General features: G+C 38.9%; 1 long non-coding RNA gene and 1 other non-coding gene across 2 annotated transcripts; one reads left to right on the plus strand and one right to left on the minus strand.

Moving 5' to 3' along the window:
* The first annotated feature begins 7,305 nt into the window (after nt 1–7,305).
* On the plus strand, nt 7,306–91,272 carry LOC143441886 (uncharacterized). Its single transcript, XR_013109630.1, has 3 exons — nt 7,306–7,392; nt 77,438–77,592; nt 89,930–91,272. It is a non-coding gene; the product is annotated as an uncharacterized LOC143441886 (long non-coding RNA).
* On the minus strand, nt 79,145–79,275 carry LOC117708008 (small nucleolar RNA SNORA17). The gene has a single exon (XR_004606744.1). It is a non-coding gene; the product is annotated as a small nucleolar RNA SNORA17 (small nucleolar RNA).
* Nucleotides 91,273–144,179: the final 52,907 nt, after the last annotated feature.

Raw genomic sequence — 144,179 nt, forward strand, 5'->3', positions numbered from 1 at the left:
GTGTTTCTGGGTCTGGGTTGTCCTGCTCAGGATAACCTTTTCTAGTTCAATTTGCTTGCACATTTCATGGTATCATTTTTTTCTAACTAGTTGCTTATTGACTTCTAAAAGCAATTTTTTTTTCAGTTAGTCTGTTTTTTTCTGAAGTCTATTCTTAAATCGTGAGTGTCTATTTCTTTTTATAAACAATAACTAAAAATGACTTAGCTTCTGGGTAGGCTCCCTCATTCCTCCATCAATGTCTAATTTTTTCCTGCTTTATTTTTTCATCTTTGAGATGAATTTGTAAATGAAGGCTGCTCCAGACCATCCTCCTCTGGTCTGGTCTTAACGTGATTTCACTTCAGTCATTTTGTATTCCACCAACTTACAATTTAAAAAAATTTACATACTGAGACACCAAAGAAACTTGACAATTAAGTGCATTAAGTATTGTTAACAGAGAATATAGTTCTCACTTCAAGGTGAGGAACATATTCTTGAGCCAAGTATGAATGATTATGCCTGAGGGACATCAATTTAGGTTGCATGATTGACATGTCTCAACATGGGAGCTGTTACATGTTATTTTATAATCAAAGAACAAAAGAAAACTCATAAATTAAGGCACTTGTCAGAAACATTGGTGGGAATGGCAGGGAGGTGAGTTACAGTAAGGCAGGGATGTTTCTTTCATAGATCACAGATACTAGGTGGTGACATCCTTAGCTTTTTGGGGGTGGAAGCCAGCGGTGTGTTGAGAATGTTTTTTAAGGTTTTATCTACTAGTTGGAGGGATACTAGGACAGATGTAGACATGATTGATAAATATCTGGATTAAAGGCAGACCAGTGTGATTCAACTCTTCACAACTGCACAATTCTAATTAGTGCTTGTTCTGTGTGTGTGTGTGTGTGTGTGTGTGTTTGTACTGGTGCACAGGTACTGGAGCACATGTGCCACAGCATGTGTACTAGGTTAGGGGACAGTTTTAGCTGTAAGTTCTCACCTTCTATCTTAAGAAGTGCTGTGTGTTGTTTGCTTCTGTGCTGCATATCCCAGGCTGGCTAGCCCCTGAGCGTGTAAGGAACCTCTTTCCTCTGTCTCTCATCTTACTTTGTGAACCCCGAAATTTTAGATTTTAGTGCAGGCCACTGTGCCTAGCTTTCCAAGGTTCTGGAGATTTGAACTGAGGTACTGATGTTGGTCAGAGAGTGCTATACACCCTGAACCATCTTCTAGTTCCCCTTCAATATTTTTAAGTTGACTTTTATTTACTTACTTGTAATTGAGGTTTTGCACTCTTTATGTTCTTCACACATTAATCCCTTCTGATGTATGGTTTGTGAGTGTTTCCCCATTCGGGTTTTTTTTTTTTTTTTTTGTTACATTTCCATTGTTACATAGAAGGCCTTTAGTTTGATATAATGGCATTTGTTAATTTTATTTATTTTTTACCTTTTGATTTTGAGATCTTATCTAAAAGTCATTTCTCAGACCAATGACTTTTCTTCTATCAAGACAAAGGCCATCTTTTATGTATATGATGTTGTCTTGATTCTTAAACATGGTATAAGATATGGGCTCTGTTTCATTCTTCTGCATGTAACTAGTTTTGTTAACAAAATTTGTTAAAAATAAGCCATTTCCAAATGATGTACCACATATATGTATATATGTGTGTGTGTATGCATATATATGTATATATGCATACATATATCCCCATTCTCATTGTGTAGGGTTTTTTGTTGTTTTCCCATTGCTACACAGAAGGCTTTCATTTGATATAATGGCATTTGTTATTTTTGCTCTTTTGAACTTATGCTTTTGAGATCTCATCTAAAAGTCAATTTCTCAGACTATATATATATATATATGTTTGCATATATAAAAGTTTATATATATGTTTATATATAAGTAGTATATATAAAACTCACACATATGTATATATAAACTGTTGCATGCCTGCATATTTATTTACATATGTAAACATTATTTTGTATCTGCCTTCTTTAAAGTGATACCTTTAAAGATCGGGTATGCCCATGAATCTTCTTGGGAAGGAGAAATACAATAGATATTGCCGGATTACTGGGATTTGATGGGAACAGGAACAGGAGGGATCAGGAGGGAGAGAGTATTGAAAGAAACAACTGGAATTGGGTGTGTAGCAGGGACTAGCTAGAAACCTAGTGCAATGGAGACTCCTAGGAATCTATAAGGATGATCCTAGCTAAGCCTGCTAGTAATGTGGAATATGGAGCCAGAGTGGGACATCTCCTGTAACCAGGACAGACTTCCAGTGAAGGGACTGGGACACTGACTGAGTCACACCTCAACCTACAATTTCTCCTGCCTGTAAGATAAGTTGGGGTAAAAGTGGTGCAGCAATTATAGAAGTAGCCAACTAATTACTGGTCCAGCTTGAGACCTACTCCATGAGAGGTAGCCCATGCCTGACTCTACCTACAGGTCCAGGAATCAGAAGCTGGGTAGTCCATAGAACTAAACAGGACCGGCAAAAAAGTCAATGAAATGATTTTTAATGACATTCTCCTATACTCCTAGATAGAAGCCTAGATTAATTATCATCAGAGAGGCTTCATGTAGCAACTGATAGAAACAGATGTAAAAACCCACAGCCAAACGTTGGGCAGAGCTTGGGGAATACCATGGACGAAGGGGAGGAGAGACTGTAGAAACCACAGGGGTCAAAGACCCACTGAATCAACTAACCTGGACTCATAGGGGCTCACAGAGACTGAAATGACAGTCAGGGAGCCTCTGGGTCTGACCTAGGTCATTTACACATATGTTACAGTTGCCTTGGTCTTTTTGTGGGACTCCTAACAGTGGGAGAGGGTGCCATCTCTGACTCTTTTGCCTGTTTTTGAGACCTTTTTCCTGTTACTGGGTTACCTCCTCCAGGTTTAATACAAGGAGATGGTGTTTAGTTTTACTGTAATTTGATATGCCATGTTTGCTGATATCCATGGGAACCTGCCCTTTCCCGAAGAGAAAAGAAGTGCATGGGGAGTGTAGAGGGACTGGCAGAAGTGGAAGGAGGGGAAACTGTATTTGGAATACAATATATTAGATAAGAATAAAATAAAATAAAATAAAATAAAATAAAAATAGTAATAATTTAAAAATCAGGTATGCCTAGATTTGAGTGACTATGGCATTCGTTCTCTGGGTAAACCTGAAAACTTGTTTCAGATATTCTAATCACCTATAAAACACACCATAAATGTTTAGTACTATGTATGACTTGTAATGAGAATTTGACACGTTTTACATCGAATACTTAGATCACTTATTATTACCTAGTATAAAATGAGTCACAACTCACATCTTTGAATAGTGAGTCAATACTTTCCTTAGTATATGTTTTTCACCACTGTATATTGCAAGCTGTAACAGTCGTAAAATTTTGACAGATTTTAACTGAGAAGTTAGTATCATTTTATGATACCATAACGTATATACATATATTTCATCATTCCAGTACCAACATTGCATGTTTTTCCAACGTGTTTAACCTTTGCTCACCAGTTAGCTGAAAAACAACATATATCATTGTTAATGTTCATAATTTGCATCTATGAAATGTTAACTTCTGTTTCTGTAAATAAACAGATTTCATGGTCTTTCTGTATTTAATAATGTTTCATAACTATGATAGTTATTGAAATGTCCTGTTTTTGGAAAAGTATATTAATTTATTAAATAAATACTATACATTTATATGCATATCACATAATAATATATGCTTAACAGATTATACTTATATATAAAGTCTATCTATGTGTCTATCTATGTATCTATTTTTATATATGTATATGCCCCATCTAGCCTTTACAGTTTTTAAACATAGGCTTTCTATCTTTTATGTGGCTAAATTAACTATTTTTATTGGATTCTCTGGTACCTTTTTACTATCCAAGATATATTATTGGTATATACGTTGATGATTTAATGAAGAGTTTTTTACTTTTTACAATATTAAATTTGGCCTGATGTAAGTTTCTCTCTCCCCCCACCCCTCTCTCTCTCTCTCTGTGCACGTGCATGCATAGAAGACAGAGGTGAACTCAGTGACTTTTATTGCTTTTTACATTATTTTTTAAGACAGGTTCCCTCACAGAAGCTGGGTCTTGCTGCTTGGCTAGAGTGCCTTCATGGGTGGTGGTGGTGGTAGACATGTCTCTGTATCCTCATCCTGGGGTTAAGGATGTAGACCAGAACATATAGTTTTCCTGTGGCTGCTTGACATTCAAATTCAGGTCCTCATCCTTGTGCAGTAGGCACCTTACCTGCTGAACAATCTCCCTACTCTGTTTCCCCGATTTCTTACCATATTAATACAGCTGCAAAGTGCTCAAATTATATATACAAGGTTCTTGAAGTCATTCTGGGGTTCAGGAGTTCAATACTTGACCAGTGTTACTGGACAAATATCCCACAAATTTATACACAACTACTATGCTTTCAGGAAGTCAAGGCATATGATTTTTCTCCCTCCAAGGACTTCCAAGATTATTTAGAAAATTCTTTACTGTGAAGAAACAACCTTGTTGACAACCTTGATCATCTGAGGCTGCCTCTGGGTGAAATACTGTGGCTACTTTAATGAGATTGTGAGGCTGAAAGGCAGCAGTCTAAGGGAGAGAGAGATCCCACGGCCCTCACCGCCAGTCTTTTGATGGTAGGTTCGTGCGTTTGTGCTGCTGGACTTCAGACTCACAGTGAAAGGGCTTTTGGAGCTACCTTTTATGGGCCAAGAGAAGAAGCTGAAAGTGAAAGTGTTTTGGGGACACATTAATGATAGGTTTAGAAACTATTTTCAACAATGTGATTGAACTTACCTTAACATTTGTGTTTTCTTACTGTTGGTTTGTTCATCAAGAAGTAATTTTGTGTCATTTAAAGTTATTTACAATCAAACTGATAAACATCTCCCATTTGAGAATCAAACTTTTTTCCAGGTATAATTTTGACATAAAATTCTGGAGGATAACCCTAACAAATTACTAAACTAGTCTCTAAAAGCAATATGTATTTTTCCCAAATTCTATTAAAATTTTAATATCGAATGCTTGCCAGTTGACACACTATCTAACATGGGAATTATTAAACTTTAGTAAGTTTTGAGCATCCTGATGTAATCCACAAACAGCCTTGGGTTCTGATAAGTTGCTTTGATGCACCAAAGAAGCCAAATGAAAGCAAACAATATGTATTTGTCTTGTCAATTGAGATGCACCAAAATCCTTGACAATGCCTTAGTGTACAAGGATACAAATTCCACTGAAGTCTTGACTAAGGAAGACCACTAATAAGCAAGAACACTGGGTTCAGTGTTCCAACAATTTCTTACTTGAAGTACTTGCAGCTTACAAGTTATTAAAGCTAAACCATTACCTTTTATTATCTACTCAAAATTTTATTATCAGTTCAATATACTGCATTAGGGCTTGTGGTAAGAGTGGATGAATTTTATAGTTTAATAAATTCTCCTCATTTTATTTGTCAATATTTACTATTTTGAGATGTAATATTTTTATTAGTCTAGAGCAATTAGCTTTCAACAGGGTTTTTAAATTATAGTGTGTGCTGCAATAAAAAATGTAAGGTTTTATAGTTGTTTTCTACTCTCTATATTAAGTTTATTCAGTATTTAAATGCATGGCGTCTACAAATTCCTTGGGAAAAATATCCAACTTCACTTCCACTTTATCTAATGGATGTGATTAAGTGATTCTCAACAACTTGTTTTATATGTTTATGAAATTTCTACTATTATCTGTTTGACTTCAGCATGTAGGAGTTATGAACTTATAAAGGGGGCAAAAATATCATTTATAATTATTATTGTGAGCTAGATGAGCAAGTCAGAAAGCTGTGGCCCAAGAGTCAAATTCAGCCAGCGCTTGCCTGGGAAGTTATGTGGAAACATGTTCACATTTATTCCTCTTTTTCTCTCCCTACACCTCTCCTCTTCCTCTTTTTTTTTTTTTTTTTTTTTTTGTAAGCATAGTGCCAGAGAAGTTTAGAATCCAGTAGTTACAGAGTACAGTAAAGGTTAGCTTCTCTTTCACTCACTTAAGGTTTTAATGGATCATAATGTTTCTTTCTAAACAAGTAGGCTGTGTCCTACTTGAAATGATTATATGTAATACTTTTGCACAGAGAAAACATTTTTTTCCTTCAGGTTACTTTTTAAGCGCTAAGCAACTTCGAGAGCCCTAATTAAACACACAGAGTTTCATCTTCTACTAACTTATATTTTTATGATAATCTCAACTTGAACCTCATTGATGAAGTTTTGTGATCACTTTTACCATTATAAAACCCCGCAGCATTTTGGAATGCGTATAACATGGTCATTTCTCAGTAGTGTTTATATGCTCCAAGAGCATACACTTATTTATTTATTTATTTATTTACTCATTTATTTATTTATACCATTCTCACCGAACCTTTCTACACGGAGTATGAGGTCACACCTCTAACTTCTAAAGACTAAGACTGCCATATACCTCAAAATGGTATGGCTTTAGGGTCTTTTATTGTTTTCAACTTTTCTTCTAAAGATTTTTTTTTTTAATTTTGTGGCAGGTTCGTTTATTAGTTAAGACTGACTTGGAGTTCACTACAGGCTGGTATTAGACCCTCACCAATCCTTCTGCTTCAGCCTGTTGAATGCTGAGATTACAGATGTGAGTGACCAAGCTCAGCTCTGAGATTTTATTTGATAAAGAAAACAACCAAAGAACATACATGGGCTGGTCCATGGCCCCTGGCACATATGCATCAGAGAACTGCCTTGTCTGGCTTCAGAGGGAGAGGATGTGCCTAATCCTGTAGAGACCTGATACCCTAGGGAAGGCTGATGCTGTGAGGTGGTGGTGTATGTATGTGTGGTAGGGGCATCATCTCAGAGGTAAAGAAGAGGGGGGATGGAGTAAAGAACTCTTGGAGGGGTGACCAGGAAGGGAGGAAACATTTGAAATGTATATAAATAAAACAATTTTTTTTTAAAAAAAGAAAGAAGTATACCTCATCACAGTTTTAGCATAAACATATCTGTAGCTTGGGTTCAGCATATTTTACCTGCTTTTTACTTGGCAACTCCTTCTGCTGATCAGGATTGAAACTTAGGCTTGTGTGTGCTACATCAGTACTCTTTGACTGAGTTACTAGTATAATTTAACACATTGTAAATCATTCCTTCCCCAACCCCCCAAATGTATTCATTTTATTTTATGTGTAGGTGTTTGCCTGCATGCCTGTATGTGTACCATATGCATGCTTTGTGCCCACAGAAGCCAGAAGAGAACATTGGATCCAATGGAACTGGAGTCATGCCTGGCTGTGGATCACCATGTGGGTGCTGAGAATTGAACCTTGGTGAGTTTTGGTTGTGAGCTATTTTTTTATGGGCTTCCTCCCTTATTTTCAGTGTATCTAATGCAAAATCTACAATGGGCACTGGAAACCACACATGTTATTGAAGCCTATACTGCTATGGATTTTCAAACCATACATACTTATGATAGAGTTTAACATGATAGGCACAATGAATGGTTAATAATAACTTAACATTAAGCCAGGTGGTGATGGCACATCTCTTTAATCTCAGCACTCATGAGGGAGACAGAGGCAGGGGGATTTCTATGAGTTAGAGGTCAGCCTGTTCTATAAAGCAAGTTCCAGGACAGTCAGAGCTACACAGAGAAGCCCTGTCTTGCAAAACAAAACAAAACAAAACAAAACAAAACAAAACAAAACTTAACTGTTTAATATTTTTGAGTTGCTTGTTTCTGAAATTTTTCATTCAATATCTCAGGCATGGTCAACTGTGAATACCTGAAACTATAAACAGTGGAGCTGAAGATAAAAAGCAACTGTATTTTTTCCTGTACCTAGTGTAATTATGGTGCTCCATTCAAAATAAAAAGATATTCCTCTTATAGCCCATTTCTTTCTCCTCCACAGTAACAAGAGAAATATTCACTCTGCTCTTAGAAACCTGAGGATTGGCCACTCCCAATCTCTATTCCTTTAAGGGGATGGCTTATAAGCTTCAAAATTGAGTGCTGCTATGTCTAACTTTCTGTCATTTTTTGACCCCATATAAAACACATAATCTTCCTTATGGAAACATTCAGTTTTATATATCTTTATCACACATTGAGAAGGAGAGGATAGCTTTCAATAAGTGGCAGTAAATTTAAGTATTTTTTTTTAAATCATGGAATGATTTCTTCAGACAAAAATCTTATGCACATATCTAAATACATAAAACAAATTCATTTTAAAAATGGATTTTAGAAGAAACCACTTAAGATCTTGTCAAGATGAATATTATAGACTCCTTATCAACTCTAAAAAGCTCAAGTAAATCCTTATGTGAGGATTAGTGCTTGGTTGCCAGCCGTGAGGCCGTTCTTACCATAACTGTCTACAGCAAGATCCTGGTGGAGACTTCCTATGTGTGAGATTGAGTTTGTCGTCTGTAAAGATTATTTAGCCCACCTTAATTATCCAAAGGAAAACAACAAGCCTTTTAAGAACTGAGATAAAAATTGATTACTTTCTGGTTGCAGGCAGGTTATGCTGATTAATGTTGGTGAATATGGTGTGCTCAGGAGGACAAGTGTGAAACCGATCGTTTATGGTACAGTGTGCATAGCAGTCCTGACAATTCAGTTACGTAGACATATAATGTCCAGGCTAACTTATAATGAAAGATTCATCATAGACACATATTTCTTCAAATGATGTAGCAAATCCAAGGTAGGTGTAATAGCTTAGCATGGGTCTTTACCTGGGAAGAACGTCTCTCCAGGCTCACAGGGTTCATATTATGACACTTTTTTTTTGGAGCATTGATTTTTCTTTGCAATATGTACATTAATTGTGGCATTATATATTTAGTAAATGTAAATGTTTATATGAAATTATGGCTATGTGACTACATGCATTTCTGTGTTCACATACATGTACATAAATAATAGAAAAAGAAAAAAGGGTGTTGGAAATAAGAAATCATTACCAAGTGATATGTGCAAGTCATGAATTCTCAATGGGGCCAATGTTGTTTCTTAAAAAATGAAAGTATTTCTTGACCTTTTATATATGAACAATAGATATTTATGGCACACAAGCACATACATGTACACACATACATAATGATCTGCAACGTAAACATTTCTTTTGATAAAAGGCTGCAAATTAGGAGATAATAGCTAAAAGGCTCCTTGAGAAAATGCTACTGAGGCAGTCCTTTCAGCTTGATGCAAATAATACTGGGTTTCTCTGAAGCCTGGGTAGAGAAGCTGCCTCTGCACTGCAGAGCAGTCAATGTCATGTAACTAGACATGTAAATGGTCAAAGGGCTCAGAAGAAAAGACCCAGGGCTAAGCCCTAAATAGGTCACCTACAATGCCCCTCACTGCCAAAGAGGAGCTAGGAATATAAGAGCTTAAAGATGGGAAAGACTCCTGTGACACACAATCTTCTGGTGATGATGGATGTTTCCCTCATGACCTCACAGCAGCTGTAGTTATCTACACATGACTCACACAAGATGAAGCCAGCCAAAACCCCAGCACACCTGAAATTACTTCTTTGTTCTAGCCTAATGTCAGATTCCTGCCTGAAGCCTACTTCCTTGTTTTTGGCCACTGTCATATTCCTGCCAAGCAGCCCATTTCCTTGTCTTTGGCCCATGTCAGATTCTTGCCAAGCAGCCCCAAAGGGGCTATCCCCCATTTTTATTTTATTAACAAGACTGAGTCTGTCTTAGGTCATTAGGTTATAACAAAGAAGTAATTTCAGACAGGAATCTAAATTTTAGGCTAGAACAAGGAAGTAGGCTTCAGACACAAAAATGACCTTGGGCTAGGACAGGGAAGTCGGCTCAGATATTTTGGTCATCCTGATAAGCCCTTAGAAATAGTGATCACAGCATGTAATTGGGTTTAATGCTTTGCTTCTTTGACTATTTGTGTTTATTGTCTTGCCTGTTCCTTGACTATTTGCATCTATTGTATTACTAGACCCTCAACCTAGAATGACCTTAATACATGCATGTAATTAAAATGGTATAAAAGCAAAAAGGAGGAGGGGGGATTGGGTAGGGGGTCCTAGAAAGGGGAAGTGGGAAAAGGGGACAACATCTATATTGTAAATAAATAAAATATCCAATAAAAAACAAAACAAAACCCCAGCACAGATGGGGGAAGTGAGCTCCCTTCCTGTGCTTTACTAAGGAGCAATTGGCAGTTGCTAGCTGTTGGAGGAAAGACAGCTATTCTTTTTTTTTTTTCTTAGACTTTGAATATTTATTAAGCAGGCAGAAGTCTGCTGAGATCACATCATGCTCTGTGGAGAGTTCTACTGGTCAGATAGTGGCCCCTCCTTTTTGGAAAAGAGGGGATTAGATATTTCTATTGGAGAATAGAATGTCAACAAGATGGTTATTCTCTGAACATATTTAATACATTGTCTGCAAAACTGAATAATACATTCCATACCTAGACACTTCTATTTTATCTAAGTTCATTTTTCTATACATAGAAAATTCTTTTTTTTCTTATTTTATTTTATTTACATTTACGATGCCATCCACTTTCCACATTTCCCCTCCCTAGAAAACCCCTGTCCCATGCCCCCCCTTTCCTTTTTGCTTTTATACGATTTTTTAAAAATGTTAATCAAAGGATTTATAAGTTTGGTAATGCTCAATTGGAAGCGTAACCCAATACCCAACCTAGATATAAAAACTATCTTTGACTGGTGGAGACCTGTGAACATCTGCCTCCATGCCCCCTCTCTCTTTCTCTCTCTCATCACCTAGCTTCTCCTCTCCTTTATCTTCTCTCCTTACTCCATCTCTTCCTCTCAATACTCCTTCCCACTTAGCTCCTCCTACATATCACTCTTCCTGTTAAAGTAAAACTTTTCTCTCAAAATACAGTTAGAGCATACTTATTCCTAATTGTACCAGTGAGGTACAAGATAGTCCTAATACCCAGTTCATCATTTTGTTGACTAACCAGAACCGCTGTCACCTCTTCTAACTAAAACTCTTACTTTGATCCTGGCTTTTTTTTTTTTTTTTTTTTTTTTTTTTTTTTTTTTGCTTTAGAATGAATGTCCACTGAAAATTATCTACTCAGATCTTTTTTCTCAAAGTAAATAGCCAGGATTGGCTATGAGACTATAGGTCTTCAACCCTGTCAGAAATCCAGAATGACTGAGTTAACTGAAGTTATGGGAAACACTAAATAGCTTCTAAAACTTAGCCAATTTATAGAGACTGCTGAACACCTGAGAAGCCCCTAGACTACCAAACGTTGGAGCATCAAATCTTCAGCCTTCTGGCCCAGAGTCATCTGACAGACCTTAGTGATGCAGGATTATTAAGGGCTGATTACTCTGTCTAGGCAGATATAATCAGTCGACTATTCTGCATGTGTGTCCTCTTCTGGACAGTAATTAAGACAGCTATTCTTATCTGAGGACATGGCCACTGGTAGTTTTCGAGTGCTTCAGTGGGTAGCTTTGCACCATGCATGCAGGGTAGCACTGAGTGGAATTTCATATATAAGAGACATAAATTTTGAAGGAGGCAGGGCATCTGGGTATACCCCTTGCAGATTCTAAATCTCTAGGGGCCCATTTACTGACTGATGAAATGCAGAAATTGAGATGTGTGCCTCTATTTTGACTTTCTAAAACCAATGTTTTTCTCCTTCCTTCCTTCCTTCCTTCCTTCCTTCCTTCCTTCCTTCCTTCCTTCCTTCCTTCCTTTCTTCCTTTCCTTCTTTCTGTTTTTCAATTAATCATTTTAATCGTTTACATTTCAAATGATATCCCTCTTCCCAATTACCCCTTGTCAACCCCTCCTTCCCATCCCCCTCTTCTTCTTCCCCTTTGCCTCTATGAGGGTGCTCCCCCACCCACCCACCCATCCACCCACTCACTCACCCACTCACCCACTCCTGCCTCACCACTGTAGCATCACCCTACACTGGGGCATCACACCTCCACAGAACCAAGGGCCTGCCTTCCCATTGATGTTAGATAAGGCCATCCTATGCTGCATATCTATCTGGAGCCGTGGATCCTTCCATGTAAACATTTTGGTTGGTGGTTTAGTCTCTGGGAGCTTTGGGTGGTATGGTTAGTTGATATTGTTCTTCCTATGGAGTTGAAATCCCCTTCAGCTTCTTCAATCCTCCCCTAGCTCTTCCACTGGGGTCCCCAGGCTCAGTTCAATGGTTGGCTGTGAGTATCTGCACCTGAATTGGTCACTAGGGATCCATCCCATCTGTAGACATCAAACCCTGACACTATTGCTGATGCCAAGAAGCCCCTGCTGACAAGAGCCTGGTATGACTATTCCCTGATAGTTTTCTTCCTTTCAAAATACTGCTTTAAACTTGGAGTCTACATTGACAGACTGTGTCTCAGCTGTTAGTTTCTTGCTGAAGCGGCACCCCAACACTTTGCCTGCCTGTGTGCTGCTGCCGAAGCTCTTCCTCCTGTGACAATTCCTGGCTGAAACGATTATACGTATGTAGACGTATGTTCTTAGGGTATATTGTTTAGAATTTTCAGTTGATAATAATATTTAAGGATGGAAGGTGTCTCAAAGTCAAAAAGAAAGAAGAAAGAAAAAAAAAGGACAGACAGGTGACAGCAAATCAGAAGGGTGAAGCTGGCCTAGTATTGTTTACAAAATCCTCAACAAAGCTTAAGGATGATAGGCATCCCAGCATCCGGCCAACAAACCACAGAACAAAAATTTCATATAATAAAGAGTATATTTTATAATTTAAGTCTGGGACTGCCGTCATAGAAACCCAGGTGAGCTCTAGCTGTGGATCTCTCTTACAAAATGTAGCGAGGGTCTGGGCCGTCACCCTTGCTGTGACATTTACAAATCATAAATATTTTGAAGGTAAACCTTGTACAAAGAGAAATGTCTTTGGCAGAGAGAATACCAGAAAAAAAAAAAAAAAGCCCAAATAGAAACAGAAAACTAGAGGTATTTTAAAAATCCTTGTGGTCAGTTTTAGCATCACCTTGAAAGGTGACTCGCTTGTGACAGGAATCAGTGCGTGATAGAAATGGCTGAATCTATTTTGGATCAAAACCGGCAGCCAAACTGGAAATTTTTTTTTTTTTCTCACAGAGCCCCCTTATCCTAATGTGTTTAAAAGCATGCTTTCAATACTGATTCAGGCACCGAGGTTCACTTGGCCATATAAAAGCAGATAATAATAGTTTGGCTTATTTTTAAAAATTGGCTGTGTTTGCTATATTCATAACGATGTCTCTGGAGAGAGGTTATTTTGCGAAGTGCTTTGTAGTTAAATAAATTTTCAGGAAGGGAATTTTAATAAAAACTGTCCAGCTATGTGGACAGATGGGCCACATTTATTAAGGGAGGGAACCATGCGTTAGGAGCTGGGTGAGCAGCCTCATCTTTGACCACGTGTGCCCCACCTCAGCTGCTTCCTGTTCTTTCCATTGTGAACCAAGCCTGGGTGTGTGGGGGTGTGTGTGGAGGGAGTGACATGGTTGAAATAAACATTTTGTATTCTGTGTGGAGGGGGTGATTTAATGCCGAGCTTTGTTTCTAATTTTACAATGAAAAACATAATGTGGAAATTTTATCCTTTCTTCTTTAGAATGAATTTGAAAACAAATTAAGCCTCATTATGGCACAGATTTAAACCCAAGTTGATAAATGGTGGGTTTTAGATCCTTATGGGATCATGCAACTGGATGGGGAGCTCATGAGAAATATTTCAACACAGAGTTTTCTGAATTATTCCACAAATTAATTAAAAAATCAAATGCATAAGTGCTGGAGGAGGCTCTGACAGCAGTCACCTGGGTTGTACTGCACCATTTCATGGAATCCCTGGCTCTGAACACAGTGTGCCTACTTTGTGCACTGCACACTGTCATACTGTGCATCACTAACACAAGTTTTCAAAGGCACCTTGTCTCAGATTAGAGATTATTTTGCCATAGGAGTTGCAGTGTTTTTATTGTATGTACAAACTTGTGGTATTAGAGAAAAACATTTGGCTTAAGGATGAAAAAAAAAAGATTTGCTATTTTTTTTAACCATCGGCACTCCAGCAGGTATCAATTTTATATATCCTTGAGTTATATGATATTAGAATGTTTGGTTTTTTTTTAAACGTGCTGTTTGAGATGCTTACTTGAGTTCCATAAAATCACAACACATTAAATGTATTTTGGCTTGAGATTAGGATAGAATTTCCAACTATTTCAGAAATGGCCCTAATGACACATTTCTCATTTTGCACTACGCATTTGCATGGCTCCATAGTCAAGGAATCTGTCAGGGTTTCCAGTCCTGTCAGGTGAAAGGGGGGGTGTGTTGTTCAGACAACGGCGTGCTATAGTTAGCCTTCTCTAGCTTGCAAGAATTGAATGGAAGTGATGCGCTCAGCAGAAACGATTACAAAATCAAAATATCAATCAACTACAAAAAATGTTGAAGCCGTCTACATTCCACAGCATCTGATGTTCAACTAAGAATTAATATTCTATTAAAAATAAACAAGTGCAACCATCTCATTAGGACGCCAATTTGCTTTCATCTTCAATACATGGTAAAAGTAGATGCGTACCAAATAATTACTCCAAAATAAACTCCTTTATGATTTATTATCAGTAAGTGTTTGATTTGTGTACCTGTTTATATACTTATATACCTGGAATCCCATAAATATTTCTTAGTCAAAAAGGAGTCATTTAAAAGGTCATGGTCTAGAGGAAATATGACGAAACAAATGAATGAACCTACTATTTATTTAATTTAATGCTGAGGAAAACATTGGACCAGCAATTGCTAAGAAATGTTGTTTTTCTGCAAGAATAAAGGAAGTTTGAGGGTTCAGTACAACCAGTTAATTATAGAGCTATGAGTTATTTGAGATCTCAGAATTGCTGTGAAAATTAATGAATATAAAATTAGATGCCCAGCACAAAGTAGGCACGCAAAAGGGATAGGTTGTTCATCTTAAGCGTGTTGAAAAACGAAAGCATTAATAAAATAAGGGACATAATTATTCATCTTCAGTAAAAATGTCAAAGCATGAGTGCTTTTCTCTGAGGTAAAAGAACATCCAGTGGATCCAGTGACCTCACTCCTTGGTAAATGAAGTTATCAAAGCTTCCAATGCTGGAAACAAAAAGTGGGTTTGCTGTACTGCTCCTGGTGGGTTGGAGCTAGCTTCTTCCAGGTTTCCAGAATCAACTATAAAGCTTTCAGAAATTTTTGTAGGCTAGTTGGTATCACATTAGCAGATTGGGATAGGGCATGGTGTTAATGTTTACCTCACAGAAACTCTCAGCCTAAGTGAGGTGTGTTTGTTTTCTCAGCTTGTGTTTAATTGATGGCTGCAAATTTGTTAACTCTCTATTGCATACAGCCATGTATTATAGACTTATCTCCTGCAGGTGTGCTCAAAAATGGAAGCTGAGAAGTCAGGAGGACATTGTAATAACCTTTTACCAGGCTCATTGAAAGAGGGAGTGAATAAGATCTAGGTTACTTTTTGGAGAACTTGTGGTGTGTGCACATGTGGACATGTGGTTGTTCATCAGTTCGTGGGGTGTGAGTGCATGTGTGTGTGTGTGTGTGTGTGTGTGTGTGTGTAAGAGAGAGAGTGTGAGAGGGAAAGGGAGGGGGAGAGAGAGACTATAAAGATGGGGCAGGGTCAGACTAAAGTCATATCATTGGGTTCTTGGTATGAGGAACTGTGTCATGTAATGAAATGAAAATGATTAAGATCTGGCATGTATGGTTGAGTACACACATGGAGATGGATATTAATGCTCTTTTTGCATATGATATATTTGATAATTGTAGGTAAATATTTAAAAGGATTGTAGTTGTACTTATGGATTAGGAGCCCAGGATAATGACTGGCTGGTGATCTGTGTTTAGTAATATTTGCCATGTAGAAATTATACCAAGTAAAGAGATGAGACGGAATAACTTAGGAGGCATAGATAGAGTACATGCTGGTCTTCTGACAGTTTCTCACCAGAATCTGGTTATCTGGTTTAGAGTTTAATTTGTGATCCTGTAGCTTTTACAGTGTTGAAAGGAAGCTCTTTAAGCTACATAATCTACACAGTTTAGTAATTTGAATTAAGTTTGTAACATGGCATTTCTCCTGTATATACTGAGAGTTAGGAATTTGTGGTCAGGTGTGTTCTAAAGTAATAGCTCTCAAATTTTTAAAGTCATGATCATACAGGGATGCCAAAGGACCCTTCTACCCTCTTACCTTTGCAACTATTACTTTTCAAAGAACAACAACTTCATGACAGTGATCTCTGAGGACAAAGAACAAAACTGTAGTGAATCTGTTGTTGTCAAAATGTGTTAAGTAGTTTTTTACTTTCAAATACTTTAACAACATTTCATTAAGTAAGTTCTTTTACACTTAAAAATATCAAAATATCATTGTTTAAGTTACATACTTTGAAATGTTTTTTTTTTCCAGAAAACAAATTTGTGCTTTAAAGGTCTAGTAACTTATCAGTAATTAGAATAAAATACATGATGTATAATATTCCTCTTGGTGATTTGAGGCCTGTAGAAAGGTTGGCTGTTTTCTGAATGCTGGCTTCCAGGATCATGTCTGCACTTCTTTCCTGCTGTCTTCTGTGCACTGTACTCTCTCTAGGGTACTCTGAGTTTGGGGTTCTCTTCCCTTTCTCTATGGAAAGGGCTGAAAGGATCAAGCACTTCAGTGCTTAGGAGATGTGACATTAAAACCCTTCAACTTAATACATATTATTTTATCTAGTCCTATTTTATGGAGAAACACTTGTGGCTTCATCCTAGGTGACTAGAAAAATAACTCTGAAGAATGCAAAGGTTTCCAAACAAAGTCCTACATAGACATACTAAAGCAGGCTTGTAGAATGTTGCCTGGACCTAAAGCCAAGCAGAATGTCCTATTCTTACCTCCTGGATAAACATTTCACTATGTCTCAGTCCAGACTGCAGGTGAGCCTGAGGTCTTTCCTGGCAGTAAAGATGTTCTATAGAAATGTTAGAAATGTGTAACACAGAAGTGGGGAGTTGACAGGAGAGTGGACGTTTTTAACAGCTTGCAGAAAAGGTAGGAGGGAGAGGGCGAAAAGAGGGAGAGAGAGAGGGGTGGAGAGAGAGACAGAGACAGAGACAGAGAAAGAATATGTGAGAATTAGCATTAGCACCAGGCTGTATGTCTGGAAGGTCAGCAGAAGGGAGAAGATAAGATGCCCCCATTGACACTGCTAATTGGGAAGCTCTCTTTCCAGGTGCAATGTCTCACTGTTGTCTGTTCTCAAAATTTCCCCAGTCTTGCTTGACAGAATTAATTGATGAGAAAGATTTCCAGCTGGTCATTCTCTGGGTTTGGGGATGAGGAGACAGTATCATAGTACACTTTGTGGTAAAACCTAAGATGGCCAGAGCATGGAGCATTGTGTAAATCAAGGAGTGTTGGGGGCAACAGGAGAGGGAGACACAGATGCAGATGCAGATGCAGATGTAGAAATGCGAATTCTGGGCTTCTATGGCAAACTGTTTCCCTTTCCAACTGCATTTATCCGCAGGACTTGTGTGTTTTATATAATTTTCCCTTCTGGGGTTATTGGAAGAATGAAACCTTCCTACTCACCCCAGCACAAAGTGAGGTGGACAGCACCATGTTGTGTAAGTTTATTGAGGACTTGGCAGATAGAAATTTTGGAGGTTTGTCCAAATCTTTACTCAGCAGAGGGAGGCTCAGAGCTGAGTCTGCTATTTGCACTGGAAAAGTGTGAGCTGGATTTCTCTGCATAACAAAGTGGTATATTATTATTTTTTCTTTCTGAGGGGAGGTTGGCAAAGGCAAGTGGAATCGAAAACGGGAGTGGGCTCATGAGTGAACAACGGCTGAGTTATCAGAGTGTTTAAAAGCAGGGGAGTCTGATCACACACACTTGGATTTGGAAGGGAGTATCTAACGCTTCCTACAGGAGTAGAGCTTTCAGAACTTGTGACCATGTAAGGGGAAAATACATTTATCTGAAGGAAGCCCACACCTTCTCTGAACACATATGTCTTGAAGTTTTGTAAAGACCACCAATCAGCATCGTATTGTTCCTGGGTTCTGAGCATTGGTGAAGCAATATGGATTAAAAAATTCCTCAGTTCTTTTTGCTTTGGAGAACGGATTGCCACAAGAGAAAATTGAGCTTGTTATGAGGTAAACCCTTCTCCACCCTCCCCTTGTCTCCCACAAGGCTCACATGAGTTCTTATTTATTTGCTCCTATAAAACCTGAGGTGCCCTTCCTTTCCTTCGAGATCTTCTCACCAATGAATGTGATCCCTATACAAATAGCTTGAATATAACCACATCCTTAATTACCCTACACATTTTTGTCTGCCATATCTTTGTTGCTGTGACTTGGATTGAGTTGGTCCTTTGGGCGGGTCTCAGTTACTGCACACAGATAGTGAGTCCTCTCGGAGCTCTCTGTGCTCCACTCTGGTCTAGCTGTAAAGGGACCCAGTGGCAAGCTAGCTTCTGGTACTATGCTGAGGGCCCTGGTACACTTTAAGGATAATACAGATTTAAGGTCAACTCTTCTGTGGGTTCTCTCCTACTTTCTGGTGCTAGCGCTTTTGTTGTAACGATCTGAATACCTGAAGAACTCTGTCCAAGATTAATAGTTTGTAGAACTCTTACCTCTCTTAGGTAATAGAGGAAACTATGATTAATTAGTACTTTTATTTACGTAATTGTGTTCTTTGAGGTTAAGTGAGTTTGTGTCCATTAGATGAACAGCCTTTTTTTTTCTGTAGGCTTTGTATTTTGTATTATTCATTTTTGTGCTCAACCCATAACTAAAAACCCAAATTGCAAGTCTTTTCTGTCTTGTGTCCATTTGTCTGTATATCTGAGTTTTAAGAAGGTCTTTTGTCTTTTACTGTGATGTTATACAACATTTTTCTCTCTGTGGTGGTACCCAGTTGGATGGAAAAATATTTACGTTGCCTTGAACACCCTTTATAACTGTGATTGTCTTTGAACTACTGATTCCTTTGCCTCTGCCTCTAGATTGTGGTGTTCATAGCCTTGTACCATTAAGTTTGGTTTTCTGTGGTGCTGGGGTTAACCTGGGGCTTCTGTGTGCTGGGAACATACTGTGAGCTATAGCCCCGGAGAGTTTTATTCCATTTTGGTTTAGGGTACTTATAAAATTGAATATTTATGTTTTCAAAAGTTATGAATCAAATATTGTTAATGTGAAAAATGTGAACTAATTCAGAAATCTTGTCAGGAATTTATGTTATGAAGATCTTAGGTAGATGTTTAGCAAACAAAGCTGAGATGAACTCTGTTCTTGTTAGTCTTGGTGTATTCTTAACTGGATTCTTGGTACAGTCCAAAGTCTTAGAATTAGACTACATTACATGGAAAGCCTTGAGCCCTTGGAGAGCTGTACTCATTTTTATATGTTAGTTTTCTATGACCCAGAAACAATCAAATTCCATTGTCAATTGTGTTGTTCTTTCAATGAACTTTCATCAGATTTTTGAAAACTGTCAGCAATCCATCAGCCACAACTATTTTCAACACTTTGTCAGCTACAGAGAGTTTTTATTTTACTTTCCCCAGAGCACTCACTATGGGCTACAGGTCAGAGCTCTTTGTTTTCAATGAATAGGGCTGTTTTACAGGGCACTGCACCACATACCTCTTGGTGTGCACATCTGACAGCATTGTGTAAATACATCTGAAACTCTAGCAGGGGATTTGTATATTTTAACTGAGAAGCCAATGGGTTTGTGGGATAGTTAATTCAAGATGAGAATGAATGTTAGCTGCACAAGACTATGTAAGCCTGAAGCCTGCTGATGCTTGGACTATTATTAGTGGTCTAATGTTTTTTTTTTTTCTTCTATATATAAGAAAAATAAAACCTTCCTTTATTTCTCAAGTCACCCAATACTGTTTCACAGTAAACTGAGTATATTTATAAATACTGTCCTTTCATCTCTGCCTGACAAATAATAATTTCAGGATAAATTTATTTGTATAGATTCCATAACAGTGTGTTCTCTTTTATGAAGACAACTTGAAACCATTACTTATGTGACTAAGGCCTAATATTATATTAGCTATATTAGCTAGCTATATTAGCTATATTAGCTAGCTATGCTCAGTAAAGTGGATCTGAAAACTTTTGTTTTGAGGCAGTGGCTGGTGATATAGCCAAGGCTGCCCTGAAACTCAGAGTTTTCTGTCTCTGCTTCTCAGGTGATTGTAGGCCTTTAGCACCAGACTCCATTTGATTATGTAGTTTTTTTTAATTTATTTTTTATTGGATATTTTATTTACATTTTAGATGTCATCCCCTTTCCCCATTTCCCCTCTCTAGGAAACCCCTATTCCAACCCCCCTGTTTTCCTTTTTGCTTTTATGCAATTTTTTAATGTTAATTGAAGGCTTTATAAGTTTGATAATGCTCAATAACAAGATGCCCATACAATCAGAAGTGTAACTCAATAAATCAACTATCTTTGACTGATGGAGACACAGGAACATCTGCCTCCATGTCCCCCCCCCGACCCCTGTCACCTAGCTTCTCCTCTCCTTCTCTTCTCCTTCTCCTCTCCTTTCTGCTCCTCTTCCTCTCTTTACTCCTCCCACCTTAGTTCCTCCTACATATCACCCTTCCTGTTAAAATAAAACTTTTGTTTCAAAGTACAATTAGAGCATATCTATACCAATTTGTGTCAGTAAGATACAAGATAGACCTAATACCCAGTCCATCATTTTGTTGACTAACCAGAACCTCTGTCATGACTCCTAACAAAAAGACTTAGTTCTGAACATGGCTTTTTTCTTGGCATTAGAATGAATGTCAGCTGAAAACCATCCTCTCAAATCTTTTCTCTCAAAGTAAATAGCCGGGATTGGCTATGAGACTATAAGTCTTCAACCCCATCAGAAATCCAGAATGACTGAGTTAACAGAAATTATGGGAGGCACAAAGCATACCTTCTAAAACTTAGCCAATTTATAGAGACCGCTGAACACCTGGACAGTCCCTATACTACAAAACGTTGGAGCATCCGATCTTCAGCCTTCTGCCCCAGGATCATCTGACAGACCTAGTGATACAGAATTATTTAGGGCTGATTACTTTGTCTTGGCAGATATAATCAGTCGACTATTCTGCAGGTGTGTCCTTTTCTGGACAGTAATTTGTCTGTAGATGGAATGAGGCAATTCTTGCCTAGTGGCTGTCTCACCACAACTGGAGTAACTCCAAAGATGCTGAATTTCTTCTTAGAATCCAAGATAGAAAGGTGTCAGGAGCAGACAGGTCTCTAATGAAAATGAACATTAATACAGAAATGTTTGTCACGTCAATTTTGTGGACTTCTGACATTTTGAAAACCAACTATCCATGTAAGGCAATCTGGACTATTGTCTGTTAACTCTTCTCAGCTTTTTCTAAATAAGATATAGAAAACACCTTAACAATAAACTCAGAGCCATGAATTTGCTTTAGGCCTTTAACTCACAGGCTAACCATCTCAAATCAGTTAGAAAAGTTAAAGAAAGACTGGGTCTAAGCCTTGTATTCCTAAATGTGTTATATAGGCACAATGCCTATGAGAGTAACAATATTAATCTCACTTTTATATTAATAAGAAGCTCAAACCAATGAAAACCTTAAATTTGAAATCAAAGTAAATTTTGTAACATTTAAGGAATTTAACTTCATCTTAATAATAATTATACATATTTCTACCAATAGGTTATGGCTATGCAATAAATCCTAGCTAATCCTCCCTGTTCCAACAAAACCACTACCTTTCCCTAGAAATACAGCCCAATATTATTCACCTCAGTCCCCAAGCCCTGGAAATAGGGGTGCCGACTCTTCATTAACTTCTTCTAGCTGATTAAGGGTGTTGAGCTATTAGAAGAGGGGTGGGGGGAAGAGTAAATTGATAAGCCTCTGATGCTGTGTCTTCACTGCATCCAGCTGGAATTCCAGGACATCAGAGGTTCCAGCAAGTCTGCTCAGCTTGCTTGATGAGTAGATACACCAAGGCTGTGTATTCTGCAATATACAATTCTCAAAACAAATTTTAGTAACAAGATAATTTTTTGTTAGAATTCTGGAATCTAGTCTTCTGGTGGCCTGCCTCTGTCATGTCTAATCCATATAATTCTGGGAGTTTCTATGAGGGTGTGCTCCCACCATCCTCCCATTTCTGCCTCCCTGTTCTCAAATTCCCCAACACTAGGGAATCCAAACTTTCAGGTACCAAGACCCTCCACTTTCACTGATGCCTAACCCCTTACCCCATCCCCCCTCCTCCTATTACTATGAGGGTGTGCTCCAAACACCCTCCCATTCCAAATTCCCTGCTCTGGAAATTCCCCAACACTAGGGAATCTAAACTTTCAGGCACCAAGGCCCTCCACTTCCACTGATGTCTGGCAAGGCCACACTCAACTATGTATACAGGTGGAGCCATGAGTCCCTCCCTTTGTGTTCCCGGGCTGGAGATTTTAGAGTGGCTACTCCAGCTTGTTTCTTAGGACCATTTGCTTGAAAAATTGTTTTCCACCCTTTTACTCTAAGGTAGAGTTTGTCTTTGTCACTGAGGTGGGTTTCCTGTATGCAGCAAGATGCAGGGTCCTATTTATGTATCCAGTCTGTTAGCCTATGTCTTCTAATTGGGGAACTGAGTCCATTTATGTTAAGAGATATTAAGGAACAGTGATTGTTGCTTTCTGTTATTTTTGTGATTAGAGGTGGAATTATCTTTGTGTGGCTATCTTCTTTTGGATTTGTTGTCAGAGGATTATTTTCTTGCTCTTTTTGGGGTATAATTTCCCTCCATGTTTTGGAGCTTTCCCTCTATTATCCTTTGTAATGCTGGGTTTGTAGAAAGATATTGTATAAATTTGGTTTTGTTGTGGAATATCTTGTTTTCTCCATCTATGATAATTGAGAGTTTTGCTGGGTATAATAGCCTGGGCTGGCATTTGTGATCTCTTATGGTCTGTATGACATCTGTCCAGCATTTTCTAGCTTTTATAGACTCTAGTGAGAAGTCTGATGTAATTCTGATAGGTCTGCCTTTATATGTTACTTGGACCTTTTCCCTTAGTGCATTTAATATTCTTTCTTTGTTTTGTGCACTTGGTGTTTTGATTATTATGTGATGGGATTATTATTTCTTTTCTGGTCTAGTCTATTTGGCGTTCTATAGGCTTCTTGTATGTTTATGAGCATCTTGTTCTTTAGATTAGGGAAGTTTTCTTCTATAATTTTGTTGAAGGTATTTATTGGCCCTTTAAGTTAGGAATCTTTACTCTCGTCTATACCTATTATCCTTAGGCTTGGTCTTCTCATTGTGTCCTGGATTTCCTGGATGTTTTGTGTTAAGAACTTTTTGCATTTTGCATTTTCTTTGACAGTTGTGTCAATATTTTCTATGGTATCTTCTGCACCTGAGATTCTCTCTTCTATCTCTTGTATTCTGTTAGTGATGCTTGTGTCTATGAGTCCTGATATCTTTCCTAGGTTTTCTATCTCCAAGGTAGTCTCCCTTTGTGATTTCTTTATTGTTTCAACTTCCATTTTAATGTCCTGGATGGTTTTGTTCAATTCCTTCACCTGTTTGTTTGTGTTCTCTTGGAATTCTTTAAGGGATTTTTGTGTTTCCACTTTAAGGGCTTCTACCTGTTTACCTGTGTTCTCCTCCCATTCTTTGAGGGTGTTATTTATGCCCTTCTTAAAGTCCTCTATCATCATCATTAGAAGTGATTTTAAATCTGAATATTGCTTTCCTAGTGATATGAGGAATTCAGGACTTTCTTGTATGGGAGAACTAGGTTCTAATGATGCCAAGTACCTTGGGTTGCTGATGCTTATGTTCTTGTATTTGCCTTTTGCCATCTGGATCTCCTTAGTGCTACCTGCCCTGTCTCTGACTAGACATTTGGATCTCCTTAGTGACTACCTGCCCTGTCTTTCCTATTATCTTGGTTGTATCAGAACTGTGTAGGGTGGGTGTTACCACTGGGGTTAGAGCTGGGGCCCAAGATCTGCTCAGTGCTCAGGTGCAGACAGAAAGGAACCAGTGCTTTAGGCCTGGAGTGACTTCCTGGGTCCTAGTGGGTCTCAGTTATTCCCTGTTTGGGGTGGGTATTGCTGTCTCCTTACCTGAGATACTGCCTGGGTTAGAGCTCCTGGAAGGCCTGCTTCCTCTGGGTTTTGTGAGATTGGGGGCAGAGCTGCCACCAGGGATCTGCTCTGATTATGTAGTTTTAATGAATCTAGTTGATCCCAGGAAGCACAATTTTTTTTGTTTGTTTCTTTTTTTGTTTTTTTAAATCACTCTTTGAAAAACTAATGTGGTTCCTAGAGAGCGGGTAAGTAAGGGTTGTTTTTGGACTGGCCTACTTAGTAGCAAAGTATAAATTCATCAAGTTTTTAGTGCATGTTCCTTTTCAATAGCGCTTGTATGGGTTTAGCTTTTCTCCTGTCTGTCTCAGACAATATTGATGCTGCTGCCCTTCCTATGCTCTTTGAGCAGCAAATCTTGGCACAGTGTGGAAGTGCTTCAGCCCATCTTTAGTAGAACTCAAGGGTGACCCATATTGATCCCTGCAATGATGTCAGTTTGTGTTTGGATGCTGCATTTTCTGAGACACATGAATCTATAGCATCTAGACCACTCTCACAACAGTGTGGGGGAGAGTAGCTGACATGCTGTTTTGTTCCTAGGAGAAAGAATTAATAACCACAAGAGGTGATGCTCCTTTCAAGTGATGACTCTCATAATAGATCAAATGAGTCAGTAAGAAAACCAAGATTTTTTTAAGTCAGCAGCTCAGTGTGATATACCATTGAAATTTAAATCATGATCCAGGAGAAATTTCAAATGTCCTTTTAGCAGTTATACTCTCCATCGAGTTCTCTAAAGGAAGGTAGTTAATTATCTGCAATTTTCAAGTGAAGACAAGTGTTTATTTCAGTTTTCTTATGGCTTTGAAAACAAGTATGAGAAATTGGTCTTGGTAGTATGAGACCAAGAATAGTTTTAATGTTTAAACATTCTCTACACATGTAAAATTATATTGTCTCCAAAAATACTTTATCATCTTGGCTTCTTATATATGTGTGGCTATCTAAATGTGGATTATTTTTCCCTTGCCCTATTCAATTATCCAGCTAGGGAGCAGATACTGTACTCATATCCAGGATAACTTTCTATTAGAGAGCAGGAGATTGAATTGACAGTACAGGCTGAGCCTTCCCAGTGCAGATTACACTTCTGAATTCACAGCACACTGTTTCACAGGAGATGACTGAATGAAACAGCAGTACAATGCTGCTGTTCCCTCTGCTGGCCCACTACCAATGGACCTATGGAATTCACTCTGACCTGCACTGGACCATTAACCTTGATGCAAAACAGTTCCTGACATCAAGGTTTCAAGGCATTCAGGAAGGATGCTATGAGAAAATCCAGTGAGCAGAAATGAAACGTTGGAGCACACAAATCCTCCATCAAGTATTTGAAATTACTAATTAGGTGAATCTACCCATGTGCCCACCAACTTCACATAGAATAGAAAATGGTAAGTAGTATTGTAACACTTGTTACTAAAAGGGTAATTAAATTGCAATGTGCCCAAAGAGAGAAAAGTAGAGCAATACAATTAAAAAATCTTTGTCATCCAATGAGACAAAGAAATATATTTAATTCTTGGAAAGCAACATCATTCTTTCTTATACATAAAGATGAGTGTGTGTGTGTGTGTGTGTGTGTGTGTGTGTGCGTGTGCGCAAAGATATAGGTAATGTTAGCTGAAAAATATCTGGGGTAATAGCAGTTAATTTAAAAAAACTCAGCTATGAACTTTAAAATATATGTTCACAAACAATTCAGGGTCTATTTATACATTTTATTTCTGCATTTAAAAAGAATGGTTTATTTGATTTAAATTTTTTTGCTTGCTTGACATCATGTACATAGAATTTAAAGAATACAAATTTACCCATTTTGTTCCCATTTTAAGAGTAACATTGTACAGCCTCAGCAGTTACACAATACTATTATTCTAAGTAAAATTTCAGTAGCTCATCTAGGCTGCAAATTAAGCAAAATTAAAGCACAAAGGAAAAATATAACTATGGGGCATTTGCTTCCTTGTGATAATTTGGCAAAGTCACATAGAAAAAGCAAAAGCAAAATAGTGATTACAACACTTATTGTCATTCTTTATCAATTCGACATTTACTCACCCACTGTTTGAATTTTCTGTGTGTGTGTGTGTGTGTGTGTGTGTGTGTGTGTGTGTGTGTGCTGTAAAACAGACCACTGGACTCTGGTAGGTCAGTAGAAAAATTCTTGAGATGCAATTTTACAGAGTTGGCTGCCTGTGTCATGAAATTTATGGTTTATAAACTATCTGGCCATTCAGTGTGCAGCTGTCCAGCATGGTGTTCTGTGGTTCTTTCATATTTACACAGACTTTCACATTGTCTATACAACTTCAAGCTTGGTGGTTCTCAACAGTCATGTGACTCATGGGGGCAACAGGGAGCAAGTGTGTGTGTAAACTCTGCATAGTGACATTCTTACTCGTTCTCTAGAGTATCAGCTAAGGACCTGTCTACACATTTATAGTGAACATTTTGGTTTTCTCTCTCCTTCTTTTGTGTTTGTAGTAGGACCATTATAGCATCCTCCAACATTATACTCCTGCCTTCCTTCTCTATGTTGGAGCCTTATTCCTTTCCTGTTCTGTTGAATAATGACTGTGACCTGTAGGCTAATGTTTAGTGCTGTTCCTGAATTTAATGCAGCTTCTTTTAATATTTCATTATTAAATATGATGCTTTCTCTAAGCTAATTTTCTTCAACTTTATTTATGCTTATTTGATTTTTCTTTTATCTGTTTTCTCTAATTGAATTCTGCCTAGTACATAAACTTTTGTCTTTCTTCCTTTCAATTAAATGAATTTTAGTCCACGTATTTCCCTCTGAGTATCCTTTATCTATAACCTACAGGTTTTGATATAAAATATATTCATTGCTATATTTATTTAAAAATTCAAAATTTGATTTAGAATAGTTTTCCAGTTTCCTGGTACATAGCTACCTATGTGGGGTGTGTATGGGAGAAATGAGTCTTACATATTGACATGAATACTAATATAATTTAGTGACTAAAACTCAGGTTTCAAACATGTAATCAACTTTTGGATAATTGTGCATAAGGAAGGGACTATAAGATTTTTTTTCTATCTACTTTTCTTTTCTAAGATTTTGGGTGAGATTGAGACAAGAGAGTAGAGCAAAGAGTGAGGTCCAAGAGTGTCTTGTATAAAGGATTAGTGTTTGGAAGGAACTAGTGTGTGCAGGATAGCCGAGAACCCACCTGAAGGCTACTAAATCTTGGGACTGGTGACCTGTGGTCTATTATATCACTAAAAATACAGCCGTGGGTTGGGTGTAGAATACCATGTAATAGAGAAAGTCTACCTTATGCAAATGACCCTCAAAATCCACATTAAGTGACACAGAAGCTACTACTACCCTTTATAAAGTGTAGTCCTTTGAGCTGCCTAACCTTCTCTTTGCTTCAGCGTACTCCCTTCTCTGTAAGTGTAATCTTTAATGACAAATTCTCCCTGCTGCTGACACTACCTGTGCCACTGTCCAATTCCTTATTCTAAGAAACAAGACCTGGAACTGAAGGTGACCAGCAAACTCTGACACCACCAATATCAGAGCTGTCTGTAACAAGGACAGAGTAACAAGAGAGACAAGTTTACTAACACGTATCTAGTGGATTTCAGGCTTACGTAGTACTCATCAGCTCACAGCAAAGAAAGAACCCTACAGTGAAATGCAGTCATGGGGAGATGGCCAGGGAAGCCTCAAATAAACAAGAATCTGCCTCTAATTAGGTCGAGTCTGTCAGTGTCATCTCCATTACTAAGAGTCTGTGTTGGTTTTGTCATCTGTTTCTTCCTGCTATAGAGAGGGAGGCATCTTTGCAAGTGGAGATTCTATTTGTGAACATACAGTTTCCATATAGAAAAGTAACTCTTATCATCTAGCTTCTCCCATGTCTACAGTTTCTCAAAAGAACTAGCTCAAAATATTTTAATGCTAAAGAATCATATTTTAGAGTGTCACATTTTAATTTCATGTAAATATTCAAAATGCATCATTGCCAGTTATTTGCTCGTTAAGCTGTTTCAGGACCTTGAGATCCTTTTCTAGACAGATGATTGCTCTTATTATTTCTTCTTCTTCTTCTTCTTCTTCTTCTTCTTCTTCTTCTTCTTCTTCTTCTTCTTCTTCTTCTTCTTCTTCTTCTTCTTCCTCCTCCTCCTCCTCCTCCTCCTCCTTCTCCTCCTCCTTTTACTTCTTCTTTTCTTTTTATTGATTATTTGTGAATTTTAAATTATGGACCCCAGCTCTACTATCCTCCTCATTCTCTTGTATCTACCCTCTGCCCTTCCAATCTTCTCCCCTCTAAAACCTCACACAAACAATCAAACAAAATAAACAAAACAAAACAAAGCATAGAAAACATCTTGTCATGGAAGCTATAATATGTCACAGTAGGTCCCAGAGTATACCCACTAGTAGTATGTCCACAAATCTTTAAGTGCAAATAAATGTACATTGCAATGAGTCATTGGTCTGGTTCAAGGTCTTTGGTTTCTATGACATCATCAATACTGGCTCCTCACTGAGACTCCTTCAGGTTATCTTGTTGCTCTGTGTTTTGGAGATTCTGCAGCTTTGGATTAGCAGGACTGGCCTTTTCACTAACTACAACAGTTCACAGATGATGTAGACTTTGGGGTATGCCAATTCAAAGCCCTAGATCTGGGCCCCTGGGTGGTAGCTGAGCTGGTCAACTCACTGGCTCTTCCTTATCCATACCACCAGGGCTAGCACTCCAGTCCTGATCTGGCCAGGCCTCCCAGTGCCAACATGGGCAGGAGTCAGGGACTGCTCTCCTGTCTCATGCCCTTAGGGTCAGCTCTCCTGTGCTCCCACCACTAGGGCCATATCTACTGTGTTGCCCAGGCAAGGTACAGGGTCTACTCTCCTGAGTACTGCAGCAAGCAAGGGGCAGGTTCTGCTCTCAGGATCCTGTGGCCAGCTTTCCTGACTGCTGCAGGTGGTGAGGGGTAAGGGGTATGTGTGAAAGCATGCCCTCTAATGTTGTGCTTACTCATGGCCAAAGAGTGGCAGGGTCAGTGTTTCCACACTCACAACCTTAGGGACAGCTCCACTGTGCTACCCAGGGGATGTGCAGGGCCAGCTTAGTGCATCCCTGGTGAGAAGTGGGGCCAGCTCTCCTGAGTATAGCAGCCAGTGAGGGGAAGGGAGAGTCCTATACTGGTCCTGAACATCCATGTGGTCCCAGGTAGCTGCCCATACTAGTGGTAATGTGAGCCATGGACATCAAAGTCAACCACTGACACTGCATAGCAATAGACCCAGACATGGGCCTTAGTGACAGCATTGGCCAGGACTGTATCATGGCCCCAGGTGGAAGGACTGGCTCCTTGCAACAGGGTACTCTTCTCCAACCCCCACCTTGTGTCTCCAGTTTTGCTCAAACTGTTTTGCTCCTCTTTCTTTCTCATCTGTCCACCACATATACATTGTAGTGGCTTCTCTGCAGGCTGGCCACATGGTTAGTGGGCCTCTGGGTGACCTCCCCTGTCTGTGCTGCATGGCATGATGTCAAATAGGTCTCTTGGTGTCAACAGTCTACCCTGTGTGGCTTCTACTTCTTTCATTTGCCTTATTGAAGGAGAGACAGCCTAGTCTAAGTAACTCTATCTTGTGTCTTCCTGAATTTTAAGCTATTTTCCATTTGTGTTCTCCTGAGTCACACTTCTGCTGAAGTTTCAGAAAAATGTAGGCTGATTTGTACAGATCTCTGTGTAAAAGGTTGAAAGTCCCCAAATCAACAGCAAGTCTCCTCCTGAGCGGAAACCATTATTCTGTGACCCGAATCTAGGCTGTTCCCCAAACAGGAGCAAGTATCTCAAGACAAGAGACAGAACTGAATTGGTCCCTCAAATGAGGATAATGGCTTTCCTGGAGCTTCCCAGGATGTAGCCTTAGAACCATTATTCTAGATAATCAGTTATCCTAAAGCATGCTATTTGCATCCTTCTCATTGGCTATCAGGTTATCAATATTACTTTGTGGGAAATCTGTGCGTTTAACAGGCATGAAATAGTTAGAGCTGAAGCTAGTCTTTATCAAAGTAATGGACCAAGGACATAGAATTCTGCCAGTGTCAGAATGGGCGGGATTTCCACCAAACCTAATGTTTCCCCTTTCATAAATGGAAGATATTTAAGCCTCTGTTTTCCTTTGGTCTGTATCTTCTTGCATGCCCACGACTGTGTTCTCTATCAGTTATGCAAAAACTTCACACTCAATCTTTGTGTCTCTTTTCCACAAAACATTGAAGTTCCTGTCAGCCCCTAGAAGACCGATTTTAGACTGTTAACCTAAAGCATGGCCACTCTGATTCAATCTTCCTTCTTATCTCTCAACACTCCTATTACTGATGTATTAGAGTTAGTGGGTTCATTCTAATCTATTGAAACTTCTGGAGCTAGATGTTTTTACCCTAAGACTTTTGGAAATATGAATACTAACTAGGTCTGTTTCCACACTGTTCTGTCACATTGACAAAAAAAAACCAAACAGGCCTTCCAAGTAAGCTAGGCTGAGCAGAGATGGTTGACAAGGCTGTACCAGAGTTGGAGAGAGTTTGACAATTGTCATTTCTTGTAGGTCACATAGTACCAATAAATTTCCTATTTCCCTTCTCCTTTTGAGTGCCTTTCAGTGAAGACGCCTTACTTGGTCTTATCTTGGGTAGCTGAAAATTTACTTCAGATTCCTACCATTCTCTTAGCATTAATAGACCTCTTATTTAAAGGACAATTTGACTCTCACTCTCTGGCACTCACCCACCTGTTTCTCTCCTCTTTTCCACCTCTAGAAAATCTACCACATTCTTCCTATGATTTATACTCACTTCAATATCACGAAGCCTGTCTTTCGTTTTCCAAAGGCAAACCCAGTTACTAATAATTTACTCAATTCTCCAACCCATGGGCTTCCTAAGTCTTTCTTTTCTATTGTTGCTGGGGTATCACAGTGGCCTCTTGGTCTTGGCCTCTTTGGTTTCTATTGAATGAGTTTAGATGAGCACATAGGATACAAAGTTTGTTGTTTGTTGACATATGACATTCTCAAGGCTAGAGACATTATTATGTAGAAAGACACTGTCCTGGGCTGCACTAGACAATGGCCAAGGCTACCATGACAGTCTAAATGCTTGGGTATGCTTTCCACCATTTCTTGAAATTTCTGGGAGAAACAACTTTCCTGGGAACATATTTTTCCTGTCTAGGTGATTGACAGACCTATTTGAGCTAACTCTTAAAAGTGACAAAGCCACAGGACCTCTATGACACAGGGCAACAGCAAGATATCCAAGAGGAGTCCCTATGAAGATTCAGTATCGATAGTGTAATAGAAGTCAGAGGCCTCAAAACAGACTCATTGCAACGAACATTTGCAAGTAAAGATGTGTAGATGAAAGGTTATACTGTGTGACACACTACAGCTTCATGATAAGACTTTTTTTTCTAACTTATTTTCTCTTCTTTGTTGGGGGGAGTTTGCAAGGGTGGGGGACACATACAAAGAGATGAGATGAGTATGATTGGGGTGCATGATGTGCACAAATCAAGAAATTCATAAAGAATCAAGAAAAAGCTGAGAGAGAAAGAGAGAGAGAGAGAGAGAGAGAGAGAGAGAGAGAGAGAGAGAGAAATTATTCTTATTCTAGCACTTGGTAAGTAGAGGCAGGTGGAGTTCTATGAACTCCAGTCCTGCCTGATCTACACAGCCAGGTCCAGGCCTGCTGGGATTATACAATGATACTCTGTCTCAAAAACCAAAACAAACTAAAACGAACAAAACTAAGGTAAAACAATGCCTCCCTCCCCCCCCCCCCCACAAAAAAAACCCTAAATTAACAAAGAGTCCTCCCAAACAAAACTAAGCTAACAAAAGAATACTGAGGTGAATGGTTACAGGAGAGAGGATGGTTGGTATGTCTCAGCTGGTGCAGTCCAGACAGGAGTGGCAAACAAACATGGTCCTGGATTGAACCCAGGGCACTATAAAACCCTTGCTTCATGCTGCTGCTCTTCCTTAAATAAAGTGCAATAGCATTTTAGCATTCTTATTTTCTGCCCAGGGTCCTGCACTTGCTCTTCTACAGACAGTAGTGGGGACAGGAGGAAGAAGCAAGGTCAGACTATGGTAACCCTGAGACCCTCTGCTATACTTCTTAAAATAGGAACTCTTTTTTTTTTTTTTTGATTGTATCCTTTGTTTCTCAGTTTCCAAGATAGCTGAAGTTTCAGGGTCACTGCAGTTCTAGCCTTCAATTGTCATGCTCTTCTTAAATCATGCTTCTTAGTGCCAAGAGTGAATCTGGAGACTGGACATAGAACATGTAGGACCCTGCGGGGTCAAGTTTCCAGGTGCAAATGGCACCTAGAATTAGCAGACGAGGACCAGGACCAGGTGGTCACAGAAGGGACTTCGGAAACAGGCACACAGTTCAAGAGATAGCATCATCTGCTAACAAAATTGGGCAAAACAGGCAAGTAGGTTATAGCAATGCAGATATTTTTGACTCAGCAAATTTCTGCTCTGGTCAGGAGCATATTTCTCTTACATAGATAGTGTTTAGTAGCTAGTGAGACAGAAGTTTGCTTGGAGGTCAATGAAGGTAGACTCTTTCACAGTGAGCTTCAGGCTTTACCTTTCTTAACACACTAGTTTGAAGAAAGGGGAAATGTCAAAATTACCCCGCATTAGAATTTAAAACACCACATGAAAGGAGGGAGGAAGAACCATAGTTGCCCTTCCCCCCTTAAGATAAATGGAGAGGAACAGGTTAGCCTAGAGGGAGGAAAGTGCACAGGGGTTTTATGAAAGCCAATGAAGAGAAGTATATTTTTTCCCCTTGGGAAAGCATGACTATTATTGCTACATTTATTAAATGTATTTTTTCTTTCTCTGTTTTCAATTTACGCTCTCTCTCTCGCGCGCACACACACACACACACACACACACACACACACACACGAACACACACACATTCAGAAGGATGAGTTCTGACCCTAGGTGGAGACATAACTTTCTGAAAGTTTCAGGAAGATTACAAAGTTAGTGTCTAGCAGGAGGTTTTAACACTGTACAGAACAGGCATACCTTTGTCCCACCTTGTAGAGTTACTCTAAATGGACCTTTCAGTCACCTAGACAGCAGGACACATGGCCCTCAGCACAGCTGTCTGTTCCTCAGACTTGAGCAGATACTGCATAACTGATTTAAATGTTTGGCCCAGCAGGACGAGCTCCTTGGCCATCATATACTCACACCCGTGAGACTGTTTTTCTCCATGATGGCCCTGTGGTAGTCAGTCGGACACTTGAGAATGCTTCATGTCATGCAACAAACTCATCTTCCACCCTACATTAGGGTGTGTCATACAAATTCATTCACAAGGTCTAGGGAGCAGAAGGAAGGGCAGAGGTAACTTCTAAACAATATAGAATATGTATGAGTTGTGGAAGAATGAAGTGAGACCGGAGGGATCAAGGCATACCTGCAAGTTTACATAGCAGTTTCCAAGTTTGCCCCCAGAGGAACGTTTCTTATCCTCCTCTTTCACCATCCTTGAAGCAGCCGAGGTCATTTTCACATAAAATCCTCTCCCTTTGAATGTAGAAACACCAGTGGAACTTTTGAAGATGGTAATTTTAAACGTTTCACATCTCCAAATAGCATAAACAACATGTGAATTGGATTACTCTACCGGAGATGACAATTTTCTCCCTTCCTACACTGAAGACAACAGGATGCAGAAAAATCTATTGTTGCTTTTCAGCACTGCTTTGCACATTAAAGCTAATAGAGATAAATGTAGGTGGGTCAAGCTGGGCTTCTGTTCTTCAGTCCTTCCCTTTTTTCAAGGTTGCTGCATTACTCTTTCAGGTTGACTAGAAAAGTATCTGCTGACATTTAGAAAAAAGTGTAATCCTTTGTTCTAAATAATATAAGCCTGGTGTTTCTTTTTCTTCTGTCCCTGAAAGTGAGAAAACAGGAAATTTTCAGGTTAAAATGAGACTTTTTTTTTTTACAGACTCTGATAATTAAAGGCTCAGTGTTTAGATAACAATTTCTTGATTATTTTCTTTCTAAAGAAATAATTATCAACCTTGAAACTGGACCATGTTCTGAAAGGTGAGACTGCATTCCCTGGCCTAGGAGTTGGCAGCCTCCAGAAGAGACAATGCTGATATGTATGCACTGATGCCCTGTGTCTGCTATTGCCTTTGGTAATATGAATTTATAGATCTTTACCACCTTTCTCCATTTTCTTTTCTCAACTTTCAGGATGTGTCAAAGCATCCATTATCCTTGAGCTCAGAGCAATAAGAGGGCACCATGGCAGCCAAGACAGAAGTGGCTGTAGGGTGAACACAGTTTTGGATTACAAGTATTCATTTTATAGGTTCAAAACTGTCCCCTTAGACTGATTCCTGTTCTGACTTAAAAATTACTTTTCAAACATTTATTTATTTATTTATTTATTTCTTGTGTGTGTGTACATGTCATAATGCCTATGTGGAAATTGGTCTGTTCTATCATTCCAATATATGTCTGTTCTATCATTCCAATATATGTGTTTTTATATGTTCTGAGGATTAAACTTGGTATGTTAGGCTTGATGACAGCCCTCTCACTAGTTGAACTCTATCTAAGCCTTTGTTTTCTGACCTTTCTAGACACCTGTTTCTTCTGTTTAATCTGAAATTATAATATTCACTAGGCATTCAGAAGAGAACACAATCCTAGTCATTGTCTATATTGTGTCTAGTGTGTGTATAAAAGCTAAGAGTGTAAGGAAGGCAGTTGCACTTCTTTGTTTTTGGCAGTGCTGGGCCTAGAACTTGGGCCCTAAGCATGATAGCAAGCACCAAGCACTCTCTTTTAGTTATGCTTGCTATTGCTGTGATGAGACACCATGACTAAAGCAGCCTGGAGAGGAAAGGGTTTATTTGGTCTACACTTCCATATCATAATCCATCACTAAAATGTCAGGACAGGAACTCAAACAGGGCCAGAACCTGCAGGTGGGAGCTGATGACGCAGAGGCCATGGAGGGGTGCTGCTTACTGGCTTCCCCTCTATAGCTCTTTCAGCCTGTGTTCTTCCTTTCTTTTTGAAAAAAGTCATTGAAACATTATTCAGTAATACAATAAAATTTACATTTCTTTTATTTTCTTTAATTGACTCTCCTACAGTGTATCCCAACCTCAGTTTCCCCTCCACCCACCTCTCCTAGTCCCTCCTCCAACTTCCCTTTTTCTCCAGATCCACTCTTTCACCATTTTCCTTCAGAAAAGAGCAGACCTTCCAGAGATATCCACAGAACACGGCATGACAAATTACAGTACGGCTAGGCACAAATTTCTCATATCAAGGTTGAACGAGGCAACTCAATAGGAGAACAAGGGTCAGAGACTTACTCCACCCCACGGACTCCCAATGTTAGGCATCCCAGAAGAACACCAAGCTAATAGTCATACGATATATGCAGAAGACTTAGTGCAGACCCATGCAGGTTTTATGATTGCCACTTCAGTCTCCGTGAATACCCATGAGCCCTGCTTAGTAAATTCTGTGGGCCATGTTCTCCTAGTGTCCTCCATCCCTGTGGCTCCTACAATTCTTCTTCCTCCTATTCTGTGGCTGTTCCCCAAGCTCTGCCTAATGTTCGATTGGGGAGCTCTGTATCTACTCCTACCAGTTGCTAGATGAAGCCTCTCTGATGACATTGATCTTTGGATGTCTCAATGAATCTGATGACAATTGGGCTAGGCATTGATCTTTGGATGTCTCAATGAAGAGCCACCACTACCGTGGAAACTTTTATAAAGGAGAAGATTTAATTGGGGCTGACTCGCAGTTTCAAGGTGTAGTCTATTATCGTCATGATAGGAAGCATGGTGGCATGCGGGTAGATATAGTGCTGGAGAGTTCTGCTTTTGGAACTGTAGATAGTAGGAAGAGTGTATGTTGCACTGGGCCTGGCTTGAGCATGTGAGATCTCAAAGCTTCCCCCCCACCCTTAGTGATATACTTCCTCCCACAGTGCCACACCAACTAAAACAAGACCACACCTCCTAACAGGGCCACTCCCAATGAGCTTATGGGGCCATTTTTATTCAAACCACTACAGTGAGTATAGCTGAATATCATAAGGAATCATTTCATTGTGAGGTTTGGTTTTATCCTAGGTCTCTGAGCTCACCAGTCTCTGATGTCAGAAACTGGCTTGCTCTCGTGGGGTGGGCCTCAGGTTAGACCAGTCATTGGTTAGCCACTTCCACAGATTCTGTGCCACCACTTTCCTAGTACATCTTGCAGACAGGTCAGGTAGTGAGTTGAAGGTTTTGTAACTGGGTTGGTTGACTCAGTCTCACCAAGTCTTGCCTTGTTACAGAGGATGGTCAGCTCAAATTCTGTATCTCCCATTACTAAAAGTCCTCACTAGGGCCACCCTTGTAGATTCCAGGGACTTTCCACTGTACTAGATTTTCACATTGCCCCCTAAGTTCTCTCAATTTGAGTCATCTCTTCTAGTACTCTCTCTCTCTCTCTCCATCACCCTGCCCGATTCCTCCTGTTCCCATCTCGGCTATCCCCAGGTCACCCTCAAAATCTATTCTATTTCTCCTTCCCAGGGAGATCTATGCATCTGCCTTAGATTTCTCCTTGTTACTTAACCTCTCTGAGTCTGTGGATTATAGCATGATTATCCTTTACCTAACAGCTAATGTCTATATCAGATTTGGATTCTATCATTGAAGATATATCAATTTAAAGGGCATAATTAAATTAAGGTACAGAAACATTTTCTGAAACTTTTTAAATTGAGACTACAAATCTCATGATTTTCTTTCTTTTTTGTGATGATTATTTGGAAATGGAAACCCAATTTGTGGCCACATTTAGACCTTAATTTCCATTCACTTATACTCTTAAGTTATTTATTGTGTTCTATAAAAATTTAAACATTATTTCTTTGCTTGTATTCTGAGTAAAGTAAGACATAGATAAATATGGAAGAATCTGCTTTGGCAAAGATGATCTGCACAACAGGAAAATGTAATTTTTAATGTTTTTTAGCAGTGAAAATTATGAATAATAATAAAATTCTTTGAAAACACTTGATATTGCCTTACTGAATTGATTACACCTATCATTAACACAATATTTTTTGTAGAAATGTGGAAACTAACCTAGCAGACTAGGTATTGCCCAGGCTTTCAAAGAGATTTCCTTTGTGTTTTACTGTTTTTTTTTTTTTTTTTTTTTTTTTTTTTTTCATGTCGTAAGTTTTTGAGAACTGGTCTCACTGGTTCAGGATAGCCTGGAGTCTGTTATGTAGCCTAAGATGACCTTCAACTTGTGATCCTGTTGCCACAGACTGCTGAGTGCAAAGATTACAAGTACAGTCACTATGCACAGCTCTGCTTACTTTTTAAAAATTGATTATTTTTATTTATTTGTATGTCAAATGTTGTCCTGCTTCTTAGTCTCTCCTCCTCAAACTCCCCATGCCAGCTCCCCTTCCTGAAGAAAAGCCACCCAGAGACTGTCTCACCTTGGGATCCATCTCATCCATAGACATCAAGCCCTGACACTATTCCTGTGCTAAGAAGTACTTGCAGACAGGAGCCTAGTATGGCTGTCCTCTGAGAGACTTTACCAGCACCTGACTAAGACAGTTGCTGATACTCACAGCCAACCATTAGATTGAGCCTTTGGACCTCAGTGGAAGAGCTAGGGGAAGGGCTGAAGGAGCTGAACGGGATTGCAAGCCCATAGGAAGAACAACAATATCAACTAACTGGACTCCTCAGAGCTCCTAGGGGCTAAACCATCAACCAAAGACTAATTGATAAAGTTGTACATTAAGTTTTCCATATCTTTGTAGCCACATGAGGGATTTATTTCATATGTAGTAATGAGACTTGGCATTTATGTAATGATTTCCTTTTTATTGCATCTATTATAGCCTCTCTCAGTAATGTTCAGAATTCTGGAAAATTATTTTGCAGATTTGGAAAGAGTGCACATCACAGACCAAATTATGAGGTGTGTCCTCAACTTTACATTGTAAGATTTTAATATTGTGAGTGCTGTTACAGAGGAGCTGGAATTGTTTCTGCACTTTTAACTCTTCTTTTATTAGGAAAGTATAATTGTCAAGTACAAAGGAATTGGAGTGAGTTCAAACTTAAGAAGGCTTTCCTGGTTTCCAGGATACCACACACTTCTTGTTTTCTTCTATTTTTCTTACTATTTCTCTAAGGACTTTCCCCTTAGCTTCTACCCCACCCCCTTCTTTGTCAGCCACAAAATCTAACAGTCTTAAGGTGTCAGTCTTGACCCTTTTCTTCCTCTGTCTACACTGTCTTCACAGATTTGTTTTATTCTGCTGGATACAAAAACATAAGGATGTTGACGACTTTCAGGTATGTATTGCTAGCACCAAACTTTTAAGTTCCAAAGTTATCAGTCCATTTAGACTTCTTTACATATGGCTCAAATTAACAAATCCCCGAGAAAACTCTAAACACATATCTTTCCAGCCTTCTATGTTACCACTGACGTAAACTTGTCTACCCAGTTAGTTATTCAGATCAGACCTAGTAGTTACTCTTTTTCAAAAATTACTCTTCTCTCATATAATATATCCCAATTGTTGCCTCCTCTCTCTCCACTTCTTCCAGTTACCTCCCTCCCCTTGTCCCCAGATTCATTCCTCTTCCATTTCCTTTCAGAAAAGAATAGGCCTTTCAGGGTTATCCACTAAATGTGACATAACAAAATACAATAAGACTAAGTACAAACCCTCATATCAAGGCTGGGTGCGGTAACCCAGTATGAAGAAAAGGGTCCTAAGAACAGATGAAAGAGTCAGAGGCTAGCTAACAACCATAACATATATACAGAGGGCCTAGCAGAGACTCAGGGAGGCTTCATGATTGCCTCTTCCATCCCTGTGACTCCCTATGAGCCCTGCTTAGATGATTTTGTGTACCAAGTTCTTTTGGTGTCCTCCACCCATCTGGCTTCTACAATTCTTCTTCCTCCTCTTTGTAGGGATCCCAAGTAGAGGGACCCAGTGGAGATCTCTAGCTCGGGCTCTCTCTCTTTGCCTAGTGTTTGGCTGTGGGTCATTGTGTTTGTTCTCATGACCTGCTGGGAAAGCCTCTCTGATGGTGAGTGGACTGGGCGCTGATCTGCGATAATAGCAGAATATCATTAGGAATCATTTGACTTTCTTTTCAAGTTAGGTTTGATTCTACTCTAGGTCTCCGGGCTATTTAGCTTTCAGTTCCTGGTCATCCAGGTAGTGCTGTGCATTTGCTTCTTCTTGTGTCATGGGCCTCAAGTTAGATCAGTCATTGGTTGGCCACCCCCACAGATTGTCCTAGAATATCTTACAGGCAGATCAGGTGGAAGGTCAAAAATATTGTGACTGGGTTGGTGTCTTAATTTCATTACTGGAAGCTTGACTTGGTTACTGAAGATGTCTGGTTCAGGCTCCAAATCTTCCATTATTAGGAGTCCTTGCTAGAGTCACCCTCATAGATTCCAGGAAGTCACTAGGTTTCTGTGTTGTTGCCATATGCCCTCCAGGTCCATTCAGCTCTCAGTTCTCTCTCTTTCTCTCTTTCTCTCTCTCTCTCTCTCTCTCTCTCTCTCTCTCTCTCTCTCTCTCTCTCTCCTCCTCCTTCCTCTTCCTCCTCCTCCTTCCTCCTTCTCCTCCTTCCTCCTTCTCCTCCTTCCTCCTCCTCCTCCTTCCTCCTCCTCCTCCTTCCTCCTTCTCCTCCTCCTTCCTCTTCCTCTTCCTCCTCCTCCTTCCTCCTTCTCCTCCTTCCTCCTTCTCCTCCTTCCTCCTCCTCCTCCTTCCTCCTCCTCCTCCTTCCTCCTTCTCCTCCTCCTTCCTCTTCCTCTTCCTCCTCCTCCTTCCTCCTTCTCCTCCTTCCTCCTCCTCCTCCTTCCTCCTTCTCTTCCTCCTTCCTCTTCCTCCTCCTCCTCCTCCTTCCTCCTTCTCTTCCTCCTTCCTCTTCCTCCTCCTCCTCTTCTTCTTCTTTCTTCTTCTCTCCCCCACCTAATCCCTCCTGTTCTCATCCCCACTTGCCCTCAGTCCACATACAAAATATATTCTATTTTTCCTTCCCAGTGAGATTCATGCATACACCTTAGAGCTCTCCTTGTTACTTAGCCTTTTTGAGCCTGTGGATTGTAGCATGGTTATCCTTCACTTAGCAGCTAATATCCACCTATAAATGATTGTATACCATGTTTGTCTTTTGGATCTGGGTTGCCTCACTTGGGATGATTTTTTTCTAACTCCATCTATTTGCCTGCAAATTTCATGGCATCTTTTTTTTTTTTTTTTTTTTTTTTTTTTTTTTGGTTTTGGTTTTGGTTTTTGGTTTTTGGTTTTTCAAGACAGGGTTTCTCTGTGTAGCCCTGGCTGTCCTGGAACTCACGCTGTAGACCAGGCTGGCCTCGAACTCAGAAATCCGCCTGCCTCTGCCTCCCAAGTGCTGGGATTAAAGGCGTGCACCACTCCGACCGGCTGCTCATGGTATCATTATTTTTATCAACTGAGTAAAATTCCATTGTGGAAGTGTGCCACATTCTCTTGACACATTTTTCTGTTGAGGAACAACTAGCTTGTTTATAATTTTTATCTATTATGAATAAAGCTACTGTGACCATAGCTGAAAAAGTGTTCTTGGGGTAGGATAGTACATCCTCTGGATATATGTCTAAGAGTGGTATAGCTTGGTCTTGAGGTAAATTGATTCTTGATTTTCTGTGGAACCATCATTTTGATTCCCATAGTGGCTGTACAAGTTTGCACATCCACCAGAAGTAGAGGAATATTCCCCTTGCACCCCATCTTTGCCAGCAGGGGCTGTCACTTATCTTTTTGGTCTTAGCCATTCTGACATATGTAAGATAGAATCTCAAAGTAGTCTTGTTTTGAATTTACTTGATGACTAAGGATGTTGAACATTTCTTTAAGTGTTTTTTGGTCATTTAAGATTCCTCTATTGAGGACTCTCTGTTTAGGTCTGTAACCCATTTTAAAAATTGGATTATTTTGTTTGTTATGTCTAGTTTTGTGAGTTCTTTATATATTTTGCATATTAGTCCTTTATCAGATGTGGAATTGGTGAATTTTTTCCCATTCTATAGGCTGCCTTTTTATTCTTGGCTTTGATCTTTCCAACCTGTTGTCCTTTCCTACATCTTTCCCATTTTTCCTCTCAAGCCACTGTAATGTAATTAACATAAAAAAACGTGTAGGAGATAAAGGACAGTAATCAACGTCAGTGCTTCTCAACCTTCCAAAGGCTGCACCCATTTAATAAAGGTCCTCATCTTGTGGTGAATTATTATAAAACCATAAAATATTTTTTGTTGCTACTTCATAACTATAACTTTGTTACTGTTATGAGTTGTAATATAAATATCTGTGCTTGCAGATTGTCTTTGGTGATCTCCGTCAAAGGGTTACATAGGTTGAGAATCTCTGAACTACATGCTACTTATTCCTGGAATTGATGCTGCAAAAGCACTCAGCCTCAATCCTTCAAAGATTGTTTGTTTCCTTAAATTACGGCCTGGTCATCAATGTCCGTTTTGATGCCCATTGACCCATCTCACATCTGCATATTAACCATATTTATGGTTGAGCCATTTCATGCTATTGATAGTAAAAGAAAATGTAAAAGATAAATGATGATTTTATGTGTTTCTCTGTATCTATGAAGATTTTAAAAGATTTTATTTAATAAATATCTCAAAAAGTATTCAACATGCTTAGCCATAATTGAAATGCAGATTAAAACTACTTTGAGATTTGTCTTCACTTTAGCTATAATGGCTAACATTGGGAAAATAAATGACAACAAATACTTGCAAGGATGTGGGGAAAAAGGGTCATTTATTCCAGTGATGCTCAACCTGAGAGTCACAATCCTATTGGGGTCACCTATCTGATGTTCTGCATATTAGATACTTAAATTATAATTTATAACAATAGCACAATTACAGTTATGAAGTAGCAACAAAATAGTTTTATGATTGGTGGTCACTACAATATAAGAAACTGTATTAAAGGGTTGCAGTATTAGGAAGTTTGAGAACTACTGATTCATACATTGTTAGTGGGAATGTAAGCTGGTGTAGCCACTATAAAAATCAGGATGGAAGTTCCTCAAAGATCTACAAGTCAAACTTTCATATGAGCAAGCCATATCACTCCTTTGTATATATGCAAAGGGCTATAAGTCTTACTTCAGAGATATTGCCTTAGCTCTGAGGTATCTGTACAGTTATCTTTATTATAGTATTCATAGTAGCTATGAAATGGATCCATCCTAGATGTCCATCAACATCTGAACTGATAAGAGAAATGACCTTTGTATATGTAATGAAGTTTTGCATATGAGGTCACGACATTTGTAGAAACTGGATGAAACTGGAAATAATGGTATACAAAATAAGTCAGACTCAGAAGGACAGACATTATGCTTTCTTTTGTATGTGGATTCTAGATTTTCATGTATGTATGTATATCTACAGTGTGTGTGTGTGTGTGTGTGTGTCTGTACGTGTGTTTATATTTTTGCACATATACATACCTGCAGGTGTGTATGTATGTGAAAACTAGGAATCAATGTTGAGTATTTTTCTCAATCACGTTGCCACTTTATCTTTTGAGATAGGGTACCTCACTGATTTTGATGACCACTGATAGGCTAGGCTAACTGACCAATAGGCTCCAGAGATCAGCCTATTTCTGCCCAGCCCAACTTCCTCAGCTCCAGTGGTTATAAAAAATATAACCTCTTGGATTTTTAGTGTTGGGGACTCAAACTGAGCTCCTTATGCCTGTGTAGTCAGCTGGTGCTTTTCTGACTGAGTCATCTCCAGTTTTTAATTGTATATATTTGTGTGTGTATAAAGCCATGGAACTGAGAAGGTGAGCATGAGGGTGAAGAACACATTTTAAGAGGACTGGAGAAAAGAAGTGAGTCTGTTAGAATACATGTGACATAGGACAGAAAAGAAGCTTTGGGAAGAGAGAAGGGGATGTCAAGAGGTGCCAGGAGCCTGGGAGAGAGATATGAATAAGAATGAAACATGTATAAAGTGCCATAATAAATCCATTATCTTGTATGATACCTTAAAGACTAAAAAAACAGGTTAAATGTGTTGTATTTGACTTCATACCTTTAAAAGTACTTTTAATTCTTTTTAAAGCCTTTTATGTGAAACTTTTATGAGCTATTACCTTAATAAGTAAGATTTATCATTTCCAGATAAGTATTTTCCATGTCTTTATAATTCATTGTTTCCTTAATATTTTATGGGAAAATGTTTTGGGTTATTATCAGTTGAAGACTATGTTATGCCTAATATGTTTTTCTATTAGTTTTTTTTCTCTTGTTGCTTCCTTCAGAGAAGGAGAAAAAATAAATACATATCATATCAAAAATAAATACATATGCCATTATGTAGGGAGCCAACAGAAGGCGGCTATCATCCTTGCAGCCATCTTGAGCCATATACCCTGACAAAAGGCTTGTTTACAATAGCCTACAACAGCTGAGCACACTCTGATAACATCTTGCTTTAGTTACCCAGGATTTTTTCTTGGGTGTGTGATACTTAAAGATGTGTGACTTAAGGGCGTGACTTAGAGATCAGATTTAGAGACAAGGACTAAGGGAATGACTTAAAGGTGTGACCTAAAAGTGTGGCTTAGAAGAGAGACATATAAAAGGCAAGAGGCAGACAGAAGAAATTACTATTAGTAGAAATTAGGCATTGAGGAAGAAGACACTTGGACTAGAGAACTCGGAAGAAGATTATTATTAGGTATTAGGCACTTGGCACTCGGAGGAAGAACTTGGAATTTGGAATTAGGCATTAGGCACTTAGAACTTGGAAGAAGTAACTTGGAACTTGGAGGCACTAGGGACCTAGGGACTAGGAACTCAAGACTAGGGACTTGGAGAGAAGAAGAGAGACTGAAGAATAAACGGGATTGAATCATACTCTGTCTGGTCTCCATTTTTTCAGTCCATCCTCACTCTTTCTCTTGCTGAACCCCGACCTGCAGACTGGAGCAGCTTGGAGCAGTACAGGCTCTAACAATTTAACCCCCAAGGCTTTTGGCAGTGCGAGTTCAAACATTGATAGAGCGGTCCCCGACATTTTCGGCCCTCAAGTGTGGAGCAGCTCGGGCTGCAACACCATTAGTATAGTTTAAAGCATTCTGCACTGATGATGAGTGTAGTGATCTGGACAAGTTAGACTGATGCAATATTACAGTTTATACTGAGCATTGAAACAGTATAAATCATGATCCTACAACCTTACCTTGGAGATTATAGTCTATGAAAAGAATAGGAGAGAAATATTTCCTCTTAAATAAAATTACTATTGCATGATCCAAAACCTAAAAATAAATTTTAACCAGACACCCAACATGAAATAAACAATTGGTATGGTAAAAATTGCAATAAAACCTCTTGACTAAGTGCTATATTTGTTCATTTGTGTAACTATAACTTGAGAGGTAACCTAACACTACAACAAAATAAGGTTCATTTAGCTTCTGATGGTTAAAGGATATGAGGCTAGTAGCTGACTGACAGGGCAGAGGACCTTGTGGTGAACTGCATATGTGGGAGGCAAAGATCTCTTCACAAACTAAGACCTCAGAAGTTATTGGGTGGACAAGCTCCTTGTGTAGCAGCTCACTCTTGTAATATCTCTAATATAGTAAACACTCTTTGAAAGCCTTCTAAAGTAGTATCCCAATGACCTGACCATCTCTCATTAGGCCCCACACTTGAAAGTCTCACCATTTCTCATCAGTACTTCACTGTAGACCAAACTCTCGGCACAGAAAACCTTAGAAGTCATGGATGTCATCCCCAAGCCACAGTAGTTATACATGGAAACAATATTTCAAATATTTCAAAGGATTTTACAATTACATGGGCACAGTGTATACAACTGTATATAATACTAGAGCCCAAGCAAACTGACAGAATTATGTAGACAAATTATACTTAAATCTATCATACTGCTTATAAATAATGATTTATAGATTTATAGCTCCCTCACTCCTTCCCTCCCTTTTCCTTCCTTTTTTTTTCTTTCCTTCCTTCTTTTCTTCCCTCCCTCTCTTCCTTCTTTCTTCACTCCTTCCATCCCTCCGTCTTCCATCTTTCCCTCTTCCCAGTAAGTATAGGCTGCCTTTGTAATTGGGAGACACAACCTGCTTTCCTTTCTTTTAAACCATAGTAGCTTTTTCTTTGATTCAGTACTATTCCCTTAAGTTCTGCTCCAGTCGTGATTGCATCCAGCACCTTCTGATTCCTCAGCTGCCTAATAAACCAGACAGCAAAATGATCTGGATGATCCATCCAGGATCTGGCTTGAGCTGCTGTATTCATCTCAGGGTCCTCCTGTTCCTGAGTAACTATTGTGGAGTTTATGAGCCCTGGAAGGTTTGGCGAGTTAGAGCTGGAATTAGCTGCATTTGGATCTCAGTTGCACAGATGTGGCTTTCATTGATTTTTATGGGAGATTTGTGCACATAATGGAGAGAAAAATGTCACTGATTTGGTTTAATTTAGCTTGAGCAGTAACCCTTCACTAATGTGACTCCTATAATAGACAAACTTGTTCTCTCTCTCTCTCTCTCTCTCTCTCTCTCTCTCTCTCTCTCTCTCTCTCTCTCTGGTGTTTTAGATTTCTTTGACTTAGAAAGTCCCAGGGGCTTCATATTAACCTAAGCACTTGTGCAGAAGTCACGTTACTATTCACTTTCTGTTGGCCCAAACATGCAATTATCTTAGTTGTCATCTAATACAAAATTACTGTCTCTGTTACTGGTTCTACTTTACAATTCAGTTTTTCAACCTTGACACCATTGATATTTTGTTATCAGGATTGCCACGTGTAGGGCTCTGATAGCATCCCTGTCACTAAGACTTTGAGTCCATAGCACTTCTTTCTCCTCCAGATCTTCTGATGCCACCAGACATTGCCAAACATCCTTGAGAGTTCAAGCAAGCTTGTTTTAAACCAACTGCAAAGAAAAGGCTAAATGGTATATGATAACTTAAATCATAAGCAACGTTTTAAAAATTATTACTACTCTTACTTATTAGGAAATAATTTAAGAGGGCTCAAAAACTATATTCTTTCTACAAGATTTAATAAAAATACAGAAAATGATTACCATAAAGAAAAAGAAAAAGTGATACATTGGATTTTGTTAAGATTGAGATTTCTTGCTCATGCAGTGATTATTACCACAATGAGTAGAGAAGTCATAGATTTGGAGAAAGTCCATGTGAAATGCATTTGATCAAGAATTTCTATGCAGGAAGTATAATTTCCTATGACTCAGAGAACTTGAACAGATACACGCAAATGGCCAACAGGCACATTTAAACATTCAAAGGTGCTTATTATCAAGACAGAGATATTCAAACTGACATGAAAATAAAAAGTTTTCGATTGAGTTCTACAGACAAATCACAAAAAAAAAAAAAAAAAACAAATCAATGTTGTAAGTTCAGCTTTGTGTTGAGTCCTATTGGAAGTTATCTCAGGCTACATGTCATCCCAAGAGGCTTGGACACAACCCCGATGCTGAGGATATGAAGAACTTACTACAAAGGGCCATTGGAAAAAGCTTTCTAGTTTCTTATTAGGTTAAGCATCCATATGTCCTATGATTGAGAAATAAAGTTCCTAGATATGCAACTAATAGGAGTAAACATAAAGGGTGACAGGAAGGTTTTTATAAAGTGTTCATGGCATTGTGGTGTAATTCCAAGGTAGAGTCTGCATGCCTTTTAAACGGTACCATGGACCAGACACAGGGCACCTGTGTGGTGTTCTCCACAGTTGCATCCCATCATGAAGAAACCCCAAATAAACCCTGTTTCTGTGCTTTAAAATGCAAAGCCAAGAATGCTGGTGATACGTTTAGAAACAATTACAGAGCACAGAGCAAACTTAACTGAAATGGCATGAGTTTAATTTGCATTTTAGATCGAAGAGTTAAAACAGGAGCTGGATGTAACATACTTTATTAGCACAGTTTGTGATGCTTGAATACTAACTGTGGATTAGAAAATTAAACGATTTTCTTCTTTTTAAATAATTATACCTCACTGTTAGAAAATACCATGTCTTCGGGTATAAGGTGTTTAGGTTTAAAGAAATATTTTTCCAGCCTGTTATCAAATGGTTCAGAAGACTTTTTGTATGTGAGAGATGAGATGGTAAAGTGATTGGCACAGGTAAGTAACTCATGGATCTGGGTATATTGACTGTTCCTCTTTTGCTAATTGTATTACTTTGTGTGTGTGTGTGTGTGTGTGTGTGTGTGTGTGTGTGTGTGTGTGTATGTGTGTGTAGTTCAGAGGAAAACTTGTAGGGACCAGTTGGTTCTCTCTTTCTTCTTTTGTATGTCAGAGAATCAAACCTAGGTTGTTGAATTTGCTGGCATGTGCCATATCCTGCTGAGATATCAGGATGACCCAATTTTGGACCTTGTTGTATATCAGCCTTGCAATTTTTCTGTAAATTTAAATTACTAAATCAAAAAGTTTCAAATAAAGGTTGATGAAAATCATGCAAAAGATAAATAAGACTAGTGGTGTTGAACTGTAAGAAGAAGCAGGTACATTCTTTTTATTTTTATTTTTTGCAACAGAGCAACAAAACATATCAATTTACAAGCTTTTATTTATGCAGTTTTGGGGAATGAAGTTTTAAACACAGTTCATCTTAATATTTTACAAGGTTTTGGTCAAAGATTGACTCAGGTTGCATTTTAATTTGGAGGCATATCTGGGGTAAGCTTGTAAGACCACAAAGGCTGTTCAAAGAGTTTATTTGCTTGAGGTTCTATTACTGATGGTCTCAGTTTTTCACCAGCTATTATTTAAACCCTGTTGTTATCTCAGATAGTACCTACAATTCCTGACGTTCAAATATTACATCAAGGACAGTACATGAGTACTGGACTTTACCTTGTTTCCATATATTACATTATGTACAGTCATGGTGCATGTCTTCCATGTTATAGGGAAGGGATTATACACAGCTTTGGACACTCAGACATCAGAATCCTTGATGTGCTTTCTGAGGTCAGTCCACCACAATAGACTTTACTACACAGACTATGATACATTCAGTTCTAAATAGTTTCCAAACTTACACTAAGCTGAGAAATAAAAATATAGCTTTCTCATAGGTTTTTATGGTATTTGAAAGTAAAAGTTATACTGAAGAAAATAGCTCTTTTCTTTCTTTCTTTCTTTTTCTTTTTTTCTTTTTTTTTTTGTCTAAAGAGAACATAGTTACTATGTTTCAGAAATACAAAAATTTCTTTCCTACTTGTCAAGGTTTGGGTAGAGCTTGAGTGTGTTCTTTGGTTCAGGTGTTGGCAGCTTGCTCTATAGGGGGATGGTGTTGGGAGGTAGTGGAGGAGGTGGGACCTAGTGGAGGAATTTTAGGTCATCAGGGTTGTTTTCCTGGGATGCTTGAGCTCTCAAAACAGCAAGTCATCCTGAGAGGGAGCTTGATACCAAGTTGCTCTCTGCATTCCTATTTGACAATGTCAAATGATAATGTAGGAAGATAATTCCTACAAGTACTTTGACCAACATGAAGCTGCACATCAAGAGGTGTCCACCAAGGGAATCTGATGCTCCTCCTCTGACTTTGAACCTCTGGAAGTCTGAGCTAATTAAAACCTTTTCCTTATGTTGCTTCATGGATCGCATAATAGAAGTAACAATGGATTACTACAGTCTCAAAGATGTTTAGTTATAAATGTTTGCCTTTCACTTTTAGGCAATAGTAAGACTGTATACTTTTTTATCCCCTTTGAGTTGAGTACTTTGTCATTTGTTGTGGTCAATGAAATGAAGTTTGAGGGCATATGACCCGATATCTGGTCATCCTTATCTGGCTTACCATCTTCGAAAAAAATTTTTCTGCAATTGAGTTTCTGTCAGACTGGGTCTTTGAGTGATTACAACAGGCAGAGCCTTCAGGCTGACTCAAATTGGACATGTAATAACAATGAAAAATGAACATTTGTTGGTTAGTTGACAGTTTTGAATTTTTTGTTGTTGTTATCAAAATCTGTCTTGACTAGTACAGAAATGTATGGTTAAATTGTGTGCTATACTAGTAATAATAATAATAATAATAATAATAATAATAATAATAACAATAACCACTGTAAATGGTGTAGTACTACATTAGTGGTTGATTAAAACATTTACATTTACTTATTTGTTGATTTGTGTGTGTACGTTGTGACATTTCTGTGGATGTCAGAGGACATCCCTTGGAAATAATTTTTCTCCTTCTGTTATGTGGGTAGTGGTGATCAAATTCAAGATATCAGTCTTGGGAACCAGAACCTTCACCATTGATCCATTTGTCTGCTCAATATTAACTTTAAAAAAATATTACTATGTGAGTGTTTGTGATAGGATAGGCACACATACACAGTGCCTGTTTATAAGTCAGAAAATAGCTTTCAGGAGGTAGATCTTTCTTCCACCTTTATGTACATTCCAGGGATTGAACTCAAGTGCTCAGTTTTATGAACCAAGTACTTTACTCTCTGAGCCATTTCTCCAGCACAGAACGTCTCCCCCCCTTTTTTTTTGGGGGGGGGGGCATATGCTTGCTTGTTTTCAGACTGAGAGAGTTTTACCCTGTAACCCAAGTCAACCTGAATCCTACTCGGGGTGCCTTTGAACTCATAGCAATCTTCCTGACCCAACCTCTCAGTGCTCTGATTACAAGTGTGAACCACAATACTCAACTTATAAATGTACAGATGTAGTCCAGGTTGACTGACCTCTACTGCTTCAGCATAGAATACTGTGTGCAATATCATAGCTGGTACTGTTGATTAAAAATGGAAAAGTTAAGGCAGGGAGTTGTAATATGTCAAATTCTAGAAGGAGATAGAGGATAAAGCCCTCACCTAGGGAGCAGAGCAAGTATTTAGAGATTCTAGGACGTGAGGAAGAAGTTTAATAGTAGTGTGTAAGTCTGACACAATATACTACTAACTGCATTGGCGTGTGTGGTGGTTTGAATGAGAATGCCTCATACATTTGAATGTTTGGTTTCAGAGTTGTTGAAACTGCTTGGGAAGGATTTGGAGGTGTGGCCTTGTTAGAGGAGGTATGTCAATGGGGATGGGCTTTGAGATTTCAAAAGCCAGTCTCTCTCAGCCTGCCTTTCTCTGTTTCTATGTCTCTCTATCTCTCTGTCTCTGTCTCTGTTTCTCTCTCTCTCTCTCTCTGCCTGGTGACTACTGATCACATATAAGCAATTTGCTAAGCCTGCCTGCCTCCTACCATGTGAACCTGCCATCATGGTCATGGATTCACCTTTAAAAAATGGTAAGCAAATCGTCAATTAAATGCTTTTTTCTATAAATTGCTGTGGTCATGGTGTCTCTTTACAGCAATAGAACAATAACTAAGATGGGGTATAAGCTCAGAGATGGGTCTACCACACTGTTAGCAGTGATTGTACTCGGCATACTTGGGGAATTGTTTTCTGGCCATAGAGCCTTGGAGCTGACCTTCTAGTTCTGTTTCTGGGATTCAGCCAGCACCACCTAATACTCATTTTTTGCTTTCACTTGCCTCAGCACATTTTAAAGCTGGTAGCTGTTGAGATTTCTGACTAATACCGAAAGTACTTGTACTTCTGAATCCACCAAGGCTGTTTTTCTTCAGTACTTCCTCCTGTGAGTCAAGGACTGGGGTTAGCTCCTCAGACTTCTACTATCAGCATGACAAGCCCAGTATAGATCAGGAGGCTCACATTCTGTCGGCTTTCGGCTTGTTTTTTTTTTTTTTTTTATTGTTTTTCAAACATTTATTTATTTACTTGTGTGTGTGTGTGTGTGTGTGTGTGTGTGTGTGTATGAGCATCTATGCACAGCATGCATGTGAAGGTCAGAGGATATTCTACTCAGGTCTTCAGGCTTGTAGGGCAAGAGATTTCTCCAACTAGTCCCTATATGATTTTCTGAGTCTATATTTAATGCATGTCAGTAATGTATAGCCACAAAGATAGTCAATCATCAGTTGGACCACCATTTTCATAAAAAATATAGCTGTTACATGCTATTCAGTAATGGAACTGTTTTCTCATTGACTCTAAAGCAAAAGCAGACACAGAAGCAGGACTGGAACTCATTTGCATTACTTATTACTCTCCTTCCCAAATTTTAATACTAACTCTAATTTACTTTTGTTACACTTTCTGATAATTTTCTTTCTTTTCTAAGAACTGTCTCACTGTTGAACAGCCAAAAATGCTTTTTAAAAAATTAGTGCTAGTTCTTAAGTTTGACACAAGATGTTTCATTTTGAGAAAAAAAAAAATGTTATAAGAACAGAATAGAAAATTACATCTTTTAAACATAGCTCCTTTTTTAATGGTTTTCATCATGCACTATGTATTTTATTTAAGGAAATGAAAAATGTACACTTGCAATTGGAAACTTTGTTTACACACAGCTGCATATTATATTTGACAAAATAGAGAAAACATTTAAAGCTATATTTTGTAAGCAGCAATACTCTCTTGGAATTTTAATTTTTAATTTAAATGTCTTTTCATAAACACGCAAATGTATTTAAGAGATAGCTAACAAGCTACCATTTACCCAGGTTAAGTTTCTTTGCTGAAAGTAACATCAAGTATCTTCCCAGGAGTTTGGTTTCGATCATCAGAATCAGCCGATTTCTCATAGAAGGCTCTCTCACCCTAAAGAACATTAACAATTGGCGGCAATGCTCTGAGTACAGAGGGAAGCCTTTAAGGTGAAGCCCCACTAGCCAGTCCCTAGCTTTTCATATGGGAGCTTCTAACCATAGTAGCCATTGGCAATTGCATTCTATACCCTTGTTGAGAATAAGGCACAAGACTTCCTGCTTCAAAGCATTTCAAGGCAGGGAAGAGGTGCAATAATAAGGTAAACACACCAGGTTTGGAATCACAAGACCTGGCACTGCTATTAAATGCATGCGATCACCTCCCGCCTGTAAAAAGTATGTGACTGTCAGATTTCCCTTGAGCTCAAGGTTCAATGACTATGCAACATGTCGTATGAAATAATAAAAAGAAGTGATACTTCTTTAAGCTGTAGTTTGGAAAGGAAAATAGAGGACGGCAAATTTTAAAACATAACTTTTTTCTTTACCATATTTGCCTATTCGAATTATTTAATGTTTGTTTCTCTACTGTTGGTCACATGAGAGTAATTACTTTAGGCTTAATTAACTAATTCTAATAGTAAGGACAATAACATTTCTCCATTCAGAATAGAAAGAAAGATTAGAGGGTCAAGCACAGAAATCATTTCTTTATTTTAAGAGATGTTTAATAACTCAATTTTGTACATAAAGTACTGTTCTTTAATTGTATTGGAATGGGGGGCACTAAGAGTAGAACAGATCTTCATTTTCTGTAGTAAGAAGTAAGGAATTTGTATTTTTTAAATGCTTGTTTATGAGTCTGGGCCGGATTTGTTTTGGATAGTGGTTGTTACTGCACTTGGCATGGTGGTTAAAAAAAATAAATTCTTACAGAGAATACAGAATGCACCTAGATTGTCTTGATGTGCACAACTTACAGTCTGTAAAAGAGAAGCACCTGCCTTTTTCCATAAAACTTCTAATATGCTGAACTAAAGGCTAATATTGTCTTCCTCTCTCCATCTCTTATTAGACAGCTCCAGCTGTGGGGTCTCTAATCCCACTTCTCTGCCATCAGGGTACAACCTCCCTCTGAGAAATCATTTGTGCATCTGAGCCCTTATGAGATTGATGTCTTTTTAATATGTAAAGAACCCAAAATGGAGTGACCCTCAGTGAGCATTCCCACTCTGTGCCCTTACTGCAAGTGGAGGCTTCATTATTTAAGCTCTTTGAATGCAGTCTCTTTTATTAAGTTCCCAGGGTATAGTGAATGCTTAGTAAATAATGATGACGGTTTTAAAATCTCATTTTACAAATGAGAAGTCAGAAGTGTTTTGGCCGTTGTGGATTAACAAGTCATCTAGTGAGCCAACCTTTATCCTTGTTTCCCACTGAGCATATCCAGTTCAACCTGATGAGTAACACCAGGTGAGCAGATAAAAAGTCATAGCCATTCAGCTCGAGAAGAAAAAGGTCTTTTCAAAAATATTAAAAATTGTTCATAAATGAAGAGATTTTTCATGATTAATGGTAGACAAGTATGTGCAATCGGAAAGTATCACTATGCAATAAATGAATAAATGTCATTAAGATATAGGTAATTGTTTGTCTTATGCTATATAGTAAGGGAAGCATAAGTGATTAAGGATTGACTTGTTATATGAAAACTAGAAACAGGAAAAGATAAGGTATACGCTTTTAAAATGCACAAGCATTAATTCAGAGGAAAGTAATTTGAACTCCCTCTGTGTAAGATTCTCTGCTGTATGCATAATAGAAAAGCCAAGGGATTGAAAGAGACCCACAATCTTCAAAGACCTTAAAGTACATGGGATCAGGGATGGAAAAATAATAGGAATAAAGCAAACAGATGTCTTTTTTTTTTTTTTTTACCTGTATACAAATAATTATGGGCAAGATAACAGTGTATTGTAGCTATCCTGGGAGAAGATGTTATGGGCTGACAGGAGATTCTGGCAGTACTTTGCTGAAGGTTTGTAAAATATATAGATTTTTAGCAAGCCAAAATAGAGGTAGATATGGAAGTGTTTTAGATAAAAAAAACTTTCCCTTTCTTCATTTAGAAATAAATTGTTGAGAAGCTATGCTGACATAGTAGAGAAGAAATGTGTTTTCTGGCTTCTGGAAACTTGAGTCTTGGCAGAGGCATCTCACTGACCTCTCAGGGTTGTGCGTAGGTGATATTCTCTGCTCTGCCTTCCACTTTGTCTCAGCTGTTCTTTTCTCCAGGGATCCGAGTCAGGTACACTTGAATCTCCCAGGAAGATCCACTTCCTGCTGAAGAAGCTTCTGTCTTTCTAAATATTTCTGGAGACTTCACATATAGACTCTTAATACTCCTACTACAATTGGAATTTGATGCCTGCAAAAGCAAACTGGAGACATATTTTAGGTTTCAAACCTATTGTCAGAAGAATGGTATGATCTTTAATGGCAGTCACTTTTCTGCCCAAGTATATAAGAAGGCAATATGCTTTTGTTTCAATCTCTTTGGTTTTTTTCCGAGGAAAGCCAATCTACTTTAACAGAAGGGAAGTTTATTTTCCCTGTGGGCATGCATTTAATTCTGCCTTACAAATAGTGTGATGGGAACATTGGGCTACTGGGTCTTTTACAAAAGTTTTTACAAAACTTAACATTCTAATTGTAATTAGCTCTCTTAGCTGCTAGGAGAGACCCATGTCAGCTCTATTTAAGTTCCTTGTGTGTTTGTGTGTGTGTGTGTGTGTGTGTGTGTGTGAGAGAGAGAGAGAGAGAGAGAGAGAGAGAGAGAGAGAGAGAGAGGTGTCATAGCTCTTATGGAGAGGTCAGCTTCCTTTTTAAAACTTGACATAGGGTAAATGTTAAAAGGAAACTGATATAAGCCTAGTATTGTGACACACACCCATACACCTATAGCCCAAGATACTTGAGAAGCTGATGCAGGAGAATTTCAAGTTTGAGGCTTGCCTGGAAAATGCACTGAGATAAAAAGAACACAAAACATGCTTTTTGTCTTAGATGAGAAATGGCCTTGATGATTAAAATGCTAAAGTTAATTTGCCATGAAGCAGACCTCTTGGGAGATCACCCAACACCAATCATACAGTGTCTCTAGAGATTGCGCAATGTATGTGTAGAGTGGACTGCCAGCGCTTTTGAAATGAGTTTTTGCTGCTGCTTCCAGGTTACAAATACTCTAATGTGGGAGAGCAGAGAGAAGAATTTTCCTGAAAAAGGATTTTGAAATGGTGAGCTCTGTTTATAGTTCCACACCATCTTACTCCCCCGGGGAGATGACATTTGTTTTAGGGAGGTAGATTTGAATAAATTTGCCTCTTTAGGAGGCTAATCAGTATGCAGAATTGCATCCAAGAAAAGCCAAATTCTCTCCTACAATTTTAACTCTCGGAAAATGTTGGGGTTTAGACTTCAATCCCTCAGGTAGCCTCCCTCCCCCTTTTGCCTGATAAATGCTAACAGCTCCTTGTCAGAAGAGAAGCCCTACTATTTGCATCACTGAATTCCATATTAGGGATGCTGGCTTCCTGTGTTTGAGCATGAACTATATTACTGAATGCAGCACAACGGAACCTCTTGGTTCCCAGATGTGTAGAGAGAAGTCCTCACTTTGTGTTGAATTTATCTCCTCAGTCAAGGTGTCTACTGCTGACTTTCATTTGGAGAATCCTCCAAGACTTCCTGTGCATTTGTGACTCAGTCAAAGACACAAATTTCAGTCTCGCACACAACTATGAAGTATTACAGCAGCACTGTAAAGTACAGAGTTAGAGCAGTAAGATGAGAAACAAAAAAATCCTAAAATGTTTCTAAGGTAGACTCTGGAGAAATTCAAATGTAGAATGACCCATTTTCTTCTCTTCCTCTGAGGGGGTCTCACCTAGCACACTCACTCTGTAGTAGTAAAAATGTATCCACACAGGCACAATCTATATGCCCAGGCAAGGTTGTTTGTGACTGAGGTTGAAGGTTTTCACACTGAAGGTTGATTCCAAAGATGCTTAGTTAGACAGAGTGGTCCTTCAGCATAAATACCCCACTCATACAGTCTAATCATGCTGTCATAATAGTCAAGTCTTGACTATTTCAATGCCTAAGTTCCCAGACATCTAAAGAGAGCAAGCTTGGATACTGTATTAACATTTTCCCCAAAACTTCCGTCTTCATTGCCTTTGTTTTTAGAACAAATAATCTAGATTTGAATCTTAAAGATGTATTTGATATTTTGCCATTAATATGAAAAGGGCAGCTTAAGGAAGGAGCCGGGTTTATTTGAGTTGTAGTTTGAGAGTACAATTTGCTGGTGGAGGTACGATAGTAAGAGCCTAAGGCGTCTGGTCACATTGCCTCAATAGTCTGGGATCAGAGAGGGATGAATTCCAGGGTTTTGCTTGCTTTCTCCTTTGTATTCAGCTCAGAAACACTGCCAACGGATGCTACTTCATACATCCTGGGCAAGTTTTCTCTCTTTAGTTAAATGTTTCTGGAAACATCCTCATAGATACAAAAGTATATTTGCCTGGTGATTCTAATCTAATCAACTTGATAGTGAAATGGCCCAGTGGTTGTCAAGACAAATTTTTCTGTCATTAAAATAGTTAGATTTGTAAACTACATGTTGAAATAATTTAAATATTGAATAATTTTTACTTTTGGACTCTCAGAACTGTAGACCGTAGGTTCCTAGGATTCGGCAGCTCATAAGTGTCTCTGGATAGGGTGGCGGTTTTGCTGGAGGATATTGCACTGTGATTGGATATTCCATTATGACCTTCAGCATGTTGGTGCTGTTTGGGCTTCAGCTGCCTCCTTTTGAACCAATAAAGAATCTGTCTGATCTCCCTTCTGTCCCAGAGAGATTGGGAATTCAGTTTCTAAGTTCAAGTGGCACAGCCTTGATTTTGTCCCTCCACTTCCTGACTTTGTTAACTTGGGAAAATGACTGACCTTCTCTGACTTCGACTTCCTTATCCATGGAAAGTGATGAAAGCAGCGATACTACTGCTCGTTTATCATAAGAATTTAGTGAGCTAATATATGTAAAGGACTTGTAAAAATGTCTACTCCCCGAGAAACACCATATTTTTCTACTATTAGTATTAATTTTAATGGCATCTGTCTTCATTATATAATAGAAAGAAAACTACCTCTTGAGTCAGATAGACTGGAATTTCAATACTGGCTCAGCCATCTATATGATGTTGGGAAAATTATTCTGCCTATCTGAGCTTTTTCCCTTCCCTGAATAAGAAAATGGGAATGATAGTTATCTGGTAGGGGTTTTTTCCTTTTTTTTCTGAATGTGTCTAGTAATAAAAATAGTGTGACCAAAGCAGAAAGTGCACAGTAGACAACTTACCGCATTATTATGCTTGTTCATTAATTTCCTCCCATTTATTTACCAAGTGTTTATTCTGTACCAGATGGAGTCTGTGTTTGGAGAGAGAGAGTTTTGAAGACCAGTTCTTGCTGTTCCTGCTTATATCAGCTTCCTGTTGCTGGGCCAAAATGTACACGAGAAGGAAGGACATGATTATTTTGACTCATAGTTACAGAGCTTTCTATTCATGGTTGCTTGGTTCTACAACTTTGGGCTCATGGCAAAGCCAAACACTGTGATGGAGAATATATGGTGAGCAAAACTTGTTATGTCTGGTTTCCCAGAAGCAAGAGAAAGAGAGCAAAGAGCCATGGAGTCCCAATAACCCCTTCAAAGGCATACTCTCAAAGACCTGTTGCTTCTTAGACCATACCTCATTTCTTAAGGTTTTAATCACTTCCCAACACCCCAACAACTAGTCATGAGCCTTCAGGAGACACTTGAGATCCAGACCATAACAGTGATAAACACATGAGCCAATGCATATAAGATCTAATTAGACAGTGATGAGAATGGTAGTGGTCCATCTCCAGGGTGACATGGCCAAGCCAGAGTGACAGATGGCAAATGAAGGGAAATATGATGGCTGTGGATATGATGATAAGGAAAAACCTTGAGGAAGGACCACCTGTAGAGAGAACAGAGTAAGGAGAGGCAGTCTGCTGTTGAGATTCAGAGAAAAGTGCTCTAGGCAGAGAGAACTATGGCATAGGTCTTGACATGGGGAACATTGCATATCTGAGGAATTGTGACAATCCCAGAGACAAGGATGGGGATGAGAGAGAGTAGATGGGACAGGGTCAGGCAGTGTTGCCTAAGAGACACATTGGTTGTGCTTCTAAAAGAGGATGAGGTAGAAGCATGAGAAGCAGGTTAATTTACATACAAATACCTCATCCAGGGACAGGACCAGGAGTGAACCCAGGACAGGGAAGGATGCTTTTCAGGGAATGAGGTGAGAGGTGATGGTGGCCCAGGCTGAGTGACAGCAGTGAAAATGTTAAAGCTGCAAAATAATAAATATTATTATTATTATTGATATTGCTTTTGTTCACTTATCATCTATTCCTCATGTTGTTAGTCTAACAAGGACTTTCATTTTATTTAGGGTGAGGTAGATGCAAGTTAACCTTTGCCAAGCTAGTATTTTTGAAGAGTTCTTCATTAGTTTTGAAAGGGAAATGTCATAAATGAGAAATTTGATGAAGTGGTCTTATTTTATTCTCCTCACAGCTATATGGGAGAGTGGCTTATGACTTTTGCAATTTCTCATTAAAAAAAAGAGAGAGAGAGAGTCCCAAACAACTCGAAGAGAAAGAAACACAAACAACACGAATAGTGATGATTCAGAAATGTCTCATCAATTTGTCTTGGTGGGGTACAGAGTATCCCTTCAGGATATCTGCTCCCTGTCTCTTTAATGGGCTGTGGAATTTCCCCAGAGTGGATCCAAAGCTCCACTGTCAGGGTGGTTATGGTGTTTTATGCAGGTTGTTGTGTTTGCTCCTGCTCAGGTGTTTCTCTTTGTCAGCATTTGATTGGACTCTTTCATCTGTGATTCAGTGTTTGTATTAAACTCCACTTGATTCCTTGCTACTCCTTACACTCTATTATCAGGGGGGAAGAATGCTTATGTCTTTTGGTGCTTGTTTTCTGGTCTTTTAGGGAGGAATTTTCTACCATTACTGAATAGCAAAGGATATTTAAGGCTGATTAATATGTGCTGGGTTACCTCTGAAAGGGTCGGTTAGGAGACGAGTTCATCATACTTGCCATATAAGAATGAAGTTCAGGGAAACCTTGAAACAGCCATACAGGTCACTGGGGTAATAACATAAAATCATTCTTTAATATCATATATTTACCCAAAGGCAGAAAACTACAGGAGCATGCATGTATGTAGTTCAGAGAAGTCTTAGAGTGTGGCAAAGTGACATCATTTTTCTCTGTGAGGCAGTAGATGCCTTTCTAGTGGGAAGAGAGAAAGGGGGGCTTTTCTTCTTTTCTTAAAAGAGGCCTGCCTCAGTTGACCCCTGGTGCTTGCTCTGTCATCTCTGTGATGCATTTTTGCACCCACTCATCCTGTTTGGCTCTCATCTTTAAAACAAAAGATTGGATTGCAAGATACTTAAAGTCCCTTTCATTATGTGGTCCATGCTAATTTGAATTAAACATACTTTCTGAACTGCATTATTGTGTTGGAGAGAGAATGGGATTCGTAAAGAGCTGTTCTCAAATGTTTCAAAGAAATAACTTTAAAAGAAAAAGCCAACCAAAACATCCAAGTACCAGAGAACTGCATTCCTTTTTGCATGCAGCAGTTATAATTCTCGACTTAAGTGAAATTGTAAGATGACAGGGCAATTTAGACATCCTCTATGGTTCAGTAAAGCAGCCTTCTACTATTTCTGTGATCCCATGTACTGTTGCCCAAAGCTATCTGCTTATTTCTATAGAAGCACAGCTTTTCCTGGTGTTTCTTAGAACAACTCTGTTTTACATAAGCTGAGATATTTAAGCAGATGAATAAAATCTTAAAACAATTCCATTTCAACCCAATTGCTTACCATACTTGTGTCAGTACCTTGATTCCATCATCGGCACTAAAACCAAAACTATTCTCTGCAATCTCTTTTCCCTTCATAAGAAAAGCATGGCAGGAAAAGTGTTAGTTAGCTCATCTAGACATTGGTTCTTGACATGATAATAACTAGCTAATGGTCCTGAAAACACCCAAGAAGTAGTTGTCAGGACAAGACAGAGACACTCCAACTCTATGCTCTTAAGTACAGGTAGTAGGGGCCTCTGAATAATGTCTGTTAGAGGGGCTTAAAGTTTTCCTATTTGCTCATCCAGATCTGCTCTGAAGTTTCTTGTTTCTGCTGCCATGACTTGAGCTCTGAGAGCTTAGGAGAGAGAGAGAGAGAGAGAGAGAGAGAGAGAGAGAGAGAGAGAGAGAGAACATTCAGAGTCTGTGTTTAAAGCTTTAGATAAAAACTGAAACTTTTAATACCCCAAGGGAATTCCAGTTTGTTTTTGTACCTTCTAAAATATTCAATAAATCAAATACTTGTTAAATATTTCTGACAGATATTTTAAAGACAATATATATATATATATATATATATATATATATATATATATATATATTGCTGTTAGATTGCAGTATAAAAGAATCCAAATCTTTAGAATTCTACTATAAAACTCTTTTCTTTATTTGCAGGTGTACTTTCAAGGATCCAGGTGCTGAATGGATAGTCAAATTCAGTGCTTGTTCAGTGTTTGTTGCTCATAAAAAACCAAATGGACTTACTAATTTTTTTCGCTTTAAAAAAGTTGCTTCCCAATGTACTTATGTCACCTGGGATCACTCTTGCACCTCTCTTAAGTGTTACTATTACTGACATTTTACATATGAGGAAATTGAGGGTGATATGAAATGAGTCTGGGCTCTTGCTCCAGTTACATTCACCCTCCACACCTTTTTTGGTATAAGTTAATCAAGTGAACTATTTTTAACTTATAAAAGTTATAAAGTGAATGAAGATATTTGGAGCCATTTTAGCAATTTAACCATGTTCAACCTAGAAGACATTTGTAGTACCCATGAAACTCAGTTGAGGTGAGATTTGAGTCAAATGTTTTGAGTTTTGTCCATTCCATTCTTTTTTGTTAAGGTGAAGTTGAGATACTCATGTGCGCACACACACACATACACACAAACACACACACACACACACACACACACACACACACACACACACACACACACACACGAGCACAGGCTCCTGTGGAGGCCAGAAGCATTGGGAGTAGTGTTGGCTCATAACTCCTGAGCCATCTCTCCACTAACTCCCAAGTAAGTTGCCATAAAAGACTTTAGAACACATTCCCTAAGTTGGATTAATTTATCATATTTTTCTTTTTTGATATCTTACAATGTACACTCTTCAGAGTAAGTGTTCTGTTCTGGTGATTGAATGCTTGCTTCTATCTGGACTGAGGTGATGTGAGGGCAGAGAGAATGAGATGTGCTGCCAGCCTGAGATATGGAAGGAAGGGAGGGATAAAGAAAGACAGAAGAAAGGAAGGACTTTAAATTTCCCAGGGAGCTCTATATTTGTCTGAATAAAAATTTTTCTTAATCTATTTTTCTGTCAGTGGATGCCCAACTTAATATTTCTGGCACTCACGAATATGACAGTGAGCTGAAATTAGATGAAAATCCAAAGCATATTCAAGTAATGGAGTAATAAACTATGGAGAAATTCCAGTGATTAGCATCAAAGAATTAATGAGGTCACTTCCTTATTAATCCTCTTCCTAAGGGAGAAGCAGGAAGCTACTTCAATTGTCAACATGAACTGAGGCATCAGTCAGAAGTTCATAGATTTTGCGATAATTCTGTATTTAAACACTATTTAGTTTCCACAAGGGGACTCTAACCTGCCTAGGAGGCTTAATTAGGCTAACTGCCTAAAAAACGATGTGAAACATATGGGTGTATTCCCACTCAAGAGCCACTTTATGAGTCTTCTCCGACCTCCTATAGAAAATGAATGAACTTTCAGAGAGTCCCAAACCAGTCTTCCAGTTTTTAATTCTACAGAGGGCCTAGAAGCTGCTTAAAGGAATTGTTTTCTTTCAAGTGGTCTTTATATGACATTTTGCTGTTTATGCATCATGACTTGAGCTCTGAGAGCCTAGGAGAGAGAGAGAGAGAGAGAGAGAGAGAGAGAGAGAGAGAGAGAGAGAGAGAGAGAGAGAGAGAGAGAAAGAGAGCATTTAGGGTCTGTGTTTAAAGCTTTAGATAAAGACTTAAACTTTTAATACCCCGAGGGAATTCCAGTTTGTCCTTGTACCTTCTAAAATATTCAATAAATCAAATACTTGTTAAGTATTTCTGACAGATATTTTAAAGAACACAACCCAGAGATAAGAGGCATTGTTAATTCCTCAAGGATTTTAGTGGGAGTGCTAACTACATACATAATCAATTATAGTAAATATTAGACTGTGATGAGCGTTAAGGATATGAATAAACATACATGAGAGCAGCAGGCAGGAGTGACTAACGCTGTCTGATGAGGTCAGTGAGGAATCTGCTATTGTCTCTTCTGAAGTCGGGTTTTATAAAAGATGGACCGCAGAAATGGTAGACTGGGGGTGGGGTAGGGGATGGCTCAGTACAACGCTTGCCACACAAGCATGAGCCTGAGTTTGATCCGACTGAATCCACTTACAACATGGGTGTGGTGGTGTGTGACTATAATCCTAACGCTGGAGAAGCAAAAAAAGGAAGATTTTTTTTTGGGGGGGGTAGGCTGGAGAGGGAGCTCTGTTGTTAGTCAGTCTAGCAAAATGGTGATCTTTAGGCTTAGCAAGAAACTGTACTTTCAAAACCAGACAGCAATTGAGGAAGTGACCTGACCTCTAAGTCTGGACTACAAATACATGTGCACACACATGTAAGCATACCCATGCTTACCACACTCACACTTATGAACACACACACACTAAACAAGAGGGATTCCGTGGAAGCTTGAAAGCTTGTCTTTTCATGCCACTCAGACATTGGAGGAGATTTATTTGTTATGTAACACATGATACTTTCTGGAGAGCAGACTAGAATTCCTGAGCTGGTCTGGCATGGCGTTTGGGAGCAAGGAAATAGGAAAGAAGACTAGCTTGGCCTTTCCTTTGGATTAGGAGGTGGGTCAGGCTGAGTATACCTGCCCATCAACACCGTTCCCTGGCTTGGTGGTTTGAATGAGAATGATACCTATAGACTCTTATATGGGAATATCTAGTCCCTAGTTGATAGATAGTTTAGGGAAGGATTAAGAGGTATGGCCTTGATTGAAGAGTTATGTTACTGAGAAAGGGCTTTGAGGTTTCCAGTCTGTCTCTCCAGTCAGTCAGTCCATCCGTCTGTCTGTCTGCCTCTGTCTGTCTGTCTCCCTCTGATTTTTCTGGTTCGTCTCCTCTACTTTATGGTTAAGGCTCTCAAAAAAATGTCATAGCAATTCATAGTCTCATATCTATGAATTACATCTTTTATTCATTCTTCAGCCCACCTAATCGTATCCTACAAGCTAGGTCTGCTGTTGTCAAGGTTGTTGCTACATTTAAAGGACATATTTTAGTACTAATTTCACTTTGTTCTCTCGCTGGATATGAATTATTGACCATTCTCTTCTTGAAATTCTCCTCCATTGGTTTTTGAGTCATGGTGTGCTCCCCAGGGTCCATTTTTGGATGTCTTCCCACCTACACATTTTCTTCTCACAATGCCATTCTCTTTCATGGCTCTGATCATCTTCTGTGTGCTGAGAAGTCCTTAATATATATTTCTAAGCTAAGCTGCTTTTGTAAAATTCAGTTCCAGCCCATATATCAAAGTTCTTACTACCTCCTTGGAATATCTCAAAGGTACTTGAAACCCGTTGTGTCCATAACTCATCTTCTTTGCCCCATAAAGTTACTTCCCCTCTCTTGCTCTGTCTCTTGAGGTAGTGATGAAAAGAAGAGTCAAAGTTTCCAAACTAAAGTTTATTTCAGTTTGTTAATGGCCAGGAAGTACTCTAGGCCAGCTTTCAAGTCCCTGGTTAAAATATCCCTAGTTAAACTCCATGCATACTTTCAGGGTCTCTTCAGTTGTCAACAAGAATCATTCTGCAGGCCCTGGGTCCCTGTTCTGGCCTAGAATAAATAGCCTTCCTCTGAGATTCCCTTGCTTCATTTTCAGAGCTCCTTCAAGTACTGAGTGATCTCATTGGGAAGCATTTTGATGTGCATCTCTGAAGACTGCAAAAACCTTGGGAGTAGGAGTGCTTCTTTACCCACTCTGTTTCTACTGTTTTCTTCATGGTGCCTGGCATAATGTAGATGCTAAAGAGGTATAAGATGACATCTGACAAAAGGCAAGCTGTTCTACAGTATTAGGCAGAGGTTTCCAGTAGTTTGCAAACCACTCACCATCATGCTAAGAAGTTGAAGTTGTTTTCAGAATGATGTTTTATGTCTTCTTTGCAAGGTAATACCTAAGAAGATAGGGAAGCTGGACCATGAACTGAGGCCTTGAATGCAGTTTTTCTCTTCCCTGGTTTGGTCCTCTCAGCTAGGCTTTCATTATGAACACATTGGATTTTCCAAACCACAATCTACAAAATGTTGGTTATTGAACTAACGCATGCAACCACAGTGATAGTATCAAATATGCAGTCCAGGTTGATTTTGTTTCCAATCCCAGACCAATAATGTATAATGAGAATGTGGATTTATTTAAGAGAATGAGGTTCCCAATCAGAATATGAGACTCAAGTAATATATTTATATTACTAGGAAAAGGCAGGGATTCTGAACTGATATAACATGCCTATAATAAAATTAGTGATTTTAGCTTCCTTTTTTTTTATATCTGTCTTGTAACATTTGTCAAGTACTTTATATGAATTTTCCCACTGAATTCTCACAATTACACTACCATTTTGATTAAACTATTTAATCTATATTAATGTAAGGATCAAGTAAAGAATTTATCATTTAGAATCTTATTTTGTTCACATAGTAACAAATACAGAGGAAGATATAGAATTCCAGTGTCAATTCTTTTGCTCAAAGTGTCTGGGCTCTTGGTTAACTATTCTTTCCATCTGTTAGATTTCTACTCATGAACCCCAAATGGTTGTCATGGCTCCAAAGTATCACTAGCCTAATAAAATGTAAGAATGAATTGTGTCCTGCTTCTTGTATGTCTGCTCTAGGAAGAAAGAACTGCTCACAAGAAACGTCTTTATAAATTCGTCAAGGAGCACAAGGGTAGACGAGGATGTCATTTCATAACAATTTCTGAGTGACTGAAGTTAGAAAAACAAATCTCTGGCATGTTTAGCCTGTGGTGTATCTATCCTATTTCTGGTAAAGAAGACAATGAATGAAAAGCTGTTGATAAGCAACACTGGTTTTTATACACTGTATAATTATCTTGGCATATGTTGGTAACTAACAATGATTGAAAATTTAAAGTTTTGTCTGGTTATCTCACCAGGAAGTCTGTAGTAAGACCATCTCATCTCCCCATTGTTTTGGCAGCTGACTCAGTACAACCTGCACTTCTGTGGTCAATGTTACTGACATGGCTTCCAGCCATATGGCTACTGACAATCCGTACACTATTTTGCACATGACACTTCACTTTTAGTAAGGAAGGAGAAGGCTAGACGTGGCCTTTGTCCTCCAGTCTTCCTCTTATAAGGAAGAGAAATATTTTCCAGAATCCCAAGAATTTCTTTCTCCATGCCATCCATCTGAACTAGAGTCCATGTTCTTCTCTAGATCTGTTCCTGGCAAGCAGGAATTAGTTGATATGATTGTTGCAGATTAAACATATAGACCTATTGCTAACCCCAGCAATAACACACAGAAATAAGTGTGGTAATACTCAGTATCTTAAAGCCTAGAGAAGAATGAGAGATTCTAGACACTTTTTCCACTCCAGAAGCCTGTCCACGGTACCTTCCCAGCTACTGGCTTTTTAGGTGTAATCCCGTAACTGTCTTTTCTTTTCAGCCAATATTTGGTCTAGTCCAGTAAATATCTCCATGCCATAGAAATTATGCAAAGAAATATAGATACAAGGATGTATCAGAGGATCTCTTCATTTCCAGGGACTTGCATTCACTTGTCAAAGAAAATGTTTGTAGCTGATGTGTATGTGGGGTCTTCTTACGGTTTGTATTTTTCTCCTTAGAATTAATGTCTAAAAACATAAAATTGTTTGAAAGTTTGATTACGCAAGAAGAGCATCTCAGATCTTGTTTTCTTTCTCCTTGCTGTCTAAAAATTTGATGCTGGATGGGGGTATTCACTGGCATGCCGTTCACAATTCTCTAGGGACAAAAATGAACAAGTAAATAAATATTGTATAAACAACAAAACAACAAAACAATAACAAAACAACAGAGAACCAGAAATAGGCGCTAAAAAGATAGTGTTGTCTAGTCATGTGTTCCAGTGTGTGGCTGCTACAGTTGGAGTTAGGAATGGGAGTAGGTGATCCAAGCTGCATCTTGCTAAATCATTTTAAGATATAAACAAATTGAAATTTACATTTTAAGATGGATGTTAAACTCCTGTTAGATGGAATAACTTAGTCAAAGATTTTAATGCACTCAATTTGTTACCAGGCACCTGACAGAGGTCCTTTCACCCAGCTCCCGAAGAAACCATGGAGAAGTAAGAGGCTTCTTGGGTTGTGTTTTGCTGGCTTTTTATCTTTTGGCCTGTGACAATAGCAAGGGGTGGCAACAGACAGGCGGGAACAGTAGCAAGCTGTCATTCTGCTGGTATAGCTCTGCTGCTGTAAATCTCCAACCTCTGAGACCATTGGCTTTTCCAGTTCTGGCAGCTTAGCTTAAGCCTAGGAAGATGCAGTGCCTCAGCCCTCCGCAGCAGCTAGTGTTACAGATCATAGCCTGGGGAGTCAAAGACACTTGGCCTTTAAGGTTACTGCTACTGTTTCAGAGAAGGGCATTGTCAGTGTTACTGTAATGCCACCATTGTCTCCTGTTCCTGTTGCACCGGCTGCTCTGAAAGATCCTTTTCTATCTGTCAAGGCAGCCTGCTGTGCTCTGCTCTGCACCACAGCTCCCAGGACATGCACTTTCCATGTTTTCTGCCATTGTCAAGACCCCAGCAGTTCTCAGGCCTCCTGGTCTCCAAGGCTCTGCCCTTTCTTTTCAGCTGGCAACCAGCTGGCCATTTTTCTGCTTTTGCGGTTCTTTTCCTGACTGTTAAGTTTGCTCAGCTAAAAGTCAAGCAACAAACAACAACCTCTCCAAACAAACAAACAAACAAACAAACATCCAAAGACCACCAAAAGAACAGTTCTTTTTATTGGTCCCACTATTACAACATGGGGGAAGGTAGTCTCAGAGGCAAAGGAAAGCCCAGTAGTTGTTGGTGCAGGAACGAATAGTCGCATTTCCCCTGTACTTTTGTGTATTCAGTGAAAAATAAATGCTAAAATGAGTGTTTACAAGAACCCAAGACCTGATTGTAGCACTAATTGAGCTAACAAATTTAGCAGTGTCTTTTGGTAAGGCTTAATTAACACCTGCTGTGTGAGTCTTTCCTTATGTGTCTCAAGTCTGTGACTCTAAAAAGCTATTCGGTTGCTGTCCTGGAACATACAATCATGTAGAGGTGAGATTAGCAGTTCCTGAGCTGGAACTCTTCAAACTTCAGTCTCCTGTAGCAAACTGTCCACTGTGCATGGAATGTTTTTTCTCAAAAGTCACTGAATTCTAGAGATGGTAAAAGTTATTCTTTAGTTTTTAAAAGATCTTTAAAACAATTTCACTATTTGGTGGCCTAGACTGAGGCTTCACATTCTTCCCTAACTTCTGAACTACTTATATTCATCCCTTCCAAACTCCAAGCATTTCCTGTAATTTAAAAATATAAATGACAGATGGTTGTGAAAGATAGAAAAATCATAAGTTGATTCCCCTGAACCCTACTCTTAAAAGCAAAGACATAAAAACCTGTAAGTCAAACACTGTGTTGCCTCAGTCCCAGGAAATTAGCTGACCATTTGAACAGATGGCCCTAACTAAACACACCTTAAGATTCATGGTGTCAGGATGCTATGGGCCCGAGATTAGCCTGGCCGCGCTTTGAACTAACAGCCCTGAGACAGTTGGTGCCAGGATGCTAAAAGTTTGAGATAAGCCTGACCCCCTTTAACTGGAGCTCATGATATATAGTGTGAAACTAGTTCGTAATAGCCAATTATAAAGTGACACACCATCCATCTTAGGAATTTGAGATCAAATGTATCGATGACCTAGTGACCTGTTCCCCCTCCTTCCCCCTTCCCTAACTCCACTCTCAGCCTTCCCCCTTCCCTAACTCCACCCCCACCTGGTTTGTAGATCCCCCCTTAAAAGTTGTAAACTTCTTTTGTTCGGGGCTGCGGAATCTCTCGGCCCCTGCACGGGCTTGAAGGGAAGACAGCCCTGGCTAGCCAGTAAACCTCTTGCGTTTGCATCAAGTTGTGTTTCTCGTGAGTGATTTGGGGTGCGTCTGCAGTTCTCCACGGATCGTGAGTTCTTTTTCTAGTGGGCCTTACAGTTGAAAAAAAAAGAGATAGTTTTAAAATATACAAGTGTGGATATTCTGGGTTATTGTTCAATAGTTAGTTTCTAGTGTTTTTTTTTTTTTTTGCATTATAGTAGGAAATTATAGTTTCCTATCTTATGACTTTTAAAAGTTTTAGATATTTGTGAATAATTTTGGAGCATTTTATTTTATTTTATTTTTGCAAAAGCATGTGCATACAGTTTTTGTTTGGTGGGTAAAAAGTCTCATTTCTGGAACCATGCTTTTAAACTGCTTTGTTTTAGCAGCTTAACTAAACTGTGTCAGGATGGTGTTAGGCCTACTCGCATGAATTCTGATTAAGAAACACCTCTTAAGAGCTCTAGAATTTTTGTTCTATTGTAATGTTAGAAAGGGTTTGGGTGCAGGCAGTGGTGGCACATGCCTTTAATCCCAGCATTTCTGAGTTCAAGGTCAGCCTGGTCTACAGAGTGAGTTCCAGTACATCCAGGGCTACACAGAGAAACCCTGTCTTGAAAAACAAAACAAAACAAAAAACAAACAAACAAAAAGAAAGGGCTTGGGCATATAAAAACATAATAGTTTCTGAATATATGTTCTTAATATTAGTGCTTTTAGGCACTGTGGCTGTTTTCTTTGTTGAAAGATCTACTTCTCTGGTTATACACTGTTATCTGTGTCTGAACATGCATATGCACATAGAGATAGGGTTTTTTTTTTTGTTATTGTTTTTTTTTTTTGCCTTCTTTTATTTTTGTTTGTCTTTGTCTTTTGATTTCAATGTTACTTGTCATGTAGCTGTAGGTAGATTCCACGTATTCATGTGACTGTATTTTTATAGTTGAAAATAATTTATGCATATCTTAATATTTATTAACAATTCTAATTTATTCCTAGAATATTTTTGTTGGTTATTTGCTGTGCTCAAGTTTCTTTTGCTCCCATTTGATCATTATATTTTCTTCTTTATGTTAGAATTTGCACAAATTATTTTTTGAAATATCTCATTCTACATGTTTCATAACTAGGTCTCGATGAATATTGTTAATATTTGTATGTGTACTATGTCTCTTTAGTCATGTTTCACATCTTATTGTATTTGGTTTTCATTTTGATCAAGTTATATGAAACAGTTTTAACAGTTTATTCAATTTTCTTTGTACTTAAGTTTTGATGATATTTTTTAAGTATTTTAAGTATTGATATATTTTTGTTTTAAACCAATAATTATTTAAAGAATATTATGTCAGGTTTTAGGAAAACAAAACATAACAAAACAAAACAAACTTTGTTTTCCTGGCTCTGTATTGGAAGTTCCTCTTCTTATTTGCAGAGGATAGCCTTGTCAGACATCAGTGAGAGGAGAGGTCCTTGGTCCTGGGAAGGCTGGATGCCCCAGTGTAGGGAATGCCAGGGTGTGGAGGCAGAAGTGGTGGATGGGTTGGTGAGCACTCTCATAGAAGCAGAGGAAGGGAGGATGGGATAGAGGGTTTCTGGAAGGGAAACTGGAAAAAGGGGAAAACATTTGAAATGTAAATATGTAACATATCCAATTTAAAAAAATAAAAAAATAAAAAAACAAAGAAAACCAGAATTTTCACATTTTACTCAGTATACTGCCTTCACTAAATTTTGTTCAGGATCTTTTGTTCTTTTTTGTTTTTCAATTTTACTTTTTCTTTTCTTCTACTTCATCTTCTTCTTCCTCATCTTTCTCCTCATCTTTTTCTTCACTTTCCTCCTCATCTTCCTTCTCCTCTCTCTCCTCTTCCTCCTCCTCCTCTTCCTCTTCCTCTTTATCTGGGCCCTTTTGCTTCATTTCAAAGCTTTCAGGCAGAAATATACATTGTTAACATTTTTCTTTGACTTATTCATCTTTTTAGTTGTTATATTGCTGGATGATGATCTCATTTGATTTTTCAGCTAAAATAATTTAGTTTAGACATCTCAGCCATTACAAACCTATTTTTCTCTTGACCTTCAAAGTAAGATATAAAATTTCCAGGGATTATTCTTTTTTTGAGTTTGGGGTCTCATGTAGTTGCATTCAGTCTGGCCTTCAACTTGCCAAGGACCACCCTTAACTACTCATCTTCCTGCCTCCATGGACAATATGAGTATGATTGATGGCACCTAGTTTGCTTTCCGCTGGGGACCAACCCTAGGCATGCTAGGCAAGCATGCTTCCTAGTGAACATCTCCAGTCCGACATCTGAGGATAACTTCACCACTTCCTCTCTCACAGCACTCTGCTCTTTTTTCTTCCATCTACTTGCTTGATCCCCGTTATTTCTTCTGATGAACTTCTTTTTCCTCTTTATTTATCTAATCATCTTGCCATAGTAATTATCCTTATGGAAACTTGATCTCAGAGGTTGCCATATCTGTTTATAGGGTTTTAGTATGACCCACTACTTTTCCTCAGATTCTGGGTGAGTTTGGGGTGATTATTCATACACAGAATGGGGTTTCTCATTACTAATAGGTGGTGTGTATTCCCTGAGTGAGAATCTTATTTTGGGAGTAAACTTGCATAGACACTAGAATGTACATATTTTAGAGTATTATCTAGTTTCCCTCAGGTAACGGGCCAGAAGACACTAAGGTGTAGAATTAATAAACTTCTTATACAACCATGTTTATTTTTTTATTGAAAAAATATGAAGATCTAGCAAATATATAAGCATGCATGGAAATAACTGATTAGAGAACTAAAACGAGCCTTCTGCATAAAAATGTCTGGAAGTTTTGGAGAAATGAGGAGTGAAAGGGTATTAAAAACCTAATATTAATTGGATAATCTCAAAGGAGAGGAATAATTTGGAAGTGTGATAATACAACTTCATTCATTTACTATAAAATAATTGTTTTATGATATATATACACACACACAATACATGAATCTTCTCTGCTTTTAACATACAACAGGTAATTTATTTAAAATATCTTTGAGTGATATGTGGTTTAAATCAGCTCTTCTTTTTTCAATAACCTAAGTCATTAGATGTTTTCAGGTCATGAAGGGAATTTCTTCACAGTATGATGATTTAGTATTTTGACACAGACTGTACCCAGCCCATACTCATGTACCCAAAAGCCTGAAAAATCAAAACCCATCTGAAATTTTGTATTTTACAAAATTTTGCTTCAGTGATTTAAAATAATTTTTCTCTTCTTTTTATTTTATATATTTGAGCATTTTGTGTACATGTATGTATGTGGGTATCGTATTTTCAGTACCTATGTGGACTGAAAAAGGGTATTAGATCTCTTGAGACTCAAGTAACAGATAGTTATGAGCTATGATGTCGGGGCTGGAACTCAAACCTGGGTTCTCTGGCAGAGTAACCAATACTCTTTAATGCTAAGTCCTCTTTTCAGTTTCCACTTCAGTTATTTTTGATATAAGTACATAAATATGATTGAATTATCATAGGAAAAGTTGGACACAGGCTTAGCAATAAAATCTCCAAATTTTCCATTTGTCATGTACAAACATACTGATTTAAAGCTATTTCTTTGAAAGGAAATCCTTTATGGAATGGACCCAAAACAGTGCATCTTGGACTTCCTATAAAGTGCTTTCGTTGATTTCTTCAGAGAGTAGACTACAGTGTGGGACTGAGTGGGGTGGGGGGCACGGGTTGAGTCTTTGGAGGAATCATTCACATAGGCAAAATCATTGTCTGTCACACACCTGCCGTCAGCCCTGGCACAGAGATCTTGTTAAACATAACTGGAAGGGAGACCTGGGACTATGCCAGGACTACACTATGCTTCTATGTTTGAGAGCTTGCTTCTCATTCCACTTGATTTGGAAAGACAGCTCTGAGGAGGATGGAGGCTGAATGGCCAAGGCTAAAGACCTAATTGGAAAGGAATTACAATCAGGGTTAGATATTCCTCCTCATCCAACTGGTATATGATATTTTTTGGAAATGTACTTCAATTAGTTTTGAAAGAGATCCATGATTAGAGGGTCCATGGATGCTCTTTTTGAAAAGACAACAGGATAATTCTCTTTAGCCATTAACTAATTTGCCTCTGCATTTTTTCCCAGTTCAGTGGAGTTAATTCTTGTGTGTTTCTTAATACCAAGAACTGATGTGTTTTGTGTGTGTGTGTGTGTGTGTGTGTGTAAATACTAAGTATTTTATATCCTAAAATGGTGACATTATTTTTAATAACTTAAGTCTAAAATTCATGGGGGCTTATGAGAGATTGTTCAGTGGTTAGAGCACTTGTGGTCTGAGGGAGCAACAGAGTGAGGTTCCCAGCACCTACAACGAAAGGCCCACAATTCTAGTTCCAGGAGATCTGATGCCCTCTTCTCTCCTACCTGGGTACCATTACACACACACAAACACACACGCACACGTACACACACACATACACACATGCACACACAGACACACACAAAGAGAGAGAAAAAGAGAGAGAGACAACCACATATGAGTGAAGAAATAATAAGAGAATAAAATTCTTACTTCTTTCAGTCTCTTCCTTGACACATTTTCTTTTTGCATTCTACTTCCAGTATCAGAAGATAGGGCATTTGTAAAGTCTTATTTATTTATTATTTTATAAACAAAAGCCTAACATTACTTCTGAGGTATAATTAAAAGTACTACTAATATAATGAAGATGAAGTTTCCCCTCTTGACATCAGTTTAGCTAGCTTTCAAATACATTTATTCAAGGGAGGCATTGACTATCATGGTAGTTCATCCCTCTTTTAATAGCAAGCCCTATGGCTGTGTCATCCCTGTGGTCTATTAATCTCTTACTGCATTACCCTGAAATTGTGTTGGTTATAAGTAGTCATAAACTGTCAGCTTTGAAAAGCTAACATTTGTTAGCTTCACAGGCATGAAAAAAAACAAGAGATAAGTGAGGTTGTTAAAAAGTCAAATTAAATGTTAATTGATGCAAGGGCACAAAGCTTTAAGGCACTTAAGAGTTTATATGTAGGCACTACATTTATTAGACCTGACAAATTGTTCTGAAAGACTTTCCACAGACATTTGCGTTTATAATTTTTTTGTACCACTCTTCTCTACTTGAGCGTGACAATTCAAAATCAGTTTAAATACTGCTCTTGTTAGAGGTTTACATAGTTTCATATGAACCCACAGGCAAGATTCTAACTCCATCGTATATATTTACAGTGTTTTATATTTAAACACTGTGGTGATCTAAGAAAAGAATCAAAGAACAGACTATCCTAGAAATTTGCATAAAGAGAAAAGGACACACACACACTCTTGGGGAATTAAAGAGAAGATTCTTTCTTAATCATCTCATACATTTAAATTACTCAAATTTGCATAAATGCTGAAGTGTGAATTGTTGCTTTTTTTTGGAAAAAAAAATTCAATTCCTTTCAGACCATTGTTAATTATTCTTGGCTAATGTGGTAAAGTTTAAGGCACAGAGAATCACTGATACTGCTTGGCTTTCTCTCCCCCACTGCTGACAGTAGACTGGCAGCACAGATCCTCTGTCTGATAGACAAGGCAGAAGTGGGCTGTGGTGTTGTGGAGACAGCTGGCTTTCTTGCATCTTTGGATGCGCATATACTGATAAAATAGGAAAGCATTGTGTGTAGCTCAGAAAAGATCACGTTTTTTAGGAATGGCTCACTTATCATCAAGTTTTGCTAGATTTTCTTATCAGTAGAACTGGTCTAGAACCAGTTGAAAATTGGATTCTGCTTGATACTTTTACATATGTCACATTTTCCAACAAACTCATTGCTTATGAAGTAATGGCAAATATAGTATAGGATCAAGACCATCTGGAGTACTCCTAGTTAATTTTTGACTCATCTTTTATATGGAATTTTCTGTGGTCACAAATACAAAAATTCTCAGTGCCTTCACATTTAGTGTGTGTGTGTATATGTGTGTGTGTGTATATATGTGTGTGTGTGTGTGTGTGTGTGCACGTGCCTGCGCATGTGCGTGTATGTTGGGGGTAGAATGTTCTTTTCTGAATCTGCCCCTATTTATAGAACTTTTAGGACTGAGATTTTTCTCAACTGTTCTGTGGATTCTGACACTCCATTCTGACATGCAATTGGAGCATCCTTGTTTTCTTGGGAGAATTTTCTTGATTACAATATATTAGAATTTCTACTTTTTCCCAAAGTAGACTCCAGTGAAGCTTGACCATTGCTGGAAAGAAGTATGAAAAGCATCTGCCAGCTAGAAATATACATGTGTTTGCATGTGAACCTTGGGAAATTAAATAGATTTTAACATATATTATCGAATGGTCACATTGTTCTTTACTGAGTAGAATACACACAGAAAGCTAAAATACAGTTGGTATCCATTACGCTCCAGAAGCCTACTTGAAAAGGGTGGAAGTGGAGCAATTGTGCCATTGCGTCTTGTTATTCAGAATACTCAGCACAGATGCCAAACTTACCAATCTAGACGCCCATGAATCTAAAAGTATTACAGACAGAAGTTCATTTGGACAGGGGTAGCTGCTGTAACAAATATTTTCTAAATTCCCCATGGTGTAACAGAAGCAACACTTATTTATAGCTTAGAAAACCATGCTGCTTGAGTTTCTGGCTCTCCAAGTATTGATGCTGGCTGGGACCAAGACTCCTCACATCTTACGATTCCATCTCTGTCTGCAAACGCTTTCCAGGATTATTGTGGTTTTTCTAATTTAAGCTACAGAAGAGTGTGGAGGATCTTCCAGAGAAAGTGTACAGTAGAAAAGTCACACATCAGTTTTGCCTGCCTTCTTTTGGAGAAAATCTTCCACAGCTTGCTTCACTGAGGCTGAGAGGATTGATCTAGCCTTGAGCTCAGGAGTAAAGAAATGTGTATGGTATACGCTGGCCAGTCTTTACCATGCTCTGCTATTTTGGTTTTTATCTCTGTGTGAATACCTATAAATAGTTATTTCATAATAAGCTTCTAGAGACTAATATGTTCTAGAAAAAGTACCTATATTTTTTAAATATGAAGTTCTCATTATTAGTATGTGTATTGGGATTTGAATATATGTGTGCATGAGTTTATATCTTCAGAGGTCAGAGGAGGGTGTGCTGTCCTCTGCAGCTGGAGTCATAGGTGACTATGAGCTGTTTGACATGGGTTCTGGGAAACATATTTGAGTCCTCTACAAAAGCATGGCATGCTCTTAACCACTGAACCATCTCTTCAGCTCAACATCATTTTAAAAATTATTTTTTCTTTAGTTTCAATATTACTCAACAAAGGGGTAGGACCTTATGCCTTATCTTAATATTACATTATATAGTGTGATAAAATAAGAAATTTATATCTCATCTAGGCTTGATTTCCTGAGTCAAAGCTTTTTACATCCTTGTAGCTAGATGCTGGGAGGTTCCTTTGCTGTATGTTTGGTCTTCAACTCTGATCTCTGGCATAGGGAAGAGTTTTATAATTTCTTGGGTGATAGAAGCTTGCAACACAGAGCATCCAAATTCACTGACATTTCTTTGATGACAGAAACATCTTTTGTCCTAATGAGGTTGGTCTTGGCACACTCTTGAATACTCTCATAGGATCTTGTTGCCAGGAGACCCAATAATGTGATTAGGATGTTCGGACTTTGAGTCCCACATCTCTTGATCTCCAGGGATAGTAGAAGGGTTGAAAGTTGAGGTAATAAACATAGTTAAATCAGTCAAGCCAATACAAACAAGGGATAAACCCCAGAAGGACAGGGTCAAGGGAGCTTCAGGAATACCTGACACATAGAGATGCTTTTCGGGAGGTTTGCTCAAAGAGAACACGGAAGCTTAGAACTACTATACATGCATCTCAGTTGTATGAATGAGTGTGTGTCTGTGTGTGTGTGTAAACTAGGTGTATAAACTTGCTCTTCTCCTTATTTTGTGACACAAGGTCTATTGAACCTGGAATTTTCTCACTCAGATAAACTGGCTGACCAATGAGGCCCTGGGATCAGTCTGTCTTCACTCTTAGGTCCTTGTTTCCAGCACTGAAATTACAGTTCTTTACCACCATGCTAGCTTTTGAAATTACAGGTGTGTACAACCATGCTCGTTGTTATGTTTAAGTTGGAAATATAAACTCAGGTCTTCATGCATGTGTGGCAAGCAGTTTATCTTCTGAGACATCTTCTTGCACACTATGTATTTTTTTTTTCATCCGACTACTTGTCTAGTGTCTTAAAAGATGTATTTTTTTGTTTCTTTGTGAATTTCACATCATGCATCTAATCCCACTCATCCTGCCCTCTCATCATGCATGCCCTCCACCTTTCCAACCTAACTTCCAACAGAAAAAAAAAATCTCATTGTGGAAGCTGTAATGTGTCACAGTGAGTCCCACAGTATATCCTTTTGTCCACACTTTTTGCCTACAAATGTTCATTGCCATGATGCATTGGTCTTGTATGTGGCCTCTGGCTTCTGCCACTCTGCCAGTACTAGAATCTCACTGGGACTCCTCTCGGACATCCTGCTGTTGCCTTGTTTCATGGAGATCCTGTAGTTTTGGATCTGTAGGACCAGCCCCTTTACCAACCCCATAGATTCATCTATGTTGTAGATGTTGGGGTGGGTCAATTCAAAGCTTGGGATGTGGGCCCGAGAGGTATCTAAGTTGGCCAGACACCAGGCTGTCCCATTCTCATGCCCTCAGGGATAGCTCACCATCAATCCCCAAAATGAAGGTCAGTTCTAACCTGCTGCCCAGGCCAGGTACAGTGCTCACTCTCCTGAGTGTTGCAGCCAGTGACACATTGTCAGGTCTCCCACTCTCTTGACTCCTGGTTCTTCTATCTGCCATAGATGGTGAAGTACAAGGGAGGAGAGGAGGATGTCTTTCCTTCATCCACATCACTGCACAGCAGACAAGAGGCAGAGCCAACTCTCCTTGATCACATCCTTGGGGCTGGCTTACCTGCATACCTCATGTCCAGGACAAGCTCTGCTCCACAGCCCAGGTGAGGAACAGTGCCTGCTCTCCCGACTGCTCAAGTGCTTATGCATGTGAGGGGCATTGACAGTTCTCCTGCTCTCATGCCCACAGGGCCACCTCTCCTACTTGCCATAGGTTGCAAGGCATGAGGGTTGGGGAGGTCATCTTTCCTTTGCCTATTCTGCTCTGCAGCAGATGAGAAGTAGGGCTAGTTCTTCTATACTCTCACCCACAGGACCAGTTCAACTCAGCCATCAGGGTCAGCTCAACTGTGCTGCCCAGGTGAGGCGGAGAGCCTGATCTCTTCTGCGTTCTGCAGCAGGTGAGGGGCAGGGCCAGCCCTCCTGCTCTCATGACCCCATAGGGGTCTATTCTCTTGCCTGCTAACAGTGGTGTGGGCAAAAGGGAGGGGAGGGGATCTCTCCCTCACTGATGCCATTGCACACCAGACAAGAAGCAAGGTTGACTCTCTTCCACACTCACATCACTGGGACCAAATCACCCACAAACCCCATATTCAGGACTAGCTCTGCTGTGCTGCCCAGATGAGGTACTGGCCACCCTCTCCCAAGTGCTCCCAGTAGGTGAAGGGCAGGACCTATTTTCATGCTATAATGACCTCAGAGACAACTCTTCTGACTGTTGTAGGTGGCAAGAAGTTGGGGAGAGTCATCTCTCCCTTACCCATGTCATGACCACGTGCCAGAAACATGATTAGTGCCAGCTCTCTGAGGGTCATACCCTCGGGGATAGGTCTCCAGCATCACTGCCACCAGAGTCAGCTCTACTGAGCTGCCCAGTTGAAATACAGGGCTTTCTTTCCAAAGTTCTGCAGTTTATGACAGCCAGGGACAGTTCTCTTGCTCTCATGACTCCAGGGCCAACTCTCCCACCTACCACAGGTATTGAGAAGGCAGTGGATCAGAGGAAGGAGGTTATCTCTCCCTTGTCCATGCCATCACAGGGGAGAGGAGTGGCAGGGCCATATTTCCCACATTCCTATCCTGAGGAATGACTTATCTATAACTCCTGCAATGTGCAAGGCCACTCTCCTGAGTACTGCAGCTGACTAGGTATAGGATCAGCTCTCCTCTCATGCTCACAGAGCCAGCGTTTCTACAATGCCCACATGAGGGGTTAGGCCAATTCTGCACAGTCCTCAGACATCAGCATATTCCTGTAAGGCAGCTTAGGCCAGGGATGTCTGCCTGGCCTTTGGTGGTAATAGACCCCTGCTGCCACATGGCCACAGCCCAGATGTGGTTCCTTGTTACAGCATAGGCCAAGACCTACCATAGTCTGAGGTAGCATTCATTATCCTCAAGTCTCCAGGTCTACATCTCTTTGTTGTGCCCACATCCTTCTGTTTCTCTTTCTCCATTCCTCTACCACTTGCTCCTCTTAGTGGTGCCTAGGGTCTCTTAGTGTCTAGGGTCATCTCAGGGATGGTCTCTGGAGTGTATGCTCAGTCCTTGCATTATAGCATTGGCCAGGGGTCATCTCAGGCATGCTCTTTCCGCCCCAGGCATGCATGGTTCTGGACTGGTGGTGATCTCTGACTCACTTTTTTTTCAAGGAGTGCTAGGCTACTAACCATTCAGATACTTGCATGTCAGAACACTGAACATAGACACGGTCTCTTTACTCTCTGCCACCAATGACACACATGTGACACAGCAGCCATACCTGCAACTCCTCTAGGGGCAGTATATAGTGTTTTTTGCTTGTTTTTGTTTTTCTTTTTTAATAAATAGAAAAATAAAGCATCCCTGAATTATGTGAGCTCCTCTAGAAAAACAACTGAACTCTAGAACTGGGTCCTGGTATCCATGATTCATAACCAGTGGGTCAGAAGTGTAGGCCAGTCCTGAGGCTTGTGACTAGAATTTGAAGTAGGGACTATCATACCAATGGTTCTGATGATATTTCCAAGTACATAGTAGCAGAAATAACATAGCCAACCAATGCCTACAAGAAAATTCCCTGTTTAGGAAGTGCAAAAAGATACAGGGATATTTTAATGAGCAAAGATAGACTAATCATGTGAACTTTGTATGGATTGCAATAGTAGTAGGAAAACCAAGGTGTATTGCTTTTTTTTTCAGACAGAGGACCGGGAGTTGAGTTTTATACTTCTCCTAAGGGCACATCCAGAAACAGTGTCTAACTATGTTCCCTATCTCTCAGGAGCACAGCATCCTTTTTTGCAGAATGGGATATAACCTCATGCTGTCTGATAATCTAAACTATTTAAAAAGAACTAAAGAGAACTAAAAAGAAAAGCATGACAGGAATCCTCCTCTAAAAATATAATAAGGGTGTCACACACTTGTTACACACAATGGTTGACTACAGTTATCTAAAAAACTTCTGTGATCAAAGTGGACTAGTGAGAGAGATAGTTGCTTCTGGTTCACAGCCCCTGATGACTTCTAGCAGTAGGGATGCTGAAGACTATCTGGCCTGTAAAAGAAGTTGATTTATTAGATTTTGATTCTAGTTTGTGGAAGAAATTCTCTTGGCTCCATTGGATAAGAAATTCTTCCTTGTTTATTAACCTCATGGTCACAACAGAAGTGGGAAGTGAGTTCATGCTCTCTTCAGCTGAAGACAAAAATCAAGGCTTTTTTTTTTTTTTTCTAGACCATTACACATTAGTTTTCTGACTGGCAAATCTCTGATCAATATTGAGGATAAAGAAACAATGACCATGGTATGTCTAAAATTCATGATAGGTGTTAGCTACATGAAATGAATTTAGAGATTTTCAAAGCTGTGGCTTGCTAGACACAGAAGAGTAATGACCTTGATGAAAAGCTTGATGACAAGTGGCAGTATTAATTTTTCACAGCATTATCTTTCAGGAATAAGACTGTCCTTGAGCAAACAACTAACTAATCTTTCTGTGGTCTCAACACTGTTTAACAAGGAACAGAAAAGCAGGTTTGATCTCAGTAATGCCTAGAAAAGCCCACTTTTCCTATTTTCAAAACAAGGAAGGAAAGAAAAGCAAACTGTGTTTGAAGGATGTAAGAATCAAATAGACAAGACACCCACTAAGTTCCTAAGATAAATGCATTATCAAAGAAGTTGGGTCAGGATTTCAAAATCCTGCTTTCTTACCTTACTGCATTATTTGAATACAGTGAAAATTGCATCAGTAATTAATGTGGTGATCCCCAACCATGAAATTATTTAATTGTTACTTAATTACTATAATTTTGCTACTATTATAAATTAAACTGTAAATATCAGATATGCAGGATATTTGATATATGACCTCCAAAGGGCTTATGATCCACAAGTTGAGAACTATTGCTTTAGTTGTACAGGAATACTTTTCAGTAGTGTGGACTTGGTAATTAACTTGCCTATTAAGTATAATATCTTGCTCATCAAATCTGCTTCAAGGCTTTTATTTCACTGTGTCTGTCCATCCAGATTTGCTTGATCTACACTAGAAACTTTCTATACACTACTTGTTTTAGAATCACTCACTCAGGCTTTAAAGCCCTCCAAGAGGCCTTTGGAATGCCACCAATTTAACAAACTCGTATTTATTTGGTCAATGTATATTTCTAGTGGTGTTTGGTGGAGGAAATTCAATATATCTCCTTCTCTTGTCAATTTGATGAGACTATTTTTAGTAAATTTGGAACACCTATAGGCTTACATGGAAAGGAAACGTTTTCAACTTGATTTATTTAGAACTGATTTTCTGGTTTTCTAATTCTTTAAGGACTTCCCTCACTGGATTATACAGTTCCTTTCAGTTTTTTTAATCACCTGATTCTTTATTTGGCTAGTCTCCTTACTGTCATACTTTGCAGAAGGAAGAATATAAAAGTAACTTCCATTCTCACTTTTTGCAGCCCTTCCCCTGAGACTATCAGGCTCAGTGGACATGTAATCTTTTACTGTTTCCAATTGTGTAACATAGGCCTACATCTTTTCCACCTCCAGAGTCAATTGTTTTGCTTTTGACTGCTGGATCACTAACTAACACCACTTCTGATACCCGTTTTTGCATTAGAGTAATATCAACGGTTAAACACAAAAATTGCAAAATATCTGTGGATAAATTGCACACACTGCAGAACATGTGTGTAAGACTCTGAAGCGAGTATTAGGCAGGAAGCTCTTTCATTCATAAGATGAATATCTGTAGTGGCTCTGTAGGGCAGAAATCTCGCGGGCGGGGAAAGGAGGGAGTCCGGCGACAGAGTCTCAGGGCGGTCTGGCACCAGGGCTTCCCGCGCCGCCAGCCCCACATTCATGTAGCTGTCGGTGGGCAGGCCGGCGGCTGTATCGGCAAGGTTCCAGGGTTCCAAAAGCTGGGAATCAGGCGGAGAGACCATGGGCATGTGGAGTCCGGTTTTCCAAAGCTTTTATTGTTCATGACATGGTGAATGGATGTAGGTGCTGTGCGCTTCCCCCCCCAAAGGCCAGGGGAGACCAGTCTTATAGGGAAGAGAGAAAGGGGAGGGAATAACTTAATTAGCTACGCCCCTGGCCTTTTGATAATTCATTAATATTTAAATCTCTGGAGGTAGAGACTTGTTAATCATGCCCTCTACCTGTCCTACGTGACTGAAGGTAACAGATTAAATGGAGTTACCTCGTCCAAGGCCCAACATCCCACCCTCTTTTCTTTCATAAAAGGAGGGGCAACTCTGTGTTAATGAGAGATGTGGACCACATGGAAGTAGTTTGGAGTCCCAGAGCGTGGGGAGATAATATGCCGTCCCTGACAGGCAATGTCCTGTTGGGTCTCCTGGCTATCTCAAACCCAGCGCTCTATCAAGGGGGCCTAGGAACAGGGCTAAACATCCTACCGTCCCTCTAAAAGGGTCTCCGGGGTTTAAAGCCCGTTCAACCAGGCTATGTCCAAACCATGTCTTCACGGCCCAACATCTCACTGTTTTTAGTGAAAATTTTGGATGAGGTGGTCAAAATAAAACACTATGTAGGCCAGAGGGTGTAGCATAACCAAGTCAAGGGTAATGGGAATTGAGGGTAGGGTTTGGAAGGCAGGGAATCATTGAAACAATTAAATATAGATTGTACAGTTTGAGGGTAATGACATCTGATTAATCTAAATAGACATTATGTTTTCCTCACTAACATGTAACTTTAGCTATGTGGCTTTGGCAAAAGAGTTCATTTGTAGTTGGAAGGTCTGGATCTGTCTTCTGTAGTGAGCATCTCTGGGTTCTGGCGTGCATCTCTGGAGCCTGGTGTGGGTCTCTGGATTTCGGCATGTTCTGGGGTCTTCAGTCAGATGAGATGACTGGAAGAAGGCAGCTTGGCAGGTTCCAGGAGGTGGCGCTGTCTCTGGATCTCAGCGTGTCTCTGGAGTCTGCAGTCAGATGAGGTGGCTGGGAGAAAGCAGCTTGGCATCTCAGGCAGGTTCCAGAGGATGGCTGGACTCTGTTGGATCTGTGGGTATATCTGTAGGATAATCACAGGAGGGAAGCAGCACCTCGGGCAGGGAGATGTCTGTAGGCTGGACATGGGGCATTAAATTGCTTGAGAACAAGCACCTTGTGGCCTGTCGTTAAGATCCTGGAAAAGCAAAGGTGTTTGAGGAAATTTAGTCTTAGAAGGTATCTTGGATAGCTGAGGGAGAAAAACAATGTTAATTTTGTATCTGGGATTGGCAGCAACACTTTGCCTGTAAAAGAAATTAGTTGTTAATTAAGACTCAAGATATGGTGATCAGCACGTTGACTTAACTGTGGAAGGAAATTAGATGGCTTTTAAACCTTGAAGAAATTATAAAGGTTGAAAAATAATGTTGGACATCTATCACAAGTATTAGAGAGAAAAGGCAGCATTAAAATAGAAAAAATAACAAATTTTTGGTTGAAAAAACACAAGCATTGTTGTTCTAGGTGTTCCTGTTAGGAAGAAAAGGAAACGTTTAAAATTTTTGTTGAAAAACAGGAACGTTTGTTGCAGGTCCTCCTGTTGGGGAGGAGCAGTAATGGCGGGTTTAGAAGCAGTGGGGGTTGGGCCTAGCTCTGCCATGTGGCGTCTGGGTGCTCTGGCAGAGAGGTTCTGCATTCCCGCTTTTCTTTTTCTTAACTGGTAAATTTTAAATGTAGATAAAAGTAAAGGCCAACTTTGAAAAAAGTTTAAGGCAAGTAAGAAGTATTGGGGAGGGCTAAGAGTCAGAAAGAGTGAGAGTCTGTGTCTATGGGAAAGACACGTGGAAGGGGGATTGGAGTCAGCAGCTTTGAAAGAAACTGGCAGGCAGCACAGGGGGCAAAGGGTGCAGGCAGGATTTTAGATCCACTGCTTCAGGCAAGCTGGCTGAGCTAAGTAGCTTTAGTCAGCTGCAAATGATTGAGGGTGAGGGGAAGCATAGGCTGGCTAAGGAACACTGGGCTGGGTAGCAAGCAGGGTTCCGCCCTGTTGCTTCAGGCAAGCAGGCTAAGCCAAATAGCTGTAGCCTGTCGCATATGACGGGGGAGTAGGAAAAGAAGCTACCTGGCAGGGCACTAGGGGCTAGAGTTTGGAGTTGGTGATTTTGAGAGAGAGAGAGAAAGAGAGAGAGAGAGAAAGAGAGAACGGTCTCAGCCGCGAGAAGGAGTCTCTCAGCCAAGGGAGTCTTAGAAAGAGGGTTACAGCAGGTATTGTGGCTTGAAAGACAGCTATTAGCTGTGAAGGAACCCCCTCTGTGGAGCTGGGGGGATGGGAAGAGTGGGGGGCTAAGAAGCCGCCGCCATCTTGTCTTTGAGCTGGAGAACACGTGGGGAGAGAGACCTAGTTCTTTTGTATTAGGCAGGGGTTAGGCTATAGCTAAGAATTAGAGAAAGAAAGAGGGGGTAGGGTGGACACAGAGAGATGTTATTCACGGTTTTTGCAGACACCAGCGGGGGGCGCTTGCGGAGCTGGCTCTGCGCACGTTGTCCACCACCTGTGGGAAACAATGTGGCCCGTGTATGGGTGTATCTGTCGCTGGTCTGCACCGTCCTTTGTCAGAGATAGGGCTATTGTAGAGGAGCAGGGGCTAAGCAGGCACTCACAGTGCGCAAAGCAGACTCTGTGGTAGGAGTCTCTCGGTGGGAAATCTCCGTTTTGGGCCCAAGCCTCGGCGATGGGTGGGCGCGGCAAAACGGGAGAATGTGGGGGTCGTATGGGCAGCAGATCCATACGCCGAGATTGGCCTCCAACTGGGGTCTAGGAACTCCGGCAGAATGGAGGCGGGGAGCGCGCGGGGCGCGCTGAGAGAGGACCAAGAAACTTTACATCTCGCAGGAAGTATATTTGCTTAGCAGATTTAGCCAGGATTTTTCTTGTAGACGCATGGGTGGTCGTGCTCCACGTTGGTTGCGCCATCTGTAGGGCAGAAATCTCGCGGGCGGGGAAAGGAGGGAGTCCGGCGACAGAGTCTCAGGGCGGTCTGGCACCAGGGCTTCCCGCGCCGCCAGCCCCACATTCATGTAGCTGTCGGTGGGCAGGCCGGCGGCTGTATCGGCAAGGTTCCAGGGTTCCAAAAGCTGGGAATCAGGCGGAGAGACCATGGGCATGTGGAGTCCGGTTTTCCAAAGCTTTTATTGTTCATGACATGGTGAATGGATGTAGGTGCTGTGCGCTTCCCCCCCCAAAGGCCAGGGGAGACCAGTCTTATAGGGAAGAGAGAAAGGGGAGGGAATAACTTAATTAGCTACGCCCCTGGCCTTTTGATAATTCATTAATATTTAAATCTCTGGAGGTAGAGACTTGTTAATCATGCCCTCTACCTGTCCTACGTGACTAAAGGTAACAGATTAAATGGAGTTACCTCGTCCAAGGCCCAACAGTGGCTCCACTATCTTCAGGTTTTCCATTCAAGATGAATGTGATTGTTTGACCCAAGTTGGAGAATGAAGGAGGAGAGTATGCCCATGGGAATTGTTTAATGTGGTAGGCCAAGATGTCACACATTATTTTCATTCACATTTGACAGGACTCACCTTAATCATATGGTCAAAATACTGCAAAGAAGCCTGGAAAATGCAGAATGTCTGTAATCCTCAGATTAAAAGGAAAGAAAATGAGTCTGATGAGAAGCTCATCTGTCTCTGCTACAGCTATGTGTGTTTAAGCATACAGAAAGCACCAGACAGTAGATGAAAATATCTAAAACAGGGGCAGAATAGCTCAGCCTGTGATGTGCTTGAGGAAATTGTTGTTGAAAAGCATCAGTTATAGAATGGACGAAGAGTGTTCTCATATGCACGAGTTAAATATGTCAAGGTAAACACAGGAGTTGTGGAGAGAGAAGAAAACGTTCAGTGATAAAAACTGCATGGTATTGGTACAAAGTCAGGCAGGAAGGTCAACAGAATAGAATTGAAGACTCAGAAATGAACCCACACACCTATGGTCACTTGATGGTTGACAAAGGAGCCAAACCATCCAGTGGAAAAAAAGACTTTATTTTTTTTGGGGGGGGGGAGTATTTCTTTTTTTTGAATATAATACTTATTTACATTTCAGATGCCATCCCCTTTCCCCATTTCCTGTCCCTAAAAAACCCCTATCCCATCCCCCCTTCTCCTTTTTGCTTTTATATCATTTTAATTACTTGCAAGTATTAAGGTCAGTTCTAGGTTGAGGAACTAGCAATACAATACATGCAAATAGTCAAGGAATAAGCAAAACAATAAACATACACAGTCAAAGAACAAGCAAGGCAATAAACAAAGTTCCGTGAACACTTCCGTGATCACTGTTTCTAAGAGCTTATCAGAATGACCAAAATATCTGAACCTACTTCCCTGAAAAGACAGCATTTTCAACAAATGTTGCTGGTTCAACTGGAGTCAGCATGTAGAAGAATAAAAATCGAACCATACTTACCTCCTGTTCAAAGCTCAAGTCCAAATGGATCAAGGACCTTCACATGAAACCAGATACACTGAAAGTAATAGAGGAGAAAGTGGGGAAGAACCTCAAACATATGGGCACAGGGGAAAAGTTCCTGAACAGAACACGAATGGCTTATGCTCTGAGATCAAGAATCAATAAATGGAACCTCATAAAGTTGCAAAGGCAATTTTATAATTCTGTAAGTCAAAGAACACTATCAATAGGACAAAACAGATTGGGAAAAGATCTTTACCAATCCTACATCCGATAGAGGCCTAATATCCAATACATACAAAGAACTCAAGAAGTTAGACTCCCGAGAATCAAATAACCCTATTAAAATGGGGTACAGAGTTAAACAAATAATTCTCAACTAAGGAATATAAAATGGCAGAGAAGCACCTAAAGAAATGTTCAACATCCTTAGTCATCAGAGATATGCAAATCAAAACAACCCTGAGATTCTACCTTACACCAGTCAGAATGGCTAAGGTCAAAAACTCAGGTAATAGCAGATGCTAGTGAGAATGTGGAGAAAGAGGAACACTCCTCCATTGTTGGTGGGAATGCAAACTGGTATAACCACTCTGGAAATCAGTCTGGCGGTTCCTCAGAAAATTGGACATAGTATTACCTGAGGACCCAGCTCTACCACTCCTGGGCATATACCCAGAAGATTCTCCAACATATAACAAGAACATATGTTCTACATGTGTTCATAGCACATGTTCATAGAAGCCTTATTTATAATAGCCAGAAGTTGGAACAAACTCAGATGTCCTTCAACAGAGGAATAGATACAGAAAATGTTCAACATCCTTAGTCATCAGAGATATGCAAATCAAAACAACCCTGAGATTCTACCTTACACCAGTCAGAATGGCTAAGGTCAAAAACTTATTTATAATAGCCAGAAGTTGGAACAAACTCAGATGTCCTTCAACAGAGGAATAGATACAGAAAATGTGGTACATTTATACAATGGAGTACTACTCAGCTATTAAAAATGATGAATTCATGAAATTCCTAGGCAAATGGATGGAACTAGAAAATATCACCCTGAGTGAGGTAACCTAACCACAAAAGAACACACATTGTATGCACTCATTGATAAGTAGATATTAGCCCAAAAGCTCATAATACCCAAGATACAATTCACAGACCAAATGAAACTAAAGAAGGAAGACCAAAGTGTGGGTATTTCGTTCCTTCTTAGAAAGGAAAACAAAATACTCCTGGGAGCAAATAAGGAGATAAAGTGCGGAGCAAAGACTGAAGGAAAGGCCATCCAAAGAGTGACCCACCTGGAGATCCATACAATCACCAAACCCAGGCACTATTGTGGATGCCAAGAAGTGCATGCTGACATGAGCCTGATATAGTTGTCTCCTCAGAGGCTTTGTCAGAGCCTGACGAATACCGAGGTAGATGCTTGCAGCCAACCTTTGGACTGAGAACAGTGTTCCCAATGGGGTCCCCAATGGAGGAGTTAGAGAAAGGACTGAAGGAGCTGAAAGGGTTTGCAACCCTATAGGAAGAACAATAATATCAACCAACCAGACCCCCTAGAGCTCCCAGGGACTAAACCACCAACCAACATATGGGGGACCCATGGCTCCAGCTGCATATGTAGCAGAGGATGGCCTTGTCAGGCATCAATGGGAGGAGACGCCCTTGGTCCTGTGAAGGCTCGATGCCTTAGTGTAGGGGAATTCTAGGGCAGGGAGGTAGAAGTGGGTGAGCAGGTGGGAGAACACCTTCATATAAGGAGGGGAGGGGAGGGGGGATGAGATAGGGAATTTCTGGGGGGGCTGGAACCGGGAAAGGAGATAACATTTGAAATGTAAATAAAGAAAATATGCAATAAAAAGTAAAAAAACAATAACAAACAAAAAACAAAAAAACCAGCCTCTTACTATGATCGAAGATTAGACATAGCTATGAGAATTCCAGGCATAGGGAACATGGCTAAAATATTAGAATGAAAACCATAAGGCATTTCTGTATATATGGTTATGCATGCATCTGTGTACGACATATGTATGTGGTATTTTACTATCTCTGTATGATGTTACAAAATTAAAGTATAAAAGAGCTCACAAAAATGACGATACTCTGTGGGGTAGTGAAAGCATTTTCCAGCTATTAATAGATTCTAGAGATAAAAAAAAATGCTGAAGATGACTAGGGAAGCTGGGTTGGAATAGAAAGAGACCCATTGAGGCTAGTAACTCATTCAGTTGTGTTTGAATAATATTGGCCAATTAAGTGACCATGTACTTACAATTTTTTCTCCTTAAGCCTGCTGCCTTTATTTTAGCAGGTGACATTCCATTTAGATAGAAAGAAATTCTAGGTGAGAAAGAGATACACAGACTCTGAAAAGGAGTCAAATTATGAGTGTACTTTTTTCCACTCACTATGTTCACTCAATGCCCATGTCTGATTTCAGGGTTTCTACTAGTGTGTGCATAGTGGTGACTGGTTACTAAGATTAGCACTGCAGAGGTGCAAGCTAGTTAAAACATAATACCCATCTTGAGATAATTAGAAATTCAAGGTAGGCCATCCAAAACTCTGCACATAGTGAAAACGACCAGCCAGAGAGTGATGTCAGCAGTCTCTGTCCATTGATTCCCCCACCACTTTAGAGAAAGAAAATCTCAGGGAACCAGAAGCTTGTCTTTTCAGATGATAGGTCCTCAAGATATGCCCAACTGTCTCCTTCCCAGAAAGCTAGAGATATTAGCATACCTATGAGTTTCATGAGGCTGTTAGGGGTTTGAGTTTAGGTTCCCATGCTTACAGAAAGAAGGCTTACCTACTGGGTGTTCTCCACATCAGCGTTCTCTCTCTCTCTCTCTCTCTCTCTCTCTCTCTCTCTCTCTCTCTCTCTCTCTTCCTCCCTCCCTCACTCCCTCCCTCCCAAATTATAGCAAGTAATGGATAATTTGAAATAGGGTTTGAAAATCAATTCCTAGTTCTATTTAGGAAAATTGAACTTCTAGTCAGGGAGAGTGAGCCATGAGTTACCTCCTTAACATTCACTATGGAAAATTGTATTATCAACCACATAGAATGAAGAATTGACTCTCTCTCTCTCTCTCTCTCTCTCTCTCTCTCTCTCTCTCTCTCTCTCTCTCTCTCTCTCTCCAGAATCTCTATCTGTAACCCAGTTGACTTTGAATTCATGGCAACCTGCCCTCCCAGCTTCCCAAATTCTAGGATTATAGAAAAAGTCATCAAGTTTGACTAGAAGGTATAGATGCTTTGGCTGTATTCTAGATGAAGACGAAATTGCCTAACCACAATCAAACAACCTTTTCAAACTTGCATATCCATTATGTAGGTATCAGAAAATGCTTATTTTAAATTTTGTGTATTTATTTATATTTTGGAAAACAGCACAATTCACAGTTTGATACTGAACATGCAAATAACCTTCCATATTTCTAATATCACAACTGTAGTTCTTAACAATTTATTCATTATCTGTTTTACAGGATGGCTATTTTCTCAAATAAATAATATACTCACCACTAGAATTATAAAACACACAACTGAAGGAAGACCAACAGTACAGAAAAAAAGGAAAGAAAGAAAGAAAAAAGGAAAGAAAAAACTGCTACCTAAGCTTCACATTTCAGATCCCAATCTCCAATCCCAGTGTGAAGTCACTTTTGAATGACTGTCTTTTTGCTCTTTCTCAAGTTAATCTCAACCCTCCCCTTTTCCAAGTAACTCTTCCCATTCTGTTGCTCTTCCTACATCGGAGCATACCACACCCAGCATGGAGAAAGAATGCTCTATTCATTTATTGAGATTTAATTTTCACAACTTTGAGTTACATTTCTAGTTTTCTTCATTTATGAAATTATGATTTACATGGATATATCTTCTCCTGTTAACCATCAATTTACTGTAAATTGACAAGATATTAGACCCTGTGTTTGGAGTCCTATGGAGTAAAGGTGTTTCTTAACTGTGTGGTCTGTGGTGTACCTCTTTACTTTCTGGTCTCCTACAATGGCATTCCTTCACTCTATTTTTAATTTCAAGATTGGAGCTATCCTCCTTCTACCATCTGGAATCAGAATTATGAAAATAGGATCAACTCCAGGTTTTTTCAGATTGAACCTCACTCTATACCTATACACTGTGATTCTTTTTGCCACATTATGAATAGGATTCTTACAGTAGCAACAGTACAGATATGGGAATAAAGATTAAAATGCTGGTGTGATTGATACAGAAATATCCTGACAGATTATTAGCCAAAATAAAAAAGAAGTAACACAACACATTCTGAGTTAGCCATCTTCATTCCACCAGCCATCAGGTGAAAGCAGTCAAGAAGTGGAGATTTGCATTATTTATTGGAAGGCATGGGTGATTTGTAAGGCGTCTCCCATATTTCTTAAGACTATCAATGCACTTTATGTCCTATTAACAAACACTAGTTATACGGGAACAGAATTGTTATGATTTGAATGTGCTTGGCCCAGGGAGTGGCAATATCTGGAGGTGTATCTGTAGGAATCCGGGGTCAGTGGTTCCATTTCAAGATGGCGCTGGCCTCGTGTCTTCTTCAGATGTAAACAATTATCTGCACAGCTGCAAAGGCAGGAAGCGCGCCAAAGTCACTGCCAATCCCGAGACATAATATTGGGTGGTGAGCGAACAGCCAATCAGAAGTGAATACGTCACTCTAGGCTATATTTAAGCTAGGCCTCTTCCGGATCTCAGCCCTTCCGCTCCCTTCCGCCCTTCCGTTTCTTCCCGCGCCCTTCCGTGTCCTTCTGCGTTTTCCACGTGTGTGTTACAGATTAAAGTCCTCGTTTGCAGTAACTACCTGAATACTGTCTCTCGTGTTTTCGTTCACGGGCGTGGGGCGACGCGGGAGGCGCGCGTTAGATGTATCCTTGTTGGAATAGGTGGGTCAATGGGGGCATGGGCTTTAAGACCCTTGTTCTAGTTTTTCAGAAGCCAGTATTCCACCAGCAGCTTTCAGATGAAGATGTAAAACCCTCAGCGCCTCCTGTATCATGCCTGCCTGGATGCTGCCATGCTTCCACCTTGATGATAATGGACTGAATCTCTGAACCTCTAAGCCAGCCCTAATTAAATGTTGTCCTTATAAGACTTGCCTTGGTCATGGTATCTGATCACAGCAATAAATCCGTAACAAAGAGAAGAATGGATGTATCAATACTACTGTTTGATTATATATCTATGTATGAATGCCAAAGTAGGTAATAAAGTTTTTGTAAAATTCTCAGGATTGGTGAAATAGAAAATTAATAGATTTTTTTCCCACCCAAATACTCTGTTTCAGGGCAAATACATATACATACATACATACATACATACATACATACATACATACAATATGTGTGTGTTTCCTTTATTTTTTTCTTTTTTTTCTCTCTGTTTTGGAGACAAGCTCTTTACAACTCAGGCTGTCCTTGAATTTACTGTGTGGCCAAGGATGTCCTTGTCCTTTAATGCTTGATCTTTCTGACTTGTCTATTTGTCTATGTTAGGGTTACTATTGCTGCGATGAAACACCATGAACAAAAGCAACTTGAGGGGGAAAGGGTTTATTTCACTCACAGTTCCATATAAGGGTTCATCATCCAAAGCAGCGAGAATAGGAACTTAAGCAGTGCGGGAACCTGGAGGCAGGAGCCGATGCAGAGGCCATGGAGGGGTGCTGCTTACTGGTTTGCTTCCCTAGATTGTTCACCTGGCTTTCATTTAGAACCCAGGACTACTCACAATGAGCTGGGCCCTTCACCATTAATCATTAATTAAAACTTTTCCCTGTAGACTTGCCTACAGCCCCATGTTATGGAAACATTTTCTTAATTGAGGTTTGCTTCTCTCAGATAACTTTAGCTTGGGAGAAGTTGACATAGAACTATTCAGTACATGCCTTCATAATCTCTTGAGAGTTAAGATTATAAGCAGGCAACATGCCCAGGTTCTGGAACTTTGAGGGTTGAATCCATGGATGTTCATGTAAAACAACCAGTCTTCTACCATTTGCTTTATCTGCCAAACATTTCTTTCATTGCTAGCTTTTGCAAAAGTGCAAAGAGCACAGGTAAGTCATTAGAACTCTTATCATGGCTTATGATAGTAAATTCTGACTTGTCATAGATGCTTCTTGTAACACGAACTGTGGTGTCTGTTAGAAAGAATGGATGAAAGTTAAATAATAAAACTTAACCGGAGCAACTGTGGACACAATTTAAGTATGAGTAAGAGTTCAGATGTATAATATGTTTGAGGTTCAAATGAATAAATTTAATATCTAGAGTGTATATATATATATACATATATTTACACATATATGTATCTATTATATAATTTATACTAATTTGAATAATTTTCCCCAATCTTTTAATATAACTAATGATTAGTATACAGTAACATTAAAATGTTTTATATGAGATTTCTATATTGAATTATTACTCTTTAGAAACTCCATATATGTATATGCATATGTGTATATGTACATATATATATATATATTTATATATATATATATATACATATATGCATAACCCTCCCCCCCCACTTTTGTTTAGGGTAATGTCTCATAAAGCTTTAGATCATGTAAGCTTTCAACTTTAATAGATTTTTTTAAATCTTTACCTGGCTACTTCCACGTAGATTAATCATGTAAGTCTTTTCAGTTCACACATGCATGCAGTTAGCTGCTCTACATAAAGTTGAGGGACTTATTTCTTTGTTACATTTAACCTAACCTTTGATAAAGCTATTATCTTAAAAATCCTCAGGTTTACCATAATGTTCTTTAAGGCTGTGGTTGTTTAACCTTCATATCGTTGGCTAGGACTGACATAACAAAGAACTACAAACTGGATAGGTTAACATCATTAGACATTCATTTTTTTTTTTTTTTTTTTAATCATTCTGGAACCCAGAAGACCAAGATCAAGACATTATCAGGATTGGTTATTTCAAAGGCTTCTCTTTTTTGGCTTGTAAGTAGCCATATTCTCCCTGTCTCTCTGTCGCCATCTGTGAGTGTCTCTATTTTAATACCTTTTCTTTGAATGTCATGGTGGATTGGGAGGAAGTTGCTTTAAATTAATTTCCTGGTTAAAGGTTATGTCCCCACATGCATTTATATTCTGAGGTGCTAGGTGTTAAAACTTCAACATGTGGATTTTCAGGTCACAATTCAGCTCATGAAAACCTTTCCAGTATCTGCTGCAATTTGTTGGTTATATGTGATAAAACAAACAAACAAACAAACAGACAAACACACAAACAACAAAGACCCAACCCAAAATGCTTGTATTTTGTTATAATTATTTTTACTAAAAATGTTAGTAAAACATTTTCTGGTTAGATAAAGCTTTTACCATATCAGTTGTAAGAGACTCAGACACTTCTGGCTCCTTTCACTTCTGAAATTTTTCAATTTCTCTATCTCTCTGTGAAACTCTTTCCACCTAAACCACTTTCAGCATTGACAAACTGTTTTTCTGCTTTTAATTTATGATAATATAAATTTGGAAAATTACATTTGAAAAAAGATGATTACAGCAATTAACCTTTTGTGATTTTTTAATAAAGTATATTAATCATTATTCATTCATTATCACAGGAAGATATTTAATAACCTATTTTCTCATATAGTTGGATAAATGTTTATTTATAGCAATTTGTCACATATATTAATTTACTAAAATTTACCTGACATGATTTATCAGGATTGCAAATTTAGAGGGAAAAATAATGAGAAAGCATTTATAAAACATTTAAAGCTAATTTGAAAGTATTTGTCTCAGCCTTTTATGACTCAAAAAGCATTTACTTTTTGATTTTTGATAAAAGTATCAACTATTGTTTGCTGAATTCTTAAGCATGTTGGACATATTTACATAATTTCATATGTAAAAGAAACATACAATTTTCATATTTTTTCACGGTACCTAGGAGAAATCAAGGGCTTATTAAAAATTTAAGGAGGCAAAGTTATGTCAACATGAAGGCACAAGTGACAGAAGCAGGGTGCCCAGGAGGCTATTGTCTTAATTGTTCCACTGACACAGAACCATGCTCATCACAACTTGCTAAGTAGGAAAAGAGACATTCTGACGCCATTCCGGTAAACCGTGGGATGGCACAGAGGGTTGTGGGGGTAAGCTGTGGGATGGCACAGAGGGTTGTGCGATTGGTGTGTGCTGTGTGTGCCCTGTCCTCACAATTACCAGCTATGGCGGAGATATGTGACCAAGGAAATTTCAGGTGCCCTTACACATTTACTTCAGATTTTGAGGACACAAGTCACATTTGTGGTCCCAAATGATTTTTCTGTGGGGTACTTGAAATACATAGAAATAGAAAAGATTGAAAATACACACATAAAGTCTTAATTACTTTTTCTGTTGTTGAGAGAAAAGGTTATCAGGGAACACAAGGGGGGCCAGATCTTGAGGCGGCAGCTGGTTACACTACAACTTCCTTTAACATACGGGGAGCAGCAAGTGCTTGTCCTCTGCTCTCTTTCTGTTTTTATGAAGCCTGGGACCCAAGCCGCGGAGTGGTGCTGCCCACATGTAAGGCCCACCTCGATGGACCTAATTTAAAGCCCCTTAGTGATCCAAAGAGGTTAGCCTTATCTAGATTTCTCACAGGTGTCCCAGAGCCTTGTCTCATGGGCGATACTAGGTGCTGTCAAGCTGGCAATCAATAATAACACATCACATTAATAAGCAAACATTTCTCAGTCTGTCTTTCTTCTTGTTACTTTTGTGAAATGGAGTTTTATCTAGCCTAGACTTTGCTGTTACTGAGTCTGACCTTGGTCTCCTGATGGTCCCTGGCTTATGTGTATGTACTACACCTGGCTTAGTATCTTAACGTTGTGCCATGGAATTTGAGGTGAAAGCCTCATAGACACATGATACAATCACCTTCATCTGAAACATACTGAGAAAAGAGAATAATGATATTTCGTTTGTATCCTGCCAGAATTTAGCATAGGATTGACTGCTGTGGGTAATTCTGTCTATAGCTTGAGTGAGGAGAACTGTTAACTTTTATGCATTCTCCAATATTACTATGATACTTTGTCTAACATTAATGTTGAGGCACAATATAGCAACACCATCTACAGGTCAACCTCTTGTCCTGGTATTCCTTCTCTTTTACTCTGTGGCAAGGAAAGCAGAATCTAGCCTAGAAAATGAAGTTATCAAAAAATTAGCATGATCACTTAAGGGAACTCAGGTGCAAATAACAGCTGAGGCTGCCGTTAGGGGACCAGGAAGGAAGGGTGAGTGTCAGCACATGGGTTACCCTTGGGAACAGCTCTGGCTACACCATCACATGAATGTCTTGCTCTGGCTGAGAAAAGTTCCTGTTAGGGATGATACTCATCTCTTTTCATATACCCTAAAACATCTTATATTTATATGTTATTGCTTTATATAATACAAAATACTGTTTATATTCAAATAGAGATAACTTTGGAGTCTGTGATCAAAGGAAAATGTCTGCATCATGTTGGTTTTTCTTTTTTCTTATTTTGTCTCTCTGATCATGGTTTTCCCTTTCCTCCTGGATCCTTCCCACCTCCCCAGCCAGTTAACCCCATGTCTTCTTCCTCTTTCTCTTTAGAAGACAAATAGTTGGCTATAAGTGTGTCTTTGCACTGGCAGCTTTGTTGGTGACAAAAGATGGGCAGTTGGGACTCCATCTCCCTCATTATTTGGATACCTCTTTAGGATCACCATCATAGATTTTAGAGGTGTTTCCTTGCACTAGGTTTTAATACCACCCCTCAAATTCCCCTCAATTCTAGATGTCTCTCCCCATATTCCCTCAACTCCCTCTCTCCTCCACCTCACCACCTAAAATGCATGTTCCTGTCTCTCCCACTTCCAGTCCACACACAAAATCTGTTTACCCCTCTCAAGGAGATCCCTGTGTCCACTTCCACTCTCAGTGCCTTCATATATATATATGGGTCTATGGATTGAACTTGGTTATTATTTAGTTAATGTCTAATATTCATATATAAGTAAATGCATACCATATTTATCGTTCTAGATCTGTAGTAACTAGCCAATGTCTGATTTGACTTAAGGCCTATTCTATGACATATAATCCGTATCAGACACTGCTTGGGTGATCAAGAACCAGAGACTAGATAGCTCAGATATATTGGATAAAACCAAATACTACTGACCTAAAAAAAGTGATGGTAAAATAAATCTTATAATTTCTGCTATACTCATAGATCAGTGCCTTATTTAGCCATCAGAGAAGCTTCCTCCTACAGCAGATGGGAACAAATACAAAGACTGGTAGACAGAGATTATACAGACAGACAGACAGACAGACACACACACACACACAGATGGAGAGAGAGAAATGGAGAGGGAGAGGAGGGAGAGAGAGAGAGAGAGAGAGAGAGAGAGAGAGAGAGAGAGAGAGAGAGAGAGAGAGAGAGAGAGAGAGATTGAGATTGGATATGTCCATCAAATCTCTCCCCTCAGGAAATCCCACTGAAGAGGAGGCAGAGGTAGAGAGAGTGTAAAAGCCAGATGCAATGGAAGACACCAGGAAAACAAGATGTTCTAAATCAACTGACCAAAGCTCATATGAACTCAGACCCTGACACAGCACGAACAGGGCCTGCATGGGTCTGCACCAGTCCTCTGTTATAAACTATAGGTCTCAGTTTAGTATATTTTTGAGACTCTCGAGTATGTGAGTGAGTAGGTTTTTTCTTCTTGTGCTTTCTCTTGGACCCCTTTCTTCTGTTGATTTGCTTTATCCAACTTTAATAATTTTGTTTATGTTACTACATTTTATTTAGTTAAGTTTTATTGTTATTTCATAGAAGCCTGTTCTTTTTTAATGACAGAAAGGGAGTGGATCTGGATGGGAGATGTGGGCAAGAACTGGGAGCAGTAGTGGGAGGGGAAACCGTAGTAAGGATATATTATATGAGAAAAGAATCTATTTTCAACAAATAAGGAGAAAACAACTAGTCATATAAAATAATAAAAGACAAAAGAAACAGACACACAGATATACACACACAGTCTCCCCCCAAACCCATAAAATACAAAATGAGAAATTATTGTATACAAGCAAAAGATCAGTAAGAACTGTCATCAAAATATAGTACATAAACATTTATTTTTCAATAGCAAAGGCTTGTTATTCTGGTTTTCTTTATATTGTTCAAGTTTAGAACTTTGCCCTTAATAATTCCTCTTATTTAAAAATAATTTTAAAGTGTTAAAAGTCATCTCTTTTTTAATCTTATAGTACCTTGGTATTATCTATAAATGATTTTCTTAGTTCAGTATTTTGTTTAACCAATATAAATGGTTAGTATTTTCCATCATAAGAAAAGATGAGCTTTCTTTCCATTTATGACATTTCTATAAAATATCTGTCTCAAAGAGTTTTATGCCAAAATTAATTTTTTTGTGTGTGAATTATCTTCAGGTATGGTTGATTTGAGGATCTTCAGTTTTTGGCATCTCAGTGTAGGTGGGCTATCTTTTCCTTGGTAATGTCTTATTTATTAGGCATTATAATAAGCAAGAAGTGTCAAAAGTTAACTAAGACTTGTTTATTCACATGTATATATATATGCATGTGAATATATATATATATATATATATACTCATATATCTGCACTAGAACAGAACATAGTAAAGAAATTGTTCTTACATATCTACATGCATATATGTGTTAATTAAGCCATTACCAAGAAATTGCACAGTTTTTCATTAAAGGATTACCTAATACATTATAAACTATATTTGGGCTCATATAACTAAAATTACCAAATAACAAAAATTGTTATGAAAATCACATGCCTTCTCTTTTTAGTACTGCAATTAATACCTGAAGTGTAAGGCATCGACTACTAAAAGATGTATACCCTCATCCATCACATAGACTTTATTTTTGACCTTTTTTGGTTCATTTTCTATAACATATTAGTTTCTTCTTAGTAAAATATGCATAAGTCAGAACAGCAGGGTGGCTTATTGGATAAAAGCACTTTCCATAAAAGTCTGATAATATGAATCCAATTCCAGATGTAGCGTACAAAGAAAGGATTGACTCTCTAAAGTAAATTTTTAACCTCCACATATGTGATGTGGTAAGCATGCAACCACATTCATATATATACACATTACACAGATACACAAAACAGTAAAACAGTTAAAATAAAAACTATAAAAATTAACAGCAACAAATAACAAATTTTACCACCTTTTCTCAGCAGTTAGAGTTACAAACACTGGAGATTTTGTTGGCTTATAAATGACAGAAATTTGTTCCTCTGATTTGTATACTACTAACATGAAGAAATACAGCCAGAGACCTTGTCTTGGGTACAGACTGTTTACTTCTCATTGCATTCTGTTGATGGAGAACAAGAGGAACAGGAAAATTTTCTCATGTAATTTTTAAAGGTGTTAATCCAGTTCATAAGGCTGAAATTTTAAGGCCAAATAATCTTCTAGATGCCCCCAAATTGCCTAGTACCACAGCATACTGTGGGGGGATGCTAAGGTTCCAACATAGGAGATGGGGAGGGGAGACATATTTGTCCTGTAGTACCATCTTACTCATTTTAAAAATCATTTTTTATTTTTTTCAGATTATAATATGATTTATATATTATATATTATTATATATTATAATATATATTTATATATTATATTATATATTATTTATATATATTATATTAATATAATACATCATTTCCCCTTTTCTTTTTCTTCAAACTCTTATTTCCTATTCTGCTCTCTTTTTTAAACTTGTGGCTTTCTTTCTTTCATTTAATGACATTTAATTTCATTATATATAAATATATATATATATGTACATATGAGGAAATATTTTTTCCTACCACATGCCTTAGTTGTCTGTTGTTCTTTGTATAAACTTTAGAGTTCACTAGTGCTAAGTGTATCCACATTGTCAGGCAAAAGATCTCCAGAACACTTTCTTTTAGTAAAACCAAAAGTCTAAATGAGAGAACGATCCTATATTTCCCATAGTTGGCCCCTGGGGAATATAGTCTTCATTTTGTAGGAATTAACCTACTCAGAATACCACATAAAAGTAGAATCATGTGTCTGTCTTTTGTGACTGATGAGTACATTATGCCAAGTGGAATCCATGTCACAGCGTATGACATGATATTCTCACTTTTAAAGGCTGAATTATATTCCATAATGTGCATATGCCACATTTTGCTTACCTACCCTTTTATCTGGGGATCCTTCGTTAGCTTCCCTGTTTTGGGTATTGCAGCTAATGCTGCTGTGAGCATGAGTATGTAATTATCTCCTCTGCACTCTTTTCTTAATTTATTCAGATATGCCTAGGAGTGTGACTGCTGCATTGCATGGCAGTTTTATTTTACACCTTTTGAGAAAACACCATACTGTCTCCTGTAGTGTTTACACTATTTAGAATTCCTACGATTAATGTATGTGGATCTCAATTTCTGTATATTCTAGCCACCATCTGCTATGTTTTGTTGTTATATATACTCATAAATTGGTATTTAAAGCATGATCCCCATTTCTGCAGAGGTTTTCAAAAAGGTAACATACATGGTATTCTATATGAAACATCTCATTGTCAGAGAGTTAATCCCTCAGTGAAAAGACAGTGGTTTTAATGTCGAGATAATGCTTAATGCTCTACTACTGTCTGACAGACTAGGATATCATAGGTATTTGTTCTAGTTTGTTTTCTGTTGCTGTTATAAATACCATGTCCATAAGCAAGTTATGGAGGAAAAGGTTTATTTCATTTAATACTCACAGGCCACAGTGAAGTCATCACCTAGGGAAGTCAGGGCAAGGACTCAAGCAGCAATCATTAAAAAAAAAAAAAATCCACTGACTGACTCACTCAAGACCGCTTTCTTATATAGTTCAGGAATATCTGCCTAGGGGATGATACTGCCCACACTGGACTACATCTTCTTACATCAATTAGTAATAAAGATAATGGCCCATGGAAACCAAATGTCTTAGTTTATATCACCAGTAGGATACCAAGACCAAAGCAACTTATGAAAGAAAGCATTTATCTGGGGACTACACTTTCTGAGGGTTAGAATCCATGACCATCATCATGGGGAACATGGCAGGAGGCAGGCAGGCATGGTGCTGAAGCAGTAGCTGAGAGTTTGCATTTTGATTCCCAGGCACAAAACAGAAAAACACTGTGAATGGCATGAGTATTTTGAAACCTCATTGCCAATCCTCAGGTACATTCCTCACGAAACAAGGCTGCATTTCTTAACCTTCTTCAAACTATTCTACTACGTGGCTATGCAGGACAGTCTCTTTTTAAAATTTTTCTTTCACACAATATATTCTGGTTATGGTTCCTTCTTCTCAACTTTTCTCAGATCTGTCCCACCTCCCCTAACCACTAAAATCCTTTCTTGTTTTATCTCATTAGAAAACAAATAGGCATCTAAAAATAAAACAAACAAACAAACAAACAAAAAACCCCAACCAAATAGAAGAACAAAGAAGCAAAAAGAAAAAGAAAAAAAAAACATAAGAAACATATAGACACAGAAGCACACATATTGGCAAGCACAGAAATCCCATAAAAATACAAATTCAGAAACTATAATACATAAGGAAATGGTAAGAAGATAAAGAGCTGGAAATAGCTTCTGGACTCACAGGTACATTGATCCCACTGTGTTTAGAAAGCCTTGTTTGGTTGATGATATTCACCCCTATGTCTCTTACAATCTTTCTATCTCTTCAATAGGGTTCCCTGAGCTATGAGGTGAGGGAATTAATGGAGACAGCTCATTTAGGACTGACTGTTCCAAGGTTTTCTACTCTCTACATATTGTCCTGCTATAGATCTCTGTGTTTTTTTTCCATCTATTGTGGGAGAAGGAAGCCGATGATAACCAAGGAAGACACTGATCTATGAGTATAGGCAGTCATATTCATAATATAGTCATATAGTATATAATATATATTATATAGCAAGTCATATAATATAGTCACAATGTCACCAGGAGTAACTTTGATACTATGTATTTCATGACAACAGTACTATTTGGTTTTCCCTTAGGTCCCTGACCTCTCTGGTCTCAGGTTCTTCATCACCTGCACAGTACCAGGAATAAGTTCCGTCCTTTAATTCAGATGTTGGTTGGTTACTTCCACAAGCCTTGTGCCATCACTGCACTAGCACATCTTATGTCACTATGATAGCTCATAATGTTTGTAGCTACTTTGTTATTTACCTCTCTCTTTTTAAAATTTCAATTCCCATAACATTAGTCCTTGGGGATGAAGACTTTGGGTAGGCACCAGTTCAACCTTTCCACATTCAATGGGCTGTGTAGATATTGTCTGCAACAATAAGGTTTTACTCTCAATTTGTGGAGAACAATCTTTCATTCAAATGCATTTAGTCCTACTTCAAAAGCCCTCATAGTTTTTCAAGTCTCAACATTGTTTAAAATCTCTTCTGAGACTTAAGGTAATCTATTAATCATAAGCACCTATAAAATAAAAAAAGGAAACTACATGCCTCCAATGTACAATGGTCCAGAATATGCAATACCATTTCAAAAGGAGGAATGACATCACAGTGATGAAATATTGGACCAGAGAAAGATGGGAACCCAGCAGGGAGAACACCAAATCCTGTAGCCCTGTGTCTGAATTTAAAGGGCTTAGATGGCTCAATATCTCTAACTTTGCTGACAGCAACACACTTTCTCTCCTGGGATGGTTCCACTCCTTGTGTGCAGCTCTCCTCGGTGGATGTGTCTAGGCTCTGGCATCTCCAGCATCGTGAGATTTCCAATCCAACTCAGACTTCACTTTCACAGCTTCACAAAAAAGCCTCTGGGGCTTTCATGCTGGGACTCCCCTGGCATACTCCTGACTTTACTGGCTTTCATTTTCTGAGGAGGAAGATTCTACAACCCCCTTTTTACTCATCTATCCTTCCTGACACTAAAGCCAGCATCACTTAGACCACACTGCCAAGGTCTAAGTAACGCTTTTAGATTGAACCTGGTCCTGCTGAGTCTTGTTTTTATAAGCCTTCCTTTGTTGTTGCTTTTTCGAAGTAGAAAGATCTTCAGGCCTTTCTCTTTTACAAGTTTGAATCTTAGTCAGGTGGGGGTTATGGCCCATTTTGGCTCAGACATGGTAAAAGTATCAGGTAGAGAGAAAGAGAAAGACAGAGATGGGGAGGGGGAGAGAGAAAATGAGAGAGAGAGAGAGAGAGAGAGAGAGAGAGAGAGAGAGAGAGAGAGAGAGAGAGAGAGAGAGAGAGAGGAAGAGGCTGGCAAGGAGAGAGACTGCTTTAGAAATTCTTTCCCAAACCAAAGACAGATGTTGAGTTGGGAAGGGTAAACCTGACACATTCTCCTCTCAGAGGCAACTCTTTAAAGTGAAATAAATAGTCAAGGCTGCTCATTCTGACCTGTTTCCTTTATGTTTCTAGGACTTCTTTGTTCAATGTGAAAGAAAAGAAGAAAAGAAAACTTTAACACTTGTGATTAATGACTCTACTGTGTGAAGTTACACAGCATAATTTATGGGGAGGCTTATCGCGCAAGCACCTCAAGGCTTTTTTAATGAAGCAAAAACCATGTAAACACTGAACTTACTCTAAGCTGAAGCTACAGTGTTCAGTTCTGTGTTAGTCAGAGCAGTATTACAAGTGTCTCCAGCACACAAATAGAAATTTTTATTCAATTCACAATTTCTATTCCAAGTATATTCCTTGTCTATTACTTTCAGTTTTCATTTCTATCTTGGACTTTCCTCATTCTTATACCATTAAACTTAAATGTTCTTACCTTTCAAAGTTTTCAAAATCTTATAATGGAACAAATACCCTGGACCCATAGGCACATAACTTTGATGGTAAGTGACTTTTACTTATTTTTCATTGTTGTTAGTTAAAGTATTTGCAAACATACAAGAAAAAATTATATACCACATGCTTTATATTATTTTATTTATGTTTATACTATTATATGTTTTTAATAGCTTATTTCATGTATTTGGATATAATCATAACCTTATTTTGACATTTTGAATTTGTACATACTTTAAAACCTCACACTAATTTTACCTTTGCATTCTCAAAATTGTTTTGTGAAAAATGAAGGGCAAGTATTTTTACAGATCAATTTAGAGATAAGGGGAACAATTCAATGACCTATCAGATGTCATTCAATCATAGTGGCAAGGGTCGTGTATGGCTGGGGTGATCTGTCACTACCCTTCACACAGTATGTGTCTAGAGCACTTGTGTGGTTAGCAAACCCTGTGAAGATGTTACTGATTCAGGTTAAAAGTCTCTATTCACATTTATAGAAAAATGCTATCCGCTTATATATATATCATGCACACATATATATGATGTATATGTATGTGTATATATGTTTGATAACTATCTACCATTTCTTTGTTTTGTAATTCAAGCTACAAACCTCAGAAAAGTCTGAACTCCTGGTAACTGATGTTTATCAGAAAGGAACACAGACTGAAAATGATTAACGAATGATTAATTAGTTAAGGAGTATAGACACCAAGCAAACAGCCACAGATAGTCTCCAAGGTCATGGACAAATACAAGCTTCCAAACGTGTGGACAGAATATTGAAGAAAAGTAGAAACACCCAAAGAGACCAAGCTGTTTTCAAAGATGACCTTCAGCAGGTGTATAAACAGAGGCAAGCAGGCTTTTTGTATATCTGTGCAATTATTAAGCCAGAATCAATACTGTGGCAAATATGAACAGATTAATGTAAAGCCGGGTGATGTGGGACACACTAAAGAGACGCTTGTTAAGTTCCTGTAGCCAAAGAACAGAATGACTCAGGTGTCCCAAGCATTTAACCCATGGGTACACACACGCAGGCGAATGTAGGTGGAAGTGATCACCTGCTCTTGAATTTCAAAGCCCTGGTGATTGGTTTCATAAACCCTGTCTGTCTTTGTCAAGTAGTGTTTATCAGCTAGTGAGGCATGTATATTGCTCATTACAAAGTATGGGTTCAATCAATCTTAACCTAACATTTATTTGTCTGCAGAACATTTAAAATTTCTCTGGGTGCTCTATGTCTAGTGTTTTGAAACAAGGTCTCACCTGTGTGCCACTCAGGCTTGTGACTCACTGTTTAGCTCAGGCTGAACTTAGACTCACAGCAATCCTCCTGCCTCTAACCCTCAAATGCTGGGATTGCAGATGTTAGACACTGTATCTGGTTCCAAGCAATCTTTTTTAAAGACATATGACTTGGGTACGAATCTTACCTGATGGTTGCAGTACAATTTGAGTGTCACAAGTGTGATTAGAACACTCTCGGCAGGCTGTCTTAATGAGGTTTCGAGTGTAATTCTGGGGACCCCTTTGAGTGCAGCTCAGGACAAAGCCGTCATAAGCAGCTGTGGAGACTCAAAATCTCCGCACTCTTTTCAGGTTCAACGCTGCCGCAGATTCCTTGTTTCAGTCTCACAGGAAACAGATATCTCCTGAGCACTACCCTAAAGCCGCTCATAACTAGTCTGCTTAAATTTATTAATTTCTCGCATCTTTTCTTCACAGGTTCCCGCCTTCCAAGCCATTAATCATTTTCATGATTCTCTGGAATCTCTCTGTACTCAGTCAGTCATCGAGCCCAAAATAGACTCATTAGTGAGTGCTTGACCACTGCCAAGTCTAATGAGATGACATTTTCATCTGCGCATGTGAGAGTGATGATTAATAAAAAAAAAAATGTGACACAAAAAAGTGCCACGGTGTCGGGACTTCAGGGAATGCCTGCTGTGCAGTCTGACTCCCAGCTAAAAATAAGCTTGTAAGCTGAAACTATGTGAGAGGTGTGTGCAGATACCCTAACTTTAACGGTCCAGATGACACTAGTTACCTACTGGTTCCTGCTAACATAAACACACACACACACACACACACACACACACACACACACACACACACACACACGCCACAACTACCACCACCATCACCACCATCACCATCACCACCACCACATCCATCACTGCCACAACCACCAGCACAATCATCATTGCCTCCAGTTCTTGGGTCTCTTTTTCGGGGGAGTAAGATGCTGTCTTTGTTCTTAGAATTTCATACATGTATCTAATGAAATATACCTATTTGTATATTATTTATATAGAGGTTATATCTGCTACCTTTCTAGCGAGTAGGGGTCTCAAGATCATTTGTGCTTGAATGTTGGCTAGCTTGATCTTGTAAAGGTCTTTTGCAGATGATCACAGCTACTGTGATTTCATAAACATGATAGCCATGTGCAGAACACAACAGTTCACATCACTCCTTGCCATCCTCTGGCTCTTACATTTTTTTCTGCTTCCTCTTCTGCAATCTTTCCTGGGTCTTGGTGCAGGGAAGCTTGATTCTATTCAAGTCTGAGTAGCCAGTCTCTGACTCTCATCCCTTCAGCATTTTTCCACTTGTTGTTGTATAGTGCATAAAGAAGCTTCTGTGACTGCACGAGGGATGGATACACAGGTGGAGCAGTCTCTGTACGGCCCCTCCTTTAGTTTCTGTCCCACACTTTGTCTCCATATTTGCTCCCTGGAGTATTTTGTGACTCCTTCTAAGAAGGACCAAAGCACCCACACTTGGTCTTCCTTCTTCATGAGCTTCATGTGGTCTGTGAGTTGTGTCTTGGATATTGCAAGCTTTTGGGCTAATGTCCACTTATCAGCGAGTGCATGCCATGTGTGTTCTTTTGTGATTGGGTTAGCTCACTCAGAATGATATTTTCCTGTTCCATTTATTTGCCTAAAAATTTTATGAATTCATTGTTTTCAATAGCTGAGTAGTACTCCATTGTGTAAATGTACCACATTTTCTGTATCCATTCTTCTGTTGAAGGACATCTGGATTCTTTACAGCTTCTGGCTATTATAAATAAGTCACCAAAGGCAGGTACTGATGTGGATGTCAGGAAGTGCATGCTGACAGGAGCCTGATATAGCTATCTTCTTAGAGGTCTGCCAGAGCCTGACATATACAGAGGTGGATGCTTACAGCTAACCATTGAACTTATCATAGGGTTCCCAATGGAGGAGTTAGAGAGAAGACTGAAGGAGTTGCAAGGGTTTGCAGCCCCATGGGAAGAGCAATAAAACCAACCAACCAGAGTTCCCAGGGTCTAAAACATCAGCCTGGGAGCACATAGAGAGGTATCCAGCTCTATACGTAAAAAAGGATGGCCTTATTGGGCATAGGTGGGAAAGGAGATCCTTGGTCCCATGAAGGCTGGATGCCCAGTGTGGGGGAATTCAAGGGTGGGGAGGTGGGAGTGGGTGGGAGGGTGGGGGCACATCCTCATAGAAGCAGGAGGAGGGGGGAAATGGGGAAAGGGGCTAACATCTAAAATGTAAATAAAATATCAAATAAAAATTTCAAAAATAAATAAATACATATTAACAAGTAGAAAAATAAATAAAGAAGCTTCTGTGACCATGGGTCAAGAAGCCTAGATGTATGAGTGCAAATGTAAACATTTAGAATTTTCTTTGAGAGTATTTATCAAAAAATACAAGAGTAGGCTCTATCTTAGGGCCTATGGCCTTCCCAATTATGGGCTTACAACACTACCAGGCTTAAAATTGCTTCCTGTAGAGCAGGCTTACTATGCAATCAGAAAGTGGTTAGTTACCGCATAGGAGCCGTGGCATTATTGTGCCACTGGGCATATCTCTCCTGGCAGGTCAGTCTTATAGTGAGCTGGGTCCAGTGCTGGGTAAGGTTGTTGGTGTCTGTTTTCCCCTAGCAGCTTGCAGAGAATCATTCAACACCATGAAAGCCAATAAGCAAGGACTCTCCTGGTTAGTTTGATAGTGAGTGATATTTACATGTCTTGTACTCTAAGTACATGGTGTCTTCAGCAATAGGCTCTTACCATGCAATTATTGTGGGTAAGGAAGTGCAAGGGCAATAGCTTGTGTTGTCTTGTAGACTTCTGGAGCCTTCCTGAATTGTACTGTGATTTTTATTTATTATCTCATGCCTTCTGAGAGTAGCATTGTTTATCTATGCAGTGTAATTTTTTTTTCAAACGTTTAAAATGTTTTGATATTATGTTACTGACTAGTGGGATTTCATAAGGCTTTGTAGTTTTGGCTAACCTACACACTTCCTTTTCCTCTCCCCCATATCCATTTAATCTGCTAACCCACACGATATTCCCCTTTCTTTTGTTTCACATGTATTAAATCATTCCTTGCAATTGTTACTTTTTTAATTGGGTTGTGAGAGAGTAGGTTCCGTGTGGGTTTTTGTATACCTTCTTTAGTGAGCTCTCCCTCATTCAGTTGATTTTTTTCCATATTCCAACGCCCTCCCTACTTAAGTCTTTGCACTTATCAGTATGCTCCATGAGTCTTCTTCCTCCCTACCTTCATTTTACCTAAAATACTACCTTTCCTACCTTAATGTGACCCTTCCCCCAAGAGCCCCTTTCTCATTTCCTGGATTTTAATCGTGTTTCAAGTTAGACACACACACAAAAAGGTATGCAGCTAAGACCAAAATATTATGTAAGGCATTTGTCTTTCTGGGCCTGAGTTACCTGTCTTGGTGTAAACACCCGCTACCCTAGTTCCATCCACTTACCTGTAAATTCCATGATTTATGTTAATTCTCCTTTAAAGCTCAGTGATGCTTCATCTACCATCACATTTGTTCTTTTTTCCATCTCCTGATGGACAGCTATGAGAGATTCCCTTCCCTATCTACTGTGAGCAGTGCAGCAGTGAACTTGATGTGCAAATGCCTCTGTACTAGGATATAAAGTCTGGTGGCTCTATGCCCAGATGGGTACAGCTGGGTCACATGGAAGTTGTTTCTAGTTTACTGAGAAACTTTCAGATTTATTTCCAAAGTGGCTACACCAGTTTATACTCTTACCCAGTGTGTAAGAGGCCTTTTCACCTTATCCTGTCAGTGTTTGTGCATTCCTGACAATGGACATGCTGATTGGGGTGAGATGAAATCTTCAAGTAAGTTTAATTTGCATTTCCCTGATGCCTAAGGATGTTGAATACTTTAAAAAACTGTTTCCTCCTCATTTGCATTTCTTCTGTAAAGAATTTTCTCTTCAGTTCCATGGCCCACTTTAAATTTTGAACTGTTTTCTTTCCTTTTGATTTTTTTTATAATTTTAATTTCCATTGAGAAATATTTCTTTATGTAATATGCTCTGATTACACATTCCCCTTTCCCATTCCTTCCCAGATCCACCCCACCTTTCCAAGTCCCACCCCAGTCACATTCTTTGTTTCTCTTATTAGAAAAATAGAGACAGAAAAATAACAAGCAGAATATAATAAACAAGGAAAAGGAGCCAATGTAAAAGCACATGAAATGCATATAGACACAGACAGACAGACAGACAGACAGACAGACAGATAGACAGATACACACACAATTGTATGTACAGAAGGTTTATAAAAATATACTATATATTTAAAAGATCTGTAAAGTTAAAAATTAAAAAAAAGGGCCTAATAAAGTTTGATTTGTGTTGATCACCCATAGCCATCTACTTCTGGGTATGGGAGCTAACTACTCTTAAATGTGGTTTCTATAGTCAGTGAGACTCCATTGCAGAAAACTAGTTTTTCTTTTCTGAGTGGTTATCAATTGGAGCTAGCTTTTGGATAAGGGATAGGGACTTATGTCCACTTCCCCCCTCAGCTCTGTGACCTCATTTAGTTTAGACCCATGCAAGTCCTGTGCATGCTGAATAACTTTTTAGATCTCAAAGCAGTAGCGAGGAATAGAATCCAAATTAGGTCCCCAAACTCTAGTGCCACAACCATTCTCTTCACAGGTGTGTCAGCTTTGTTGTGTCTAAAAGGTCTTGATTCCTCGATGTCTTCCTTCCCCACTGGCTCTTACTTTCTGCCTTCTCTTCCAAAGTCACCTGAGTCCTGATGAGATTTGATGGAGATATCACATTTAGGACCGAATTTAGTTTCTTGAGTTCTTTAAATATTTTATGCACTGCCTGTTTACATACTTCACGGTTTTCTTTGGAGTATGAAAGGATTTTAATTTTATGGATATAAAAGTCTGGATTTGGTTTGTGAGTACAGGAGTAACACCAGACAATTGAAACCACTGATGTCAAATGCAGAGGCTAAGGCAGACCATGTGCTGTGAGACTTTAGAGAGGAATTTGTGGAAGAAGCAGAGGACTTCACCTGGTAAATAGAATGGTTGTGATATTATATTTTGAGGAATAAATTCTGATTTCATTCTTGTTGGTGATTTTGTCAGTAAGAAAAATTAGTAACCTACAGATTGGGAAAAAAATCTTCACTAACCCCACATCTGATAGAGGGGTTAGTGAAGTTAATATCTAAAATATATAAAGAATTCAAGGAGCTATCCACCAAAAAAAAAAAAAAAAAAAAAAAAAAAAGAAATAACCCAATCAAAAAATGGGCTATAGAACTAAACAGAGAATTCAAAACAGAGGAATCTTGAATGGCTGAGAAGCACCTAAAGAAATGTTCACAGTCCTTAGTGATCAGAGAAATGTAAATCAAAACAACCCTGAGATTTCTTGCACCAATCAGAATGGCTAAGATCAAAACCTCAGGTGACAACACATGTTGGAGAAAGAGTAACACACCTCCATTGCTGGTAGGAGTGCAAACTGGCACAACCACTCTGGAAATCAATCTAGAGGTTCCTAAAAAAATTGGAAATAGATCTACCTGAAGACCCAGCATTATCACTATTAGGAATATACCCAAAAGATGCCCCACCATACCACAAGGGCATGTGTTCCATCATGTTCATAGCAGCTTTGTTTGTGATAGCCAGAAGCTGGAAACAACCCAGATGTCCCACGACAGAAGAATGGATACAGAAAATGTGGTTTATTTACACAATGAAATACTACTCAGCTATTAAGAATCAGGACCTCCAGAGTTTTGCAGGCAAATAGATGGAACTAGAAAATATAATCTTGAGTGAGGTAACTCAGAGCCAAAAGGACATGCATGGTATGTACTCACTATTAAGTGGATAGTAGCCAAAAAGAAAAAAAGTACAGAATACCCAAAATACAATCCCACTTGGGAGGGGAAAAAAAGCAACCACAAAAAGAGAGGGAGGGAGAGACCTAGGAGGGAAAGGAGACAAAGAGGTGGGGAGAGGGGAACATGATCTTGTTGGTGATTTTAAATTTATCAACTTACTCAGGTGCCTAACCAAGAGCAAAATGAGTCTTATGATGTATATAGGTCTCAGACTTTACAACAAATAAATGAATCTTAATTTATTTTATACTTAAAAACCATTTTCAAAATAGTTGTGAGAGGGTAGTTTATATCAATTTTTTTTCTGGCATCATTGGGAGAGATTGGAGATGATTGGTAATTCTCCAAGAAGAATGTGCATTTTTGACCAACATCATAGTCTGCTGTGACTGCCACTGATCCACAGCTAAAGCTCCCATAAGCCAACCAGGTATGCATGTTTGTCAGATAGAGCAAGTGACAGAGGTGTATAAAAGTGAACAATGAATTCACTCCCCATGGTCTGATGAGCTGGGTGTTCTCTCAGCAAGAACTAGCATTACTTTAACCACATCACCATTGAAAGTCATTTAATTTCTACCAGGAGCAAGCTGCAAAGTAGAATATCCATGGCTATTTGAAATCCCAAAGTTGCGATAGTTACCTTTTTACTGGAAGAACACAGGCTGAATTATTTTAGATATGGATATTTGTGAACAAGATACTTGCCTCTTCAGCTCTACAATGATTATCTTTCAAATTAGTATGATATGGCCAGATCAGATATTCATGAATTGGCCAAAGGTGCTCTCAGCTAATATTGTCTATGTTTATTTTTAGGTCTTAACATTTAAAATGGTATTTTCTGTTTCATTTAAATGTCATAGGGAGAATGAAACAGGCCAGCCACAAATGAGTATAGGCTGTATGACTTCTTGTGTATAATTTCTAGAAAACGCAAGCTAATCTGTAATGCCAAAAGCAAGTCAGAGGTTACCTGGGGGTAGACACAGACAGGAGAGTGCAAATGGCTGTAGGAGACCTCTGAGCATGATGGGAATTAACCACGGCTCCATAGCTTTCGTAGTTTCCTAGTATACAGCTCTCAAGCAGGGCTTACCAAGTTGTGTACCCTAAATAGATACCACTCAGTATATAGAAATTAAATCTCAATGAAGCTGACTTAAATCATAATCAAGTCACGGAAAATCTTTGGAATGTCATAAAAATATAACTGGGACTGAGAGAGGAGCCAGAAATCAACTGGTTTCCAACTGAAGATCAAGTCTGGATCAACTACAGAATGCACAAAAATACAGTTTTTATTGGCACAAATTAAACTAAAAGTAACACCTCCAAAAGGGCTGTAGAATGAGGACGCTATCTAAGACAACACATAAATCTGTATTGTCATAAACCCAACACTCAGAGAAATAAAGCAGGAAGATGCAGATAGGCTCGAGGTGCCCGTCTCTCTACAAAAATGAAAGCTGCTGCACACTGAGTTGTCAGCAGCATTGCAGTTACTGATGGTTTGATCTAAAAATCTTATGAAATCAGATGTTTAAAACTCTCCTCAAACTCTTAATGGTTTCAGCATAAAGGGTACTTACTGAGTATTTTTCTTGTACTTCATAAAAATCCCCCATACAATATCAGAATTTTAGAGGTTACATTATAATCAATTATGCCACAGCATACTGGCACGCGTTAAGAGGTCACAGAGGAGATTTTATGCCCTTTATAAAACCCCAGCACAGGTTTACAGCATACTATTGCACTTGCTATGGTTTACTAGAAGCCAGGCAAAATAATCAAATTCACTGGATTACAATCAAATTATTTTCCTCACTGAAGGAGTATGATTTGCTTCATGAACTCAAGCTTCAATTACATTCATATTTCTTCGCCCTTCAACTTAGTGGTACAATTTCCCATGTACCTAATAATTATAAGTCTAGTGTCTTACATGAAATCTCTCCCCCCTCCTCAAATGTTTAAAACAACCAACATGATCAGGTGGTGGATATCCAAGAAAGATTGTGGTCCCTGTGAGAACACTACTGCTGTGTTTCTACTCTGACCCAACTGTGAAACTTGCCACTGTGTTTTTCCAGTCCAGCTGAAACATGATTCTAGTTAATTAACCCTTCGGGTCTCTCTTTGGAACTGACACTGTGGTGCCTGGGCATTGCTTTCCAAATATCAAGCTTGTGCCCCATAGTAGATGAGTCTGCATTAGACTTGAGCAGTCAGACACACTTCCTGCCAAATTTTGTCACTGTTTCTCACTGCAATATTTTTTTTGAACTCAGAAGCATGCGCCTAGAATTTCTCTTGAGTTAACGGTATGAGAACTTATTTCTGTACTCTGGATCACCCTCCCGTCCCTCTCTCAGCCTGTGAAAGGTGCTCAGTAAAGCACTAGTTCAGGCTCTAAGCTTTTGTAGGTACACATCTTAGGTAAGAAGAGGTTAAGGCACACATTCCTTTCTTTGTTTAAAAGTGGTGTGTGTGTGTGTGTGTGTGTGTGTGTGTGTGCGCACGCGCGTGTGCGCACACTCACATAGACATTTGTGCCATGGTTTGCATGCAGAGGCCCTATGACAACTGCGGAATCAGTTCTCTGTCTGCCTTTGTATGAGTTCTGGAGGTTGGACTTAGGTTGCCAGCTTTGTGCAGAAATTACTTTTGCCCACTGAACCATTTCATAGGTCCCCGATGTTTTCTTTCCGAAGGGCTGACTAATCCAGAGAAGTGATTCAGTGGGGATTCCAAGAACATCGACTGTTAAAGCTAGGATACTGTAATGCAGTGGCTCAAGCTACAGAGATCAGTTCTCACAGCTCTGGAGGCTGGGAGTCAGAGATCAAGGGAGCTTGCAGGTTTGGATCCTAGTAAGTGCTGTGTGTCCAGTCTCTGGGAGGCTGCCCATTTGCTGTGTCCTCAGAAGATGCAAAGCAATGTCTGATGGCCTTCCCTTTTTTCTAAGGACAGTGGTCTCAACCTGAGAACTGCACTTTATGCAAACCCAATCACTACACAATGGTACCATCGCATGGGAGGTTGGAGCTTTGACATGTGATCTTCGAGAAGAGTGGGCCAGCCACAGTCCACTTCACAGCACCATCCCTCTCCAGAGTGTTTGCATGGTAGAAATCACAGGGCAATAAAATGGTAAAACACATTTAACCAAACTCCAATCACAAGAAAATATTTATCTATCATATGAAATACTGGTGGTGCTTTATTCATCTGTCTGTGTGTCTGTCTCTCTCTCTCTTTCTCCCCCCCTCTGTGTGTGTGTGTGTGTGTGTGTGTGTATGTGCTTTGTGTGCCTAGGTGTATACGTGCACATACTTTTCTATGTGAATTCAGGTATCTACCAACCACATGAGGAGTCTCATGAGGAGGTCAGAGGACTACTTTGTGCCTGTCCCTGCTTCCCACACACATTGTTTGGGACAGGGATTTTAAAAATTATTATTATTATTATTATTATTATTATTATTATTATTATTATTATTATTTGTGGTTTGCTGCTGTGCACAACAAGCTAGATGGCCCATTAGTTACCATTCTGGTTTTGTTTCTCATCTTGTATTAGCATTGCAGATGTGCATACTGTTCCAGGCTTTGTGTGGTTTTGGGGATTCGAATTCAGGTCTTAGCACTTGCATATCCACTTATTCACAAATGCTTTATCTACCAAGCCATCTCCCCAGCCTTGTGCTTAATACTTATTCTCTTGGCAGTCACAATTTCTGGTACATCTACCTTCCTCTCTACTTTGCTTGAGAGATTTCTGTGAACATTGTTTCTTTGCCTGTTCTCTAGACAGGCTGTAAATTTGTAGAGTGCTGTCATGCCCAGGGAATAAGCCATAAAAAGTCCCAGATGAGAGGTGATGGGCACATAACTCATCTCTATCACTCCTAGAAGGGGTGCCTTACATTACTCCTAGAGTTTCCACAGGATTGGTCTCTATTCACATTGGCAATTTGCTTGGCAACTAGCTTTGATTAGTATCCTTATTTTACTACCTTATTTGACTGTTGGGTTAAAGTGTGTCTCAAGTCTGCCCCGCCATGGGGGTAGGGCCACTTGGGGAGGCAGAGGTACGGGAAGTTTGACTGCACTTTCCCCATGCCGCCAGCGTTGGGCTATGTGAAGCCAAGCCGTAGGACCCTGCTCTGTGGGGTAGGGGAGCACAGTCTTGTGCACAACACTGCCAAAGTTGGCTCAGGGATCCTTGGGCCAAAAGGCAGCCAGGGACCAGCTGGTTCTCAGGCTCTTGAGCCTCCAGGCACTGCTGGGAGCCTGGAAAGAGCAGAACAAAGTGGGGGTGTTCAGGTTGGATTGGCCTGCTGCAGAAGAGAAGAAAGGGAGAAAGGGAGAAAGGGAGAAAGGGAGAAAGGGAGAAAGGGAGAAAGGGAGAAAGGGAGAAAGGGAGAAAGGGAGAAAGGAAGAAAGAGAGAAAAAGGGAGAAAAAGGGAGAAAAAGGGAGAAAGAAAGAAAGGGAGAAAGAAAGAAAGAGAAAAAGGGAGAAAAAGGAAGAAAGGGAGAAAGGGAGAAAGAAAGAAAGGGAGACAAGGGGAAAAAAGAGAGAAAAAGGGAGAAAGGGAGAAAAAGGAATAAAGGGAAAAAGGGAGACAGAGAAGCTCTGGCTGTGTCCCATGGATTTGAGAGATCTTGGCTTGGTCTCAGCGGATGGCTTGGCTTGGGTTGGTGGTCACTGTGGTTGGGAACTCAGAGAGGTCTTTTGGGGGAGATTAGACGGGGGCTCTGTAGGTGAAAACCTTCTCCAATGTTCCCCACGGTGGATCCTGATATAATGGTCCATGCTTTTAAGATGTTTATTGTCATGGCAGGAAGTAGATGATAAACAGTACCTAAGTTTTTCAGGGCGGCCTGAGGTTAAATACCTTTTGCAGGGAGGAGGGTCTGGGAAGGAATGTTTAATTGGCTATGTCCCTCTGGTCTCTAAGTACCTCATTAATATGGAGATCTGACTTGAGGCTACATGACCTGGGGTCACGCCCTCTATCTGTGGAGGGCCTACGGGCATTACCCTACATGACTAAAGGACACAATTCTATGGAGGGCTGAAGCCTCCTGTCAGGAGTCTGCGGGTCACCTGCTGAGTCACTGGGTTTCAAACCTAGTTCAAGCAGAAATCAGGCTGCCTTTCATGGTCCTATATCTAACAATGTTTCCTGAGATAATTTTCCAGTAAACTACTTGCAGTCAAATCCTTCCCATGTCATTCTCTCTGGAAATGAAAATGAAGACAGCACTTACTAATTCAACATAACTGAGAGGAGAGAAGTTGGACACTAGTCAGAAAAGATGCCAGAGAGTCTCCGATTTTTCAGGTGACTTAGGAGAAGTAACAGCAATGAAGCCAAAGCAGAAAAATTTTAGGAAGGAGAGTTGGGCAGGTGGCCTATAAGCTTTGGTCATATCTGCCAGAGTTAAGGAAATAGTAAAGTACAGAGAAGGCACTGGGGAAAGAATTCATGTATAAATGATATGGGCTGTTAGTAGTATCCCCAGTTACCAGGCAAAGAGGAACCCCTGGGAGAGTGCACATGTTCCTTAATCTGGAGTTTGTGCTTTTCAGAGCATCAGTAATGAGACACCTTCACAGCAGGAAGAACTGCCATGACCATGTGTATCTGAATCACTTCCATATATTACCAAAGTTTACTCTCTCATACTATCCCAGGAGACCTTGGAAAACACATCTTGTCTCTCTCCTGTAAGATTACACACTTAAATGCATTCTTTATATTAAGTATTGTACAGAGTATTTGGCAAAATTAAACCGTATCACTGTAAGACATTCTTGTCTACGGATCCCTAGGTATACAAATAAACAAGCAGGGCTAAATTAACATTATTGATTCATTATTTACAGGTGATTACATGTTACTTAAGGCTTATGGACATTTTACAAGGTAGAAGAAGGAAAAGAGTCTCTTACATACCTATCAATATAGCAATCTATGTATGTATGTATGCATGTATGTATGTATGTATCTATCTATCTATCTATCTATCTATCTATCTATCTATCTATCTATCTATCTATCTGTATCATCTATATGTATTTTTTCTCTTGAAAACAGCTTTTTAAAAATATAAGGCAAAAAATAAATTATTTTAAAATATTATTCTGTTGAGTTTATTTTTTCTAGTTAAGACATTTCAAGCACTAAAACTATTTGATATGAATTTGTCATTTAAAAATGAATAAAAAAGGGCAGGCTCAGTTGCTGGAATGATATTTGAACAACTGCCTCATCATCTAATAAGTAATTTATCTCCTAATAGGTAATAGGACAGGAAGATCTGATTCTCATCACTATTTTCAGCATCTAAGCCTGATTCTATTTATTTCCACTTCACTATTTGCTGATTTCTCTATATGAGAACACTGAGATATTTTCTTGACTTTGTAGAAGAGCAGAAATGATGATTACATGGCATCTGGTGTAGAGACCCAATTTGGAGCTAAGCAGAATCTGAATAATTTGCCCAAGTTAGTTAACCATTTTTTGATACAGTTATCCAAATAAAATTGAGATGCTAATATCTAATAATGCTTGCAGATTTTAATGAGAAATATAACAACCTTTAAATGCTTATCATTTGGACAGAGACCCACAATTTTAAAGATGGTGTATTTTTGGTCCATTGTGCTGGGACTGTAACTCAGAGTCTTCGGCACCCTAAGTGGATAACTTCTCACTCCAAGAGTTTTTGTGAGGGTAATGGTCTCACTTGATACGTGGCTCAGGGCAGCCTCATATTTGTGATCCTCCTGGCTCAGCAACACTATACCTGGTTCCAAGAGCATTTTTAACATACAAATTTAGTATATAAAATATGTCATGTATACATGTATTTCATGGGACTAAAAAGCAAAAGGAAACACATCCTTTTATTGTTTTCTCTTACTCTACCTTAAAATCACTTGGATTCATCTTTCCAGGTCTTTGAAAAGATCTGACAATACTCCCAAGCTATTCATCTAATATTTCATAAATTTTAATTTCTTTTTTTACACATAGCCATAAAATTCTGTCTTAACACTATTTTAAGATATATACAAACATATTTAAGAATCAAAATTCTTATTTTTTGTTTACAGTTAAACTTCCCCAGTGCCGTTTGTGTCAACTCTGGCTGGATGTTCTTGGGAATAAACATTCTCTGCCTTTACCAGCAGCTCCCAAGCCACATGCCCTAGCCCAACTCTTGTGTGTATACAGGGTTTTTACAGAGAGAATTAAGGTAACCACCATTAAGGTAGTTCCAATACAACACTACAAGTACTTTTGTTAAAAGAGAATATCTGGATCTAGAGATGAGCATGAACATGGAGAGAATGTGACATGAAGATAAAAGCTGATTTGATGATGCACTTATAAGAGATGTAGGACACAACATTGGACAGTATTTTCTGTCTCAGCAGGAGTCAATCTTTCTGAACTATATATGAACACACACACACAGATACAGAGACAGAGAGAGACAGAGAGACAGACACAGACACAAGCACAGACACACAGATCTACACACACAGACATGAAGACAGACACACACATGCACATAGACATGGAGACAGACACACACATGCACACAGACACAGACACCAACACAAACACACATATATACAGTCAGACAGAGACAGAGACACAGACACACACACACACAGACATAGACACACACAGAGAAACAGCCACAGCCACACAGCCACACACAGACAGGACACAGACACAGACACAGATATAGAGACAGACACACACCGACACATACAGACACATACAGGCACAGACATGCACACAGACACACACATATGTACACAAACACAGACTCACACTGGTACACACAGAGACATAGACACATAAATACACACAGACACACAGACATGGACACAGACACACAGACATGAACACATAGAAACATAGACACAGACACAGACATGGGCTTACACATAGACACAGACACACAGACATGGACACACACATAGACACAGACACACAAGACACGCAGACACACAGACATAGACACACACACGGACACAGACACACAGACATGAACACAAAGAAACATAGACACAGACACAGACATGGGCTTACACATAGACACAGACACACAGACATGGACACACACATAGACACAGACACACAGATATGAACACACAGAGACACAGACATGGACACACACACGGACACAGACACACAGACATGAACACATAGAAACATAGACACAGACACAGACATGGGCTTACACATAGACACAGACACACAGACATGGACACACACATAGACACAGACACACAAGACACGCAGACTCGAACACACAGACACATACAGATACAGGAGCTGGGAGATTATTCTGTGTTTTTAATTTTTCTAATCCAGACCTTGTGATATATGTAAATATATAAAATTTTGTTTTATATAAATTTGCACATGCATTGGTAAATACACACATATGTTTACATTTTGCATATGAAATGAAACAAAAAAAAGCTTCTAAGACTTTCCTGAGTGTTTATTTAAAAACAGACTATCAATGATGCTGCAGCTTTACCACAAATTTCATCTGTGTGTCTGTGTCTATGTGTGTATCCATTTAGAGCAAAGATTCCTTCAACATTTTCAAACCTTTGGAAAAGAAAACCATCATATGTTAGGGAAGAAACCAGTAATTTCACACCTTAGCCATTTTGTGCCAATTAAAGTTTTTATTCACCTTCAAGGTAACTATGAAATGCAAAAACAAGGTGATGTATTTGATTTGGAGGCATACTAGGTTTTCCTCCATCTTGAAACTTGGCCAACAACATGATTTTAGGAAAATTCTGACTTGGAAGATAACTGAAGGGTTCTTTGGAAATCCAGAGTGAACTGATCTAGAAAATAAAAGTCAGAGCTCTCATTTAAGGAGGAAGTGGGGGCATGGCTGATTTCTAACAGCTTCTCAGTGGAACCATTACTTGTACCTTTCTGCACTTTTGGCTGATGCAGAAACATCTGCACGTGAGTCGAGTAAGGTTCCAGCATCTAAAGGTATCTCTCTGTCTAATTTCCAAGGAAGCACTCTGGAAGAATCCTAATCGCACCTGCCTCTTTGGAAATAACTTAAGCCATCTACTTTCAGTTCAGCACATTATTTTTCCTAAGAAAGACAAAGAATTAACTTCTTACTCATTTAGACATTTGGTCTAATTGTTTTGAACTTTCTTGGCCAAATGGAGGGATCATTTTTCTAGTCTTAAAATAAAACAGTAGATCTTTTTTTCTCCACTAAAGAAAATTAATTCAGACCAAGAGAGGGTGACACTCTAGTTCAGAAGACTGTGTGAATTAATTAGTGTTAGAAGAAAAATCCCTTTTCTTATTCACATACCTTTTCTCTTGGTTCTTCTACATACACAAAGACTGCTTTTGTTTAAGAGCTGAAAGGAACAGGGTGCATTTTCCAGGCAAGCTGTGACAGAGCAGGGTTTCATTACATCTCAGTGGAAGTCTGATACGTTTGATTTAATAACTGTCTCAAGGAATCAGTCATAATTCGAATCCTCATCCAATCAAAACCTAAGTTACAATTAAAAATAACTGTTTCAATAAATCAATGATAGAACCTAATAGTAGTCCTCCATGCTCTTTTGGCAAGCCACACTCGGGCTCATTAAAGCAATCACAGCTGCAGAGAGGTTTTTCCCTTCTTGTTTTTATTTATAGCCTCTAGAAACAAACAAAAGAAAAATACGACCATAAAAAAATAAAGAAGGTAAAGTTGAGGCAAGGAAAGTGCTGTGAAGGTTATCTGAAAGCTTCAGGAGATCTTCAGCATAGAACCTTGTTTCCAACTAATGCTTCAATATGCTGGACTCCCAAGAGACTTTGATCTCTTGGAAGCTGCCAGCAGTGTTTTCAGCTAGTTCATTTTCACACTAGATGACTCCTTGCTAACCCCACCCCTTTGTCGTGGTGTCTGTGGAGAACTTGCATGCCCTTGAAGAGAATTCAGTATTGTGGATCTACTGCTGCTACTTAGCATCCAGCACAGCACAGGTGAAGTCCAAGTGAGTGAGCAGATAGGATCCGACAATCATTACTTCAATCAGCCACCTAGATTTCAGCAGCTCCTTCATGCAGTCTAATGCTATGGAAAAATGAAGCTTCCCTAATTAGGACTACGAAAGAAACACCTGGCTTTTTGTAGGCAGTGATTTGTACCTGCCTACAAAGGCAACAAGGGAAAATGGTGCCTCCAGCTTTTGCCAAATATTAGAATACCTTAGGGGAAGATTTTCAACCATCTCAACTCTTAGTTCCCACCTTACACCAAGCAAACCAGACTGTTCTGGCGTGAGCTCTAGGATGAAAGAATCCTAAGTCACCTCCTGGTTCTTGAACCGATAAAGCAAGAACCAAAGAAGGGGTTTTAAGACACGTGATGACAAAAGTACAGCCAAGAGCTAAGGATGAGCAAAGCCAGAATTATGCTAGCTACATATAACCTATTGATCCACTTATTTGAAAAATTATCTTTCAAAACAAAATGGATACATTTAAACTTTCTTATAGGTGTGCACCAATAGTAAAGTGCTGAATTCTCACTTACCGTTTTGCAGGGATTGACCATAAATACACATAACTTAGGCTCATATTTGAAAATGTGTGAAAATATTGACAGAGGACATAAAAGGGACATATTAGTAAATATTAAAAATTGCCCTGTGTCTGGAGAAATGGCTCAGGATATCTGTTGTTCTTACAGAGGACCCGAGTTCAGTTCCCAGCACCCACATGGCAGCTAACAACAATGTATAACTCCAGTCTCAGGGGATTTGGCACTCTCATCTGACTTCTGCCAGCTTGATACACACATACAGTACATTTACATGCATGGATATAAAACAGTAATACGCATAGAATGAGAGAAAATAAATCTCTAAAAAAGTGACTTGCATGTCTTAGTTCACAAAATAGTGGCATCCATTAAAAAGAACTAGCACTGTCTGGATTCCTTTGCTACCTCTATGAAAACATCATCTATTGGACAGAAATCAGCTACAAAGGGACTCAGTAGATTTATTTCTAAATTGATCCAGAATGATGTTTTCAAGCATATTATGAACATGTGTGAGGGGCTGTTTCATTTTGAGAAACTTCCTTGCTCTCTTTGGGAAGCAAAGACAGGCAAGAAGTATTGTGAATCCCTGAGACCAAGTAAACCACTGAACCAAGACCAATCCACTAACTCACTTGTGAATATAGAAAAAAAAAAAAAAAAAAAAGAATCTGACAAATAATAAAGTCACAGAGACAGGATAGTGTGGGAATAGAGAACAGACGCATGAATCTCACATAGATTTTGATACTTCAAACTGATTTACAAAGTCTTCCAACTTAGTGACTGACCGCGTGAATGCTGGCTTGAGCTGAGATGAACAAGATCTGCCTGTGTAGATGAAATATCTGTTTTCAGTTTTCAGTCATATAATAAATACAAATATCTTTTGTTTCCCTGTATTGTGTCTTCTCCGCTTTGCTCCCTTCATGGGCCACTTGAGCAACACTACTTAGGGAAACACTTGACTACTCTTGAGATTTTTGGAATTTCAGACCATTTGTTAAGTTTTAACCTATTATTTTTTATTTTTTTTATTTTTTATTAGATATTTTATTTACACTTCAGATGCTATCCCCTTTCCCCATTCCCCCCTTAGAAAACCCCTATCCCATGCACCCTTTTCCTTTTTGCATTTATACATTTTTTTTTAAATGTTAATCATAGGCTTTGTAAGTTTGGTATTGCTCAATCAGAGGTGTAACCCACTACCCAACCTAGATATATCAACTATCTTTGACTGGTGGAGATACATGAACATCTGCCTCCTTGTCTCCCCCCTCTTTCTCTCTTTCATCACCTAGCTTCTCCTCTCCTTCTTCTTCTCCTCTTCTTACTCCTTCTCTTCCTCTCAGTACTCCTCCCACCTTAGCTCCTCCTACATATCACCCTTCCTGTTAAAATGAAACTTTTCTTTCAGAATACAATTAGAGCATAATTATACCAATTTGTACCCGTGAGGTACAAGATAGTCCTCATACCCAGTCCATCATTTTGTTGACTAACCAGAACCTCTGTCATCTATCCTAACTAAAACCTTTAGTTCTGAACCTGGCTTTAGGATGAATGTCAGCTGAAGACCATCCCTTCAAATCTTTTCTCTCAAGGTAAATAGCCAGGATTGGCTATGAGGCTTTAAGTTTTCAACCCCATCAGAAATCCAGAATGACTGAGTTAACTGTAACTGTGGGAAGCACAAGGCATAGCTTCTAAAACTTAGCCAATTTATAGAGACCTCTGAACACCTGGACACTCCCTCTACTACAAAACGTTGGAGCATCTGTTCTTCCGCCTTCTGGCCCAGGATCATCTGACAGACCTTAGTGCTGCAGAATTATTAAGGGCTGATTACTCTGTCTAGGCAGATATAATCAGTCGACTATTCTGTGAGTGTGTCCTTTTCTGGACAGTAATTTGTCTGTCGAAGGAAAGAGGCACTTCTTGTCTAGTGGCTGTCTCACCACAACTGGAGTAACTCCAAAGATGCTCAATTTCTTCTTAGAATTCAATATATGAAGCTGTCAGGAGCAGACAGGTCTCTAATCAAAATGAACATTAATACAGAAACGTTTGTCATGTCAATTCTGTGGATTTCTGATGTTCTGAAAACCAACTATCGATGTAAGGTAATCTGGACTGTTGCCTGTTAACTCCACTCAGCTATTTCTAAATAAAACATAGAAAACACCCTAACAATAAACTCCAACCCATGAATTTGCTGTAGCCCCTTAACTCACAGGCTGACCACCTCAAATCAGTTAAAAAAGTTAAAGAAGGACTGGGTCTAAGCCTTGTATTCCTAAGTGTGTTATACTGGTACAATGCCTATGAGGGTAACAATATTCATCTCACTCTTATATCAATAAGAAGCTCGTACCAATGAAAACCTTAAAATTTGTAATCAAAGTAAATTGGTGTCATTTAAGAATTTATATCTTCATCTTGATACTAATTATACAGATTTCTACTAATAGGTTATGGCTATGTAATAAACCCTAGCTAATCCTCTCTATTCCCACAAACCACTACTTTTCCCTAGAAAGACAGCCCAACATTTACCACCTTAGTCCCCAAGCCCAGGGAATAGGGGCGCTGACTCTTCATTAGCTTCTTCAAGCTGAATATGGGCGTTAAGATATTAGAAGAGGAGTGGGGGGAAGAGCAAATTGATAAGCCTCTGATGCTGTGTCTTCACTGCCTCCAGATGGAATTCCTGGACCTCAGAGGTTTGAGCAGGTCTGCCCAGCTTGCTTGTTGAGTAGATACACCAAGGCTGATCATTCTGCAATATACAATTCTCAAAACAAATTTTAGTATCAAGATAGTTTTTTTTTAAAGAGGGCTGACATTTTATTAAGGATGTTGGTTCTAACCGCTTTTCTTTTTTCTCCCTCTTTTATTGGATATTATATTTACATTTCAAATTTTATCCCCTTACTGCATTCCCCCTACCTCCCAGGAACCCCTTATCCCATCCCCCCTCCTCCTGCTTCTATGAGGGTGTTTACCCACCTACTACCCAATCCCCCTCCCCACCCTCAGATTCCCCCCCCCCCTCAGTGCTCAGCCTTCAAGGTACCATTGACCTCATCTCCCACTTATGCCCAACAAGGCCATCTTCCCCTACATGTACAGCTGGAGTCATGTGGCTCTCCATATGTGCTCTTAGGCTGGTGGTTTAGACCCTGGGGAGCTCTGGCTGGTTGGTATTGTTGCTCTCCTCATGAGGCCACCAACCCTTTAGGCTCCTTCAGTTTACTCTCTAACTTCTCCATTGGGAACCTTTGATCAGATTAATGGTTAGCTGTGAGTATCTGCCTCTGGGTATGTCAGACTCTGGGGGACCTCTAAGGAGACAGCCTTATCAGGCTGCTGTCAGCTTTCCCTTCCTGACATCCATCTATTTTTGGTGACTGCACATGGACTGAATACCCAGGTGGAATGGTCTCCATATAACCTCTCCTTCAGATTCTGTGCCACACTTTGTCTCCATATTTGCTCCCTTGAGTATTTAGTTACTCCTTCTAAGAAAGACCTAGGCATCCTCACTTGTTTTTTCTTCTTCATGAGCTTCATGTTGTCTGGTAGTTGAATCTTTGTTGTTTCAAACTTTTGGGCTAATCTCCGCTTATCAGTGAGTAAATACCATGTGTGTTCTTTTGTGATTGGGATACCTCACTCAGGATGATATTTTCTAGTTCCGTCCATTTACCTAAGAATTTCTCAAATTCATTATTTTTAATAGCTGCGTAATATTCCATTGTGTAAATGTACCACATTTTGTATCCATTCCTCTGTTGAAGGGCATCTGGGATCTTTCCAGCTTTTGGCTATTATAAATAAGGCTGCTATGAACATAGTGGAGCATATGTCTTTGTTATATGTTGGGGTATTTTCAGGGTATATGCCCAGGAGTGGTATAGCTGGGTCCTCAGGTAGTGCTATGTCCAATTTTCTGAGGAACCACCAGACTGACTTCCAGAGTGGTTGTACCAGTTTGCAACCCCACCAACAATGAAGGAGTGTTCCTCTTTCTTCACATCCTCACCAGCATCTACTATTACCTGAGTTTTTGATCTTAGCCATTCTAACTGGTGTCAGGTGGTATCTCAGTGTTGTTTTGATTTGCATTTCCCTGATGTCTAAAGATGTTGAACATTTCTTAAGGTGCTTCTCAGCCATTCGTGTTTCCTCAGTTGAGAATTCTTTGTTTAGCTCTGTACCCCATTTTTAATGGGGTTATTTTGTTGTTTGGCGTCTAATTTCTTGAGTTCTTTGTATATATTCGATATTAGCCCTCTATCGGATGTAGGATTGGTAATGATCTTTTCCAAATATGTTGGTTGCCGTTTTGTCTTGTTGACAGTGTCCTTTGCCTTACAGAAGCTTTGCAATTTTACGAAGTCCCATTTGTCAATTCTTGATCTTAGAGCATAAGCCATTGGTGTTCTGTTCAGGAATTTTCCCCTGTGCCTAGGTATTCGAGGGTCTTCCCCAACTTCTTTTCTATTAGTTTCAGTGTATCTGGCTTTATGTAAAGGTCCTTTATCCACTTGGAGTTGAGCTTTGTACAAGGGGATAAGAATGGATTAATTTGCATCCTTCTATATGTTGACCTCCAGTTGAGCCTGCACCACTCGTTGAAAATGCTGTCCTTTTTCCACTGGATGGTTTTAGCTCCCTTGTCAAAGATCAAATGATCATAGGTGTGCGGGTTCATTTCTGGGTCTTCAATTCTATTCCATTGATCTTCCTGTCTGTCTCTGTACCAATACCATGCAGTTTTTATCACTACTGCTCTGTAGTACAGTTTGAGGTCAGGGATGGTAATTCCCCCAGAAGTTCTTTTGTTGTTGAGAATAGTTCTCGCTATCCTAGGTTTTTTGTTATTCCAAATAAATTTGTAGATTGCTCTTTCTATCTCTATGAAGAATTGATTTGGAATTTTGATGGGTATTGCATTGAATCTGTAGATTTCTTTTAGCAGGATAGCCATTTTTACTAAGTTAATCCTGCCAATCCAGGAGCATGGGAGATCTTTCCATCTTCTGAGATCTTCTTCAATTTCTTTCTTCAGAGACTTGAAGTTCTTGTCATACAGATCTTTCACTTGCTTGGTTAGATTCACTCCAAGATATTTTATTTTATTTGTGGCTATTGTGAAGTGTGTCATTTCCCTAATTTCTTTCTCAGCCTGTTTATCCTTTGAATAGAGGAAGGCTACTGATTTGTTTGAGTTGATTTTATATCCAGCCACGTTGCTAAAGTTGTTTATCAGGTTTAGGAGTTCTCTGGTGGAAGTTTTAGGGTCACTTAAGTATACTATCATATCATCTGCAAATAGTGAAATTTTGACTTCTTCCTTTCCTATCTGTATCCCTTTGACTTCCTTTTGTTGTCTAATTGCTCTGGCTAAGAATTCCAGTACTATATTGAATAGGTAAGGTGAGAGTGGGCAGCCTTGCCTAGTCCCTGATCTTAGTGGGATTGCTTCAAGTTTCTCTCCATTTAGTTTGATGTTGGTTACTGGCTTGCTGTATATTGCTTTTACTATGTTTAGGTATGGGCCTTGAATTCCTGATCTTTCCAAGACTTTTAACATGAAGGGATGTTGAATTTTGTCAAATGCTTTCTCAGCATCTAGTGAGATGACCGTGTGGTTTTTTTCTTTGAGTTTATTTATGTAGTGGATTACATTGATGGATTTCTGAATATTGAACCATTCCTGCATTCCTGGGATAAAGCCTACTTGACCTTGTTGGATAATTGTTTTGATGTGTTGTTGGATTCAGTTTGCGAGAATTTTATTGAGTATCTTTGCATCAATATTCATAAGAGAGACTGGTCTGTAGTTCTCTTTTTTTGTTGGGTCTTTCTGTGGTTTAGGTATGAGTGTGTAATGGTAGCTTCATAGAACGAATTGGGCAGTGTTCCTTCTGTTTCTATTCGATGGAATAGCTTGAAGAGGATTGGTATTAGGTCTTCCTTGAAGGTCTGAAAGAATTGTGCACTGAAACCATCTGGCCCCGGACATTTTTGGTGGGAAGATTTTTAATGACTGTTTCTATTTCTTTAGGAGTTATGTGACTGTTTAGATGGTTTATTTGCTCCTTGTTTAACTTTGGTACCTGGTATCTATCTAGAAAATTGTCCATTTCATCCAGATTTTCCAATTTTGTTGAGTATAGGCCTTTGTAGTAGGATCTGATGATATTTTTAATTTCCTTTGTTTCTGTTGTTATGTCTCCCTTTTCAGTCCTGATTTTATTAATTTGAATACTGTCTCTGTGTCCTTTGGTTAGTCTGGCTAAGGGTTTGTCTATCTTGTTGATTTTCTCAAAGAACCAGCTCCTGGTTTTGTTGATATTTTGTATAGTTCTTTTTGTTTCAGCTTGGTTGATTTCAGCCCTGAGTTTGATTATTTCCTGTCGTCTACTCCTCTTGGGTATACTAGCTTCTTTTTGTTCTAATGCTTTCAGGTTTGCTGTCAAGTTGTTAATGTATGCTCTTTCCAATTTCTTTTTGTGAGCACTTAGAGCTATGATTTTTCCTCTTAGTACTGCTTTCAGTGAGTCCCACAAGTTTTGATACGATGTGTCCTCATTTTCATTTAAATCTAAAAAGTCTTTAATTTCTTTCTTTATTTCTTCCTTGACCAAGTTATCATTGAGTAGAGCATTGTTCAGTTGCCAAGTGTATGTGGGCTTTCTGTTGTTTTTGCCCATTTCAAAGACAAGTCTTAGTCCATGGTGGTCTGATAAGGTACTAGGGATTATTTCAATCTTTTTGTATCTGTTGAGACCTGTTTTGTGACCAATTATATGGTCTATTTTGGAGAAGGTACCATGAGGTGCTGAGAAGAAGGTATATTCTTTTGTTTTAGGATGAAATGTTCTATAGATGTCAGTTAAGTCCAATTGGTTCATAACTTCTGGTAGTTTCATTGTGTCTCGGTTTAGTTTCTGTTTCCATGATCTGTCCATAGCTGAGAGTGGGGTGTTGAAATCTCCCACTATTATTGTGTAGGGTGCAATGTATGCTTTAAGCTTTAGTAAGGTTTCTTTTATGTATGTGGGTGCCCTTGCATTTGGGGCATAGATGTTGAGAATTGCGAGTTCCTCTTGGTACATTTTTCCTTTGATGAATATGAAGTATCCTTCTTTATCTTTTAGATTACTTCTGGTTGAAAAATGATTTTATTCGATATTAGAATTGCTACTCCAGCTTGTTTCTTGGGACCATTTATTTGGAAGATTGTTTTCCAACCTTTTACTCTGAGGTAGTGTCTGTCTGTTTCACAAAGGTGTGTTTCCTGATTGCAGCAAAATGTTGAGTCCTGATTATGTATCCAGTCTGATAGTCTATGTCTTTTTATTGGAGAATTGAGTCCATTGATATTAAGAGATATTAAGGAGAAATGAATGTTGTTTCCTGTTATTTTTGTTATTGGCAGTGGAGATATGTTTGTGTAGCTACCTTCTTTTACGGTTTTTGGAAGATTACTTTCTTGCTTTTTCTAAGTTGTCCTTTCCTTCTTGTGTTGGAGTTTTCCATCCATTATCCTTTGAAGTGCTGGATTTGTGTTGAGATAGTGTGTAAATTTGGATTTGTCATGGAATATTTTGGTTTCTCCATCAATAATGATTGACAGTTTTGCTGGGTATAGTAGTCTCGGCTGGCATTTTTGTTCTCTTAGGGTCTGTATGATATAGGTCCAGGATCTTCTGGCTTTTATGGTCTCTGATGAGAAGTCTGGTGTAATTCTTATAGGTCTGCCTTTATATGTTACTTTGCCTTTTTCCCTTACTGTTTTTAGTATTTTTTTCTTTGTTTTGTACATTTGATGTTTTGACTATTATGTGGCGGGAAGTATTTCTTTTCTGGTCTAAACTATTTGGAGTTCTGTAGGCTTCTTGTATATTTATGGACATCTCTTTCTTTAGGTTAGGGAAGTTTTCCTCTATAATTTTGTTGAGGATATTTACTGGTCCTTTTAGTTGGGAGTCTTCCCCCTCATCTATACCTATTATCCTTAGGTTTGGCCTTCTCATTGTGTCTTGGATTTCTTGTATATTTTGGGTTAGTAGCTTTTTGTATTTTGCATTTTCTTTGACAGTTGTGTCAATGTTTTCCATGGTATCTTCTGCACATGAGATTCTCTCTTCCATCTCTTGTATTCTGTTGGTGATACTTGTGTCTATGACTCCTGATCTTTTTTTTTAGGTTTTCTATCTCCAGGGTAGTCTCCCTTTGTGATTTCTTTATTGTTTCTACTTCCATTTTTAGATCCTGCATGGTTTTGTTTAATTTCTTTTCCCATTTGGTTGCATTTTCTTGCAATTCCTTAAGGGATTTTTGTGTTTCTTCTTTAAGGGTTTCTATCTGTCTACCATTGTTCTTAAGTTATTTGAGAGTGTTATTTATGTCTTTCTTAAAGTCCTCTATCATCGTCATGAGAAGTGATTTTAATTCTGAATCCTGCTTTTCTGGTGTGAATGGGTGTTCAGGGCTTGCTATGATGGGGGAACTGGGTTCTGATGATGTCATGTAACTTTGGCTTCTGTTGCTTACGTTCCTCTGCTTGCTTTTTGCCATCTGGTTAACTCTAGTGCTGCCTGTACTTGCTGTCTCTGACTGAAGCCTGCCTTTCCAGTTATCTTGCTTGTGTCTGATCTCCTAGGGTCCAGATATCTCTGTGATCTTTTCCAGCTGAATTGATTACAGTGGTACCTCTAGGATGCCTCAGGATTTGGTGCCTCCAAGGTAGCAGTCCAGCTAGGTGTCTGCTGTTCTGGGTGCAGTGTCTCCTCTAGGATATCTCAGGATATGTTGTCTGACACTCTGAGTTCAGTTGTTCCTCTGTGGCTCTGGGTTGAGTGGACCTTCCAGTATGTCTCAGGTGGAATCCAGGGTCTACCCAACAGCAGACCTGGCACAGGTCTGGTCCAGGCCTCAGATCCTGGAAGGGGGCGGAAGGTGTATGCTACTCCTCAGGGGCAGGGAGGTGGGGTATCTGCGCGCTCACAACACCCAGCTATGGGCTTAGGGCAGTATGTGAGTCTTCCTACCTAAAGCTGGCTGTGGGATCCATGGAGCCTCCAGAATGTCTCCGGTGGAATTCGGGGTCCACACAACAGCAGACCTGGGAGAGGTCTGGTCCAGGCCTCAGATCCGGAAGGTTTTAACCTATTTTTAATCTCCTCTGTGGAGGAACTTTCTATCTCCCAGAGTTTTTGAGAAGCTGAGAACGTTCCTTTCTGTCTTTGAATCTATTCTTCCTGTTGACAACTGCCTACCCATGTTTCTTCTCCAAGTGGTCTCTTGTGTTGCACATGTCTGCCAAATATGTGCTCAACCACACTGGTCTACCTGACAGCCAGCCCGTGATGTCATGTTGAGGGGAGGGAACCGTGTAGGTGACACACTGAGGATTGGGATGTGGCAGTTTCCCCTGTCCTCAAACAACTAGTATTGCTATATTTTAAAGATCCATTTAAATTTTTGATTTTCACTGACCTCTTTTTGTGAGGCCAGATGTTCTGTTCTGTAGGTCATTCGTGCTGGTACTGTTCTGTATCTAACTTAGTTTGTACCTCTAAGTTTTGTTTGCCACTGCTCTGTGTTGGGGAGGTTGGATTCCAGAACACCATGGCCTTCTGTGCTGTCTTTTGTTGATAGCAATGTGATATCAATTTTCTTCCCTGTTGTGAAACTATATTTAACTTACAGAACCCAAGTTTGTCAAGGAGACTGTGTTTATGTTTTTTTGCCTTTTCTTTTTTAACCAGGTGGAGTTATAATGTCATGTGATTGTTAATGTCCTTGTTCTGTGCAATGTGTTTTCTGTAGTCTGTTCTCTTCCTTCAGAACTCCACTGGTTTCTATAGTTTGATATGTTTTATCACACTGGTTTTTTTTAAAGTAAAATTTGCTTTAAGTTTATCCCACAACTCATCTGACATATATCTAACATGTTTGGTTTGCCATGGGGGATATTTGCTTTGAGACAGAAAGTTGTAAGTCAGAAGCATATCAGGGGAAGTTTTTATAATACTCACAAAGTGATCCCTTCCAGGATGTGACAAGAGGTCATGTAGGGGAAGTGTTGAAAGGGAAGAATTAAGATTCAAAGTGTGATACCCAAGGCATCAGGATGATTAATGGTTAGAAAAGTGAACAAATTTTACCACTGGAGACCGAGATCGGAGGATAGCAGATAATGGTGTCTTTTAGACCAAAGAAATGTTTTCGAGGAAAATGGAACAATTATCTGTGTAAATGCTTCAATTAAACTGAGTAAAGGAAGAACTGAAAATTTTCCATTGCATTTGGCAGTAAGATAATCACTAAAAAACTTTGCTAGATACCATTTATTTAATGAAGGAGAGAATGTAATTTTTAAAGAAAATTTTGGGGACACACAGAAACAATATAATCTCCTTTTCATTCCTAACTTTTCACTTTCAATTTGTGCTATGTTAGGTTTTATTAAAAGGGGGGGGGCAATGCCCAGATCTAAGAATATCTTGTGTTTATTGACTAAGAATGAATCACCTTCTACCCTGTTACTGTCATCTCCTCCAAATGAGTTTAAACTATGTCTTGTGTTTTGCTGCCTTCCATTTCCAACTCTAGGCCATATACTTGATGCATAAAATAAAATTTATGCTCAATATAAGAGGGAAGGTCATGTGAGTACCTAAACCCAGTCATCTTGGGGCCAGCCTCCATCTTAAAAGAAAAACAAAAGGCCTAAGAACTTGGTCCACAGCTGAACTCAAGCTGCACCCAAGTACTAGGAAGGACCCCACAGCTTGTCCTTGGCCAGAGTTACTGCCTGGCTATTTCCTAGCAACAGTTCATCAAAGACTAGTTTGATTGTTTTAGATGTAATTTCAGACCGCTTGTGATTGTGTACAGTCTTGTTTCAGATCGCCCACACAATGATTCAAAGAAGCTGAAAAGATAATTTTCAGCTTCATATGGAAACAGAAAGAGAGAGAAGAGAGAGAGAGAGAGAGAGAGAGAGAGAGAGAGAAAGAGAGAGAGAGACATCCTAAAGCAAGCAAACAAAAAATAGGATAGTTAAATATTCCCAAATAATAAAATAACTTCTAAAAGTATCATTGAACCCAATCTTAAATTGTACTGAAAAGCTGTAATAATGAAAACTGCATAGTATTAGCATAAAAACAAACATGTTGGTCAATGAAATGGAATTGAAGACCCAGACATAAGATGACTAACGTATTGAGATATCTCATTAGCATGAGGAGGCATTCCAGGAATCTAAGGTGCTTGCTGAATGGGTTTCTTATCCAGAGAAAAGAGAAGTTTAACCTGAATTTTCACCAAGGCTAGGTAGAGTGTATGAGAGTTTTGGGCTCTCCAGACAATGTCAGAGAAGGAGAAGTCCTCCTGACAAAGGAAATCTACCATTTTGCACTGAGTTTGGGGCTTTCCAGCAGTTAATTCTTTATCCTGCTATTTTGATGAAGTGTTTATCAGCTGTACACGTTTCCTGGTGAAGTTTTAGGATACATTACAAATAAAACCATTTCGTCTGCAAATAAAGATACTTTGACCTCTTCCTTTCCTATTTATAATCCCTTGATGTACTTGTCTGATTGCTCAACTAAGACTTAAAATACTATCATGGATATGTATGGAGGGAGTAGACATCATTGTCTTATTCCTCATGCTAGTAGATATCCTCTGAGTTTCTCTGTTTAGGATGATCTTGAGTGTCAGCTAGCTGTAAACTTGTTTTTATTATTTTTATTGTTTTATTGAGGCAGGTCCTTCTGTTTCTGATTCTTATTTTTATTTTCTTGATCTTTGTGACTTGTATCTAAGGTTATTTGAGATAACAAGTCTTTCCTTTTCTTTCCAAGGGTATTTCATCCATTTCTTTAAAGCCTATTGCATTTTCATATATAAGGTTGTACTATATTCAGTACAGCTGAGACAGTGGTCATGAAAACTTGTAATTCAAACAGAGATTTTTTTTGTCTTATATTGGGACATCTCCTTCCAATTAAATAAGTTGGAGTTTACTTTCTTCTGGCTGTTTCTAAGTCCAGTATTAATAAAGAGTCACAAAGTATTACTAAAAAGTCATACTGAAGAGCCCTAAGCTGTATCCACTTCTGGGTGAAACTTTTGTAGTTGATGCTTGAGACGCGCCTATGACTTTCTTGAGCTTTTACTTCCAAAATAATTGACAGCTGTAACTTGAGAAATATCATCTCATTTCACTGGTCTAAAAGACAGGCAGAGAGAGAGAGAGAGAGAGAGAGAGAGAGAGAGAGAGAGAGAGAGATTGATTGCCTCATGTGGTGCTAAAAGTGGCTTTTATGCCCTTATGACAGCTTTCCGTCTAATCAGAGGGCTTTCTTAGGCAAAAGGAGAACCCTTCAGCTCACACAGACCTTTTGCTCCTTTGCCATCACTAATGTATTTCTGACTGCTTCTCACAGTCTCTCTCCCTTCCTAGTTGAAGAAGCACTTTCTGTACAATGATCCTTAATTAAGATATTGTTCCTAGAAGTTGTCAGCTGCTGTCAATTCGAGCTCCAGAAATCTGTCATGGGAGAAACAACTATATACACCATAACAATTAAATAACATTGTTTATATTGTTATAATAATCCACCAAGAAGTATTGTTATATTTATTCCTAGAATCACTTGAAAGAGTGAGAATGAATGAGTGCAATTTTTGCCCTGGAACAAAGAAGGAAAAGTGATATATAAATGCCTGCAAGTTTCTTTCAGGCTTCTGAGTTTATGACAAAACATGTGTTTGGGGCTTTTGTATAATGATTATGACAACAGAGATGACAGTCACCATCATTTGCTGAGTGTTCACTGTTTGCAGCCATACTGTGAACTGAACATTTTATGATCATATTTCAATTAACTTTTAAAACAAGCCTGGAATATAGACATCATTCTCTATATCTAATAGGTAAGAGAGCTGAAGCTTATGATGGCTGAGAAAACTGGCACCTTCATTGCTCCTAAATCCACTTTGAGAATGATATGGATTTATTATGAAAGGGACAGAAGTATTTTAAACAAATTTTCTAAACATTACTTTTTAAAATGATAGGAATTTGTAGATGCAGAACAATCAGTGGACTCTTGTTTACTTCATTCTAAAACTATGAGACAGAATAGTGGTGTCCAGCTTGTGACAAGTGACTTTTAGAACTCACATTTGGCTTGCAACAGTGGGATTTCCACATCACACTATGAGCTTCCCTTTCTGTATTTAAGAGGTTATAATTGGACAATATCTAAGGCTCTGATGCTCTATAAATCTTTGATAGCTGCATATATTTAAATTGTAACCAGAGGTAAATTTTGTAATGTGTAGCAGGTCTCATAGCCACATCTCTGTGTGATGCCTTTGATCATTTCATGAGTGGCAAATGATGCTTACCTTTAAATTTCAGGTGGCTATTTCCACTCACAATCTACTTCTTGAGTAATATCTCATGCTGCTTCAAAACAGCTTTGGGATGTCATTTGGGGCAATAGCATTGCACTGCTAGATAGCCATTGGTGTCAGGATATGAGGCAGAGTCCTGTTGCTTGATAAAGATGTTTAAAATCTCATTCTGCACAAACTGAAATGTTTGGAAGGATATAATGAGAGGTAATAGTAATTTTTAGATTGCCTGTCTAGCCTGAGCTTATTTCTATCCATCATAGAAATGATGTAACTTCCACATCTCATCCTTCTCTGATTTGCATAAAACCAACATCAATGCCACCCCAGCTTCAGATTAAAACAGAACTTTGAATTGTAATGCCTTAAAATGGGCCTAGATTTATTTATTTCCTTTGTAAATTCCATAACTCAACTAAGAATTAAGCACAGAAATGGGCAATGAAATGTATTAACAAATATTAATTCTTTTAACAGCAAAAATATTATGTAATTTCATCAATAGTAGCAAAAATATTATGCAATTTTATCAATGCACAGAGCTATCTTATGCATATCACTATCCTATGATTTCAATTTTCTAGTTCTTATATGTGCAGGATTCACGGTCACTAAATATGAAAGGGGAAAATTCCCAACATGGATTGGGGTTGGTGTCATGAAGTTCTGAGTTGACAGGCTACACAAACTCCAGAAGATGGGCCCAAACCCATGTAAATACTGATAACAGTAAGCGGACTTAGTGGGTTTAAAAAGTGCACATATGAGATTAGAAGAGAAAATTTTATCATCAACATTTCATGTTATTTAGTTGTTGAAGGTAATATTTGACCATTTCTTTCTTTTTGGAAGTTTTGTTTCCCTGGGCCCTCCTGACTACCAAATCACCCCACTGGCTGCTTTGTTCTAGACTCTGTTCACTCTCCCCTGCCATCTCCTCCCTCTATATCGCAGTGTACTTCTGGGGTCACTTTCAATCTTTGTTTATGTTGTCACACAAATTGATGATTTCTTCTCTCTCAGCCTTCACTATTAACTGAACCTTCATGTATTCCAAATTTATATCCTTAGTTCAACTTCACTTCTGAATTTTATGGTACCTTCAGACTCCAAATATTTAGAAGCAAGAAGAAATTATAAATTATTTGTATAATGAAACCAGTATCATTGTATGTGTGCATAGGGGTTGAAACTTGAGACACGATGTTCTATTACAGCTTATTCTGATCTTGAAATCATGATTTCAATGTGCACATGCCTGGCTACAGTGCCACAGTTTTTGGATGGTATCTGTAGTGTGAGATAAAAAAACACTTGGAAAGTACCTAGGTCATGTATTGTCTAGACGAAATCAGATATTGATTGGATTTTGAGGTGCCCCAAACAGTGTAAAAGAGTAAAGATTTAGGTTTATTTTTGGACAAAGTGATCTTTGACAACAGTGTATCATGTCTTGTATTAGAGTGGAAAATTTTGCTGTGTTTTGTTTTTGATCAGCAATCTCAAGAAATACTCTGCTTGAGGGACATTTTTCTCAACAAAAGCTTGTTAACTTATTACTCATGTTAAGTGTTGGGAGTTACTTGAGATATAAGATCTTTCTGGTGCTCTGTATACCATGTGAATGTCCCTAAAACCAATGTGGTTAAGTGGATGTTTTAGATAGTCACTTAGGGATCTAGTAAGCATCTCAGGTCTAACCAATACCATTCAGTAACAAGCCCCTGGGTCTTCTTAATGTTTTCCATTCCAGTAAATAGCACCATTGACTAACTATATAAGCCTAAAAATCTATATTATCTCTCTAGGTATTCTGCTCCCAGACTTCATATTTACAACCAACATCATGCAATTCTTGTCTGCTTCTACATTATGACTTTTCATAATCCCCATAACTCTGCTCTAGGCCAAGTCATTGCCTTTCCTCTCTAAGACAACTGTAGTGTTTCCTAAAGTCACATTTTATAGACTCATACCTATGAACCATCTGGCAATTGCAAACACAGATTCTGATTTAGTCAGTTTGGTATTTGGCCCTAGAGCCTCCATTTCCAGTAAGTGAGGTTATTGTTGCTGGTCTACAGATCTCACTCATCAATGACTACTCAAGTAGAAAAAAAATCAGATATTTATTGGGCTGTGAGGTATCCCAAACAATGTAAAAAGTAAAGATTTAGGTTTACTTTTGGATAAAATGATCTTTTACAACAGTGTATCATATACATCCCTACCTTATCCATATCACAATGTTACATCTCTTCTGATTTTCCTATAGATATTGTATGCAGCCTTGGTGCTTGGCATATGGCCGTATAACAATTGGCATCAGGATATCTCTTTGGGTCTATTTCTACCACATATATACTTGATATGGTTTGAGTGCAGTGACTTGCTTTGCTGCTAAAGGTCTCAGCTCTTCCTTCATTATATATGAGAAAACAGCTCTCCTGATTGTTATGATCAAAAGGGACTAGGAGTTTATCCATACTATATGCAAAGGTTCTTAGTTTCTTTTTCAAAATTGGTGATTTTATTTATTTACATTTCAAATGATATCCCCCTCTTTAGTTTTCTCTCCACAAACCCCCATCCCATCCCCTCTCCCCTTTGCATCTATGAGGGTGCTCCCCCACCCAGGCTCTCACTCCCACCTCACAGCCCTAGCATCCACATATGCTGGGGCATCGAGCCTCCGAGCCTCCACAGTAGCAAGGGCCTCCCCTCCCACTGATGCCAGAGAAGGCAATCTTCTGCTACATATGCAGCTGGAGCCATGGGTCTCTCCATGTGTACTCTTTGGTTGTGATTTAGTCCCCGGGGAGCTCTGGGGAAACCAGTTAGATGATATTGTTGTTCTTCCTATGGGGTTACAATCCCCTTTAGCTTTTTCAGTCCTCCCTCTACCTCTTCCATTGGGGTACCTGTGCCCAATCTAATGGTTGGTTGTAAGCAACCACATCTGTATTGGTCAGGTGCTGACAGAGCCTCTCAGGGACAGCTATACCAGGCTCCTGTCAGCAAGCACTTCTTGGCATCAGTAATAGTGTCTGGGTTTGGTGTCTGCAAAAGGGACGGATCACTAGGTGGTGTGTTCTCTGGATGGCCTTTTCTTCAGTCTCTGTTCCACTTTTTGTCTCTGCATTTCCTTTAGACAGGAATAATTCTGGGCTAAAATTTTTGTGATAGGTGGGTGGCCCCATACTTCAACCTCACAAAGACTGTGCCTATCTACTGGATATAGTTTCTACAGATTCAAAACACAATTATCATCTATGATAGTCTAAATGATGCACCCATTCTTGCAACATTTATTCTTAATCCCAGAGAATCCTTACTTTACATACTTACAGGAATTTTTTTTTTAGGTGAGATTATGAATTCTTAATTTGCTACTTGTAACACTTGTTTCTTGTGTTAGTAGATTGGGATAGGTTATGTATTAGTCAAGTTTTCATAAGAAAAACAGAACCACCAGGGAATGGCACTTAAGCCAGATGTGGGTTATATTAACTATGATTGAGGATTCTGATTTAGTGGCTCTGATCTAATAATGGAGCTTTAAGTTCACAAGACAAATATGTAGAAATGAAGATAGATGTGAACAGTGGGAGACTAAGAACCATTAGGACCATGCCATGGGATGCAAATTTTAGGTCTTGTTTCTGACATGATGGTATGGATGGTATTGTTGTCTTTATGCAATTCATGGCTCATTGTTATAATGATAAGCACACAGACCTGATACATGTCTGAAGATGCTTAAGAAGAATCACCGTGAGATGGAACAGTTGCAGACCTGGTTACTCTCGCATGCTGTCATGAGTCAGAAGAATACAAATGTGCATGAATAGCAAAATGACTGCAGCTTCAATTTTACCCTCTAAATCATCTGTTAGGCTTTCTTGTGGTTAACTCACTTTAACAGAAAACAAAGAAAGAAGCTGGGAAGTACAGTTGCGCCCAGCCAAGTGGGCACACAGGATAAGTCAGTACTGCACTCTGTCTGTTAAGTTGTCAGATTTTTTTTAAACAGTATGCTCAGTGATTATAATTTAAAATCAAGGATAATATATAATCATGATTATAATAGTTTCAGAATTCAACTTCTATTATAGATGTACCTCCATAACGGATACATTCCCACCTGATCAGCCACACAGAGTGAGCTTTTCCGTTAGGTGTTTAGTTCTCATAACAATGCTCCCATGTTCTTCCTCTCTCTGCCCCACTTTGTAAGCTTTCTTGAAAACACTTAATAGTATATACCCTGTGCAGATTTATTCATTTGAAAACATAATATAAATAAGATTGGGTTGAAGTGAGGAAAATTTTTGTAATGCCTATCCAATCAACAAGCTTCAGCTACAAGGCCTGCTTTTAATGCCTTTAGAGTTTAAATTTATTTTAATTAATTTTGTGTATATGTCTGTATGAATATATAAAGTGAGTGTATGGTGTGTGTATGTGTGTGTGTGTGTGTGTGTGTAGAGATCAAAGGACAACTTTCAAGAACACATTCTCTCCTTCTACCTTAGAATCTGAGGATTGAATTCTAGTTGTCTAGCTTACAAGACACCTGAGGAGGAGTCATTTAGGTAGTCCTACATTTATTCCTCGTTGATATGAAATTGTCTATACTGATGTAGGTATCAGGCAATGTTCCTATACTTGTATATAGTTTAATGTTCCTATACTTGTATATAGTTTTTACTTATTTTACTTTATGTGCATGAATGTATTGCTTGCACATGTACATGTGCACCACACGCATGCCTGTTTGATTTCCTGAAACTGAGGTTATGGATGGTTGTGAGCCATCATGTGGTTGTTGGGTAGAATTGAAATCAGGACCTCTGCAAGATCAACAAGAGCTCTTAACTAATGAGCCATCTCTTCAGCCTTCACTGGTGCCAAGTGTATCTATTTCCCAAAAATATTATCCATCAATTGTTTTCATTGTGTCCACAACTGTTTGGTCTAGCGTCTTACTATTTAATACTTTCCACTTCCCTTTGGATTATATATAGCTAACTTATGTTTACTGTGTAAATTCACTATGACAGGTCTATATTTGCTTTTACCATGCTTTGATTATGTTGGCTGACATTCAATTTTTTTCAAAATATAGCGCTTCTTTTGGCAAGTAAGACTCCCTCTTTGGACACTGATTACATTGTTTTCAGTAATGCCATTTTTCTTCTGCTTGGGACACTAACTGAATTGGAAGCTTTGAGAAGATTAATAAAAATCTGATACTGTTTTCTCTTCTTGTACAGAATAGAGTTGGAGGTGAAAGGCCAATCTTTTCATTAATTTTTTTTGTAAGCTACTTTTATTTCTTCATATACTTTGGGACAGAGCTGTACTTTTTCTGTTGCTATTTCTATGCGCTTTGCTTGTAAGTGCTGTGGGATTATAAAAAGGCCTCGATTCTGTTGCACATTCACAGCAAAGCAGCACAAATCTATTGTATTTTATTGAAGTATTCGTGCCATGCAGTTAGGAGTTTTCAAAGCTAGAAGGAGATCATCTATCAAATGACATTCCTTGCACTTCCAAACTATCCTTTTCCTTACCTAGGATCAAAGCTGGAATTAGCTTAGATTTTTTTTTATGTTTACTCAACTCAGTTCTCACAGCCAGTTGATCAAAATTCATTTTAAATTCCATTCCTTTACAGTGGATATGCATTTACATTTGCTATTAAAAATTGTTCATGTAAAGTATTTTGATCATGTTTTATACACTCCCTAACTTCTCCCAGATTCTCCCTGCTTCCCTCCCAACCCAATGTCACTTTCTCCCCACTTATTCAAAGAACAAAACAAAACAAAACAAAAATGAAAATCAGAAAACCAATCAAACCAAAACAAATCAGAAAAGAGATACAAAACCAAAGCAAAACAACCCCCAACACAAAACAAAAAATATCGTGAGTCTAGATAGGCCAAAGGCCTTTTGGAAAAACCTCCTACTGCTCTTTGACATAGCAACAAAATGACCCACCAAGGAGAACATTGCTCAACACACATCAGAGAAATTTCATCTTGCAGTAGGTGATAATTACCACAGGAACCCATGTATGGACAGTGCAGAGAATGAGGGACTTTGGAGTCCTAAATTTACTTTAGGACTTAATTTATTTAAGTCCTAAATAAAGTATCTTCATTAAATTTCACCACCACACGAAGGCTTAGAGAATCTATGTTGAGGAAGTAGTTGAAATATTGTGAGATTCAGAGGAGTTATATATTTGATTCTCTTTCTTCTTAAACCAAAAAGCATCATTGTACTTTCAAATTTGTATAGCAGGCTTCTAATAGATCCTAGTCTTGCATCTTCTTCTCATTCTTCACTTTTTTCAGTGAAATGAGTCCACTGAGCCTTCCTGCACTACTGCCTCCATTGTGGTGTGTGCTTCTGAGTCTTTAATAGCAGATCCCTTTTGAGAAAGTGCACTCATACCTAAGACACGGTTATACCATGTATTCACTTGGCTCTTAAACTTTGTTTAGAAGAATTAGAATGATCATAGAGACAAAAAAATATATGAAGCAGCATAGATTTTGATCTTGTAGCGCTTGAAGGTAAGACATGGTGGTGGGTGGGGAATGATGTGGCCAAAGTCTGGGGAGAGATAGGGGAGGTGAAAGGGGGAAGACAGAGGGACAGGTATGAAATGATGAGAAAAAAAAATGAACATTTTAATGTGTTCTTGTAGATTTAGTAGAAACTTTTGCATTGAGTGACTAGGAATCATGAATATTGATTTTAATCCTTTTCTTCATCCCAGTGATTTTTTTAAAAAATGTGACCAACACCTCCTGGGTCAAAGAAGCAAGAAAGCCAGTTTGGTGTCTCTCATGAAGTGTTTTACATCAGAAATATAAAATTTAAAGAGAAACAGTGCCACGAAAGGAGATGATTGAGCTTATGACACAAGGGTCTGGTGCAGATTATACAACTACAGGGTACAATGGTTTGTTCATACAGAAGCTTGTCAAGATAGAATTTGGGTGAGTTAAAAGAGTTATATGTGTGAGATATTTATCACAGGATGACACAAATGGACAATAGCCATTTGATAATCAACTTTTCTTCTTGGTAAGTTCTTTTAAAAATCTCTCATAGATTATATTTTAACTACACATATATTACATACTTTCCCTCCTCTCATCCTTGTCCCTCTCCCCCAGATCCACCCCTCCAACTGAGCCTCTCAGCAATATGATATCCATGAAACATGGCATAGCAAAATACAGTAAGACTAGGCACAGACTTTCATATCAAGGCTGGATGAGACAAACTAATAAGAAGAAAGAGTTCCTAAGAACAGGCAAAAGAGTCAGAGATACGCCTCATTCCCACTGTTTGGTATCCCATAAGAACACCAAGCTATACAACCATAACATATATGCAAAGGACCTAGGTCAGACCTATACTGGCTCCCTCTTGTTAGTCTTTGCAAGCCCTTATAAACCCTGGTTAGTTAATTCTGTGGGTTTTGTTCTACTGGTGTCCCTGACTCCTCTGACTTCTACAATCATTTTTCCCCTTGTCTATGACATTCCCCAGTTCTGACTAAGGTCTGGTCTTTCCATCTGTTTCCATTAGTTGCTGGATAGAGCCTCTTTGATGATGGTTCCAATTTATTTGCGTGAGGCCCCGTTTATTAATTGTCAATCTTAGTGCCTATGCTATCTGTGCTCTTGATCAGTTATTTTTCAAAATAACCATATAGAATCCACATTACAAAATTGTTCCTGATAAAGCATATTTCTCTCTCTCTCTGTCTCTCTTTCTTTACTTTCTCCTTCTCTTTTCCTTCCTTCCTTTTCCTGTCTTTCTTTCTTTCTTTCTTTCTTTCTTTCTTTCTTTCTTTCTTTCTTTCTTTCTTTCTTTCTTTCTTTCTTTCTTTCTTTTTGAGACAGAGTTTATCTGTGTAGCCTGGGCTATCCTGGAACTTGCTCTGCAAATCAGGCTGTCCCCAAACTCAGAGATCTGCTCTCCTCTGTCTTCCAAGTGCTGGAATTAAAGGGATGAATTCTCACTGTCTCAGAGATAGTTAAAAAGAATCATTATATTGTTTGTCATAAATCAGATATAGGATAAACATAAGCATATTGATATTAGTTTCATATTTCTAAGCAACAATTTTATAAAATAGAAAATTGTATAATGAAAATAAAAACAACTCACAATTTGGGCTAATTTGTTTGGAAGTGAGAATATATGTGTATCATTTAAAAAGAAAAACACTTAAATTAGCAGGGAAATAATGTAAAAAATATTAATACATATAGATGTCTATCTATATTAGCTACGTTTCTTTCTGGTATGATCACATCCTGACAGAAGCAGTGTGAAGAACTCACAATGTCTCCAAAGGGTCAGTCTACAGTATTGTAGACAGACTGACCAGGCTTTCATCAGAGGGGCTTGTCACATCACTGTGTACCAGGATGCAAAGAATGTACTGAGACCAACAACCAGCCAGTGATTTTGAAAGGCTCACACTCAGTGATCTTCTGCCAGCTTAGCTCCACCTCTTAGATGTTCTACAGTCTCCCAAAATCTTGCTATCTTCTGTGGCATAAATGTTTAAAATGTGAGCCTGTGGGACACATTTCAAACACAAGTCACAGCAATATCTTAAAGGATGTAGTCTTTAGAAAAAAACTTTTCATTCAGTGTTTCAAAGAGTATGAAAAAAAAATACCCATGGTCCTGTTAGTCTCTGTGTATAAATATATTTGAAGATACATAATACATATATTTTTCATCCATAATAATTTATCACCTATTAGTTAAAGAAGTACTTTAGAAATCTAGATTTAAAAATACTTTAATATGTTTCTTAGTCTAAAATTATTGAATCTATTGTTTTTACAAATACTTAATATATTTTCTAAAAATTTGGACTTGTTTACATTTTATTTAGTAATACTATTAGGTGCACACCATTAATATAATGGGCAAAGACTTACACTTAGATGCAGAATACTGTTTATTTTAATATGCCATACCTATATCATGTGCTATGGAAACCAGTTCTTAGCTTACCAGGAAAGGTATTACTTTAGAGATGATTTTTATCTATAATTACATTTCTTTTCTGCTGTCACACGGAACCTGATCTTCATTATAATATGTATTGCTTCATATTCACCAAAGTGTGTACTGAAGAAAAAAAAAGAACTTTGTTTACAGTTTGAGGAGATTTTTGAAATTACTGCATGGAGATACTTGAAGCTTTTGCCTCATTGAAAGGCACTAGATGTTTTGAGAGAAATCAATAAACCATATTCCTTCTGTAACCCAAAGGGAACAAAGTTATTGAGGTTTGAAATAGCTTACCCCCAAATCATAATTCCTCCAGCTTGGGGATTTGTGAGTGCCCTGTGCAGCTAACAGCTAATCATACTGTACTTGGTGAATTACTTTCATTATATAAAATAAACTACATCATTGCACATTATAAGAAATGTTCAAAGCTTTTCATTAAAAGTCCAGTGCTGTG

This window comes from Arvicanthis niloticus, chromosome 4, assembly GCF_011762505.2.
Source record: "Arvicanthis niloticus isolate mArvNil1 chromosome 4, mArvNil1.pat.X, whole genome shotgun sequence".
NCBI classification, from domain to species: domain Eukaryota; kingdom Metazoa; phylum Chordata; class Mammalia; order Rodentia; family Muridae; genus Arvicanthis; species Arvicanthis niloticus.